This window comes from Juglans microcarpa x Juglans regia, chromosome 6D (genome assembly GCF_004785595.1).
Source record: "Juglans microcarpa x Juglans regia isolate MS1-56 chromosome 6D, Jm3101_v1.0, whole genome shotgun sequence".
In the NCBI taxonomy this organism is placed as follows: domain Eukaryota; kingdom Viridiplantae; phylum Streptophyta; class Magnoliopsida; order Fagales; family Juglandaceae; genus Juglans; species Juglans microcarpa x Juglans regia.
The window spans coordinates 7698159-7831678 of record NC_054604.1 but is presented as its reverse complement, the minus strand read 5'-3'; the positions used below and the strand labels follow the sequence as shown (position 1 = coordinate 7831678).

The 133520-nt window shown below is 35.8% G+C and overlaps 6 protein-coding genes across 10 annotated transcripts; 2 read left to right on the top strand and 4 right to left on the bottom strand.

Moving 5' to 3' along the window:
• Positions 1-39875: 39875 nt before the first annotated feature.
• On the top strand, positions 39876-47364 carry LOC121234980 (protein IMPAIRED IN BABA-INDUCED STERILITY 1). 2 transcript variants are annotated; one of them, XM_041131153.1, is made up of 9 exons: positions 39879-40836; positions 41392-41676; positions 42041-42358; positions 43784-44011; positions 44359-44456; positions 44920-45010; positions 45137-45667; positions 46644-46776; positions 46904-47364. In XM_041131153.1, exons 1-9 carry the CDS (start codon positions 40447-40449, stop codon positions 46921-46923), a joined length of 2094 nt encoding a protein of 697 aa, XP_040987087.1. In that variant the 5' UTR covers positions 39879-40446; the 3' UTR covers positions 46924-47364. The 2 variants fall into 2 exon arrangements, 1 of the variants encoding a protein (XP_040987087.1); XR_005934484.1 differs by lacking the exon at positions 46904-47364 and having other exon boundaries at positions 39876-40836; positions 45137-46174; positions 46644-46777.
• Positions 47365-58404: 11040 nt separating this feature from the next.
• On the top strand, positions 58405-95351 carry LOC121234444 (formin-like protein 20). Of its 2 annotated transcripts, XM_041130379.1 has the most exons (17): positions 58407-59227; positions 60359-61062; positions 61142-61363; positions 61442-63720; positions 64734-64863; positions 66262-66333; positions 70194-70292; positions 70467-70508; positions 71189-71269; positions 71367-71417; positions 71502-71583; positions 72457-72551; positions 73198-73269; positions 73349-73465; positions 93052-93120; positions 93295-93361; positions 94410-95351. In XM_041130379.1, exons 1-17 carry the CDS (start codon positions 59155-59157, stop codon positions 94559-94561), a joined length of 4407 nt encoding a protein of 1468 aa, XP_040986313.1. In that variant the 5' UTR covers positions 58407-59154; the 3' UTR covers positions 94562-95351. The 2 variants fall into 2 exon arrangements, 1 of the variants encoding a protein (XP_040986313.1); XR_005934395.1 differs by lacking the exons at positions 72457-72551; positions 73198-73269; positions 73349-73465; ... (1 more) ...; positions 93295-93361; positions 94410-95351 and having other exon boundaries at positions 58405-59227; positions 71189-71277; positions 71502-71584.
• Positions 95352-100236: 4885 nt separating this feature from the next.
• LOC121235354 lies at positions 100237-101238 on the bottom strand. The gene has a single exon (XM_041131703.1). The coding sequence runs from the start codon at positions 101236-101238 to the stop codon at positions 100237-100239; it is 1002 nt and encodes a 333-aa protein (XP_040987637.1).
• A 2885-nt stretch (positions 101239-104123) lies between these two features.
• LOC121234445 (probable receptor-like protein kinase At5g61350) lies at positions 104124-107936 on the bottom strand. The gene has a single exon (XM_041130380.1). It carries the CDS (start codon positions 107572-107574, stop codon positions 104932-104934), a length of 2643 nt encoding a protein of 880 aa, XP_040986314.1. The 5' UTR covers positions 107575-107936; the 3' UTR covers positions 104124-104931.
• A 781-nt stretch (positions 107937-108717) lies between these two features.
• LOC121234446 (LON peptidase N-terminal domain and RING finger protein 1) lies at positions 108718-117995 on the bottom strand. Of its 2 annotated transcripts, XM_041130382.1 has the most exons (18): positions 117812-117995; positions 116726-116827; positions 116128-116210; positions 115919-116003; positions 115728-115814; positions 114843-114904; positions 114536-114729; positions 114382-114442; positions 112843-113020; positions 111523-111561; positions 111351-111412; positions 111178-111214; positions 110880-110929; positions 110717-110786; positions 110136-110211; positions 109711-109790; positions 109570-109638; positions 108718-109009 (listed from the first exon to the last, which is right to left on the bottom strand). In XM_041130382.1, the coding sequence occupies exons 1-18, from the start codon at positions 117878-117880 to the stop codon at positions 108950-108952; spliced, it is 1464 nt and encodes a 487-aa protein (XP_040986316.1). In that variant the 5' UTR covers positions 117881-117995; the 3' UTR covers positions 108718-108949. The 2 variants fall into 2 exon arrangements, with proteins under 2 accessions (XP_040986316.1, XP_040986317.1); XM_041130383.1 differs by lacking the exon at positions 117812-117995 and having other exon boundaries at positions 116128-116221.
• Positions 117996-125087: 7092 nt separating this feature from the next.
• On the bottom strand, positions 125088-131071 carry LOC121234447 (U3 small nucleolar ribonucleoprotein protein IMP4). Of its 2 annotated transcripts, XM_041130384.1 has the most exons (9): positions 130797-131070; positions 130588-130671; positions 129701-129810; positions 129519-129569; positions 128113-128256; positions 127938-128027; positions 127299-127405; positions 126548-126632; positions 125088-125258 (listed from the first exon to the last, which is right to left on the bottom strand). In XM_041130384.1, the coding sequence occupies exons 1-9, from the start codon at positions 130906-130908 to the stop codon at positions 125160-125162; spliced, it is 882 nt and encodes a 293-aa protein (XP_040986318.1). In that variant the 5' UTR covers positions 130909-131070; the 3' UTR covers positions 125088-125159. The 2 variants fall into 2 exon arrangements, with proteins under 2 accessions (XP_040986318.1, XP_040986319.1); XM_041130385.1 differs by lacking the exon at positions 125088-125258 and having other exon boundaries at positions 126562-126682; positions 130797-131071.
• Between the last annotated feature and the right edge of the window lie 2449 nt (positions 131072-133520).

Here is a 133520-nt window from a genome sequence, read left to right as displayed (position 1 = left end):
GCTGACGTCAAACAATGACGCTACATCTTGGTAGCGGCTAAAGGTTGTAAACACATTGAAATGATTTGGAGGTAGTCAAGCATTGTTCTGAGATTTTTAACTCAAGAGGGTTCGAAAATACTTGATCTTAATGCGATCGAATGAGTCTAGGACATGACCAGACACTTTAGGGATGTTATTATGCTGGGAGAGATTTGGTGTATGTTGTAACACTCGGACCCAATCAAGCTCAATTTTTTTTATTTATTTATTTTGTTTTAGTTTATTCTATTTTTTTTTCACACGTTAACTTCCGAACGTTTTATTCTTTCCATCTATTTTCTTTTCCCCCTAGGTCTTCCTCTCGTCCACAGCATGCATGCACACACATGACTCAGCCTTTCATCCGCACACACGTTTCTCTTATCTCTAGGATTTTCGCATCATATTTATACGCACACAATAGCCATGCGTAGAGAATGCCTTTGTTACGTTCGTTATCGCCACTAGCAACTCCTTCCCACACAAACAGCAACCACGGCTTCTCCACAGCACAACCCACTCACAGACTACAACTCCACTCACGGAAACCAGCAGATCATTGTAACGCAAGAGGATCCTTGCCGCCAGCCACTGCCTCGAGCGAGATCTCCTCTACATGGAGGAAGACACAAACCGCCATCCCACTCTGTTTTCGACACCCCAAAACAGAGTAAGAAAATCGCCCCCTTCCCTCAGTTTTTTAGCCTCGTTAGACGATGGAAAAGCACCTAGCCAAACCTCAAACCGTCGTCCAAACACTCTTCGTCAGCCCTGATCAGCCGTACGTTCATCATCAGCTTGGTAAGCCTTGTCGAAAATACTTCATGCCTCTCACGTATTTTTTTCCCTTATGACTTTGTCCCTCTCTCACCGTGCATCTCTCTCTCTCTTTCTTGTCCAGTGCATAGCCACCGAGTGCACCACCTTCCATCACACACTGCGCCGTCGCACATTACCTTCAGTCCCTGTCGCCGCTGCATTTTATATTATTCATGTGTATGTTTATCGTTTGTTTCATTCATAAGGTGTCTTTATAAATAATATATATATATATATATGTACCTATATATATATATATATATAAGTAAAGTTTTAACTTGGGTACTTACTAGTTTTGACCTTATATATATATATGAGTTTTGCTTTAAGTTTCAATAAATATTATATTTTTATTTTAATAATATTGTTAATTAAAGCAAGTAAACCAATTTTTTAAGAGAGGAGTTTTTTATGACTTATTTTATGGAAATTTTAGTAACCAATGTATTCTTTTTATTTAAAAAATGTTGCTGGTATTTTAGATATTTTGAATATTAATTTTTATTGAGTTTTATATTTATTTTAATACTTGCTCGATTAAATTCTTATTCATTACGAATTCGATTAAGTGGATATTGATGGTTTTGGGAAAATGAGGGTATTTTGGAAATTATGAGAATTTTAAGTTTTGAGCAATAATAAAATAGGTCATTTTAGCATCTTAGGCTTAAATATTGAAATATGTATTCAATTGGAAATTTATGAAAATTGCATTATTATGTTATAGGTGGCGATTAATTATTGTTCGATATTTTTTAGAAAACTTCCGAAAAAGCTAAGAAATCTAAGTAAGCGGGATTCCTATACTAGACTTTACATGAAAATAAAATGAGCTGAGGTTGACTTTTTTTGAAAAATATATATATTTGGTTAAGGAAAGAAATTTGAACTACCTCAGTTATTTGTTCTGCATATTCATGAGATTTTGTTTAAGAAGAAAGTATTTTTCATCATGACTGGTGTAGACATAAGCTTATTTTTGACATTCTATTTCTGATCTATGCAAAAAGAGCGAATATGAAAATTTGTGCATAATTATGTAAATATGCTTTAGATATGCTTTGATTGCAAAGATGATATGATTTTGTTCAGTACTCTGTTTGGATAAGATGTGATTTCTGAAAACCTTTGGCATGACTCTTTGATTCTAAATTTGATTCTGTTTCTACTCTGTTCAGTTACGGCCCTGCCACGGGTTATAATAGTGGATACGACCCAACCACGGGTTACAATAGTGGATACAGCCCAACCACAGGTAATAATGGTGGATACAGCCCAACCACGGATTATAGTAATGGATACGACCCTGTCACGGGTTATAGTAGTGGTCTCTGTTTTGAGTGCATACCTTGGTGACGGAGTGATGTATATTCTGCTTGGCTATCCGCAGATGCACAACCCTACCACGAGGGTTATACATGGCTTCTGTTCTGATATGATGTTCTGATGATGATGATGATCATTTATGCTATGCCAAAAGATATTTTTGAATGAAATTATTTCTAAATCTTTGCTCTGATATTTTGATAACATATTTTGCTTTCGCACTCCGAAAATGAAAATGTTTTGTTTTGCATTCTGATCTCTGCAAATGCTCATGTTTACACACTGGTATATGTTCTCTACTTACTAAGTTGTTGATAACTCACCCCTTATCTCCATATATTTTTCAGATAATTTTGATGGTTTAGCTGGAGAACAAGAGTAAAAAGTTTTAGCAAGGTGTGATGATCGAAGTGGAATAAGTGCCTAAGGGTACAAGTGCTTATTTGAGAGTCGTAGTTAGTAAACTGATTTTATTTTTCGGGTATTTTGATTTGATGAGTTAAGGATAATTTCGAGTTTTTGAGAGTTTTTAAATTATGTTATTGAGATTTGCTTTATTGTCTCCTTGGAGGAACTTAGATATTTGGATTGATTAAATGGATTAATATTTTATGGGATTTTCTGGATTTTATAGTTGTATTATTTAAGTTGATTTTAGGTATTAAGAGTTAACTCTCTGGACCTCTGGGAACGGGGCGTTACATATGTACTCCCACCTTTCTATAGATGTGCTTGGTGGTCGCACGGACTATTTACTTGTATGAACAAGATTGAGAACATTATAGAGATGCAGACCTGGGGTCATGCCCACTGTGTGCAAGTGCGAGATGTTAGCAGGAGGGCAGGAGGGGCGCCCACGTGGGCTGACCCCAACCCCTCCCTTCAGCTTGTAGTAACGTATGGCATTAAGTAATTATAGTGCTACACTTGGTGGTCCCTTCAGCCATACGTTACATACCGTTGCAAGCTCAAAAGTAATTACAGTGTAATGGCTGGCCTTGGAATGATCTAAAATACACAAAAGCTCTCTCTCTTGAAAAGATATTTAGGCTGTGGATTTGTTAAGTGTTACTCTAGTTTTATACTACGTAGTACACTTCGCCACTAAGAGGAAACGCTTGTGATTTATCAATCTGGAGAAACTTGTGGAGCAATTTTATAAGATGAGTTTGAGGAATTTTTTCGCTGTGCATTCTTACATACAGCTCGATCTAATTCTTCCTTCTTCTCAACTCGCTTATTTCATCGCAATGATTTCCAGAAAAGTCTATAATTAATTACTATTCTGCCAAATTCAAATACGCCAACAAGTGTTTCCTGCCTCCCTCCCTCCCCTTGTGATAATGTTTTTTGCTAATTTTTTTGGTTAATTCAAAAGGATTATACTGTACCAGTAATGTAGTGGTATTTTATCATAGACTATTTTTGTTTGTTTTTTTAATTTTCATTTTGCATCGAGAAAAAAAAAGTATAAGCTCATACAGTCATCTATTTTGATGCTTTTCTAAACAGGTGTTTTTTGTATTTTGAATCAGTGAGAAGCATGAAGCTAAAATAAATCTCTGAGTAAAAGTGGAAATGTATGATATGTCATAAATTTTACTTTCTTTTTGAATTCTTTCAAATGTTCCACAAACTCCGAAGGAGTTTTTATAGGGAAATCAACTAATTTTTTCGAGTGTTGGAGCATTTATTTGCTGCAGTCATGAATGCTGAACAAAAAATGGTATGAGTTTTTCTGTTAATTGTTGAATCCTTTTGTGGATTAATTGCTCGTCTATTTTGTGACATTATTTTGCTCTCTTTTTTTTCAACCAAATCTTGATGTTCTTATGCTTTGTTGTGGGAAAAGGGATCCGAATGCATTTATTGATTACTTCAATAGTGTAGTATAACTTAGGTGTAATTGATATAGCACGAAAACGACATAGAATACATTTTGCCGATACAATTCTTTCACAACCTTGATTTCTGTTAAAACCAAAGGATGGATAAGTTTAAACATTTTCGACAAAATAAATATGAATTGAGACTGTACCCTCATTTCTTCTTCTCCTTCTCCTCCTCCTCCTCCTTTAACCTTCTTCTTCTCCTCATCCTCCTCCACCTTCTACTTCTTCAACTCTTACTCCCTTTTCTCATCTTCTTCTACTCCATGTACAAGTTCTACAAGGATGCAAAGATAATGTTTCTTTAGTTTTTAGCAATACTTTCTCATTTTCTTTCTCTATTTTTCTTTATGTATGTTGTTTATTTGGTTGAAGCTACATTTAAGAGGAAGTCTTTAGTTGCATTCAGGCTTTAGAGGTATTTTTTTCGTTACATGTACTACTTTGCAAGGCGATTGTTACGATATCTATGACAATGAACATATTTTTTGGCTTCTAGAAATCTTGTTTGTATATATATTTTGACCTTCGTACCATTATATAAAAATGTTCATGAATTTTGCTGAAGTGATTGTCTCCAACATTTTGATGGCTTCAACAAGGTATAAGTTTTTTAATCAATGTTTATTTTTGTTATAATGTTCAGTTTTATTATAACGAACTCTCTGTTTCAATAATTATGTATTTTACTAGAGAATATTATACTTATTTTATTAACCTAAAATTCCAATTTTTTCCTTCATTATTTTCATCTTCTCTCATTCTCCACCATTGTTGTTGACGTCATCGTCTTCATCTTCATCTTCATCTTCATCTTCATCATCATCATCATCTTCCTCTCATTCTTCTCCTCCATCCCTTCATTCTCGTCAACATCCTCCTTGTCTTCTTCCATGTCCTACTCCAACTCCTACTCTTCTTCCTCTTCCTCCTCCTCCTCCTCCTCATCCTCCTACTATTCCAACTCTTACTCCCTTCACCCTCTTCTCCATCTGTAGGGATTTGTTGAAGTGTGTGGGCAGGCGTGTGTACATTTGGTTATGGGTGCATATGGTTGTGGCGGTGGGTGTGCGAGCATGTGCAGGAGTGTGTGTTCGTGTGCATTTGGGTGGGTGATTGTGCGTGTGTGCGTGTGTTCATGTGTGTGGTATTTGATTGAAACTGTATGTAAGAAGAATTCAGCTTGGACATGTATAAGTTTAACAAGCATGTAAAGGTATTGTTTCTTACTTTTTAGCAATGCATTCACATTTTCTCTCTCTATTTGTCTTTGTGTATGTTATTTATTTGGTTGAAGGTGTATTTAGGAGAAACTCCAATTAGTTGTATTCCGTCTCTACAGGTACTTTTTTCAATACATGTACTACTTTGCCATGCAATTATTTTTTTTTATTTTTTTTTTCTATTACAGACAATATCGATGGCAGGGAACATATTTTTTGGCCCTAGAAACCCTGTTTGCAAATATTTTAACCCTTGTTCCATTATATAAGAAGTTGTATAAATTTTGCTAGAGCAGTCTCATCTAACATTCTGATGGCTTCAATAAGGTAATTTGTTTTTTTTATCTATGTTTCTCATTTTGTTTCTCTATTTGTTTTTATGTGTGTGTGTGTTATTGAGGCTCTAGAGATGTTTTTCTCAATACATGCACTACTTTCAAGGCAATTATTATTTTTGTTTAGTTTGGGTATTTCAGACAATATCTATTACAAGGAACATTTTGGCCATGGAAACCTTGTTTGTATATATCTTTTGGCCTTAGTTCCATCATATAAAACGGTGCATTAATTTTACTGGAGTTAATTGCTTCTAACATTCTGATAGCTTTAAAAAAATATAATTTTTTTTTTTATCAATGCTTACTTTTGTTATAATATTCTGTTTTAGTATAACGTACTTTCTACTTCAGTAATCATTCATGTTACTAGGGAATATTTATGTTCTTAAACTAAAAAGTCTAATTTTTTTTCCTTCATTTTTCTCATATTCTCTCTCATTCTCCACGATTGTCGTCGCCATCTTTATCATCATCTTCATCATCATCTTCTACTTCTCCTTCTGCTTGTTCATGTCCTCATCTTCATCCTCGTCCTACTCCTAGTCCTTGTCTTACTCCTACTTGTACTTCTACTCCTAATCCAACTCCAACTCCCATCTAGCACTTCTCCTTTGCGGTGGGCAGTCTCATTCAACATGCTAATGACTTTGATATGGTACAATATTTTTTTATCAATGTTTATTTTTGTTATAATGTTCTTTTTTTATCAATGTTTCTCATTTTGTTTCTCAATTTCTCTTTATGTGTTATTTATTGGGTTGAAACTGTATCTTGGAGGAACTCCGATTAATTGTATTGAGGCTCTAGAGATGCTTTTTCCAATACATGCACTACTTGCCAGGCAATTATTATTTTTGTTTGTTTTGTGCATCTCAGACAATATATATTACAAGGATGAAGGAAAGTTTTGGCCGTGGAAACCTTGTTTGTATATCTTTTTGCCTTAGTTCCATCATATAAAAAGGTGCATTAATTTTATAGGAGTTAATTGCTTCTAACATTCTAATGGCTTTAATAAGGAATAATTTTTTTCACCAAAGCTTATTTTTGTTATAATGTTCTTTTTTAGTATAACGTACTTTCTACTTTAGTAATTATTCATGTTACTCGGGAATATTAATGTTCTTAAAACTAAAAATTCTAACTTTTTCCTTCATTTTTCTCATTTTCTCTCATTCTCCACAATCATCGCCGTTGTCTTCATCATCATCATCTTCTACTTCTCCTTCTGCTTCTTCTCGTCCTCATTCTCATCCGCGTCCTACTCCTACTCATACTTCTTCTCCTAATCCAACTCCTACTCCCATCTAGCACTTCTCCTTTTGCAGTGGGCGGGTGTGGGTGTGTATGCATGTGTAGGGGTGTGTGATCTTGTGCGGTGGCTGGGTGGGTGGCTGGGTGGGTGGGTGAGCTTACGTGCAAGTGCATGTGTGGTATTCGACTGAAACTATATGTAGGAGGAACTCGGCTTGGACATATACAAGTTCAACAAGCGTGCAAAGGCATCGTTTCTTACTTTTAGCAGTGATTTCTAACTTTCTTTCTCTATTTGTCTTTATGTGTGTCATTTATTGGGTTGAAGCTTTTATCTTGGAGGAACTCTGATTAGCTTTATTGGGGCTCTAGAGATGCCTTTTTCAATACAGGCACGGCATGCCTGGCAAATATTTTTTTTGTTTGCTTTGTGCATTTAAAGCCAATAGCAATTTCAAAGAACGTTTTGGCTATGGAAACCTTGTTTGCATATATTTTGGCCTTAGTTCCATCATCCTATAAGAAGGTGCATTAATTTTACTAGAGTTAATTGCTTCTAACATTCTGATAGCTTCAATAAGGTATATTTTTTTTTTATCGATGCTTATTTTTGTTATAATATTCTATTTTAGTATAACGTATGCTTCAATAATTATTCATGTTACTAGGAAATATTTATGTTCTTAAAACTAAAAAATCCTAACTTTTTCCTTCATTTTTCTCATCTTCTCTCATTCTCCACAATCATGGCAGTCGTCGTCTTCATCATCATCATCATCTTCTACTTCTTCTGCTTCTTCTCGTCCTCATCATTGTCCTCTTTCTTATCCTACTCCTACTCCTCCTCCTACTCTACTCGTACTTCTACTCCTAATCCAACTCCTACTATCTAGCACTTCTCCTTTTACAGTGGGCAAGTGTGAGTCGGTGTGGGTGTGCGTGCATGTGTAGGGGTCTGGGTTCTTGTGCGGGTGGTTGGGTGAGTGCGTGTGCGTGTGTGTGGTATTCGATTGAAACTATATGTTGGAGGAACTCTGCTTGGATATGTACAAGTTCAACAATCATGCAAAGGTAATCGTTTCTTACTTTTTAGCATTGAATTCTAACTTTCTTTCTCTATTTGTCTTTATTTGGTTGAAGTTGTATCTTGGAGGAACTCTGATTAGATTTATTGGGGCTCTGGCGATGCTTTTTTAATATAGACACAACTTTGCCTGGCAAATATTATTTTTGTTTGTTTGTGCATTTCAGACAATATCTATGAGAAGAAACATATTTTTTGGCCATAGTATATATTTTGGCCTTTGTTCCATCATATAAGAAGGTGCATAAATTTTTAAATCCAACATTCTTATGGTTTCAATAAGGTATATTTTTTTTATCAATGCTTAGTTTTGTGATAATGGTCATTTTTACAATAACATACTCTTCGGTTAAGTAATTATTCTATTTACTAGGGAATATTTATATTTATGCTCTTAACCTAAAAATTTGAATTTTTTTTGCTCATTTTTCTCATCTTCACACATTCTCCGCCATCGTTGTCATCTTCATCTTCATCTTCTTCTCCTCCTTCCTCTCATTATGCTTCTTCTCGTCCTTGTCCTCTTCCTCGTCCTATTCTTACTCCTCCGCCTTTGCCTCCTCCTACTCCTAGTCCAACTCTTACTTCCTTCACCCTCTGCTCCTTTTCTAGGGGGTGGGTGTGGTGTGTTTGTGGGTGGGCGGGCATTAGTACCTTTGGTTGTGGGTGCATTTGGTTGTGGACGTGTGGGTGTGGGTGTGCATGCAAGTACAAGGGTGTGTATTCGTGTGTGTTTGGGTGGGTGGGTGAGTAAATGTGCAAGCGTGTTTGCATGTGCGTGTATGGTATTCCATTAAAATCCATGCAATGGGCGGAACTCTGCTTGGACGTTTACAAGTTCAACAAGATACAAAGATATTGTTTCTTACTTTTTAGCAGTGCATTCACATTTTCTCTCTCTATTAGTCTTTATGTGTCTTATTTAATGGGTTAAAGTTGTTTCTTGGAGGAACTCCAATTAGTTGTATTGGGGCTCTAGAGATGTTGTTTTCAATACAAGCACAACTTTGACTAGCAATTATTATTTTTGTTTGTTTTGTGCATTGCAAACAATATCTATGAGAAGGAACATAGTATTTGGCCTTTGTTCCATCCCATAAGAAGGTGTGTGAATTTTGTTGGAGCGGTCGCGTCCAACATTCCAATGGCTTCAATAAGATATATTGTTTTTATCAATACTTATTTTTCTTATAATGTCCTTTTCGATATAACGTACTTTTCGGTTCAATAATTATTCCATTTACTAGAGAATGTTTATTTTTATACTCTCAACCTAAAACTTCAAGTTTTTTCCTTCATTTTTCACATCTTCACACATTCTCCACTATCATCGTCGTCTTCATCTTCATCTTCTTCTCCTCCTTCTCCTTCTGCTTCTTCTCATCCCCGTCCTCCTCGTCCTCCTCGTTCTCTTCCTCATCCTACTCGTACTCCTACTTCTTGTCCTACTCCTACTCCAGCTCCTCCTCCTCCTCCTACTCCAACTCCTATTGCCTTCTTCTATTGCTCCTTCTGCCAGGGGAGGGGGGTGGTGTGTGGGAGAGCAGGCGTGTTTACATTTTGTTATGGGTGCATGTGGTTGCCGGTGTGGGTGTGGGTGTGGGTGTAGGTGTGCATGCATGTGCAAAGGTTTGTGCTCTTGTGCGTGTGGGTGAGTGTGTGTGTGGTTTTGTGCGTGTGTGTGGTATTCGACTAAGATTGTATCTAGGAAGAACTCAAGTTGGACATGTACAAGTTCAACAAGCATGCAAAGGTATTGTTTCTTACTTTTTAGAAGCGTTTTCTTACTTTCTTTCTCTATATGTCTTTATCTGTTATTTATTGGATTGAAGTTATATCTTGGAGGGACTCCGATTAGATTTATTGGGGTTCTAGAGATGCTTTTTTCAATAAATGCACAACTTTGAATCATTATTTTTGTTTGTTTTGTGCATTTAAGACAATATCTATGAGAAAGAACATATTTTTTGGTCCCAGTATATATTTTGCCATTTGTTCCATCATATAAGAAGTTGTATGAATTTTGCATGAGCAGTCTCGTCCAATATTCCCATGGCTTCAATAAGATATATACTTTTTGTCAATGCTTAACCTAAAACTTCAAATTCTTTTCAATATTTTTCTCATCTTCACACATTCTCTACCATCATCATCGTCATTCATCTTCTTCTTCTTCTCCTCAGTCCTCTCTTTATGATTCTTCTCGTCCCCATCCTCCTTTTCCTCTTCTTCGTCCTACTTCTCCTACTACTACTACTCCTCCTCCTCCTCCTCCTCCTCTTCCTCCTCTTCCTCCTCCTCCTACTACTACTTCACCTCCTACTCCCTTCTCCCTTTGCTCCTTCTACGGGGGACAAGTGTGTACATTTGGTTGTGGGTGCATGTGGTTATAGGTGTGGATGTGGGTGTGCATGTATGTTCACGTTCGTGTGCATTTGAGTGGGTGAGTGAGTGTGCATGCATGTTTGCTTGTGCACGTGGTTGTTGCATGTGTTTATTATTTGATTGAAACTGTATGTAGGAGGAAATTAGCTTGGACATGTACAAGTTCAAGAAGCATGCAAAGGTAATTATTTCTTACTTTTTAGCAATGCATTCACATTCTCTCTTTTTTTTTTGTGTTATTTATTTGCTTGAAAGTACATTTAGGAGGAACTCCAATTCATTGTATTTAGGTTACATTAGTGCTTTTTTCGGTACATGTACTACTTTGTCGCAATTGTTTTTTTGTTGTTTTGTGCATATTAAAACAATATCTACGATAGAGAACATATTTTTTGGCCCTAGAAACCTTGTTATTTTGGCATTTGTTCCATTATATAAAAAGGTGTATGAATTTTGCTGGAGCAATCTCATCTAACATTTTGATGGCTTCGATAAGGCATATTTTTTTTTATTAATGTTTATTTTTGTTATAATGTTCTTTTTTAGTATAACATACTTTATGCTTCATAAATTATTCATGTTACTAGGGAATATTTATATTTATGTTCTTAAAACTAAAACATTTAATTTTTTTACATCATTTTTCTCATATTCTTCTATTCTCCACCATCGTTGTCATCATCACCACCACCATCATCATCATCATCTTCTTCTTCTTCTTCTTCTCGTCCTCGTCATCATCCTCCTCCTACTCCACCTCGTTCTCCTCCTAGTCCTAGTCGTACTCCTACTCCTAGTCCAACTCCTACTTCCTTCTACCTCTTCTCCTTTTGTAGTGAAGGTGTGTGTGTGTGTGTGTGTTTGGTTGTGGGTGCGTGTCGGTGTGGGTGTTCGTGCATGCATAGGGGTATGTGTTCTTGTACATGTGGGTGGGTGCGTGAGTGAGCATGCGTGTGTGCGTGGTTATGTGCGTGTTTGTGATATTCGATTACAACTGCATGTAGAAACTCAGCTTATACATGTACAAATTCAACAAGCATGCAAATGTATTGTTTATTACTTCCTAGCATTGCATTCACATTTTCTCTCTATTTGTCTTTATGTGTGTTATTTATTTGGCTGAAACTGTATTTAGGAGGAACTCCAATTTGTGGTATTCAGGCTCTAGAAGTGTTTTTTTCACTACATGTCCTATTTTAACATCCAATTGTTTTTTTGTTTGTTTTGTACATTACAAACAATATCTATGACAGGGAACATATTTTTTTGGCCCTAGAAACCTTGTTATTTTGGCCTTTGTTCCATTATATAAGAAGTGTATGAATTTTGCTGGAGCAGTCTCGTCCAACATTCTAATGTTTATTTATCAATGTTTATTTTTGTTATAAACTTCTCTTTTTTCATCAATGTTTCTCAATTTATTTTTATATGTGTTATTTATTGGGTTGAAAGTGTGTCTTGGAGGAATTTCAATTAATTGTATTGAGGCTCTAGAGATGCTTTTTTCCAATACTTGCACTACTTGCCAGGCAATTACTATTTTTTGTTTGTTTTGTGTATTTCTGACAATATCTATTACAAGGAACATTTTGGCCATAGAAACCTTGTTTGTATATATCTTTTGGCCATAGTTCCATCATAAAACGGTGCATTAATTTTACTAGAGTTAATTGCTTCTAACATTCTGATGGCTTTAATAAGATATATTTTTTTTATCAATGCTTATTTTTGTTATAATGTTCTTTTTTAGTGTAACGTACTTTTTACTTCAATAATTATTCATATTACTAGGAAATATGTATGTTCTTAAAAATAAAAATTCTAATTTTTTCCTTCATTTTTCTCATTTTCTCTCATTCTCCACAATCATCATTGTCGTCTTCATCATCATCACCATCTTCCACTTCTCCTTCTGCTTCTTCTCATCCTCGTCCTCGTCCCCGTCTTACTCCTACTCCCATCTAGCACTTCTCCTTTTGCGATGGGCAAGTGTGTGTGTGTGTGTTTGAGTCAGTGGGTGTGCGTGCAAGTGTAGGGGTGTGTGTTCTTGTGCAGTGGCTTGGTGAGTGCGTGTGCGTGTGATGTGGTTGTGTGCGTGTGTGGTATTCGATTGAAACTATATGTAGGAGGAACTCAGTTTAGACATGTACAAGTTCAACAAGCATGCAAAGGTATCGTTTCTTACATTTAGCAATGATTTCTAACTTTCTTTCTCTATTTGTCTTTATGTGTGTTATTTATTGTGTTGAAGTTGTATCTTGGATGAACTCTTATTAGGTTTATTGGGGCTCTAGAGATGCTTTTTCAATACAAGCACAACTTTGCCTGGCAATTATTATTTTTGTTTGTTTTGTGCATTTAAGACAATAGCAGTTACAAAGAATGTTTTGGCTATGGAAACCTTGTTTGTATATATTTTGGCCTTAGTTCTGTCATATAATAAGGTGCATTAATTTTACTGTAGTTAATCACTTCTGACATACTGATGGCTTCAATAAGGTATATTTTTTTTTTTATCAATGCTTATTTTTGTTATAATATTCTGTTTTAGTATATCGTATTTCTGCTTCAGTAATTATTCATGTTATTAGGGAATATTTATGTTCTTAAAACTAAAAAATCCTAACTTTTTCCTTTATTTTTCTCTTCTTCTGTCATTCTCCACAATCGTTGTCGTCTTCTTCATCATCATCACCATCTTCTACTTCTACTTCTACTTTCTCTCGTCCTCGTCTTCGTCCTCATCCTCGTCCTCGTCCTACTCCTACTCCTACTCGTACTTCTACTCCTAATCCAACTCCTACTACCTAGCACTTCTCCTTTTGCAGTGAGGGGGTGTGTGTGTGTTTGGTTATGGGTGTGAGTCGGTGTGGGTGTGCGTGCATGTGTAGGGGTGTGAGTTCTTGTGTGGCTGGGTGAGTGTGTGTGAGTATGCGCATGGTTGTGTGCATGTGTGTGGTATTCAATTGAAACTATATGTAGGAGGAACTCAGCTTGGATATGTACAAGTTCAACAAGCATTCAAAGGTATTGTTTCTTACTTTTTAGCAGTGATTTCTAACTTTCTTTCTCTATTTTGTCTTTATATGTTATTTATTTTGTTGAAATTGTATCTTGGAGGAACTCTGATTAGGTTTATTGGGGTTCTAGAGATGCTTTTTTAATAGATGCACAACTTAGCCTGGCAAATATTATTGTTGTTTGTTTTTGCATTTCAGACAATATCTATGAGAATGAACATATTTTTTTGGTCATAGTATGTATTTTGGCCTTTGTTCCATCATATAAGAAGGTGCATAAATTTTAAAATAGCAACAGCGTCCAACATTCTAATGGTTTCAATAAGGTATATTTTTTTCAATGCTTTGTGATAATGGTCATTTTTACTATAACATATTCTTCGGTTAAATAATTATTCTATTTACTAGGGAATATTTATATTTATGCTCTTACCTTAAAAATTTGAATTTTTTTGCTCATTTTTCTCATCTTCACACATTCTTTGTCATCGTTGTCGTCTTCATCTTCATCTTCTTCTCCTCCTTCCTTTCATTATGATTCTTCTCGTCCTAGTCCTCTTTGTCCTCTTCCTCATCCTACTCCTATTCATCCACCTCCTCCTCCTACTCCTAGTCGGACTCTTACTCCCTTCACCCTATGCTCCTTTTGTAGGAGGTGGGTGTGGTGTGTGGGTGGGTGCCACTTGGTACATTTGGTTGTGGGTGCATGTGGTTGTGGGTGTGGGTGTGCATGCAAGTATAGGGGTGTGTATTCATGTGCTTTTGGGTGGGTGGGTGAGTGTGCAAGCGTGTTTGCATGTGCGCGTGGTTGTGTGTGTGCGTGTGTGGTATTCGATTAAAATCCATGCAGTAGGCAGAACTCTGCTTGAACATGTACAAGTTCAACAAGATACAAAGATATTGTTTCTAACTTTTTAGCAGTGCATTCACATTTTCTCTCTCTATTAGTCTTTGTGTGTCTTATTTATTGGGTTGAAGCAGTTTCTTGGAGGAACTCCGATTAGATTGGGGCTCTAGAGATTTTTTTTCAATAAAAGCACTACTTTGCCTGGCAATTATTATTTTTGTTTGTTTTGTGCATTTCAGACAGAATCTATGAGAAGCAACATATCATCAAATTAGAACGTGCAATTTCAAAGTTGGAACGGAGCTTCATCAAGAATTCATCTCTCTTGCTTGTTTCATGCACTACTTGAACAGCAGAGAGAGTAGCAGCGGGAACATTAGCATAAACAATGTCTGAATAGTCAGCCCAAAGATTTTGAAAACCAGAAAAATATTCATCGATGGAGAGACTTTCCCTGTGTGAAATTAGCCATCTCATACTCCAATTAAAAGCGCCGAGCCGTGTTGTCTTGATTGTAAGCCTTATTAAGGTAATTCCACATATTAGCGGCAGTTTTATAAGGCCTCAAATTGAGAACAAGGTGAAGCTCAACCGAGCTAAGAATCTAGGACATAACCCGAACATCCTTGATTTCCCACTTAGACAAAGTCTCTACATCTCTAGGTGCAGGATCAATCCTGTCAATAGGACCCCAGAACTCTTTCCCTTTAACAAATAATTGAAACTTAAACTCCCAAGTAGAATAATTTTTGCCAGTAAAATGAATATGGAACGAGTCAAATTTATCTGATGACATGATGAAAGCAAGAATAAAATAGCCCACCAGAAGATGGTTGGAACAAGCACAAGAGAAAAAAAAAATCAGAAGTGCCGAATAAAAAGAACCCAGACCAGAAACAAACAGATGTCGAAAAGGGATTACTGAAAGAACCCAGACCTGCAAACCAAGGAAGCTGCACACATAACTGACCAGAGAAGACAAACTACGTCGAAAGATGAATCCCAACCAAAACAGAGAGTGCCAAAAGAGGAAGTCAAACCAGAAACCAAGAGAAATTGCACAGAAATCTAGAAGAGACCCAAGGAACTCGCACAGACGGCGCTGAAATCTAGACCAGAGGCAAGAAAATTGCATAGCAACAACCAAAATGTAGAACCCAACTGAGAACTGCAACAGTGATCGCCAACAGCTTCCTGGGAGCAAGAAACACGTAACAAAGAGCACCGAAATCCACAAACTCACCAGAAACTAACAATAGATGGTGCCAAAATCCCCAAAGACACAAGAAAACAAATTTTGAAATAGGCAAGAGTCACAAACCCTGCTCTTGATACAATGTTAGAATACTAGGGAAACCATATATACGAAGAGAGCTTTTGGAAAAACTAACCATCACGGTTCAACCACTTCTCATTATCAACGTAATCACCAATCTTTACAAGGAAAGTAGATATTATGCTATACATGGGAAACTCTAAAGTATTCCTAATATTCAGCATCTATGCATGGTAAATATATTTTGTATAGCTAATATTAATAGAGAGATAAATATATATGTAATAGCCAAACATTCCTAAATTGTATATTTATTCCTAAATTGTATATGTTAACATATATTTTGGCCTTTGTTCTATCATATAAGAATGTGCATGAATTTTGCTAAAGCAGTCGCATCCAACATTCTGATGACTTCAATGAGGTATATTATTTTTATCAATACGTATTTTTCTGATAATGATCCTTTTCAGTATAACATACTCTTCGTTTCAGTAATTATTCCATTTACTAGGGAATGTTTATATTTATGCTCTCAACCTAAAACTTCAAATTTTTTCCTTCATTTTTCTCATCTTCACACATTCTCTACCACCGTTGTCGTCTCCATCTTCACCTTGATCTTCTTCTCCTCCTTCTCCTTCTGCTTCTTCTCGTCCTCATCCTCCTCATCCTCTTCCTCATCCTACTCATACTATACTTCTTGTCCTACTCCTACTCCTACTCCAACTCCTCATCTTCCTTCTCCTCCTCCTCATACTCCCTTCTCCCTTTGCTCCTTCTACGGGGCGGCAGGTATAACACCCAGACCCAACACTGAGCTCAGGCCAAGCCCATGTATTATAAAATTTTATTTATTATTTTATTATTTTTTTTAATTTCATATTAATATATTAGGAAGCCCAAATTAGATTAGTCAGTTGATTTTGGAAATACGTATGGGCCCACAAATTATTATAGTAAAATATACGAGTATTATTGAGCTTAACTATTATTTTTTATAAATCAAGAATTTGTTTAAAGCCCTAGAGTATTTTATTGGTTTTAGAAATTAAAATCGAACATTTAGATTTGTTGAATGATTAAGGCTGTAAAACAAGCCCAATAAAAACCCAAAAGAAAACCTCAAGGCCGGTTTGTGTATAAATTCCAAGCCATGGCACATTAATTTCTTCCTCCTCTTCTCTAGGGCATACATATATATGTATATATATATATATGGATGGCAGCAGACCTCATACATGGACGGCTGCACCACCCCCAACAGCTTCAGGATCCTCCCAAGTTTCCCATCCCTGAAACCTCTCAGCCTCCACGTTCCCTCTCCCACGTCCCTACATTCAAGAAGCGCCACATGCAGTCAATAACCAGCCGCCTCCTCCTGCAGCCACGTTGGAGTAATACCTAACAAGCACTATGAACCAGCTACATCCCACATTCACAGCCAAGGCCACGTCCCACGTCGGCCAACCCCACACCCACCCAACAGTTGCTCCTCCCCATCACTTTCTCTCACACGTTTTAATTTTTCTTCTCACATAATGCGTACACCTATCTAATTTCTGTGAGTTTTGACGCCAAGGACATACCCCAGACCAACGCCTCTCTCTTCCACCTTTGTCTCCACCTTGGCTTATGCACCTCCTGCCAACCAAGTTCGCCTTCCAACTTCTCCTTGCACAGCCACGCAGTGTTGCTTGATGGATACACCCATGAAGGAAGTAAACTTGTGACCCTACAACCAGTAGTCGAGTAAGAAATGACAACTGTAGGCCCCTTCTCATTCCCAACCACCATGTCTAGCCACTACTCCTGCACAACGAAAGCTGCCCTAGCATTGCCCAACACCAAAACGCCAGCCTCCACCCACGGCCAACCAATCTCCACATTGCCAACCACCGAATGCATCAAAAAGTCCCACTGTGCGCCACCACTCCCATCTCACGAAAAATTGCAATGGAAGCACTCCATGAGACACTGGGCACACGGATTACAGGGCAAAAAAGCCAACCAATGAGAGCTACTCCACGCACGCCCAACAAACAACCACCGTGGGACAACCCCTATGCTCAGCCATCATGCAATGCCAAAACTCCTCCACGACACTATCCCTGCACCACTAACACTGCAACACCGTAAGCCAACAAAAGCTATGTTTTTACTCACCAAAATAAAGCAACAAGCATGCACCACATGAGTCACAAAGTCGAGGCCAACATCCTCAATTCGACCACCTCGTAGCCACCGTGACACTCATCTTGCACCACGTTGTCCAACTATTGTTGCTGCTCTATCAAGACCCTAAGTATAGTGGCCCATGGCCAAGCTGCCAACCATGCCATGGGCTAGCCAAGGCCAACCACAGGCCAACTCATGCCACAAGCCCATCATGGGGCCCACCCAAGACATATTTGAAAGGGAGACTTTTAGAATTTTTCCTCCTCTGTTATTGCTTTAAATAAGTCTTTTTGACATTTCATTTGTATATTTTAGCTAATTTCCTTTGTAGACGGTTTGAGTTGTTCTTAATATTTTTTGGTGCTTTTGCACTTAGGCTTCTTGGGTGGAATTCATGAATCCCAATAAGAGGGAGATCATCTTACAATTCATGAATAGGTGGTGATTTCATTATTATCTTATGAGTATTTTTTTCATTTTCCATCCAATTATCTATCCTTATTCATACATTTTCTTACATGTTCATATATTTTTTTGCACTTTCTTGTATATCAAACATATCCTAACCTCACCCTTCATATTCTTGATTCTTCACATTATCACCTTTCCTAAAAATAACCCTTCATCCATGACCAATTGTCATAGCCAAAAACCCTAGCCTCCATACAATTGACATAGCTGAAAATCCTAGCCTTCATAAGCAAGTCCTATAATTTAGGACCCAAACCCTAGCCTCCATAAGCAAGTCCTATAATTTAGGACCCCAAACCCTATCTTCCTTAAGCAACTCCTATAATCTAGGATCCAAATCTTATCTTCCATTTTTGAATCCCTAAATTCAAGGAACAAACCTTAGCCTCATCCAGACCACCAAATCCCTAGCCAAAAATCCTACCCAACCTAATCACCTCCTACATTTTAGGATATCATCTTCCATCTTCCAAACCCTAGCCTCTCTTCACATCCAAACCCTAATCACCACCAAAGAGGCGCCACCTTCAAGGAACAACATCAAGTCGTGCCACATTGCATTATACTCACAAGTTCATCTCTTAGATCACCCTAATACATCACCATTACAATCATCTTTTCCACCACTAAACACCAAACCTCCATTAACCTAGGGACGCTTCATTGACATAATCATTCCAAGACCAAGCAAGAAGATAAGGTGCAATCGGTAATCACAATGAGAGGGGAGCTAGAGGACCTTAGTGTTTGGGGACTTGATCGAGGTCTCTAACATTAATTGGTGCTTTCATTGAGAGGTTCAATCTTGCTTGGTGATTCTAAGGGAGTTCTCACTTCTCTTCGAGGTAAAGGAAACGTTAACTTGAACTTTGTGATTGGATTGGGGAACCCCTCTTGGGTTCCATATTGTGCGTTTGTGAAACTTGTAGTTTGGGGGTTGAGGAGGAGGTCGGAGTAGTTAGGTTGTAGGGGTCGACTACCCAAGAAGGTGGAGGACCTGAGGTTGGACTTTTGCAGTTGTAGGGGTCGTCCACCCAAGAAGGTGGAAGACCCGAGGTTGGACTTTTGAAACTTGTTTCAAGTGTTCAAGAGGGCCAAAGTTTCTATCCAAGTTTGCATGTTTCAGTTTGCAATTATTTTTAAGTCAAGACTTTGAAGCAACAATGCACGAGAGCACTCATGAAGCCACGAGACAACAAGGTTCCAACTGGGAGCGCATTGAGACACTTCAGGGGCATACCCCAAAGCTCATTAATGTCCTTGATGAGGTCACTACCACAATGGCTGAATTGAGGATGGTTTTGAATGCCACATGTCGAGTTAGTGAAGAGAACCGAAGAGCCATTGAAGTCATGAGAAGAGAGACCAATGCAAGTATTGAGAGGCTTGAAAGAAGAGTTGTTGAAGGGAATGGCCATGGGCCACTTCCGAATTCGAATGGGCAAAGTCAAGATATTTTTATAGATGGTGTTGAGACAAGTGTGACAGGTTCTATGCAAGAGCCACCAAGAACCAAGTTTCGAAGAGGGGAAAGAGTTAAGAATGAGCATGTTGCCACAGAAAGGTGCATCCGAAATGAAGACCACATACCAAGAGCCCTAGTGTGAGAAGAGAACCTCTAGATGTGAAGTTTGAACATCAACAAGAAGATGAAGACTATGGGGCCGAGTATGAGCATGAGGTGGGAAGACCTTATGGCCGAGGTGATTATTTTGATAGAAGAAGGCACCAACAAGAGAGGGGCAGAGGCCACCATGGAAGACGATATGTTGATGGGTACCATAAGGAGAGGAGAGGAAACTGGGCTTATGACCAGGGACCTAAGAGACCTAAGGTGGACTTCCCTAAGTATATTGGGGAAGATCCATATGAGTAGTTGGACAAGGCGGACCACTATTTCCGTTCCTATGAGATTCCTAGAGAGGAAAGGGTGTCAACGACATGCTTCTACTTGGAAGGAAAGGCTAACAAGTGGTGGAGGTGGATCCGTGATTAATATGAGAAGGAAAGAAGAAGGTTAAGATGGGTGGCCTTTGAGAGGGAGTTTCTTATGCAATTTGGTCCATCACCGAATTTCAATCACCACGGCCAACTTGATAAATTGAGGCAAGAGGGAAAAGTGCACACTTTCATTGAAGACTTTAGGCAACTTCAAACTATAGTGAGAGGTTGGTCCAAAAAGGCACTTGTGGGCACTTTTGTGGATGGTTTGAAGCCTTGGCTAGCCAAGGAGAATAAGTTGAAGCAACCTACAATGCTCCAAGAGGTGATGAGGGTGGTTGAGATCCTAGAAGAAAACACTACTATAAAGAGGCACCAATCTGAAGACATGGGGAGCAAGTTTTCTAAACCCTTGCAAACCAAAGCGCCTTGGAAAGGCAAGGAGGACATGGGGGGTGCTTCTAAGTCCAAGTTGTTTGAAGTGAAGAAACTTTCAAGGGAAGAGGTCCAAGAGAGAATCAAGAAGGGCTTTTGTTTCAAATGTGGTGAGAAGTAAAGTAGAGAGCACAAGTGTAAATCGGATCAAGCCTTTGTGTTGATTGATGAGGAAGATAGTGAGGATGGTGGGGTTCTCATGATGAATCATCAAGCCAAGAGATCGATCATGAAGAGGCCGACTCTAGTGAGAAACAAGAGAAGGCCGAATTGTCCCTTAATCATAGTTTCGGATTTCGTACCGTACCGGCCGGTACGGCCGATATTTTTCGTACCGGCCCAAATACTGGCAGTATCGGCCGATACCGGCCGATATTTTGGCCTATACCAGCCTATATTTCGGCCTATGTTTTTTTTTTTCATTTTTTCAAACTACAAGCTTATTTTTTAACCCTCAATTCAGACTAGACTATTTATAATTTATATGTATTTATATATAATTTATTTATATATAGACTATTATTTTGGAATATAATTTTTATATATATTTATATATATAATTTATTTACATATCGACTATCCCGAAACGTTATCCCGAAACACTATCTCGAAACGGTACCAGTACCGAAATATTTCGTTCCAGTGCCTTGACCGGTACGACATCCAGTACGGTATTCAAAACATTGCCCTTAATGCCATGTCAGGGGTCCAAAAGTCTACTTCTATGAGAGTGATGGCATAGATTGGGAAATTTGAAGTTACTTTGTTGGTGGATAGTGGTTCTACACAACCTCATCAATTCCAACATTGTCACCAAAGTTAGATTGAAACCGATTGTTATTGAGCCATTTGAAGTAAAAGTTGCTAATGGGAAGAAGTTGAAGTGTGAAGGGCTAGTGAGAGAAGTGAAGATGAATGTCCAAGGGGTGAGAATTGTGAAGAGTTATGGTCTCATTGCCAAGCCACCCACTTCTTTGCTCTTGAAGGAAAATTTTGAGTGGACATAAGAAGCAAGGAAGCCTTTGAGAATTTGGAGAGGGCTATGATCGTGACCCTCGTGCTTGCATTGCCGAACCTTGAAAAGCCATTAATGGATGCGAGTGGGGAAGGAATAGGTGTTGTTTTGGTGCAAGAGAAGCGGCCATTGTCCTTTATTTCCAAGGCACTTGGGCCAATGAAGAAGGCATGGAGCACCTATGCTTGAGAGATGTTGGCAGTTGTGCATGCGGTGAAGATGTGACGGCCTTATCTTTTGGGCTACAAGTTTACTATTGTGACCAACCAACATGCTTTGAGGCACCTCCTACAACAAGATTGTCACTCTCGAGCAACAAAAGATTGCATCCTTCTCAACATCACTTTTTCATCCTTAATTTGATTACCAACAGGTAGAAATTTCCTCTTCCTAGTGGCACTATTAGATCTAGAATAAGTCACATCACCAGTAGCAATAATATTTCTAACCTTTTTCTTCAATGGATGCTGGAAAGAAGATGGCACAGATTCATCCTTCTTTCCTAAGGCCACCAGCATCTCAGAACCAACCCCATCATTAGTAATGGGGTGAACAACAAGAGATGATGTATCAACAGATGTAGATGGGATTCCATTTTGCAAGATGGGAACATGCATGGCAGTTATTACAGTTGTAGCAATTACAGTTAAGGAAGTTATATTTACTGATGAGCAGCCAATCATATTCCCCTCCAATTCTTTATGTTGTTGCCACATATCAGTCACCTTCTCAACTGCCACATAATTGTCCCTGTAGTTACCAGAAGGACAGGAATGAGGTAACTGTTCTGCACACAAAGGTTCTAGCAATGAATTTCCCCACACCATCACGTGTAGCAGAAGAGGTGGCTCGCAACCATGTTCCATATTGCATATTAGAATTGGATGAAGAGGTGGTGGAAGCATATTTGTTCAAGCACCTAGGATTTCCATGCATTATAACTCCACAAGAGAAACAAAACATTGGCAACCTTTCATATTGGAAAGGTACAAAAACATGATGATCTTTTAAGGACAACATAGTTCCTCTTGCAAGTGGTGTTGAAAGATCAACTTCTACTAGAACCTGCATGTACTTTCCCCAACCATTGCCATTTTCATCTACCTCCACATGTATGACTTTCCCAATCATTCTGCCAATTCGAGATCCAAATGTGTGATTCATACACCCAAAAGGCAAGTTATGTAATTGAACCCATAGGTAAGAGTGATTGAACACTAACTCACTCGAGGAGTAAGACCATCAAAAAACTTCAGACAAATTAAGTTCTGATCAAACAACCATGGTTGGCCCTCCCATACTCTTTGAAGGTCTTGCTCAGAACGGAATTCAAAATTGAACAGATTCACCCCCACTTCTATAATGTATACTGCATTCACAACTTTCCATACTTTGGGCATAGTTATTCTAAAGGCCTCTCGATTGATCTTCCTTTCAACCATGATCTTCCCCACAAGACAGAATTGGCCTTTTGAGAGTGTGTTCAACATCAGTTTCAACCACTACTACACCCTTCTTTTCTATGTTCGTAAGATTTGTCTTGTTTGCATTCAAAACTCACCTCAACTCATTTCAACTCATCTCATCTCATCATTACAACTTTTTCAAATTTCCACACAAAATATAATAAATAATTCAACTTTTTCAAATCTCAAAACAATTTTCCCAAATTCTCACACAAAATATAATAAATAATTCAACTTTTATTATACTATTCACAAACCATCTCAACTCATCTCAACTCATCTATGAATCCAAACCACTCTTTAGTCTGTTCCACAGCATGATAATATCCTCTGCCATTATGACATCCAATACAATCCAGAAAACAGAATTAAAATTCTGTGAAAATTCTTAAAACACTCTTGCCAATTGTCAAGAAACAAACAGCGCCTCCCACTCAAGAGTGAAGGCATAAAACTTCCTCCTCAAGAACCCCCATGCAAACCCTTGAGAGAAAACACTTACGTTGTAACCGTTTCCTTAATCACCGGACTGACTACAATATCTAGCTTTTTAAAGGAAGTATATATAAAGTTGTGGTTAGAGTTGTACGAAAAGCTAACAAAAGAAAATATAGAGAAGATGATGGTTATAATGAAGAATATATGGTTTAGAAGAAACAAATACATTTTTGAAAACAAATTTATTTGTCCTGGTAAGGTTGTACAGATAGCTTTTACAAGGCTAAGCAATAATGGGACAGGGTGGAAGACAGAGCCAAGGGATGATGTTAGAAGAGGTGCGGGGTGGAAAAAACCAGCAGATTGCATATATAAGGCAAACTTTGATGCTGCTCTGGATAAAAAACAGCAAAAAATAGGGGAGAAAGTCGTCATCAGGGACTGTAATGGTGATGTTGTGGCTTCGATGTGTGCTGATAGAAAGTGTGTTGATTCCCCTTTTGTGGCAGAATGTAATACTTTATGGAAAGCAATGGAAATGTGTACTGATTTGGTCTTTCGAGATGTTATGTTTGAAGGGGATGCAAAAGAGGTTGTTGCTACAGATGAAGGAGATGATTCATGGTATGGGCAGATTGTTGAAGACATTAAACAAATTTTCAGTACCAGAGAATTGTGGACAGTTGGGCTCATTCACAGAAAAGGAAATGAAGTGGCACATCAACTTGCAAAGATAATTGGATGGAAGATGGCCTTGAAACTATATATCATTTAATTGTAAAGGATAAACCATGTAATGTCATGAGTTCTTAATGATGAATACAATTCTGATTTAAAAATAAATAAATAAATGGTAAAGTATAATGTATTCGTGTATGCTATTTAACTTACTTAAGAAATTAATTACCAATTGACTAATTTATCCTTGAACGGTTTCTAGAATTACATTCTCAAGACTCAGTCCAGGTATGATATATTGAAAGAAGGTAACATATTATAAACACTGCTACTCCCAAGTTATATTATTTTAACTGCATTTTTCTTTTTCATGTGTCTTAATTAAGGCTTTTTCATGTGTTTGTCGCTCTCCCAGTCAAAGCCTTCAAGTTCTAAGTTCTTGTGCGATGTTTTTCCTCCAGTAGTATAATATCCACTGAAGGCCTTTATTGTTTGCTTGATTGCTTTTAACTTGTTTTCATGTTGTTCCTTTTGCACCTATTGGCCCTGTCTGGTGTACTTTGGGCTTAAGAGATGTACTGGATTGATTGTTGTACTATCATTTGGGGTAATGAGATGATTGCGACTGGTGTGGTTATGCTATATTCCTTGCTTGTACGTGAGATAATATCAATGTGTAAGTTTTGTATGGTTCCTTTTGGGAAAAAAAAAAGTAGAACCCACTGTGAAAAAGTGAAATTTTTCTTATGGGTTTTATTTTTTTTCTAAAAGGCATATGCGAGATTTGCACACACTAAACTTGTACAAATCACTTTCTGTTTTTTAATGTGGCGCGGTTCTGCTGTGTCTATCCATAATATGTTAACTTCTTGTTAAAAATGATAGGTCTATCTATATATATTATGTTTATGCTAGAGAGGCTTCTTGGGTACTGAAAATGGTTTTTGCAATGCTCATCCAAGAGTTTTGTGATGCTATTGGATGGCTAGAATGTTTTTCTACCATTAATATGCATATTTGTTGTATTATGAAAGTTGTATTTTAAGAGTTGTGTGATGTTGTGGCAACTAATGGAATGGTGGTATGTAACAATTCAAGTGTCTCACATAGCTTAAGTGCAAGCTTAACCATGTATATATGTAATTAAGTTCTTGGGCACTAGCCGGTATTTTAGGGGGTGTTCTACCAAATGTTTGTATCATTTGGTATTAGAGCCAACCACCATGTCGAGTATGCAATCGAATAAGTTACAACTTCAATATGTTTTTATTAGGAGACGACCTAGAGGCTAGATTAAAATATATTTTTATCATAAATAATCATAATGCTAAGTCATTGGATACTAATAAGTGAGTAGAGCAATCAAAAAAGAAATTCCTAACTTTGAATTTGTATCGATAGAATGAGTCGCTAACGATATCGATTGTAGAGAATGATGGTATGTTACAATCCCAGTGTCCCCCACATGGCTTAAGGGCAAGCACAACCATGGACATCCTCCTTATACAAGCTAGTTTTCAATGGTAAGCTCAAAAGTGATCTAGACAAAGATTTGCATCAAGGTGCCATCAAGCGAGAGGATTATTGGAGAGCTATTGGATTCATTCATTTAATGTGTAGCTGCTTTGGTTTATCTCCACTAGTGTTATCTTTAGTGCTTTGAAATTGTTTCATGGAGTCTTTTAGAAAGCCTGATTGAGAATGGCATGAAACAATTACATAGTACACTACAACAAATTTTTGTTTTTGGGATGAAATAAAAATCGTCCCAAAATATGCTTTTTAGGGTCGAAATTCAAATTTCGTTCTAAAAAATTGACAGATGCCGTTATCCGTTTGAACATAAAATTTTGTGTTCGAACAGAATATATTGGGACGAAAAAATGTGTCCCTAATAGAAATTTTTTTCAAACATGTACCAAATTGTTCAATCTTGAATTTAATAAATTTTTGAACGGTTATCCGTTAAACGTTAAATTGGCAGGTTAAGTTATCAAATTTAGCGAGAATTTGAGTATTCGTTCGAACAGTGTATTTTGATGTTTGAACACGAATGAGTTACCGTTCAAACATATAAAATTAACGTTCGAACGACCATTGAATGGTTCGAACGAAAATTATGACGAGTTAGATGAATAAATATTTGGTGGGAGTAGAAATAAGTTCGAATGCTTCTGCAGTACGTTCAAATAGTGACAAAATTTTCACATATTTTAATTACAAAAAAGTACCTTATTAATTAGTTATGGGTAAATATTTAGTGTATATAATAAATATAGCATTTAAATAATATAAATACAAAAAGGAACTCAATAGCTAATTTAGAAAATGCAAAGACGATTCATATTTAAATTAATTATACAAAACACAAATAGCTAGTGTCCATACAGAAAACAAAAAAAAAAATGCAAATTAAATATATACACTACTAGCCCAAATCTCGTAGTACCATCTCGACTCCACCAAGACATGTCTCCATATCTGTCAACTAAGACATGATCTCCAACTCAGTCTCTGCAAGGACAATTCGGACTTCCATACGCACTGCATCAATTAACTCTATTTTCTGTGCGCAAATCTCTACAACCACGATATCTGCAATCTCCTCACGAATAGTAGTGCATCATGCGCCTTGTGTAGATGCCTCACCCGATACGCTATGATCTATTGGTTGTGCATCTCTCTGAGTATCGACCATCTCTGTAATGGGTGTATGAATAGGAAATCTCGAGTGTCCCGTGCTGTGTGACAATGTTGAGGAGTTGATCGGTCCAATTAGCTCTCGAAAAAGCTCATACACATCTGGCTTGACCCTATTGCTAAAAGAAATCATGTGAGCAGGACTCCAAATGGAAATATATATGTCATAATATAGGTGGCCTCTAATTGAATCTTAGCAAAGATATATCTTGTTAGGTCGATGGGCACCCCACGAGCAACCCATATAATAAATCGTGCCTGATTTATGCTAACCTCAGTCTTATGTACCCGTAGATCAATGTTGTTGGCTATTATTATGTTCATGATCTTAAAAAAATGGATAAGTTGGCTTGTTTGGTGCTCTTGCTCCCATCATAGGAATGAGCATCTGAACCCATAACCAACTCACGAACCTCATGATCAGCGAGGCCATTGAACTCATCTACTACATCAATATCCTCGTTCTCGAAAGTCTCCTCATCACCTGCAAGTGTAGACTTTCTAGGCACCACGCTTGGATATGCAGTAGGCAGTCGAGGGATACGAAGAAAATCGACGACTGCATTCACTGAGAATCTAACTGATACACCCCGAACGGAGAAGGTGTATGCATCATCATCCTGACCAGCACCACCAAATTCTCTATAGAACTCGGATATGATGCCGATGTGGGCAATGATCCTATCCCTTCCTTCGTCCTTCTGGTTGATGGTCGGTGTCCAACCACGATCGAGAAAGACAGATGCCAATGAACGACCCTCCCATAGAAGATCCTTAAAGTTCTCGAGCTTCACCTGACTCTCTAATAAAACATTCTCGTCAAAGCCGAGGCACTACTAGTGGCGTGACGTTGAAAAAATATCATAAAGTTGATAAGATTAAGGTTAACATTCATGATGATCATACCAGAGGTGAAGGAGAACAAGCAGCCTGGCTTGCTTCTCATGGAATTGCTCTTATACAAACTTATGCACTTTTGGCTACGAGTTCATGGCATAAAGTTTCCTGAGATGTTAAAGAGTTTATTAAGAAGCATTGTTTGGTAATTATTTAATTCATATATCAAATTATTTAATGTCTATGCAAAATATAGAATATGTAATTAATTTTTCCGTGAGTCTTATTTTTTCAAGAATGACATCGAACTAAATTTTGGTCGAAGGGAGGACCGCAAGACTATTGATGAGCTTATGTGTAATGCCTTCTGGAAATATAAGGTCAGATGTCATGAGCAGTACAATAAGTTCAAGAATAATGACGACGCACACCAAAATCCTTTTCAGGATGTCCAACCTTTAGATTGGGAGAAACTTTATAATATGTTTGAGGATCTTGCATTGAGGTAAATAAATAACTTGTTTTACATGTCATGGTTTATAATTTCTCTTGCTAATATTTATAACTTCTATATAGGAGCAAAATTCTATAAACAAAACAAACAGATCGAACTTGAAGATTCATCACCGTGCAGGCTCAAGATATTTTCATCGCCTCTCAAAGAAGTTGATAAGTTTATTTTTTTACTCAAGTTTATTGTTTGTTGTATTCTAATGACCTTATATCTATAAAATATTAGTCGTGTAACAAGACTCATAAAGCAATTATGATATGATAAAATTATATGCTATATCACATACTAATCATAATAGAGAGTAGACTCATCTCGATATCGTGAAAGTTATGTAAGTATTATTATCTATTTTAATTAAACTTATTTATATATTTGTGGCAATATTAATTATTTCTGTTATGTGTAGGAAAAAAATGGTTACCCTACGTGCTAAATCTGCAACTGATCAAGATTTCATAGCAAGTGATGTGGAAATTTTTACGAAGGTTCTGGGTCCACGTTCAGTCTATTTGAGGAGTTTGGGTTGTTGCGTCAAGTCTTCTAACTCATCCTCATCATTCAGTATTGCCATCACTTCTAGAGCGTTAGAGGAAGCGATGTCAGAGATCGAGGAATTGAGTACAAAGCAGCATAAGTTAGCAGCCCAACGAGTTGACTTAGAAATGTGAATGAAACAACAAGAAGAGCAACAATCAAAATTTAAGAGAGAAATGCAACACCATGCTTATGCAACAAGTTAGGCCTCAAATCAACTAATTTAATTTATAGATCAGATTTTCAACTGTCAGCTTTTGTATTATGAAAACTACTATTTTATTTAGTTGGTTTGCATTTATGAGACTACTTTTATTAATTGCTCAAACACACAAAAAAAAAAAAATCATTCGAACAGTTAATAAGCACCAACCATTCGAACGGTGTAATAAAGACATTCAAATGTAATGTGTAAACTGTGTTCGAACAACTATCGGGCAAATCGAACATTACATATCCGTTTGAATAATACACTAAACATTCGAACGAATTTGAATAGTAAAATATTCAAACATCAAAATAGAAGTTCAAACTATCAACTACATACGTTCGAATGTTAATATCTTTACTTTGAACATTCAACTGTATACGTTTGAACATTATATAACGTTTGAACTTAAATTGTGACATTCAAACCTAATGTCATTCGAATTGAAGGTATTCAATCGAACAAATAATCTAACTCGTTCGAACTTCTTCATCGTTGAAATGTTTAAATTTGACGATTCGACTAACTTTCTAGGACGAAATAAAATCATCCTAAAAAAATTATGTTCAAACACTATCGAACGGTTTTATCTAATTTCGTCCCAAAAAATCTTTCGAGACAGTGATATTGAGACAAATTTACAACATTTTTTTCGTCCAAAAAACTGCTTTGGGACGAAACAATATCTTTTTGGGACGAGAATTTTTGTCCCAAAAGAGACAAACTGTTGTAGTGGTAGCACATCAAAAGAACATTTGATTTTTCTTGAGAAAACTAATACAGTTACAACTTTTAGGTCCTATTTGGATAGTGAAAGTGTTTTATCTCATTTCATCTTATCTAATCTTGTCATTACAATTTTTTTAAATTTTCATACAAAACATAATAAATAATTCAATTTTTTCAAATTTCAAAATAATAATAATATTAAAAATATTCTAACAATATTTTATTTAACTTTCATCTAAAACTATCTCATCTCACTATCCAAACCGCATCTTAGATAACTCTACCTAATTATGATTAAAAAAATAATTTATTCATATATTTTCTTGTTGATTGTGAGACGATGTGATTGAATTAAAGTGAAAAATATTTTTTAATGATAATTGTGCTAAAGTTGTGTATGAATATACTTTATTATTACTCTCATCGTGAAATTTGTTATTATATATCACACTAATTGGCGTGTCACATATTAAGTGTTGGACTTTAAAATGACATGAAGTGTATCATATTAATCAACATGAACGAAGATGAGCAAATAAAAAAAAAAGTATTATTTGTATTTTATTTATTTATTTTATCATGCCTAAAGTGTGAAGAAGACAGTTAATAATACTATAGATAAGGTGCAGGTAGAGAAAGTCAAGTACAGGGTCCCTGTCTCTCATCTACAGCAGTGAATCCGCTGTCGCATACACCTCATGCATTTACTATCTAATTTAATGCATCATTTTAATTCAAATCAACACCAAAATTCAAACTTCTTGTTAGAGAGTTTATTACAGAAATTTAAATTTTTGTGCGGGATTCGGTATTTTTTTGGAGAATAGGCATTATGATCCTTGATAGTATATATATATATTATATTTCATATTTGAACTTATTTATTTTTTTCAAATAAATTCATTTGACATATTTTAAATTATATATTTATAAATACTTAAAATGTAACAAAATAATTTGTATAACCGATAGTGATAAGAATTTAAGATGAAGAGCATAATTTCTCGAAAAAAAAAAATACATGATTGATGCTTGATGAAATTGAATTGAGTTTGTCCGAGTTTGAAGATAGGATTAAGCCTCGTTTGGATAGTAAAAATATTTTATCTCATCTCATCATTATAATTTTTTTAAATTTTCACACAAAATATAATAAATAATTTAATTTTTTTAAATCTTAAAATAATATTAATATTAAAATATAATATTTTAATAATATTTTATTCAACTTTTAATTTTTATTTTAACTCAACTCACTATCCAAACAGAAACTATATTTTGCAGTTTTTTCGTTAGACTAATAAAAGCTTCTATATAAGGTAGTGGACCTCATACTTTTGGGTGATTTCTTAATCCAGAAAGAAAAGTATTGCCCTCTAATTTCTTACTCATTTATGGTACCGAGCAACCTTTCTTTTCCTTTTTTTTTCTTAATACCTTTTTTCATTTGAAAAAAAAAAAAAAAAAAAGATAGGAATGTATTCTGAAAAGACTCATCATGATCAACTCGTGAGTTTTTTTTTTTTTTTTTTTTTTCAATTTCTTTATTAGTTTGGTGTGATTAGGAGTTAGGGTTTTAGATTGTATGATGTTTCAATTTTGCTATTTTCTCACTGTTATTTACTGCTGCCACATGATATATATAGTTCTACACATTATACTAAACCTATGAAAAGCCCTCATAATCTTAATTCAAATGAGCAATGCTACTTATCTTCATCTTAAACTTATCATGTTCAGTTATATACGTTGATGTTGAACATTTTAAGTGGTTGTCTATTTAATCTGTTGACATATAAAATTACTTAAAATGATATATTATATTTGAAAGCAAAAACACTTTATTTATCCTAGATTTCTTATCACCAGTTACACTTATTAAAATCACTAAAATATTACATCAAAATGATAGAGAATAACAAGATTTACGATGAATAACACAGTCAGTTTTCTTTTCAAATTAGTTATATTACTATTATTATTGTCTCCTTTACATATTTCTCCTCTCTTTCTACAACTAATTTGTCTTGGTGCAAAGTTGAATTTGTGAACCCAAATTTAAAATTACCAATAGGGTTCTTAATAATTTCTCTAAAAAACAAGTTGCACCTCCTATTAAATTAGGATCTTGATTGCATGTATAGTTGGCATTTATCATGCAAAACCGACATTGACTTGGACATTACAATGGGAACTACTTACACATTGCAAAAGCTTGACCAATTGATTGATAATATTTCTTTGGTACCCATCTTAGTTGAAAATCAATGCTTCTTAATTCACACCCACTAGCTAATGAATGCACTATCCTGCCTCTTCTTTGGCTAATTTTTTTCTTTTTTTTCAAAAAAGCCTGTATGTGCGCTTGTTGATCAATGGGGTCGGCCGCCCTATGCTCTTAAAAGCCAGCTTTTGAGGCTAGCTAATATAATAAATTAAACAGCCATTTCTACATAATCCAACTCGAAATCATTAATGGTAGTGCACAAGTGTTTGAAAAAACAAAACAATAGAATTCCTTCTTGTTGTAATATATGTGTCAACATCATCCTCGCAAATTGATTTGCAAATTAATAGCAATAGTTTTAAGGTGTATAAGTTATATGATACACTCATTTTTAAAAAATAAATAAATATAAAATTTATATAAAAAAAATTTATTAATAAATTTTACTATTTTTTAAAATGGTGTGAAGAATGACCGGTGCTACTCAACTGTCTTTGTGTGCCTACTCGGTACGCCGCCTAATATAAATTGTATTTTTTTTTATTTCAAATATTTTTTAAACATATTTTAAAAATTTTTTAAAAAATAAAAAAATACTAATACACTAATAATCATTTTTTTAACTATTAAAAAAATTTAAAAAAATTAAATATATGAGAATTCAAAAATAAGAAAACATACTAGCATTTCTCACGCAAAATTTGCACACATTTTAAAAAAGATTGATTCGTGAAGTGAATTATGGGATGTCATTTATATATTATTTATCAATATGAATTTCTTGCCCGGCAAGAAAGATTTCCTACTTGTTAATGTACTTATCAAGATCATCATCTAAAGTACGAAAGATTCGTAAAGTGAATTATGATCATTTATATATTTTTATTTTTATTTTTAATTTTATTTATATAGATTTTTTTGTACAGCATTAAATACTTAATAAATATTATATAATCCATTTCTCGTATACTTGTTGTATTGTTAGTCATATGTTTTACTTGTATATATATAGAAAGGTCTGTAAACGAGTCTTAATAATGCTGCATTTGACTTCACCCTATGGTGATCAGATTAGTTGTGTATTAGTTTCTAAGCAACACACCTTTCAATGTTTTGTTTATTCAGTGATGAAAAGGGGTCCATTGACTAAAAGAGGAATAAATTAAATGCATGGCTAATTAAGCTACTTGTCACTAAAGGTCTTGAAAATCCCTTTTTTTTTTTCTTTTTTTTAGAGTTCCTCTCTCTGTCATGGCCTCAATTTATAATTTCCTTTTGAAGATATAAGGAGTAATTATAACCCCAAGCTGGCAAGCATAAATGTCTTTAGAAGTCAGAATGATATTCCATCAAGTCCATTGACCAAAGCCACATAGGTATAATGGGACAAGGATTTGGTTAAAAATCCATCTTTTTTGGGTGGAGATGGTGGCTAATCATTTTTGTAAGCACTATAAGGGTGTTGGGTTTGGAAGAATCTCTATGCATATGTGCACACCAACCAATATTCTAACAATTCAATTTAAAGTTATTTGGATGACCATTAGTTCTTGATCAATTTCTTTGATGGAGATCGCCTCTAATTTTTTTTTTATTTTTTAATCAAATTTAATATGAGATTATTCGATCGGCTGAGAATTCTATTCTGATAGTATTCTGACAATATCGTAAGACTCACGTTATGTATATGTTTCTCTAGAATTTAGCTACAATTACAAATTATAAAGATCTCAATTCCAATTTCTTTCACATTCCAATCATATTCTTGCATCAACTAATTGTCAAAACTCACAAAAACTTATGGTGTCCACATGCAGAAGGGTTTTTCTTCATTTATGGGGTCTGGTCCATGCATGCAGAGTTTAATCCCAACTAAATATGCAAATTAAAGGTTTATAAATCTTTTATTTCACCCACTAAACATAGAGATGAAAATAAATATTAATAAGTCATTACTCACTAATCTGTGATGATTGTTGCTGGTAAAAATGATTGGACAGTGACGTACCACTATACCTACCTTGGACCTGCCACTCCTCTTTTTCTTTACTCCATTGACAGCTAAATGATCTACTTGTTCTGTTGGGTTTTGGTAGCATCCATATATTTTTTATTGTTATAAAGAAATTTTAAATTGATATAGTTTATATGTTAAATTTATTTTATAAAAAAAATATCTATATAATTTAACGTATTATATTAAATCATATTAATTTATATAATATTTATAATTAATCTAACTTATACACAGCAATTAACATCCTTAGATTTTGGAAAAAGTTTTGTTGTCAACAAGAGAAAAATCCTCATTTACAGTGACTTTGACCTTGAAGCAGCCAACTTCATGCATACTACAAACGACACTCCACAAAATTCCAAATACAAGCATTATCAATGGTGCTGAGATTTCATGTCCTTGTCCATATTGCAACAAAGATAGGAGTATTAAATTATTAATGAATATTATAAGTACTTTATTTAAATAATAAATTAATTGGCAATTGTGCTCTCCCCCATATATGATTCTATTAATTAACAAGTACTGATCAATAAGATTAATTTAATTTTTTTATAATATATTGAATGATGAATATGCTGAAAAGTTACTTTTAATGGTTACTGTTGTGGGGGTTAATGGTATGTGACAGCTTGTTAAAGAGCATTGATAGCAGTAGTACTTGAGTGTTTTTGTACCCTTGTTGAGAGGTGTTGTTAGATAAGGGGAGGCAGCTCCAATTATGGCTAAAGATTACTGTTGGCACGCTACTACCTTCTCATGCAAATTGCTTAAAACTGCCGGTGGAATTATAATCATATTTTAACCTAAATATATATGAAAAATTCTCTCTCTTTAATTACTACTCATTACTTCAAAATCTATAAAAAATACATTCATATCTTATAAAAAAATATCTAATATTTTATAATAAAAAAACTATAAATATAGAGTATATAAATAAATAGTAACTGATACATAGTATTCATATATATATATATTTGTAATATTAAAATGTGTAAATTTTGCATAATTTTTTTTTTAAAAAATGATCAAATTTAATAAGGGCCATCCGCCTCCCGCTCCTACTAGGATTTCTCTTTGCAGGGCAGATAGGGCCAGAGTGGCGAAGGGCTGGCGAGACCATGTTGCCCTCCCCTAAAATCTAAAACTCATATTAACAAATTATTGTTATAGTAGTGGACTCTATTCGTTTTTTTTTTTTTAAGTGTTTTAAGGTATGTTTGAGTAGTGAGGTGATCTCAAATGATTCGTGAATAATAATAAAAAAGTGACAACAAATTAATAACAAAATATCAAATAGTAATAAAAAAAATAGTGAAAAAAAATATTAAATAATAGTAAAATCATTCCATTATTCAAAAACAATCTTAATATTACTCATTTTAACAACTCAAGAATGGTACCGATTAATATTCATAACTTTTAGGAAATGGTATTTTTTTATCCTAATATCTAAAAGAAGAGTCGGGGTAGCCCGCTCACTTTGATCGATAGTTAGTTTTGTAATTTTTTTATTCACATTTTTCTAATTATTAAGTAAGAAAAAGAGGGTCGAATAGAACGGTAATACTTGAGAGATAAGGTAGTTTTTTTCCCTAAAAGAATGATGATGAAGATGTGATGTCTGCTTATATATGCAATGCATATGTACTTTTTAATTCATTTTTTTGCCGGGAGGACCACTACTAATACTACAGCTTCCTCGATACCCAAAAATCACTTTACAGGAGGAGTAAACCCAAAAGGGAAATATTTTAAACTCACAGCTTGATTGAAAGTAAAAATGTAAAGTTATTTTTATTATAAAATAGATATAATAAATTTCATAAAATTATATTAATTTATATGTTTATGTATGTAGTAATTTTTAACTCATAAATATGATTCTTTATTTTCTCTTCCACTATTTAATGTTTTTTTTTTAAGGTTAGGGGCAAGCTGGGAACTAGCTATTTAGGTTAAAAATTTTATCATCATCATATCACCACACATTATACATAATTTTTATGTTTATTTTTTTCTTATTAAATGTGTAATATATAAATAAAAAGTAGAATAAATCAATTAATTTATAAAAAAATAATAATAATAAGTGTAATATGCCGCATGTTATATATATAATATATATATATATATATATTTTATATGTGTGAAAGGATGAATCAAAACTCTGTTTGAGCTTGAACTGGTTCGTGGTGTCAGTGTTTGCCGTTGCATATTCTTACTTCACATGCAGGTTACTGCTGCTAGTGCCAGGAGGTGTACTACTTGGCCTGCATTATTTGATTTGATATTAGCTAGCTGTTGTAATAACATGGACAGACACACACGTACGACTCGTATAATTAATTGTATGCACTTCTCAATTGCCTCTAAGTTCTTTTATATATAATTGGTAGATATAATTAATGTGTAGTCGCCTATATTATGTTAAATTTAAAATAAATTATTCCTCTCTTATTAGCTCTCTCTTATCGGCTCCAGCAGTTCGGTCTCTCCATCTCCTTAGCTCTCTTATCAACTCAATCTCTCTCTTCAATATTTCCACGTCAGTTATATTTACACATCATTTACATCAGGTATTTGCAACAAATGTTTTTCAATATATATAGGTATGTTGGCAGGCATGCAGGAAATTGAGGATGGTTGTTGAAGGCTTGAAGCCATGGACAGCCTCTTATTAACTTGGGTTTGATGATGATCCACTTTCTGCTATATATCTTAATTAATGTATTAATTATAGTACCATATAAATTTTTAATTTTCTGAGTATTTTGTCGGCAAGTTATTGAACTTGAGTAGGCCGAGACAACATCATGTCGTTTGGTTGCAATGCCCTGGTATTAAAATTCAATTAATGCTTCTTTTTTGGTGTGTCAACAACAAAAATAAATAAAAGGGTAAAATGTGGCTTCAAAAGTAATAATATTTGTAAAAAACACTCAACCTCAAGATATAATAACTACTTTTAAAAGAGTTTTTCTTGTTAAAAATAAAAAATAATCATCTCGTTTGGATGTTAAAACGATTTGATCTCATCATTATAATTTTTTAAAATTTTTACACAAGATATAATAAACAATTTAATATTTTTAAATCTCAAAAAAATAATATTTTATTCAACTTTCATTTAAAATCATCTTATTTCATCTCATTTTACTATCCAAACGGAGCCTAATTTTAAACCAGTTCCTCAATTCTAATTGGTAAAAAAAAATCCTACCTTAGCTAAGTTTTCAATCAGAAATAGACATGTCCAAATTAAAGTATTACATCAACAATTGGAAAAAATAAAATAAAATTAAAAGACCAAAAAATAATATATTAAAAAAGAATAATATTGCTAGGGCGGGACGGGTCTCCCCTCCCCCATCCGAGGTGATTATTTGTCATGGTGTAGTTGTTGTGATCCAACTACTCCTATGTGAATTGACTTATAACTCATTTTTAAAAGATTCATCGCACTCCACTCTATGCGGTGGCTCATAAACAACTCTATGAGGTGGTTTAGGGTGGGGGATCCTTAGAGAGTAGGCGGAAGGGGTTCCTCTACCCCTTGGGAGGTTGGTGGGGGGAACCCATCTCTCATCTTCAATCTTTCCTTTTTATTATTATTTTTAATTATACTAATTTTATTAATAATCTTAGTTCTTTTTTAAATGGCCAACATTATTATTTTTTTAAATATGTTGCATTATGATTTTGAAAGGATAGGGAGATATGTGAAAATAAATCGAAATCCAAAAATAATTCAGGCTGTATTTGGAAGCTGAAATAATATATCTCATATGAATGAGTTGATTTATAAATAATAATATTTTATAAATTTTATTGAGAAATATTTAAATGTAAATAGATTGAAATATGTATTTAATTTAATAAAATAAGTTGAGATGTATTTTACATTTTTATAATAAATTAAAAAAATAATAAATTTTTATTAATAATTAATTTAAAATGAATTAAAATAAATTTATATCTTAAAGACAACCTCGTTATTCGCAAAAGAAACCACTAACTTCAAAGCATAACTACTACTTATACAGAACAACTATTTTCCAGTCAAGCTGGTTCTATACACCAGGGTTAGTTTGTATGATTAAACAGTTACTCCATTTTGTTGTTTTTTGCCCAGTATAGTTTTAGAGAGGCGTAATTTTACGTTCAGTTGTGAAGTGCGTAAGTATTATATAATTATTTTAAAAAAGAATAAGATCTATTATTAAATTTTCTTTTATCTAAATCTTTTATTTATTTATTTTTTTAAAATTAATTGTATAACGTTTACACACTCATTACTACAACAATCATTTTCCTTTAGAGAATACAAATGCTGCACACAAATTTAAGGTTCATTTGAAAGTAACCCATCGCTGATTTCCAATTTTGCATACATATTAATAGATAGATATGTCATAACTAGGTTGGGTGTAAATACACATATTTCTATCGAGAGTCAAGACAAGTCGGCCACTGCCTTCCTTTTCTTTCTTTCTTCTATTTTATTTGCAGTTCACGTAGTACTAAAAGTACAGTTCACGCATTTTTTTAATTGTAATTTCATTTTCAGTGAAAAAATACTGCAAATTAAGCTTTAATGTATATACCCTAATCAGTAATGCTCCGCACGTGAAGAGTAATTAATTAATTAAAAGTAATGCTAGATATACTTACGAGTTGAATAAGCATCATGCACTCTTTAATTAATTAATTAATTTTTTTACTCAATTTTTAAAAAAAAAATATACGACGTTTATACACTCTAATATTATAAATATAATTTTTTTATTAATTATTTATTTAGGTCCCAACACCCAAAAGTTGCCCTTTCTAAGATTCTGAAAACATGGCCATTTTCAAACCCTCCTTGAGATCGAAAAGAAAAAGATAAGACATATTTACACCATGAGGAGGGTTGAGGAGGAGAGAAAGTAGAAACCACCCTTGATGATGAATGAGCTTAGCATAGAGATGCCTGCCCCCATTATTATTTCAGAGTGGACCCCATCTAACTCAATGTGCGGGCCATAGGAGTAATGAGCAAAGCAAAATGCAGGAGTGGGAACTGGGAAAGTTAAAAGAGAATTGAGAAGAGGGTGTTGGGAAAGGAAAGGGACAAGTGAGCATTATGCATTTCCATTCTCTTTTTATTTTTCCTTTCTTTTCCTCCACTTCCTTCTTCTCTCTTTAGTTGTTTTTTTTTGTTTTTTTGTTTTTCTATTCAATCAATTCACTAATGGCCGGTTTGTGTAGTAAAATGAGATGAAATGAGATGAGATGATTTTAAATAAAATTTAAAAATTAAATAAAATATTATTAAAATATTAATTTTTAATATTATTATTATTTTAAAATTTTAAAAAGTTAAATTATTTATTATATTTTATGTAAGAATTTAATAAAGTTATAATGTTGAGATGAGCTGAAATAAGATGAAACACTTTCACTATCTAAACAAGGCCTAAGAAGTGTATGACTTTTGAGCAGTATTATTTGAAAATTTTTACATTATATACTATTTATATGATATAATTAAAATTTTAAAATTTATCTTTAAAATTAAATTATTTTAAGTAGATAGTACATGGTATAAATGCGTTCATATAGAATTATTTATTCCTATTTTTCGGTCAGAGTCAAGTGGAGAAGAATTCAATCAACAAAATTGCACCAAAATTCTATTTTTTTCTTTTTTCTTCTTCTTCTAATCAATCAATTCTCTAAGGTCTCAGACTGGCTGCTTTCCACGGCTCCCTATCCCCACGTAAACTGTAAACAAAATTCCAAAATTAAACTACAAGGAAAATTAAACAAGAAAATAAAAATATTTAAAAAAAAAAACAAATACCCATTTAGTCAACAACAACCACCCATACCAAACCAAACACACCAACTTTCAAACACAACAAATATATGAAGAAATAATAATAATAATAATAATTCAAAAATCACCCATTGGCACTCATATAATTCTTTTAGCCAAAAAAATAAATAATTTAAAAGCAAAAAGGTTCCTACTATTCCCCTCCTTCCCGTCCCATGCATTCTCGTCTCTCGACAGTCTGACAGACAACGTTGAAAAGAAGCCTCTATCAATAGTTAAAGGTTTGAACTTTACATTCGAAAATACCCAAAAACAAAACAAAATACATAGTTACTATAATTTTTCCTATGCTTTCTTCTCTCCGTTGATTCCGCAAACTCGGTTTGTTTGTTTTGTTTTGAAAGCCGCATTAACAATACAAAAATCAAACCAAAAAACAAAATCTTCTTTATCCGCCATCTACCGCAATTGTCGCGGAACTGAGCAAAGAGAAGCTAAAGCGAGTGGGAGAGAGAAAGGCAGAGAGGGTGGACTGCGAGAAAGTGAAAAGACGACAATGAAAAGCATTCCCATTTTGGAACTTATGGTTTGTTCTACAGATTTATATATAATTATAACCCATTTTTGCTTCCCATCCTCTGTTCTTTGTCCTTCAGTCCTCGCTTAATTGACTCGGGTCCAGGGATTTCGATTCTTCTGAGTCCCCTATGCTTTCTGGTCAGCGGTCGTGGTGGTTTTAGCGGGGTGTTATGGGTTGCGTGAGCTCGAAGCAAGCGGTGTCGGTGACGCCGGCTTTGGACCATTCTGGCGCGTTCCGGGACAGCGGCGTCGGTGCGGGGAATTCGGGTCGTATCCGGGTCGGCTCGGGGGAGAATGAGAAGGGGAAGTCTAGTAACAGGAAGAAGAGTGGCGAGTCAGTGGTGGTGGTGGGACTGAGCGGGAGCGAGTTGGGTGAGTCCGGGAGAGCGAGTTCCAATGGGAACGACTCGTCGTTAAGCTTCAGATTGGGGAATTTGCAAAAGTACGTGGAGGGGGAGCAGGTGGCTGCTGGCTGGCCTGCTTGGCTCAGCGCCGTCGCCGGCGAAGCCATTCAGGGCTGGATTCCTCTACGAGCCGATGCCTTCGAAAAATTAGAAAAGGTTGTTTTACATTTATTATTATTGTTATCAAACTGTTAATTTATTCAATTCATTTTCGATACACATTTTGTCTATCAATGGGATTGGCTCTTTGTGGAAACGTTGTAGCATATTTTCTCTTATTTTACTTGAAAATTATAATTTTTTTTTTTTAAATCCTCTAAAAACATTCAGTTTTTGGAATTATTGGGTAGAAAGTTGCTAAAATCTGCTATATCAAAATTCTGAAATTTTGATACTTTTAACGGCATAGTGTGGCAAACAAGATTTTACTTAATATGGTAAAGCCACAACAGAAGTACTCTAAAGCTGCATAATTATTTGATGTGAGGGAGGTTCTTTTTTTTATTTTTTTTATAATGTGGCTTGCTTTTGAGTCTTTGACCCTTGATGTTCCATTTGGATTCTGTTACTGTTTTTTCTATTTTGCTGCTTCTGAGTACTATCAAATGGATGGATTGTTTACTATTGTGTCTACTTATCAAAAAAATTATGCTGCTTGCTGTGTTGTGTCTTCCTGGTCATGACTGTATTCAATTTCAACTGCTTGAGTAGATCGGACAGGGTACATATAGCAGCGTGTTCCGAGCACGTGAAACAGAAACTGGCAGGATAGTTGCTCTGAAGAAGGTGCGGTTTGACAATTTTGAGCCCGAGAGTGTTCGGTTTATGGCCAGAGAAATTACAATTCTACGCAGGCTTGACCATCCGAACATCATAAAACTGGAGGGTATAATTACTTCCCGATTGTCATGTAGCATATACCTTGTATTCGAGTACATGGAACATGATATTACTGGACTCTTATCTTGCCCAGACATCAAGTTCAGTGAGTCACAGGTTTGCACGCTTTGCCTTAAAACCAAACGTCATAGAGTTTTATGATGGGGGTGTCTGAATTCCACACTGACATGAAAAGATTTAATGTATACAGATCTTCTGACATATAACATTGAGTCAAGTTGAAGTGGTCACTAGAATACCATGATAAGTTTGAATGCGTTAGTAAACCTCATTAGCTAAAATGGAAAGATGAATTGGTCATAAATGCAAACAAAAAAACAAAACCCATTTTGAATCTTTGTGAAATCAGATTATGGAAAAACTAAATGTGATAATTTAATATTTTTTGTGGTTTTGCAAGCAGTGTATCATCTTTATATTCGTATACCAGATGAAATGGCGTTGATTTTTGTTTTTGTAGATCAAATGCTATGTGAAGCAGTTGTTATCTGGAATTGAGCACTGCCACTCAAGGGGAGTAATGCACCGGGATATTAAAGGATCAAATCTGTTGGTTAATAATGATGGAATTTTGAAGGTGGCTGATTTTGGATTGGCAAATTTTTATAGTTCTGGGCATAGGCAACCCCTAACCAGTCGCGTTGTCACCTTGTGGTACCGTCCTCCTGAACTTCTTCTCGGATCGACTGATTATGGAGCATCTGTGGATCTTTGGAGTGTTGGCTGTGTATTTGCAGAACTAATACTAGGAAAACCGATCCTTCAAGGGAGAACAGAGGTAATCACCTTACTGAAGTATGTTGCTTCCATTTCTTAAAATCTTGGTCTTTTAACTTCTGACCAATGAAGTAGTTTAATAGAACACAATAAGAATACCATTAAGAGAAGTATGGTTTCATCGAAATGAACTGTATTACTGGTACAAGAAATGGGATAATTGATCTCTACAAGATATGGCAATCACAAACTGGGCAAAACTTAAATAAGGGAGAGGAAAACCAATCCAATGCTGTGAATGGACTGGAGATAACTTCAATACTAAAGTCTTCCAATGGTTAGAAATATTGTTTCAACTGATGCATTCAACCATCTATCTTAACTTGAACAAAAACATGTCGAAATTAATGAATAGCAACTCAAATCAGGTAATTTCTTCAACCTTCAAAGTCAATCCTCTTCAGACTTATCCCTAGAATTTTGTAAATTTGGGGAAATAATGTAGGGGGTGAAACTGTAAAAGCGCTATATGGTACAAAAATTAGAAGTATTTTTAATGCTTACAAAGACACTCTTTTTATAGCAACATAACTAGTAGATTATAGTTTGAAAATGCTACCAGAAACATCCCTTGGTCAGCTGGCAAGCTATTTTCCTGTCTTTCTATTGGCACTTTAGAATGCAGTTGGTCAACTGGATCTGATCCCTGCAAGGTCATTCTATTCTCATAATTGAAAACCTTGAATGTTTTCTTGTCTATGCTATTTCCACTGCATTCCATCCCACAATGTGATTTCCATGTAGAATAGCCTCTCTTTTTCAATTTTTTGAGGACAGAAATATTCGCAAATGTGGGAACCCTTTTAACTCCCCACTATCTAGCCAAAATTATCAGAGATATATCCATATCGACAGCTAATCCTTTTTTCCCAGGGTGATGTCCAATAATGTGTATATACATGGTTATATGTGACACATAGGTTTACTTATAAAAAATATATATATGATACATAGGTTAATAGTTGGTAGTTGTTTGATATTTGGAAATGGCATTCTTTCTTGGTGACACTTCTTATCCAATCAACATTACAACTATCAACAATTTGGCAGCTAGCTGTAGTTTTCTAAGTAATAAGAACTTCATTATAAGCATGCTGCTAGCAGTAATTCTTAAAAATTAAACGTCATGTCTAGTAAGTAATTATGAGAAGGTACCTTCCAAAACTTCCCTTCTATGTTTTAATTGTCCACTTTGAATTATGGCAGTTATAAACATGCATATTTGGTGAAATTCAACCATTGCCACACCGGAATACCATTCCACTCCTTTTCTGCTTGAGCCAAAGACTAGGGAAAATCTGGATACATATGTTGATTGATAAAAATAGGTGATACGTATTAATGAAACTGCGCAAACTGGTTGTTCACATATTTGCTTTTGAAAGTTTCCTGTTCAAGTTCTAATTGTCATGCTGTACTTCTACAGGTTGAGCAACTACACAAAATTTTCAAGCTTTGTGGATCTCCACCTGATGACTACTGGAAGAGAACCAAACTTCCTCATGCAACATTATTCAAACCACAGCAACCTTATGATAGTTCTCTTCGTGAGACCTTTAAAAATTTACCTAAAACCACCATAAGCCTGCTGGAAACTCTTCTGTCCGTAGAACCATACAAACGAGGGACAGCTTTCTCTGCTCTAGCATCTGAGGTAGTGACACAAAGTACTGTGATTATTTTGCATATTGATGTTATGGTTGGAAAGACTGTCTAGATTTGTTGGTCGTGCATGGCAGTGGAGCTAACCAGGTCCATTATTGATACATATATGGTTTTCAAGCCCATATTTCCTGGAATTTTTTTTTCTCCAATGAGTTTGAGTATTCCATATTTGCTTTTTCGCTTATCAAGAATATTGCTGTTCCTGTATTTGTCCCACTTTCATGGTACAACACCAATGAAAACAGCATGCATCCCAAAGTTTCATGACTATCTTCTGCATTGGCTTACAACATTTAGGATTCTCCTAATGAAATCTTCTTTCCATACTATATTCAGTACTTCACATCAAAGCCTTATGCATGTGATCCATCAAGCTTGCCAATATACCCACCCAGCAAGGAGATTGATGCAAAAAGTCGTGAGGAGGCAAAGAGGTGAGGATTCTCATTTTCATCATATCATTGAAAGTAAATGTGTTTATGGTATTGGATTTCTTAAAAAGGAATTACCGGTTCCTCTTTAGAAGACAGATTGACTGTGTCCTTTGTTTAGAACAACACACATTTTGGTAGTATGACGTAATCACCAGGAACTAGAGATGAATTAAGCTATTAAAATTCTAAATTGCGTTTAACAAAATCATTTAGTTACCTACAAAGCCATGTCAAATTTTATGTATAAACACGAGGACCTGTTTTATTTCCTTGGGATATTTAATTGCCCCTTGGATTGGCATGCCTTCTTTGGTTGGATTTTGCGAAATAGATTTTGATGCAGCAAAATTTACATCTTCTCATTAAAATGTTGATTCTCTGCAACCTTCAGCTTCGCATGGTGTAACTAGTATTATGTTATGTCATCTTTCCATAACTGCAATACATTCACTGAAATTTTCAGGAAAAAGATTGGTGGGAGAGTTCGTGGACCTGAAATAACAAGAAAGCCTGCAAGAAAACCCTATGGAATCTGTAAATTGGCACCAGGAGAGGTCTCTCTCTCTCTCTCTCTGTATATATATATATATATAAATCTAGGTATGCACATGTAGAACATAGATATGTCTCTGATGTCTTAGGAGTTACTTCTCGCTGATATACATATCCTTATCTTTCAGGAGATGGCAAATCAGACTCAGGATTCTCATAAGATTAAGGTTAGCAATGGAGATATTCTCAGAGATGTAAATTCTGCTATAGAAGGCATGGCACGAAAGCCATCAGTTGATAACATTGAAGAGGCTTCCCATGTAAAGAATGCATCTCAAGGTGACGTTCCCTTTTCCATCCCCTTACAAGTTTCTACATCAAGTGGTTTTGCATGGGCAAAAAGGAGAAAAGAGGATGCATCCGTAAGATCACACAGTAGGTCTATTTCAAGAGGACACATTGGCAGTATTGTAGAACCTACTACTGCATTGCATGCCAGGAACAATGTTGACTCTAGAAGGCACGAAAATGGGGATGCATATGGGACCCGCTCATATTGTAGAGGCCATGATTCCTATGAGATTGTCAAGCTTGCAATGCAGAATAATTGGTGCAAGTTTGAGCGTCCAGACTCATTTGATGCTTCTGATGAGTACCACTCTCAGGAACTGTCGTTGGCACAATATGAAAGAGAGATGTCAGCTAAAAGAAGCAATCTGGTAAGTTTGTAACTTTTAGAACCAGATGTGGTATGAATTGTTTCAGTTACAATACATACCCTCCTGTTTCTTCTTTGGTAAGTTTCAAATCTTATTTTCCATTTTAACGCTTGTTAAAACGAAGAAAAAATGAAAAAGAAACTGAAAATGAATGCATTGTGATGTAAAAGAAGCAATCTGGGAAAAGAAAGGAAATGCAGCTAAAAAATAAGCAACCTGGTGAGTTTGTAACTTCTATAACCAGATGTGGTTTCAATTGATTTCAGTTTCAAAAGGAAGCAATGTAGTAAGTTGATAACTTATAGAACCAGATGCAGGATGAATTGATTTAAGTTTCAATACATATCCTCAATTTTAATTTTTTGGGAAAGTTTCACTACATAATCTCCAATTTAACTCCTGTTGATAAGATAAGGAAAAAACAAAAATACAAAACTGTTGTAGTGTATCAAATGCAGCTTTTGCATGTGATAAAGAAAGGCATTGACGGCTAAAAGAAGCAATCTGGTAATTGTGACTTTTAGAGCCCAATGTGTATTAATCATTTCAGTTTGATTTTTTAAAAGATGCTAAAAGAATTATCAGTTGTAATGTACAACCATTTGTATTCACAAGCCCAACAATTGTCATTATTTTAGATGTTTTCAAGTGGAAAATAAGCTCAAAAGTGATTTATAAAAAGAGTGATTTATAAAAAGAGTTGAGACCATGTTGAAAGCTCATTCGCCTGCTTTTAGTAGAAGCTTGAGATGTATCATGATATCTCAACAAGGATCCCACAAATTAGATTTCCCGGTTTTTCCAGTTTCTTAAGCCCTTTTTCCTGGCTGAGCTGGAGGTCGCTTTCAAGAACATACCTTCAACTTTATAAAGTTTTAGTGGATCCATTGATTTTTCAATAAATCCATACATGCCTTTAATAGAGAGAGTATTCATACTTTATGTCTTTTGTTGATTAATCCGGGTCCCGTGACAGGGGTACCAGGACCAAGGGGACAAGGTTGAATTTTCTGGGCCATTACTGTCTCAATCACACAGAGTTGATGAACTTTTAGAGAAGCATGAGCGTCACATCCGCCGGACGGTGCGAAAATCATGGTTCCAAAGAGGTATATTAATGTTTACTAGAATCCACCTTCGACAATGTTGTTCCAATTCTGTATTTTTCTTATTTTGGGTTTGTGCCTGTGTTTTCTGGGGGATTTGTAGCTAACAATCTCATTTTTGAAACTGCAGGTAAAAGGCATGGGAAGTAAGTGATATGATATCTTTTGTTTCGATCATCCGAGTAGAGAATTGCCTTCCAAAAACCGAAATCTGATCATTAACAGAATTCCCATCATGGATGAACATCAACAGACCATGCTGCTGAATCCAATGAATATGACATTAAAATTGCTGAGAAAGTAAAATCTGCAGCAGGAGCCTTGGCCAATGGGGCTGGGAGCTACAGCCTGATGAAACTACGTTTTTTAGCCATATAAGAGATCGTGAAAGTAAAAAACAAGAGAGGTTTGGAGTGTGTGGATTGTTCTCTTCTTTCACTCAATAATAGTCAGCATCTTTTTTTATCATTATTTCATTTATAATTCAGCCATCCCTTCTGTTTTCTGATGTGATCATGAAGACCATCCGGCTATGTACATATATAACTGGTGAATAGAATTATGAGGTGTATTGTACATTTTCATGGTTCATGAGATTCAACTTTCAAGTAAGCATGAAAAGGTTGAGAGTGTCAGCAAAGCAAAAGAAAATGCTTTGTGTCAGCAAATAACTGAGTTATGGAATCTGACTTCCATGTGAAAGAATACAGTAAAAGGTCAAATCATTAGCCTCTTGCCAAGCCCTCTTCTTCCTTCTTCCTTCCAATCTTTTTTGCATGAGATCTGGACCTTCATCCTTCAATCAATAATCTTTCTGTTGCTTTCCCCACCACAAATGGTGGAGTTTATACTTAATTTGCCAAACTCGAGAAAGTGAAACAATGAAGTCAAATTTTCTTTGTTTCTCTCTATATTGAGGAGAAACAAAGGTGAGATGAAATTATATAACTTCATTTCAACTCATTTCATCTAATTTCAAATGATAATTTTATTACTATTCACAAATCATCTCAATTCATCTCATCTTATCTCACAATTTAAATGGGCTTATTATTCACACATCATCTCAATTTATCTTATCTTATCTCTCTATCTAAACAGGCCTGCAGAATTTCTTCTGATGCTTTGGACATGGGTACGTATCAAAACACATGCCTTGAAACTACTCCCGTGATTATAATATTCAATCTGGGCCTTGGGCCAGTTCAATTCCGAAACATCCAAGTTAGAAGTTGAAAGGATATGTACAAGAAGAATCTCTAGGCAAAATATACCTCGCTCCAACTACCATCTCCATAAAAGATTTAAAATATATTTTCATAAAAAAATCAATAAAATAGAAAAAATTAAGAACGTGAAAAAGTTCGGAACAAACTACAAAAACAATAAATTTGAAAATTGGCTTTAAAAAAAAATAAATGAAAAAAAAATAAAAAAGAAATGAACAATTAGTTTCAGATAAAAAATGAACAAAACGTTAAAAAAATGTGAAAGTAAAATATAATAATTTTTAAAATAATTTTAATTTTAGAAGATGTTTTTATTTTTTTATAAAACCAATTTTTAAAACTAGATTTTTTATTTAATAGGGTATTGTCTTTTTTTTTTCTTTTTTTGAGAACTTTTAGGGGTGTCTTTTCTTTTTAAGGAGGGAACAAAAAAGAAGAGAGCATAGCAATATAGAGTAAAAGCCCCGTTTGGATAGTGAGATGAGATGAGATGATTTTAGATAAAAATTGAAAGTTGAATAAAATAATGTTAGAATATTATTTTTTTTATATTATTATTGTTTTGGGATTTAAAAAAATTGAATTGCTTATTATATTTTGTGTGAAAATTTAGAAAAATTATAATGATGAGATGAGTTAAAATGAGATGAGATGAGATAAAACACTTTCACTATCGAGACGGGGCCAAAAGTGATTGTGAGAATTGATAGTTTAAAAAATGAATACAAATTGAGTAGTACTTTGAGGAGACTATTTTCCTCAACACCAATAAATGACTTAGAAGTTGTCAAACTGTTTTAGCAATAATTTCCATTGCAATATTTAGAGTTGGTCCAAGCTCTTGTCTTTTTATAGTGAACTTGTAAATACTAAAAAGAAACAGTATTTTCCCATTGTGTCTGCTTTCTTGCTCTTGGACCATAATTGGGTCTGCATTTTAAGCTTTTTATGGACCATGAATAGTCTGAGTGTGTGTGTGAGAGAGAGAGAGAGAGCCTCTGCAAACATCATGCTAAAGAAACACCTGCAAAGGAGAACAAACTTGACATAGCTGCCCCTGCAAACTTGCTGAGCTACACAGTTCAGTCCAAAATAACCTAAACCTAACAAAGATAAGGTCCACTAGATCCATGATCTTTCTGCTTCAACATGCATGTTAGAGTCTTTATGGTAATCTAGTTGGCATCTTCATAGCTCTAGAATTTTCCTCAATACACATTGAATGCATGGCTAAGCTTTTGATTTTAATTATAAAATGCAGTAACAACCTTCTTTCAATGTATGATATAAAGACCCTCACGTACCGGTCCTTATCCCAGTGTTCATGTAGACAGATAAACCCATTATGAGATTATAAAAACCAAGAAATGGCAACACTTTGCATTTCCTTACATCAAACAATATCCAAAAAACTTACTTAGGATGTTTCATTCTTCATTCCACCATATCTCAACAACCCTCAAAACAATCTTTCACTAGAGAATTAACTTGATCGGAGGAGACTCTCTCGGAGTTCCGCCGAGTTAGTTCAGTTCATGTTTTTTTCTTACGAAGTCAGAGGTCACTGTTTGGGGTCAAATTTGAGCCAAAGATCTAACTATTCTACCAAATCCCAAACCTAAACCTTTCCATTGCTCACTATACAGATCAACTTTGAAATGTTTCAAGCTTCTTCTTGCAGTAATAGCAATTATAACAACCTTGGCTGAATCTGAAAACCATGACAGATTAGAATAATTTGTCGTGGTTTGTTATGGGAGAGTATCATTGCTGATAGATTAAGAGCAAAATACACATAATATACAAAGAGTTAAGTGCCAAAGTACATCACAATCCAAAGAACACATCACAAAGATCAATCAGCATCAGAGGTTAGTTAGAAGGCATCATCAATATATAGCTGAGAGCAGGCAGATCAAGAGGACTATCTAGAATGGTGCATTGGATTAATCCAACAAATTAAGCACATTTGTGCAGTGAGATGGTTGGCAATTTATACTTGGGGTGATCTTGGTGCTGAATTATTGACAGACTGGCTCCATCATTGTTATAATACAGTACTGGAAAACTAAAGAAATGGGCCCTTGTGTCACTGCCACTGAAAATTGACTCCTTATCCTTAAATTCCTTGACAAGAGAGTGCTAATGGTCACATATTATTGGCATTTTGTTTTTTTGTTCTTTTATTTCTCGGAGTATTTTTATTTGCAAGCTAACGTAGATGATACACCGTTGAAATGATATAATTTGATTTGTAAAAAAATTTAATTTTAAACTTCCCTTACAAATCAAATGCTTTAGGAAATATTTTTAGCCCCGTTTGGATAGTGAGATAAGATGAAATGGTTTTAGATACAAGTTAAAAGTTAAATAAAATATTGTTAAAATATTATTTTTTTAATATTATTATTGTTTTGAGATTTGAAAAAATTGAATTATTTAGGTCCCGTTTGGATTGAAAACTCACCTCAACTCATCTTATCTTATCATTACAACTTTTTCAAATTCTCACACAAAATATAATAAACAATTCCATTTTTTCAAATCCAAAAACAATAATAATATTAAAAAATAATATTCTAACAATATTTTATTCTACAATTCACAAACCATCTCAACTCATCTCTAAATTCAAACAGGACCTTATTTTATTTTGTGTGAGAATTTGAGAAAATTATAATATTGAGATGAGATAAGTTAAGATTGTTTCTCAATCCAAACGGGACATAATGTCAGTAATGTAAAATGTCTTTATGCACACCAACTTGCAAATATAATATTTTTCTATTTCTCAATTTTCTTTGGTATTATTGGAAAATATTTGATCCTGATAAACATCCTATTTGAAGGAAGATGTATGGTCAAATTCACCAAACTTGGTTATAAACTCTTAAAATTTAGTTGGGAGCTGAAATGGAAATTTCTCTACCTTTCTACTTATTTACGTACCCATTGCCAAAGAGTACATCAACCACATGTCCATTTCTTTTTAGGTTGGAAGGGAAGTTGTTGGGGGATATGATTTCACATTTTTCTCAACTATTTTTTAAGAAAAATAATAGGACTACATGGTTGACTCAATACCTTATCCTCGAAATCTTTGTCCTTATTTACCATCATGAATCCATAATCCTAGCCTTCTATATTAATTTACCTAATGAATCTATTTATAGAGTAATGTCATTATATCCTCTAATTTATACCACTCATTTTATCTCTTTGATGTGGCACTATTAATATAATGCCATGTGATCTTCATCTTTTTGTATTTTCGAGCGTCATTTTATTTTGAATATATATTTTTTTTAGATTTTTAGGTTTTTTCAATAAATATCACGTCAAGGAAGCAAAATGAGTGATATAAATTAGAATTATAGAAGCATTACTCATATTTATATTTTATCAAGAATTAAAAAAAAAAAAAAAGAACAATGCACTCTCCTAATTGTTTTTTTTTTTAAGGAAAACTATCATCATTCATTTATCAGAGAAATTTACATCTATGATCAAATATATTCTTGAATGTCCTTATATCAAACATGACATCATAAATCAAAATAATGTATTTAGAGGTCTACCAATATACTATTTCTTTTTATGACTGGTTTGATCTTCATAATTATTTTTATTCTCTATAGATAAACGTCCAAAAAATAACACTCGTTGCCTAAACACCAATTGTTGTGAGATGGAGTTGACATTGGAAATAGTTATAGGCCTGCAAATAATTTGGCAAATTAACAACTGTAAAATCTCATGTACACCATAATTGCTTCAACAAACATGATGGTGCTCTAAATTGATGCATTAACACTTTTCCACCAAACTTATCTCCTTCTGTCACCACATTCATCTCTTTCATCATCTTTCCCACATCTTCAAATTAAATATTCAAAATATTATTTCATATTTTTAACATTTAAGTATTATATATTATATGGTTTATTCTAATATGTTGAATAAAATTAACTTTTACACCCTCCAATCACGGACCATCGCGTCTTGATTTGATCAATTCTATAATAAACTAAATTACGTGGATTTTTTTTTTTAAAGAAAAACTCTAAAATATGAACGCTAAACTATTAAAAATTTTAATTCTAATTGTTTAAGATCATTTTTAATTATTATTCTAGCCGTGACTCAAGGTGGTGGCTTCTGAGTTGGCCGGAATCTGGTGTCCAGCGGCCATCATTATGTCTATTAAAACAAAAATTTAAAAATTCTGATTGTACGTGAACATATGTAATTTTGTTAGATATGCTATTTTTTTTTTTAATTTTTTATGGAAGATATGCTTTTAGTTAGTGGATATAAAAACCCATTTTAGTAGGGTTGTGCAAAACACCCTATAAACCGCTGGATCTGTTTAAAGTGACCCAGCCCGAACCGACTTTATCGGATTGTTATCTAATAAAGTCTCCAATCTGACTAGGAACGGATTTTTTTGTCTTGGATGTCGACCCATCCGAAAAACTTATATTCTCATACTCATCTTTCAACACTAACATTACCGGAGTATATAATGTCGCTTATAAGTCGAGGTCAAAATATATGAAGAAGGAAAATTCTTGGGCGGCAGAAACTTACCCCAAAAAATAAACAAAGCCACTGTAGAGTGAATGAGCGACGAAACCTAGTGTTAGGCACAGAACAGAGAGATGCAGTGCGCGGTGGTGTGGTGTAGAAGTCATCAGTCTGAAAGTGATGAGAGAGAGATAGAGTGAGAGAAAAATGAGAGAGGGAGCTGACCAGTGGTTTACAGTTGGATATGTGAGTGGCGGCAGTAGGCAGAAAGCAGATGTTTTTAGATGTGTGAGTCGTTTTTCTTTTGCAAGTGGCCTTTCCATCTGCAAGAAATTTTTAGGTCATTTCTTGAGATTGAGGAGATGGTAGATTTGAGATTCTGATCATAGAGAGATTTTGTAAATCAATGTGTAGAAATTAGATTTTATTTATTTATTTTTTTTGGGTCGAGTCATACGGGTTCGGCCTGGTTTTATTATGGGTCGGTTCAGTTCGACGCCTTAAATGGAGGTGTTCGAGTTGGGTCAAACACAAATCCGACTATGCCAGGTCGGGTTGCAGGCCTATATTTTAGGCCAATCCTAATCTTAGATATTTTTTATTATATTATCATAAAATAGATAATTACGGGTTAATTTTTTGAGATTATTTAGGAGAAATGACTATAAGGCAATAAATGGCCTTAATCGTTTTTATGGATTTAAAAATATATGTATTTAGATTAAAATTTATGTCCTCTCTTTCTGTAAAACTTATATGATATTTTAGTTTACGTGTTGAAAGGAGAGGTTATAGTCTCGCATGGACCAGCGATACATCTCGCATGTACGCCACGTGTATCGCTGGTCCAGGCTCTAATTTCTTCGACCATAATTCCTTAATTACCATTAATGACATATTTTTTTGTACTTTTTCTATTGAGTGAGTAATAAATAAAGAGAAATGATAAGTATAGCCTATAAGGGTTTGTTTGTTTTCGTAGATAAGATGAGATGAAATGAAATAAATTGAGATTAAAATTAAAAAATTAAATAAAATATTATTAGAATATATTTTTTAATACTATTTTTATTTTAGAATTTAAAAAAATTGAATTGTTTATTTTATTTTATATTAGAAATTGAGAAAATAGTAATGATTTGATAAGATAAGATATTTTCTAAAAACAAATGAGGCCAATAGATAAGTCTATAGTAGTTTTTTTAACAAAAAAGAAAATATTTTATTATAGAAAATTATAATTTTTTTTATGGAACTTACATTTTTATAAAAGATTTGTATATTTAAAATTTGTATATAATATTACTCATAAATAATTAGGTTATGTTATTGGATCATCTGAAATTTATCGTTCAAATGACTCTTTTGACTTGGTAATACCATGTAGTGCCACATGATTTATTAAAAAAAAATACATTTAAAATAAAAGAGTATCCGAAAACATAAAGGAGAAAAATTGAAATCTTAAATTCCATCTATCTCTTTTATATTTGTGTATTTTTTTATTTGTTTAAAGTCCATGATACTACGTAGTGGTCATGTTAAGAAGATCATTTGAATGTAAATTTCACGTGATGTGATAGTATTTTTAAATAATTAGCTGTTTTTATTGTTAAGATAAGCATTCATGGACTTTACTCATCCCTTGGCCCAATGTATAATTTTAGAAAAATTGACAAAAAAGATAAAAATAACTTTGCAATGTCTAGTTTACTTTCAAGATTAAAATTTAAAATTTTGAAAACTTTTCATCTTATCATTACAATTTTTTAAAATTTTCACACAAAATAAAATAAATAATTCAACTTTTTTAAATTTCAAAACAAAAATAATATTAAAAAATATATTCTAACAATATTTTATTCAACTTTTTAATTTTAATATTAACTTATCTTATTTCATCTCTGAAAACAAACGAGACCTAACCTTATAAACTTATAACACTAATTTTGAAATATAAAAGATAAAATCTCTAAATTTTAAGTGATTAAATTAAGAATGATTAAATTCATAATAAATAATAATATTATTTCTAATTAAATTAGATTTTAATTTTTGACGGAATATGATTAAATTATAATCCTTTATAATTTAGGTACCGATATTACAAAATAGATGAAATTAAGTTAAGGAATATAAATTACAAAACATTATTGACATGAGATATTGGAAAAAAAGGGGGGAACTACACTAGTGTTCATCCATTCATATGGGTAAAAGTTATTTTGCATTTTTTAATTAATCAAGCTAAAATGGATGACTTTAATTGTTATGAATAGTTTGAATGGATAAAAATTAAAACCTGTGAACTTTTATCTAAACGACAGATAACCAATCAGAAGTAGTTCGATAGGTAAACGACAGAGAATAAAAATATGATAAGATTACAAACACAAATAGAAGAAGAAGGGAAGAAAGAAAGAGAGAAAAAAGGAGGGAAAAAGGTGAGGTTAATATGGTGAGATATGATGTGATGGGGAGTGTCTGAATTGGTGGTTGGTTGGTAGGCTGGTAGCTGCGCACAAAAGCCTACTACTAAAAAAGCCCTATAGACAGAGACGGATACAAATCGCTTTCTTATTTACAACTTAATATTAAAATTATAAATATCATTTTTAATTATAATTATAATTTAAAAAATAAAGAATTCAATTAATTTAAGAATAAAAATAAAATGTGGTATATGATGTATAAGATGATAAACAGTAAAACTTAATATTTTATAATTTTAAAATTTTTATCTATTTTTTTTAACAATAGATAAATGTTTTATGATTCAGAATCTACATGTAAATTAATTAAAAGAAATTATATGTGACTTCTCTAAACTCATCACTCATTTTTTTTTTGTGTTTTTTTTTTTTTTTTTTTTTTTTTTAGGAACCTCTCTAAGGTAGGATCTTTCATAGTAAATCTCGATCATGTGTACCACACCTTCGGAAGTCTTCTTATAAGAAATAAGTTAAATCACTGATTTTTCATTAGAAGTATAATTTTAAAAAATTATTTGCACTTATAAGATATTGAATCTTGAATTTTAAAGAGAGTAATACTCTAAAACTAATACATTCACCACTTAGACCAACTCTTTAAAATTCTCATGCGACTCTTCAAAGCCATCCTCCAAGTACAAGGTGGTTTCGTAAACAACTTGGAAGATGGCGTGGGCGAAGACCCCTACCTATGAAGCGACAATATTAAAGTCGTTTTGAAAGAAGTTTTAAAATTGAGTGATTTAGATTTAGAAATGAATTGGGATGATTTGTAAATAGTAAAATAAAAATTAAATTATTTATTATATTTTTTGTGAAAATTTAAGAAAATTATTTTGAAATTTGAAAAAATTAAATTGTTTATTATATTTTGTGTGTGAATTTGAAAAAGGTGTAATGATAAGATGAAATGAATTGAAATGAATTTTGAATACAAACCAGACCTTGTCTTTTAATTTTAAAAGTAATTTTTATGTATTTTATTTTTTAATGGTGTGGCTGACGTGAAAATATAAATGTCACGTGCTAGTTTTTGATTAATTGATATGACAAAATTTACCTGAGATGTCATGCATGCTCAACAGTTGACTATATAGATATAGATATAGATATGATAGTATGGCTTCTCAATTTGGTAGTTTGGCTCTTGACAAACTTGTTCAAATATTTATTTGCAATGCTACTTGAAAAACATTGTAAATTTTTGCAATAAAGGTACCATTTATATCCCAATCAAGCATATGTATAACATCTTATTGGGTGAGTTTTATTTACCATGATCAACTTTGTAATATAATGAGACATGTATATTCTAGATTTCGCAGTGATGTCCAAAGTTCAATAGTCAAACAAACTCGGTCACTTGTCCTAAAATTTTTCTTAAAATATGCATTCTCTCAAGGGACATGCCTGCTCATTATTAATTAATTTGTTTCCAAATACTAAAAAGATTAGAATAGGTGAAGGTATAAAGACAAGATTTGAAATACTCAAATAGGAAACATACTCAAAATTGAAGTTAATACCTAATACTTAAGTTTGTTGAAGTGTCCCTGTTTAGATGTTTAGATGAATTAAGTTCTTTATAAATAATAATGAGTTGAGATGATGTCGTGAATTTTATGTGGCCTACCTAAGATGAGTTTAGATGTTAAGATGAATTTAAATATATTTATAAGAAGTTAAAAAGGATTGTGGGTTCCACGTGTAAAGATGTGTTGAGTTGTAAAAAGTTGTAAGTCTCACATGTAAATAGATTTTGAGTTGAGTGATATTTAGTAATTTAGAAGTTGTGTATTTGGATGTTAAGATAGATCTAAAATAAAACCCAACTGAGATGAGTTCAGTTCATTTACGATCCAAACGAAACTAACTTATCTTTATATCTCTCTCTCACCACTTTCCCTCTCAGGTGATCTCTTGAAATCACTGATTTTTTGGATCTTGGTATTTTGGGTTCCTCTCCCTCCCTCGACATCCCACTCTTAAGTCCCTTTCCCTTTTCAATTGGTGTTTGTTTTGCCTATAAATCTCTTTTTGTTCTATTTCCTTTACCAATTATTCAATTCGACCATCTCTTCTCAACAGCTAAAGCTTACGAACACAGAAGGAGATTTACGCTTCTCTTATACTTCTCGACATCCATGATCCATCCCTTATTGAGAAACTACTACTTGTCATCATTGATGTACACATTTTTCTAAGCTAAGTTCGTCACCTCCATCACCATTTTTAGGGACAGTCGCAGTTGCGAGCAATAATATGTTGTGGTGGGCTTTTGTCATCCCATGCATCGCCCCATGTGGCTATCCCTTTTGTTGCAAATTACTTCTTCTGATATTTTCTCCTTTTCTAATGTCGACAACCAACAAGCAAAGCACACAGTTGACTTGGATTGTAGTTTTAGCACCACTTTGCACGGTCTTTACTCTCTGCACTAACATTGTTCATGCAAAAAGCCCTTTGCCTTAGGCCTTTGGTACACATTTTAAAAGCGTATAATCGGGTAATGTAGATAGTAAAATGTATTATTGATGGTCATGGGGTTTGGGTCTCATCCCCCTTTTTTTTTTTTATTGAATATTTTCTTTTATAACAATAAAATATGAGCCTTTGCAAAAGGGAAAACAAAAGTTAAATAGTTTCATCTAAATATCAAATATATGCAATTATGAGTAATGATTTGTACAAGTTTCAAATAGATAAGTCTCACGCAATTCTTTTATAGAAAAAAAGTAAAAAAAATCTATTATTTATTAGTAGAACCCATTTTTAAACAAAATGTCTGCGTGTGACTTGTCTATTAAGAATTTGTACCTAACATTACTTATACAACTATCCATATTTTAACTTGGAATAATACTAGATATAGTCCAAGCCATACTAGATATATGTCTGCGTGTGACTTGTCTATTAAGAATTTGTACCTAATATTACTTATACAACTATCTATATTTTTACTTGGAATAATACTATATATAATCCAAGCCATGTACACTCATTTAGAAAAAGTAGAACCCGTTATGAAAAAATTCGTTTTTCTATGTAGGTTTAATATTTTTCTTATTTTTCTCAAATGGAGTGCGGATGATTTGTACAATTTCGGATCGTATAAATAATCTCATTTAACTTATATTTTATGGATCGATTTAATTATCTTCATGGATATATCTAACTGGTCTACTAGTTATTAATATGAACTAGGGTAATTAATTATACCCATCTTCACTTGTGATTAAGATAGTCAACCAAAAATAACATGAATCCATTACTCTATTTTTACTAATGTCTTAACCAATGTAAGTATATAATAACACCAAACACAGACAAAGGTGAAAAAAAGAAGAAAACAACGTTACAGAAAATGATATAATAATGGAGGCAAACGCAACGGGTCCAAATGATGCAAAAATTCAGAGCCGACCCCCTTTTGCCCAAGCTGCCTGCCTAGTGCCTGCGCTTGCCCAAGCTCTTCTCTCGTTTCTTTCTTTCTTTGTCTCTCTGCTAGTGGCTGTTCTGGGTTGTTTCATGTTTGGTTTTTTCTGAAAAGTCGTGAGAAAGCCACGACCCGTGCGATCGATCGAAAGCCTCCTAGACCAAAAAAAAAAAAAAAAAAAAAAAACCCAAGGCAACCCAAGAAATTTGATTTTTGTTGTTTGCAGGAGATAAGGATGTTCTCATACAGTCTTCTCCTTTTCAATCCCACTATACGTCTATTTTCTCTCTTTCTCTCCCACGTGACAATGCTGAATTCCTCTGGATTTTAATATCCTCCCTCATTTCCCCACATACTGTCACTTCTTCACTCTCTCTAAATCTGTGGAATTCCATTCCGAATTCTCATCCTTTTTTCTTGGCCGAGCTTGTTATTTTCTCTTAGACTAGTCTGGTTTTGTTGGATTAGTATCGGAATCTTCTAGCTACGATTTGCTTTCCTATCTGAAATTCTCCTTGTGCTTCTCTCGGAATTGGGGTCGATTGGAGGGGTGAATTTGAAAAAAAAAGAACAAAATTGGGAAAGTCCGAGATCTGGTGGGTTTTCTTTTGGGATCGCAGCATTGATCTGCTTGGTGGATTGTTTTTGATTCCAATTCTCGGTTTGGATCCGATCAGGGGAGAAACAGCGCCATCATATGGCGCTGTTCCGAAGGTTCTTCTACCGGAAGCCGCCGGATCGGCTTCTCGAGATCTCTGAAAGGGTCTACGGTACCTTTTTACCCTTTCGCTTCTTCCCCATTTTGCCTTTTCTTTTTATTGTCGTCAGCCTGTGAGTGCCCTTGCAATGGTGACATTCCCGAGCTTTCGGTCATTTCTATTTTCTTCGTGAAGTTGTGGAATTGCCCCATTTTGTGATTCTATTTGCAATTTAGGTTTTCATGAGTTCCACTTATAAAAAATAAATTCCATTGCATTGCTGGGATAATTTATGGTGCATTGTGAATGCTGTTGCCTTTTTTCTTTCTTGAGGCCTTCTCTTGTGAATTTCGTTTTGGTACTCTGTTCTTACGTAGTTTCTTCTCTAGGTGATTAAGCAAATGTTGGGGAAGTAGTTTCCTGCTTGTTGAGATTTCGTTCTAATGTTGGTTCATGGGGTGCGAATATTAACTGAGGCAGGGCCTAAAAGCACCAGGAACTTGAATTGGTTTGATAAAAACCCACCGTAAATCTATTGGAGTTGGAGGTTGGAGGTACCAACAGTAATTCATGCTCAGTAGGGATCAAAATTTATATATGGAAGATTTAGACTAGAAAAGAAAAGGAGGAGGAAAACAAAGCAACAATTCAGTAAGGAGGAGCAGAGAAGTATCAATATGGTCAAATTCGTGTGAACATTTTGGACTTTTTTAAGTCTGAGAAATGTGGATGTTTTGTTCTGTGATGATTCTGCCTTTTGGGAAACTTACAAGCCCTTGCTTTCCTTTTCATTTCTCAATTTGAAGACTTTTTTTTAATCAGTAAACCTTTTCTCAACTTGAAGGCTACAGGTCCTGTTTTAGGGCTTGCAAGGGTAGTAATGTGCTGGTTAAATTCGCTGAAGCTTATTTTATGGCATGGGGTGGTTCTTCTCGATAATTTTTTTTGAACTGATTGTTTTTTCTTGGCTATCAGTAGCTACTTGTTCTTCTTAAAAGAAGCTTTTCTGAATTCAAATCTTTAACCATTCTTTGTCCCAATATATTCTATTTTTATTAGAGGATTTTATCCTTTTTATACATTGATTGTTACTACGAGTCTAGTTACTATTCTCAACTTCCTTCTCTGGTCCATATTCTACTTTGAAGATTATATACCAATTACAAGTGCTGATCATCCTACTTATTTTTTCTTCTTTTCTAGTGTTTGATTGTTGCTTCTCCACTGACGTTTTGGAAGAAGATGAGTATAGAGTGTACATGGGTGGCATTGTAGCACAGTTACAGGACCACTTTCCTGATGCTTCTTTCATGGTGTTTAACTTTAGAGAAGGGGAGAGGCGAAGCCAAATTTCAGATATATTGTCTCAATATGACATGACGGTTATGGATTACCCTCGTCAATATGAAGGTTGTCCGCTGCTGCCATTAGAGATGATTCATCACTTCCTTCGATCAAGTGAAAGCTGGTTGTCATTGGAAGGGCAACAAAATGTGCTGTTGATGCACTGTGAAAGAGGAGGATGGCCTGTGCTTGCATTCATGCTTGCAGGTCTTCTGTTATACCGGAAACAATACAGTGGGGAGCAGAAGACTCTTGACATGGTCTACAAGCAGGCTCCAAAGGAACTTCTTCATCTTTTGTCTCCTTTAAACCCCCAGCCTTCTCAGCTGAGATATCTTCAGTATATTTCTAGAAGAAATTTGGGTTCTGATTGGCCTCCATCAGATACACCTTTACTTTTGGATTGTCTGATACTAAGAGTCCTTCCACTCTTTGATGGGGGAAAAGGCTGCAGGCCTGTTATACGCGTTTATGGTCAGGACCCCTCAACACCAGCTAATAGAAGTTCTAAGCTTCTGTTTTCAACTTCAAAGACAAAAAAGCACATGCGCCACTACCTACAGGTAATTTCTAAGTCACAAATATGAAACTAAAAGTTAGATTTTCCAAATATGGATGTGGTCTCATGAACTATATCAGCAGGCAGAGTGTATGCTGGTGAAAATTGATATTCATTGCCGTGTCCAAGGAGATGTTGTTCTTGAGTGTGTCCATTTGGATGAAGATCTGGTGCGTGAGGAGATGATTTTCAGAGTTGTGTTCCACACAGCATTTGTGCGTTCAAACATTTTGATGCTTAACCGTGACGAAGCTGATATTCTGTGGGATGTGAAGGATCAATTCCCCAAGGACTTTAGAGCTGAGGTAAGTTATTATCATTTACATGTGAAGTGTCCTTTCCTGATGCTGTAGGATTTGAATTGATTCTTATATGTATATCAGGTACTTTTTTCGGATGCTGATGCTGTTGTGCCTACTCTTACTACAGTCGTAGCGAGCGAAGATGGAAACGAGACTGAATTTGCTTCGCCCGAGGAATTTTTTGAGGTGGAAGAGATCTTTAGCAATGTAGTTGATGGGCTGGAAGGGAAGGGAGAATGTGAAAATCATGTGGATCATGAAAATATACAGGATGATATAACTCACAAAGAAGTTTGGAAGGAGGATTTGGATCCTCACACATTTCAAGACTGCGCATCAGATGATGGAACTCACAAACAGGATGGAAAGTTGTATTCTAATGTTGATGTAGTGAAGGACATCGCTGTTGATGATGTGAAGTATAAGCTGAATGACATGGATTCTGTTCTTCATTTAGTGAAAGACATTACTGTTGATGATGGTGTTATCAACTTAAATTCCATAGTATCTTCTGCTGATATGCAGCTAAATCTGGTAACCAAGGAAGTGGTTGAAGATGTGTGTGGCAAATTGGAAGACAAAGGTGATGGAGAAAACACTATTACACAGAAGAATCTAGATTCCAACGCTCCCCAGAAAAAGTTGATTGCTGATGTCTCCATACAGAATTCTGAGAAATTAGTTACTACTGCCCTCAAGAAACAACCAGCTGCAGATACAGTTGTTTCCGAACAAAAAACTACACAGCAAGAACCCCAAGGAGCTCATGCAAAATTAGCAAAGCCAAATGCGGTATCTAGGTGGATTCCTCCAAACAAAGGCTCATACACTAATTCAATGCATGTATTGCATCCACCATCAAGATATAACAGTGCACCGGCTGCTCTTGACTTTAATGTTCCATTCAAGGATTCTAATGAAGGTTCGAAATTAAAGGCTTCTTCTCTTACGGATATTCCTGGCACTGGGGTTTCAACTGATGTGACCAATGATCTGAAAAGTGGTAAGGTGGATTTGGTGAAGCCTTCAGGCTCTGCACATGTGATACTTCCTTCATGCCCACCGTCATTAGTACAATCAATTGAAGACTCGTATTCTTGCTCACCGAATCAAGCACCACTTCAAGTTGTGCCCCCTCCTCCTCCACCACCTCCACCTCCACCACTGCCACCGCTTCCGCGTTATAATATCTCTTCACTATCTACTTGTTCCCCCATGCCAGAGGGTGCCACACCTCCTCCACCTACGCCTCCACCACAATCGCTTTCACTAAATTATAACGTTGTGCCCAAAATGTCTACACCTCTATTGCCTCCACCCCCTCCTCCTCCTCCTCCTCCCTTACTCAATAGGCAAAATGGTGCTACCATGTTGCCTCCGCCAGCTCCACCCCCATGGAAGTCTGAGTTTTCATCAATTGTCTATAATGCAGTGATACGTTCTCCACCCCCTCCACCTCCCCCTCCTCCTCCTCCTCCCTTTGCAAGCACATCAATTGCACCAAACCTTGGAGTTGGTATATCCACTCCCCCTCCTCCTCCACCACCACCACCACCACCAGCACCTCCATCATTTGGAGCCCCTCCTCCTCCACCACCTCTCCCACAATCTCCAACACCTGCAGCCCCGCCTCCTCCACCTCCACCTCCACCTCCAATTCGTGGAGCTCCACCTCCTCCGCTACCACCTCTGCTTCGTGGAGCTCCACCTCCTCCACCGCCACCGCCACCGCCACCTCCAGTTCGTGGAGCACCAACTTCGCTCCCTTCAATGGCCAGAGTGCTACCTCCACCACCACCTCCACCTCCACCTCCACCTCTACCTCCAATGGGTGAAGCACCACCACCACCACCACCACCACCACCACCACCACCACCTCCAATGAGTGGAGCACCACCACCACCACCACCACCCCCTCCAATGCATGGAGCACCACCGCCACCACCACCTCCAATGCGTGGAGCACCGTCACCACCACCTCCTCCAATGCGTGGAGCACCACCACCTCCACCACCTCCTATAGGTCGAGGCCCACCTCCCCCTCCTCCCCCATCACATGGAGCACCACCTCCTCCACCTCCCCCAGGAGGTCATGTGTCTGGCCCTCCAGCTCCACCTAGAATGCCAGGCGTCGGACCTCCTCCCCCTCCACCGTTAGGTACTAGAGGCCCAAATTCTGGGGTTGATGCAAGAGTTCTATCTTCTGGGAGAGGGCGTGGGCTTTCACGTCCTTCAGGGATGGGACCAACTACTACAGCCCCTCGAAGGTCCTCCTTGAAGCCTTTGCACTGGAGCAAGGTAACTAGAGCTTTGCAAGGAAGTTTGTGGGAAGAATTGCAGCGATTTGGAGACTCTCAAATGTATTCCAACTTCTCTTTCTGTTCAAATTAATACTTACAATTGCAGAACTTAAAATACTCTCATTGGATTATGCAAATGCAAATAAAGTGAGAAGTTTGGCTAATAGAGCATAAAAATGTGCTGCATTGGATTATGCAAATGTAAACAAAAATGACTTTTGGCTCCAGTAAAACAACTTGGGTCATATTTGGTGTTTACTGTAGCTAGAACAAAAGCATTAAAAAATTATTTCTTCCCTCATAAACACTCTCTCTTTGCACTTTGATTGCCTGGGAAACAAAGTAATTAGTGCAAAAATTATTTTTGAGTTTTCAGAAATTACTTTGTTTTAGGGAATACTTTTCTATAACCAATTTTTTAAAACCACTACAATGTTCACCTCTATCTTCTTTTTCTCCAATTTCCTTTCAAAAGGCTACCTCCCTCATGCATCTTTTACTTATTAATTAGGATTTTTACCGTTTGTACCTACCAATTATATGTTAATTTTTTACAATTTGTCTCTATCTTCTTTTGTTAGGATTTTTACCGTTTGTCTCTACCAATCATATGTTAATTATAATTTGATTATTAATTAACATATAATTGGTAGAATTGTAAAATATTAAAAAAATTAAATTAGGAAAAAATATTATTAAATTATTATTATTTTGACTAATAGATAGATAATCCAATGTGGCAATAGGTTTTGAATGGAATAGCCAAATGCAAAATCATGAGATATTATGCAAATTATGATTTTGTATTTGCATAATCCAATGAGGATGCTCTTATGTCTTCCTTTTCCATAAATATTTCAGCTGCAATTCCCATAATATGTTTTCCTTTTTTAGTTCATGAAGTTTCTTTTTTCATACTTTCATGCTTAGTGATATTTGCACCCTTTTGTTTTAGTGCACTAGGATTTGATGTGTCAGGGTTTTAGAGCCTTTTCCTTTTTTTTTTTTTTAATATATGAAAATTCTGTATTCTTACTTTCATGATTGGTGATATTTGCACCCTTTTGTTTTAGTGCGCCGGGATTTGATGTGTCAGAGTTAGAGAGCCTTTTCTCTGCTACTGTTTCGAAACCTGCTGATGCAGGTGGTAAATCTGGGGCTCGACGCAAGTCTGTTGGATCCAAAGCTGAAAAAGTTCACCTGGTAATCTGATATAACTTTGATTCTGTCTTATAATTTTTTTTCCTTGGTAGCGTCCCATAATTTCAGTTGTTGAAAAAATTGTTTTTGAGTGCTGATTCTACAGTTTACCTTCATATAATCTCAGATCAACTCAAAAGTTCCAGTCTTTTGTACATATAATAATACTTTTGTGATTTGTGACCGGTTCTTGATCTGAGAAGATTTTCAATTAGCAAATACTTGAATAATGGCATAATAATAGCCATTTTGAAAGGATGAGAAAGTCATATCAATCCAGCATTTGGCAGAAGAAACCATAGGAGTTCGCATTTCTTTTTTAGCATTCAGATTGTAAGCACATGCCTACTCCAATATACGAAAAGAACAGAGCTGCACTTCAATAAATTTTGATCCCTTATTGTGGTAGGCTAATTCAAATCTCATTCAATAAATTTCCTTTTGTTTTATTTTATTTCTTTTGGGGGGGGGGGGGGGGGGGGGGGGAAGGATGGAGGAGGGAGATTCCATTTTTTTCCCAAGACCAGGATTGATCTTTCATCAATTTTTTATTAGATACTAAAAAACATAAATGCTTCTTTGATAAAGTGTGTTTATGTGTATATATCAATATATATGCACATATGAGTCAGAGGAAGATGGTGTTGTAAGTCACAGTCCCTTTATAAATGCAAAAAATTAAGGGTATGCTTGGTTAAGGAAATTTTGAGAATTGTTTTTGACAAATTTGAGACGAGTTTTTTATTGGGTTTTGTGAAGGTAGATAGGAAAATTTGAATAATATTTTTTTTTCGAAATATGTTTTGTATTGGAATTTGTGAAAGTGGATGGGGGTAGAGTTGAAAAGTTATTTGAATATAATTTTTAATGTATTTTTGTTTGGTTTTTTTAAAAGCTGTTATGATTTTTTTTTCACTTTTTACTGAAATATAGGCAAACGATTGGATGAAAAGTTGAAATAGAAAATTACTTACAAAAAAGGGTTGAAATAGAATTTTTTTTTGAGATGTGAAAGATGTTTGGTTTGAAGTTGATTTTTTTTTTTTGAAAAGTTTTGAAGAATTGAATAAACCAAACAAGGCTTAATATTCGTGATTTTCTTTTCTACAGAAGAAAAACATATAGATGGTGTATGGAGAGAATTTTTATTTCACTTAGTACATTCAAAAGGGGAAATAAGCAAGGAAGGCATATGCTCGATGATGAAAATAACTAAAATAGAATGAGGTTTATTGTATATATATATATGTATGTATATATTTTGATGAGTTAGAATGGGGTTTATATTGGTGATGCGTGTTGACTGTTGATGGTCAAAGCTGAATTTAACCCTTGACACTTTTGCAATATGTTCTGATATTATTTCTCCTGTCTTATAAATTCATGTATCATGCATTGTAGGTTGACCTGAGGAGAGCCAACAATACTGAAATTATGCTCACAAAAGTTAAGATGCCGCTTTCTGATATGATGGTGAGCCATATAGTCCTCGCTTTTATATAAGTTTGATGTCTTTCATGATCTGTGGACAGAGACTATTTCTCTCTAAAATGATGGGTTTTAATGCAAAAGATATTAGATTATTAAATACATAGTAAACAAGTTTGTTAGATTAATATGGTTTATTCTCAGTTTTCTGCTGTACATGAATTTTAGATAGTTGGATTTATTGCAAAGTTTTGAATTCCATTTCAGTGACCATTCCAGTTTCGATACTGGAATGAAATATCTTGGTAGCGGTGTACCATTTTGGAAATACTTTAAAAATAAAGGCAGACATATTTGTGTCTGAAGATGTTATTAATTCACTTTAGTTTACTTATCAAGAAAAAAATATTCGCTTGAGTTTAGATATGCACAAAAAGAAAACTAAAAAGGCTGAGAAAGTAAACCCAAAAAGAAAGAATGAGGTCTCCAAAAAAAAAAAAAAAAAGGGAATGAGGGAATAAATCCAGAATCTAAATATTAAGAAAAACTATAGAAATGCCATCTAGATTAAAAAGTTATAGAAATGCCTTCTGAATTAAAAAAAAAAAAATTATAGAAATGCCATCTGGAATAAAAAATGATGAAACTGATACTGCAACATTCTGTATTGGAATGGTTGGAACAGACCAAAAGAAGTTGGAATTTAGAGTAAAAAAGGGAACGAGGGGGTTAAAGTATTTTGGTTACTGCACTGTAACGGCAAACTCCGGCCAGAATGGAACAAAATTTGGAACTTTGATTTAATGTCCTCGTAGAAGAAAGTTTTATTTTTTCCTAGCATTAAAGCATGATTTTTAACTTGTCACCAGTGACAAAGGCAAGAAAGGCTGTTTTCCAAGCTGATAGGGTTGTGATGCTAAAGATTGATATAGCTGAAACTTTGTGTAATAATTTTAATGCAAGATGTGTAGTTGACCACTAAACGACACAATAAACTTGATTGGTTGTGGTGCACCAACTTGTGGCCTTTGAGAAAACATATATGGTTGCTTTTATATGATCCTTGCAAGTCTGACTATATCAAATTGAACCTGTCGATTCCAGCAAAACTCTGCATCGCTTATATTTTTTAGCTCCATAAAAGTGAGTCGTGGGGAAAACTAGACAGGTATTGATGACTTATGTTTTTATAAGAGTCTCCCTGAATATATAAATAATTTTTTTTGATCGATAAAGAAAATTTTATTGAGCATAAAGTAGACAAAGGCCCGAGTATACAAGACTTGTACAAGAGCGTCGCCTATGCATGCAAAAAATTCAAAGAATAATACAGCTTCAATTTTTATTTAAAAGTTGACTTATTTGGGGGACATTTTGAGTATTCAACGGAAATGACACTAAATTACGAGCTTAGAAAACCATGGTAACGCTTGAAATTCTAAAATCCATCTGCTCTTAGGCAAAAAATTAAGTCCAAACATGGCGAACCGAGTACAGCGAATATGCCAAATGGCATCGAGGTGTTGGCTTCATATTTGTTTTTGAGATACAAACTCACTATATGCCAAATGGTATCAAGGTGCTGGCTTTAGAAAGATTGAAAGTGTGGTAGGTTTCATTGAAGAATAGATTGAATACTGCAAGGAGGCAGTATGTGTTCTAGAAAAAGTAAGTATGTTCTTCTGTAGATGTGGAAGGTACCTGGTTGATCTCACTGAAGCTTTGATTTGTGTTTAAAGGTACTGTCTAGTCCTGGTCAACTTCTATTTCAGAGCTATGGTCATTAAACACATTGATAATAACATTGCTGCCTTTAGTGGTTCATGCTCTTGATCTGAGAACAAAAAACAGAAGCAGAGAAGACCATTTTAACGGTCTCTGTAAACATGTTTTTACAAAAGGTCTATGAGGATGCATTTTCAAATGTTTCTACATGTTGCGTGCATGTTCATGCACTTGTGAACGCTTGTTTGCCACTGTCCTTTTTAAATTATTTTTTCGTCTGTAATAGAATAGTGTTAGAGAACAAAAGTAAACTGGTTCTAGATTTCAATCGCCCAAAGCCCTTCTGAAGCACACATGGTGTTTTGACTCAATATAAGTTCTTTTGAGACTTTTGGATGGCTTCTCCCACAAGTTCCCAATTCACTAGCTTTCAAGAATTCAAAGACTTTTGCTCTTTTTTATTTTTTATTTTTTGTACTAGTTGGGTGTATCCTTTTGTATGCGTCCAGCGTACTAGGGTTGCGCCCCTCAATGCTTTTGATAAAATTATATTACTTATCAGAGAAATATTCTTTTGAGACTTTGGGTAATTTCCAATTTCTAGGTGCCAGCTGATAAATAAGTGACAGAAGAGTAGGCTGGTAAAAATTTTCTTACTCTTATATTAGGTTTTAAGACTGAATCAGTTTGGATTGTGGTAATTGTGATGCTGGGATTTGCCCCTTCATGAACATTTAATTTGCAGTCTCTTTAGAATGTGGTGATTGTGAGGATGAATGAAGCCAAAATACTAAGCCAGATTTAGAGGACAGGGAGGAGGCCTACAGAGCAGGAAACAAACAAGGTTTTGCTTATTTAAAGCACGCCGGGCTGTTCACTCTTTTTGGGAAATCCTCGTGTTGCACCCTCGTTTTACTTTAAAAAAAGCAGGCTGGACTATTATTAGGAACAATACTATTTCTAGCTTGTTGATATATTATCTGTCCACTTTCACTATGCTTATTCTTATGGTCAATGTGAAAGAAAATTTACGAATGATTTTCTTGAGGGGCAGTGTGGGAGATGGTTCAAGTTTCATAGGGTGGATTGAGAATTGGTCTTTTCCTTATGGTTTATGTTTTGGAACTTTGGAAGCTTAGTATTTCTCATTAGTTTCTCTTGGCATTTTTCTGTATAGAGGGACTAGCTTAGGATATGTTCTGAGGTTGAAAAGTGGCGAAGGATCAGGACAGTGACTTTTGAGAACTTAAGGGGCTAGATGAAGTTGGCTTGTGGAAATCTATTAGAAGCATTTGGGAGTATCTCTGCAATATATCATGTTTGATATTGGTGATGCCATGCCCAATATTTGCACCATGGTCCTGTGTGCTTGGGCCATGCCTATTGTTTCTCGATTACTTATAAAAAAAAAAACAGTTGGACCATGTTTGTGTAAGTTAAGAACACTACTTTCAGACTAATTGCTGGGGAATATGTTGTGGATGTGTGATTGTATGTGATGTTTGAAATATTGTACAATACTTGCATGTTGGAGTGGATTAGTTTATTATTTTTTGGGGTAGGCTTGATATGCAGAATGGACATTCCTGTTATTTTCTTTGGTGACAACTCATAAGGGGTTCATTGGAATTGGAGCCAAATTCCAAAAGTACCCAGGTTGTACAATTTATTTCCAAAAAACCCATTGATTTATTCGTCAACCTCAAATATATATAATATATATATATATATATAATTGGTTTAACATTTTGGTGGTGGTCAGACCACCCCCAAGGGCCATTGGGGGTGCCCAGGCCACTTTGATGGGCAAAAACAATATCTGGCGGCCACGAGGGCGATCCCTGACAACCTGGGGGTGGTTATTTCAGCAGTAGTTGGACCACTCCCAGCATTAAGAGAGGCCTGCCATCCACATTATTTAAAGAATTTTTTATATTAATTCTGGGTATGAAAATAGCAAACTATGAAATAGTTATTCCATGAGAATATATTCCATTCTAGGGATCTATTCTGCATACCAAACGTGCCCCCAATATTCAGTGTCATAGTGGTAAAAATAATTTGGGATAAGTAATTTTGTTCTCTTGGTTTTTTATTGTTGAGTATGGAATGGTAATGTGTTTACTGAATATTGTTCCTACTCGGTATTAACTAACAATCTATTGTATGCATATTGTCAGGCTGCGGTTCTAGCAATGGATGAATCCGTATTAGATGCTGACCAGGTGGAGAATCTCATAAAATTTTGTCCTACCAAAGAGGAGATGGAACTTCTGAAGGTGATGCTTTAACCTATTATGATTCCCTTCTATGTTTCGTCGGAAATTTGTTGGTTATTGTTCTCATTGAAGTCTTTGTGCTATGTTTATCTGGGTAGAGTATATTATCTGGCATATTCTTTTCTCTATACTTCTATTTTTTCGATATTGAGTTCCATTTTATTTTCTATTTAGGGCTACACTGGTGACAAAGAGAAGTTGGGAAAGTGTGAACAGGTCTGCAAAAGTTTCTTTTTGACCACAACATGTTATTTTTTATCGGCTACTGAATCTCAATCTTGAACATGTGTATCTGTTTTACTTGATAAATGCTATACTTTGTTGATTTATGCATTATCGTGTACCTGAGGCATGTTAGTCATGTAGATATTCTGAAATCTGATCTGTTTTTGTCTTCTTTACTAGATCTTAAAGTCTCTCTCTCTCTCTCTCTCTCTCTATGTAAGACTGTTCTAGGAATTAAGAAGAACAACTAAGTTTCTATATCAATTATGCTGTGTGCTGACCTGTTCAAGTGAGAAGTTGTTGCATCTTAATTCTTGTCCATTTTCGCTTGGTATAAAACCTCACTTTTCCTTTTTGGTATCAAGAAAAACTCCCTGCCGCCCCCTATATTGTTATTCTTGTCAATAGATGAGATGCTTTCCTTTTTGGTTTGTCCTAAAATACCAAATTGAAAGCATTTATTATTAATATGATCCTTAAATTTATATTCACTTTTTTCGCTCTTTTTAAATTCAAATTTGAATCCAACCAATGGGAGTCTGAAGATTGTTTTGTTTATTTATTTTTATTACAAAAGTGTGCCAGTTGAAATTACCTAATGTTGTTTGTTTTTCTTATATATGGTGTTCATTTAATTCTGGAAGCATCACTTGTGTTTTATTTCTTTTCAGTACTTTTTGGAGCTGATGAAAGTGCCTCGGGTTGAGTCAAAATTACGAGTATTCTCTTTCAAGATTCAGTTCAGCTCTCAGGTTTGGTGGTAACTGCAATGTTTGATTTCTTTAAATTCTTGAATGTCACGAATTAGTCTTTTTGGCCGCTGTCATCTTACTGTCAACCATTTTGCAGATTTCAGAATTTAAAAAGAGCCTGAGCACTGTAAACTCTGCATGCGAAGAGGTATGTCACTAATGGCTGCAAATCTTCCATGACAGTTTCTATGGTTCTCTTTTTAGCTTAGGTAGTCTTTTGTTGGTTAATTAGGTCCGGAAATCAGGCAAACTGAAGGAAGTTATGAAGATTATTCTTTTTATTGGAAACACGTTAAACCAAGGAACTGCAAGGGGTAAGGATCTTAATTAGTATACGATTCTTGTCCCCATTTGTTAGTTCAGAACATATTGGAAGGTTTCATTCTCTTTTGCTTAATATGGTTTATACATCATTCCCTTACGAATAATTGGCAAATGTGATCACTGCCAACTTCCAAATTTTTATATAGAATTATGAGGAGAAGTTGTTTATAAATGCTTGTAGACTACTATTTATTTAATGCTCTGCGGTGTTGACATGGCTGAATTTAATTTAGACATAGATAATTAACATTAGCTATGGTTGTAATTTGGAGAGCATGAAGAGTTTTGTGTAGGTTTAAAGCACCATTAGATGGTACATTCAGAAATGTTCCGATGATTCTCTAATTATGGTTGCTGGAAATGGCTTATCGAGTGGGCTTTAGCTAAGTTTTGTCTCTGATTTAGGATTTAAAGTACCACTGGCTTTGGAAAGAAGAGTGGGAATTTGTTGAAAATTCCTATGATCAATTTTTTGTTTCGAGTCTATATTTAATACATTACTAGTCAGTTTGAAGTTTGAGAACTTCTTTGGAATTCACTGCTACCTACTCAAGTCTTAAATGGTTGTCTATGTGAAACTTTCATTTTTAAGGCACATGCTTGTATACTGAATGCGTGAACGGTTCTGAAATTGAAGTTGAAAAAAAAAAACTAGAACTTGTCTATGTATTTTTAGTTAGGGTTCTTTCCTTTCATTATAATATGATTATTATAGTTTCTGCATCTCTATATAATTTGTACCATAATATTTAGGTTGTCTGCAGACTTCTTTGGATTGATGTCATGTCTTATTAACCCCCAATGCTTAGGGGATCTTTAAGAGCTTATTTCATGTTAATTCTAATTGATCCTAAACCATATAGGATCTGCAATTGGATTTAAGTTGGACAGTCTTCTAAAGCTTACAGATACCCGAGCTTCTAACAGTAAGATGACACTCATGCATTATCTATGCAAGGTATGGTTCCTAAATATTGTTGTTTTTATGCATACTAATATCATTTTTTGTGGCTCAGAGGAGTTCTTATTCTGAAGTTTAGGATTGCAACATGGGTTGGGGTGGGTTGGGGTAGCCAGTGTTCAAGCTTAGTTGACCTTATTTATTTTGTTGAAAATTTTTCAAGAGCTGTAGCAAAAGCTAATGAATTGGACTAAAACGAGTTGAGTTATTTCGAATGAGTTGGGTCAATATTAAATGTTAATTGCATCACGCTTCGAGGCTGATGCTTTTCCTTGTTTGATGGATGCATTGTTTCTGACAGTTGCACTTCTCAAAACACCACGTTCAAGTGAGTTAACCCCAATTGGCCAGTAGAAGGTTGTGTAAAATTGTTTTTCACAAAAATGATAGCAGCTCAACTTTCGGGAAAGATAAATGATGTGGATTGTTGTAGTAATTTGTTAGATAATAATAAGCAATAGAGGAAAATGCTTTAGAAACTTTTAGTTAGTATGTACTAGTGTTGTACTGGTCTGTTTTGCTAGCCAGATATGTTTCGTTCACATCTGGATTTCTTTACTGTCAGATTTCTTTTTCCGTTTTGTATATTAATAGTGATTACACTTTTAAGCTGAATTTGAAATTTTGTTTTCTTCTTACTCAGCTTTTGGCTAATAATTCACCAGAACTTCTTGATTTTCACCGGGACTTTGTTAGCCTGGAAGCTGCTACTAAGGTAACCCATTTGTTTGTTGACGGTGAGTTTGAATATTGCCTTTAGATGATGCTTACATTGTTGTCTTTATTCATTGCAGATACAATTGAAGTCTTTAGCAGAAGAAATGCAAGCCATAATCAAGGGACTAGAAAAGGTTAAGCAGGAGCTGAGTGCATCTGAAAATGATGGCCCTGTATCTGAAGTCTTCCGTAAGGTGTGTTGTTTTTTCTTTAATAGGATTTTTAATTCTTAAATAGTCATCAAAAAGTGCTTCTTGATACATTTAATTCAAATTACAATTTCATTTATCTATTTATGTTTTTTTTTTTCATTTGTTTGCATTTATTGGCTTGACATGTGTCTGTATATTCTTTTTTCTTCAGCTAGCTGCTTGGCCATCATTTTGACTTTTACCTGTGGGAAAATAATCTAGGATTACGTATCAAAAAAATAATCTAGGATTGGTTGGTCATTATTCATTCAATGCATAGATGATGAGCGGAAATCCAAATGAAGGGTTTTCCTTCAATTAAAAATAATTAAAAATGCAAACGAGGAAAAGTATTTCAATGTATAATTTACTGACTTTTTTTTTTCAATTAAAAATAACTTTTCATTGCAGGGATGGATGAGTTTTTTTTTTTTGATAAGTAAGAAATTTATTAATTGAATGAAACTAGGCAACGCCCATGTATGCAGGAAGTATACAAAAGAGACTCCTAATCACATTCTAGAAAGCTGAAAAGAAAATAAGAACTCGTGAACGTTCCCTCCCTTTAGTACAATAGCATCCAACCATTGAACTAAAGAAAACACAAAAAAATTCCATAATTCCCCCACATTTCTCTCCTTATTGAAGCATCTCTCGTTCTGTTCCGTCCATATACACCACAATAGACACAAAGGAACCATCTTCCATGTCGCTGCGAGCTGAGGGCAATGATGATGCCTATTCCAACATGCTAAAAGTTCCGTCACACTTTAGGCATGACCCAAGACAGCCCCGCTAGACTGAAAATACCCGCTCATAGCTCCCTTGCCACCTCACAATGTAGGAAAAGGTGCTCAATTGATTCGCTGTTACTTTTACACATGTAACACCATTCCATCACGATCATACCACGTTTCCTCAAATTGTCAGTCATCAAAATCTTTACCAAAGCAGCAGTCCAAGTAAAAAAAAAGAGACTTTTGGGGGTATGGGAGCTCTCCAGATACCTTTCCAAGGGAACCGAATGGGCTGATGAGCTGCCAACTCTTTATAGAAGGACTTAACAGAAAATTTTTTGAGTTACTATGAGATTATACGGTTATTAATTTGGTGAAGTTGGCGTCCTTTGTGGTTTCTTATTGGTTTTGCGCTTTCATTAGGATGATTTAATTTCCATGCTAGTTGACAAGTCTATAACAATGTCCCCATTGCATTTTGTGCATCAATAATTTAGGGCGTACCCGTTTGGAGAAATATAGAGGGTAAAGAATACTTGTTTTCGAGCTTGTATGACGCATCGACAGTCAAGTAGCATAGCTAATTTCTTGCCTGCCTCATAAATTCCAAATTATGATGTCTATAAGAGTTTCTCTGTGATATCCTAGATAGTTTAGTCGCATTGGGTGAATGAGTTGTGAAAGGATTGCATGAGTACATGTTCTACATGCAATACGTTTTTTTTTTTGGATAAGTAATAAGAGAATTTTATTGACAAGTAAATAGGCATAGCCCAAGTACACAAGAAGTATACAAGAGAAAACACATAAATACAAGCTAGGAACTAGAATAGCCTAAAAGCAAATCATGAAGATTATCTCCATTCAATACAAGACGCTTTGCCCAAATGCACAAAGTACTAAAGAAAAACTCTCTTAAGTTCTCCCATCAAGCATTCTCTATCTTCAAAGCACCACCCATTACTTTACAACCATAAGCACCACATCAAACTTGGAGGGATCATCTTCGATATGGCAACAATGCGATGACTCCCCTTAAAACCCTTAAAACCTTGCCAACATGCAAAAAGATCCACCAATTGCTTAGGCAAGATCCACCACTTGGTTAGTTGGAACAAGGTTTGCTCACCAGTTTCTTGTGGTGGATTGGGGATTCGAAATTTGAGGCTTTTCAACAAAGCTCTTCTTGGGAAATGGCTATGGAGGTATCATCTTGAGAGGGTTGTGTTATGGAGAGATATTGTTATGGAGAAATATTGTTGATGTCAAGTATGGGAGGATGTGGGGGAGTTGGTTTTCTAACGAAGTTATTAGAGTGTATGGGGATTTGTGGAAGTCTATTCGGATGGGTTGGGGGGGAATTTTCAATCATTTTAAATACAAGGTGGGTGATGGGAAAATGATTAATTTTTGGCATGATATTTGGTGTGGGGATTGGGCTCTAAAGAATGTTTATCCCTCCCTCTTTAGGATTGCTAGAGATCAAGATGCTGCAGTGGCTGATTCTTTTATTTTTTTAAGCAACAATCTCCAATGGAATGTCAATTTTATTAGAGATGTGCATGATTGGGAAGTGAATACTAAGACCAGAAACAGCTTAAAAAATTAAAGTGTCGGCTCACTAAAATTAAAGTGTTGTCTCACAAGAGGGCTCTCAAAGAACGAAAATGATCCTGATTTGTCTCACAAAAAATTAAAGTGTCATCTCACAAAAGTTAAAGTGTCGACTCATAAGAGGGCTCTCAAAGAACAAAGATAATCCTAATTTGTCTCACTAAAAATTAAAGTGTCGTTAGCAAAAAGAAGATGTGAGACTTTTATGCTGCCTTGAGACTCATCTCCCACCAAAAATCCCGACTAGAAACTCCCATCCACCTCCGCTTCAATCATTTTGATCAAAGCATCCATAACAAGAACAAAAAGAAAAGAAGACAAAGGATCCCCTTGTCTCAAGCCACGTGAACTGTTAAAGAAACCAACCGGGGAACCATTCACCAAAATAGAGAATCCGACTGTCAAAATACAATGCTTGATCCACAAACACCACTTCTCTCCAAAACCATATCTCCCAAGTAAGTACAAGAGAAACTCCTAGTTAACATGATCATATGCCTTATCCATGTCCAATTTAACTAGAATACTAGAGTTGCCCGATCTGATTCTACTTTCCAAACATTCATTAGCAATTAAAACCGAATCAAGAATTTGTCTTCCCCTCACAAATTCTTTTTGAAATTTCAAAATAATATTTTCCATCACCATGCTCATGCGGTTGGCTAACACCTTGGAAATGATCTTGTACACCCCATTGACCAAACTAATAGGCCAAAAATCTGTCATTTCCACAGCCCCCACTTTTTTAGGATTAAGTGCAATAAATGTAGCATTAAGACTTTTATCAGAGTTCATAAACGAATGAAATTCAAGCAAAACCTTCATAACATCCTCTCGCACAATACTTATAAAAAAAAAAAAAAAAATCCTCTCACAAAATATCCCAACAAGCTTTAAAAAAAGCCATAGAAAAACCATCCGGACCTTGAGCTTTATCCCTCGCCATTCCTCTAACCACATCAAGAACTTCCTCTTCTTGAAAAGCTCTTTTCAACCACTCTGCACTAGACTGATTAATGGACTAAAAAACCAGTCCATCCAACTTAGGTCTCCAAGAGTATTCCTCCCAAAAAAAGCTTCTTATAAAAATTCACATTATGTTCCTTAATAGCCAAATGATCCAAATGAAAACACGCCTAACTAGAGGAAACAATAGAAAGAAGAAGATCATGGACACTACGTCTGTTACAAACTATAGCCCCCGCCCATAGGAACAATGTCTTAAAAAAGAAAACTTTAAGCTCATCCCTTGTTCTCTCTTGATCATCAAAACATCTAGCATTTCTCTCCCTCCAAATGCACCAACACAAGCATATTGGTACCAATCTCCAAATTGCCGCTACCTGAGAATCTCCGTGTAGTCCTGTCCAGCTTGCGAGGAAATCCACCAATCTCCAAGGCATAACCCAAGACAGTCCGACTCTTGAGAAGACATCATCCCATACATCCTTAGCCACCTCACAGTGTAAAAGCAGATGATCAACAGACTCCCCCTGCTTCTTACACCAATCTAGGATAATGACCCGTCGTTTCCTCAAATTATCTATGGTGAGAATCTTGTCCAGAGACACTGTCCAGACAAAGAAGGTTGCTTTTGAAGGAGCTTTCGTCTTCCATATACTCTTCCACGGGAATATAGACAAACCGGAGTTCGTAAGCTTTTGATAAAAAGAACTGACCGAGAAGATACCTTTCTTAGAATGATTCCAATGCAACTTATCACCGGAGCCCCCTGGAATACTTGCAGAATATAAAGCCGCAAAGAACTTTGTAAAAGACTCCAATTCCCAGTCATGGGCTGCCCTAATGAAGTCAATATTCCATTAAGGGGTGCCATTTGTTGAAGAATGAAGAAAGGCAATCGATGCCTCCTTAACTCTTGCAAGTGCAAAGATGGCAGAGAAAGTATCTCGTAGACAATGGTTACCACACCATATATCAAACCAAAAAGGGACACGCGAACCATCGCCTACAACAAAATGTTCATGTTCTCGGAATGTCCCCCAAAGACTCCTAATGTTTTTCCATAAACCCACTCCATAAGTGCCTCGTACCTTATTCGAACACCATCCTCCCCAAGCTTCCCCAAACTAAGAATCTATGACCGCCCTCCAAAAAGCCTCCCTTTCATTTTGGTACCTCCACAACCACTTACCCAAGAGAGCTTGATTGAATTTCAGCAAGTGGCGAATCCCCAAACCTCCCCCAGAAATTGGGGTACAAACTGTAGACCAATTAACCATGTGGAATTTGAACTCTTCCCCCAATCCCCTCCATAAGAAATCCCTTTGTAACTTCTCAATTCTATTAGCCACCTTTGTGGGAAGTGGGGAAAAAGACAAGAAATAGGTGGGTAAGTTAGAAAGAATGCTTTTAATCAAAGTCAACCTACCACCTTTCGACAAGTAAAGCCTCTTCCAAGCAGCCAATCTGCACTCCACCCTTTCGACTACATCATTCCAAATCCTTTCAGATTTAAAAGAGGCACCCAACGGTAAACCAAGATACTTCATAGGAAGTGAAGATATCTTACAATCCAAGGTAGAAGCAAAAATCTCCACATCGGGGGCGCTGGCACTATTTTCGACTTAGCGAGGTTAATGCTCAATCCTGACACGACAACAAAGCAAAGGAGTAACGCCCTCAAGTCTTGGACTTGACCGAGGTGTGCACCACAAAAAATAAGTGTGTCATCAGCAAATAACAAATGACAAATGTTAAGATCACCATTCCCTACCGAAAAACCATGGAGTAACCCACCATCAACCATCCCCTCAATCATCTTGCTGAGAGCTTCCATGACAAATAAAAAAAGTAGAGGGGAGAGCGGATCTCCCTGTCTCAGGCCACGAGAGGAGTTGAAGAAACCCAGAGAGCCATTTACCAAGATGGAGAAACGAGCTGAAGTGATACAAAATTCTACCCATTTCTGCCATTTCCCCCAAAACCACTTCTTTCAAGTAAATAAAGAAGGAACTTCCAGTTGACAATGATCATAAGCTTTCTCCATGTCTAACTTGCAAAGTAGCCCAGGCTCTCTAGACTTAACCCGACCATCCAATACTTCATTTGCAATAAGAACCGAGTCAAGGATTTGTCTACCTTTGACAAACGCATTTTGCGGCTTCGAGATTAATTTTTCCACCACCGAGCTTAGTCTATTTGCTAACACTTTGGAAAGAATCTTGTACATCCCGTTCACGAGACTAATGGGGCGATAGTCCCTCACATCCCTAGATCCCACCTTTTTAGGGATGAGGGCTAAAAATGTGGTATTGAGGCTCTTTTCAAATCTAGCATTAGAATGAAATTCAAGAAAGACTTGCATAATATCTTCCTTGACCACCTCCCAACAAGCTTGAAAGAAACCCAGGGTAAACCCATCCGGACCGGGAGCCTTATCACTTGCCATACTTCTGATAACATTGCCCACTTCCTCTTCTGTAAAAGGCCTTTCTAACCACCCTGCACTGTGCTGATCTAAAGTGGTAAAAGGCAACCCATCCACTCTCAATCTCCAATTATGCTCTTCTGATAATAATTGTTGATAGTATTGCTGAATGTGGTTTTTGATAACCGTCTGATCTGAAGAAGCTGCCCCATCTACTATCAGTGTATCAATAGCATTATTCCTCCTGTGAGAGTTAGCCATCCTGTGGAAGAATTTCGTGCATTTGTCCCCCTCCTTAAGCTAGAGTACTCTTGATTTCTGTTTGCATGAAATCTCCTCCATCAACGTAACCCTTTCAAGATTAGCAACTACCTAGTTCTTACGGATTTTTTCAGGATCAGAAAGGGATCTGGCCTCCTCTTCACCTTCCAAACCCTGTAATTCCTCTAAAAGAGAGCGCTTTTGCTGAAGCACATTGCCAAAAACTTGTTCATTCCACTACTTTAGGTCCTGTTTCAGCGCTTTCAGCATTTTAGCCATAATGAAACTTGGAGAGCCCTGGAAACTATAGGAAGTCCACCAATGTCTGACCCTGTCTACAAAACCATCAGTTTTAAGCCACATATGTTCAAATTTAAAATACCTTCTACCCCTATGGATGCCTCCACAATCTAAAATGATAGGGAAGTGATCAGAACATAAACGGGGTAATCTTCTTTGAGCCACATCCAGAAAATGTGACTCCCAATCGGGTGTTAGCAAAAATCTATCAATCCTCGACCATGATGGGCAGTCACGGTTGTTGGACCAGGTAAAAGTGCCTCCTGATAATGGAATGTCCATGAGCTCCTGTTCTGAAATAAAATCAGAGAAATCTCTCATGGCTGGAGTGATGCGAGAAGATCCCGACCTCTCGCTTTCGTATTAAAGTCACCCCCTATGCAACTCGGTAGCTCCCACCAACTAATGACTCCCGCCAGTTCTTCCCACAAAAATCTTATCTCTGAATCAAGATTAGGGCCATAAACCCCCACAAAAGCCCACTTAAAGCCGTCTTCTATGTTAACAAAAGAGCATGACACCGAGAAATCACCCACACACTCCTCCACCTTTCCACCACCCTTGTGTCAAACATAATTAAAACTCCCCCAGAAGCGCCTTTTGATGGTAGGTAGGACCACCCAATATGTTGTCCTCTCCATAAACTGTGAATTACTTGTTTAGTAATAACTTCCAATTTAGTCTCTTGTAAGCATAGGATGTCCCCTTTCCACTGGCGAAGTAAATTTCTAACTTGGAGCTGCTTATTAGGATCATGCTGTCCCCTCACATTCCATGAAATTATTTTTGGCTTCATGGGATAACCATCTTCCCCTCCCCTTACTACGCTCCCGAGTAGAGCTTTTCTCACCTCCATCCTCTTTCATTGCCCAATCTAGCCTCTTGAGTTTCCTTTCCCTTTTTTCGGCCGAAGCCAAGGATTGGTCGGACTTTGCTTGGGCATTCACCGCCTCTACGGCTGTAAGTAAGGCCATAAATTCAGCTTCAAAATCCCCACAAGAAATTCCTACCATGTGCTTAATGTCCATTGCTCTCCGGATAACCCAGTCTGACACATTGGGATGAAAGGAATAGAGTGGAGTAGGTTCATCTTCCCCATCCTTGTTAGCCGTAAACAGAACCAAAGAACCAGTATTTTCGAGAAAACGGGACTCTTCTACCACCTTTTCCGACGCAATGACTACTGTTTTCGTAGCTAGGGGAATAGAAAACAGCCCAGAAGGAGCTGGCGTCTCTGTCTGTGCCACTGCTAGGCCCGAAAGTTCAACTACATCCAACAAATGATTATGAGACGGCACCGGTAGAGTATTCGTCACCAGAGGCTCGGGAAGTAGGCCAGAACATACCGGTGGCGAAGTCTGTGCCACCACAGAAGGTGGTGGCCCCTCCGAAAGCACCCCGTGTTCCAACAGAAAGCTTGCTATTGAGTATACATAGACTTAAAGTTGGTCTCTTCCGTGCTCAATGAGATCTCCATCTTAAAGTTTGTTAGCCTAGAGTTTCCAGGATTTTATGAGTAGTTGTTTTGTGATGGGGTCAAATAGGAATGTTGTTATTGATAAAAAATGTTTTGAGATTATGAAGACGAATGCAAGGTGGTGGAGAATCACCGAGAGCAGTTGTTGCGCGGTGAATCACATCTTCATTGAGCAAGACTCCTTGGGGTGGCTGGCTGGCATGGTAGAGGAAGGTATAGTTTCAGAGGGCCCCTCTATTTTCATCAGGTCGCGTAGAATTGGTTCTCACGTGTTGGTGATTCAGAGACAATGCAACTCTTATGGGAGTTTCTTCTCCTTATCAGAGTTCGGTCAAGAGAAACGGCGCGGCTTACTTGTGATTCTGGAAGGGAGGAAGGTGTTGGTTGGAGGAATTTTGGTGAGTTGTTGAAGGAAAGTGCTGCAATTGCAACCGCAACCTCCTCTGTTTTGGGAAGGGATAACAGAGGGAACCACCCATGGACGTTGCCTCCTCCACTACCACAGGGGCATGGAGTTTTTTCTTCGTACAAGGAGGCTCTATCTGGAGCTCCAAAACCTGCAGAGGGGTCAGGTCCTCTGGTGAAGACGCGGCCCTGTGAAGAAGCAAGTGTACGCAGGCCTTTGTTGGGGCCAAGTTTGGAAACTTTGTTACTGTCGTTGGCAGAGATGGAGAAGCAAGTCGGTGGGTTAATTCTTAATATGGGTGTATTAAAATGCTGCATTGAGGAGGGACTTCAGAGGGAGAAGATTTTTGTGGGGGTCCAGGGTGAAGGCTTCGTTAACGTGCCTGTGTTTGAGTATGGGCTTAAGGGGAAGGGAACCGTTTCTGGTGGGCCTCATTTGCAAGCCAAGTCTACCCAACAGCCCATCGATTTAGCTAAGCCCGTAGCCCAGGGCTCGAAGCCTGCGTGGAGATGCAGGGAAGCCCACGGAGCTAGCCCAGTGTCGTCGCTACCGTTGGTGGAGGGTCAGGCCTCTTCGTCGGTGGAGGCGAGTTCGAAGGTGGCGGTGGTGGGCCCGCCGGTGAGTTCTGTGCTACCTAAGGTGGTGTCGGCAGGTTGCAGAGTTGATGATCCGATTCTTAGTACCGCCGGAATCCTCGAGTCGGCGACTCAAACGTCGGCATCCTTGAAACAGAACCCGACGACTCAAACGCCGATAGCCACTGATACGCTTACTTTCACTACGGAAGCCCTCGATGAAGCCAGTGGCTCTGCACAAGCCTCGTTGGAACACAGGGTCTTTGGTTCGCCTGAATCCTCATTGAAACAGAACCTCACGGTGTCCCTCGCGACGGTGACTCTAACGTCGGCAACCACTGATACGCCAACCCATTCCACGGACACCTGCATGAAGAACCTCAATAGCATTATTTCTTTGATGATAATTCGCCTTTTGGTGGAAAAAAAACTTAGTACACTTGTCGCCTTCCTTCTACCAAAGATCAAAGATCTCGAGATTCCTGCCTCCAAGAAATTTCCTCCATAAGAGTGATCTTCTCTAAATTAGCAACCACCCCCTTTTTATCTCCATATCCTCACCTGAAATTTCCCCAACAACTAGGGGTGTAAATTTAACCGGAAAACCGGACCGGACCGGCTGGTCCGGTTTTGAACCGGTCCGGTCCGGAATCGGTTCTTATATTATGAAAACCGGCCGGACCTAGTCCGGTTTCGGTTCCGTAGTTTTTGGAACCGGACCGGACCTAACCGGACCGGTTGGAAAAAATATATATATAAAAATTAATTTTATATATTATACAAAATATTTATATATATAAATTTTATATATAATATATAATTATATATTAAATTTTTATATATAATATATATATATTATATATGAAATAATTTCATATTATATTTTATAAATTATAACATAAAATGTTAATCTTAAATATGAACATTTGTAATTTGTTTGATCATATGTTATTAATATAATTATATATAAGATAATGTTATTATAATTTATAAAATAAAAATTTAATCTTAAAGATGAAAATTTAATTGATCATATGTTTTAAACATAATATATATATTAAATTATTAATAATATTTTATCATAAGAAGTAACATTTTATTATTTGTTTTTTACATTTTAAAAAAACCGGAAAACCAGACCGGACTGGACCGGTAAAACCGGATGTACCGGTTTAGGAGGGTAACCGGGGCCTAATCGGTTTTGAAAAATGAAAAACCGGTACATACCGGTTCGGTCCTAAATTTTGTCCAAAACCGGACCGGACCGGACTGGTTATACCCCTACCAACAACTCCCTATCCTCAAAAAACTTCAGCTGTTCCAAGAGATGCTTCCTTTGATTTTCCTCATTCCCAAAAGAATAATGAAATATACAAGCCCCAAATGTACAATCCTCGCGCAGGCCTTTTATAAAAAAGTGGACCCCATCATGAAAAAATGTGAAAAACTTACTTTTTCTTGATGGGGTCCACTTTTTTACAAAAGGCTTACGCAAGGCTTGTGCATTTAAGGCTTGTCCCTATACTCTTTCCCAAAAACCTCCACATTCCATTTCTTCAAATCTTATTTTAAAGCTTTGAGTTTTCCAACCAAAACAAAACTAAAATGATCTTGTGACCACCAAACCTCACCCTATCCACAAAGCCATCATCCTCCAGCCACATATTTTCAAATTTAAAGTTCCTACACCCTCCATTAATGCCCCCACAATCCAACATAATGGGATAATGATCAGAACAAATCTTCGGAAGCCTCTTTTAACATAAACCAAAAGTCTCCAGCCTAGACCATGCTCTCCCATTGGACCACGTAAAATCTCCACCCGCAATGGGTAAATCACTAAGATCTGAGTAATGTTGAAATCCCTACCAAAACACCAATGAAGATTCCACCAACAGCAAGGACCTGCCATTTCATCTCACAAGAATCTCCTACTACTATCCAAATTAGGGCCATAAACACCCGCAAAAGCCCATTCGAAACTGTCATCCACATTCTTAAATTGACAAGCCACCACATTTTCTCCCACATAATGTTCTATCAATTCCACAACCCTCCTATCCCACATAAAAATGATGTCTCCCGACCGTTCGAAACTAATGTTACCTACCCCACATGATGACATCTCCACAAACTATTGACAATAGTTTGATTAATAAACTTCAATTTGGTTTCCTGTAAGCAAATTACATCATCTCTCCACTTTACGGATTAAGTTCTTCACCTGGAGATGTGAGTATACATGGAGTATTTATTTGGTGGATTAAGTGAGAATACAAGAAGATCCAATTATGACATTGACTAGTCCTTTGTTAATATAGCATAGATGTGGCTAGTGTTTTCTTGCTTCCTTACTAACAATAGTAGGGTCCACCTAATAATGCCATAGAATGCTGGGGTACCGTGCAACACATGCCATGATGGGGATTTTAGTGATTTGACCAGAGGGAGCCATAGATACTTAAGTTCCACATTGGGTAGCTGAACTGTGAGAGAGTTCCGTGGATGTAAAGTCCTACATGGAAAATTTATTTGGTGGTTCTGGGGCTTATAAGCGATAACATTGGCTAGTCCTTGGATTGTAGCACAAATGTGGCTAGCAATCCCATGAGTTGTGCATTCTTTCGTTTAGATTTTTTGTATGACGACTCTACGCCTAGCCTTTTTTGTTTGTTCTTTCATGATGCTTGGACTTGACTCATTGACATTGATTTTTGAGGATGTTGTGCCACGATGCTAAGATGCCCTTATGAGTAGAACAGAAAATTTAAGTATAATTTGCATTTTCTAATGGTAGTATGAACTCATTACCAAGTAAGTTTACATCAAATATATATTCGGTTGTTGTTCTTGGATTGTATAAGCACTCTTCAGATATGTTTAACTCAATATACTTAAGATTCATATTTGTAGCCACTATGGACATGTGTAACCTTTCATTTCAGTATTCCTTATCATAGGTCCAAAGGTGCAACACTCCCTTACCACCATAGGGTTTGGAATGCCACTTCATACTGTATTAGACCATACTACAGAATGTAACAAAATCAAATAAACTGAAGGTATATAATATCTTTAATAACCCCCTGTCATCATAATCCAAAAACTAACTTCTATGTGTAAACTTACTAAAAACTCGACTAGTTCAGAATCTCCACTACTGGTTTTGGCTTGCCAACTCTCCATCACTGATAATTGGGACATTTAAACATAAAAACATAAATTGTTTTTAATAATTAACATAAAAACATAATTTTTTTCTTTGATAAGTAAGAAGATATTTTATTGATATAAAGATAATCATAGCCCAAGTACACAGGAGGTTTACATGTGATTACACCTATTTAGGAACTAGAAATGGTTAAAAGGAAATTATGGAAACTGAGACCATTTAAATCTAAAGCAGTGGCCCACATAAATAAAGTCTTCTAGAAAAAAACTCTTAAACTCTTCAAAGGAGCGCTCAAGATCCTCGAAATTTCTATCATTTCTCTCTCCCGATACACCAAAAAATATAAATGGGAGCCATCTTCCACACAACTGCAATCTGTGGTGTCCTCATGATCCCTCTCCAGCTAGCTAGTAGTTCAACCACCCTTCCTAGCATAACCCATGCTAATCCCACTTTGCTGAAAAAATAATTCCATATGGCCATTACAAACTCACAATGTAGAAGTAGATGATCCACTGTTTCACTACTATTTCTGCACATACAACATCGGTCGATGATGATAAGCCCACGTTTTCTTAAATTATCAACAGTCAGTCAGTATCTTCCCTAAAACTGTTGTCCAAGCAAAAAAAAGCAGCCTTTGTAGGTGCTTTACGCTGCCAAATGTTCTTCCAAGGAAAGTGATTCCTACCTTGGGCAGTAGAGTCTCATAAAACGAGCATACAGAAAATTTGCCTTTCTTGGAAGGCCGCCACTCCAATTTATCCTCTGCTGTAACAGCAGGACTGATGTTGTATAGCAAGTTAAGGAACTCTTCCATGACTCCTACTTCCCAATCACGGCCTCCCCGAATTAAACTAACATTCCATTGCTGCACACCATTGTTAATATCCCGCAAGTCAGCCACCACAACATCTTGTTCCCTTGCAATTCTGAAAATAGCGTGGTAGACATCCTTAAGAGCCATATCTCCATCCCAAACGTCATGCCAAAAACTGATTCTATTGCCATCCCCCATACACAGCCTAGTGTTGCTAGAGAAAGACCACCAACCTTTCCGAATATGCTTCCATAACCTCACCTTGTATGCCCCCCCCCCCCCCCCCCCCCCCCCCCACACACACACACACACAGAGTATCAATCACCATCTTCCATAAGGCTTCCCTCTTATAATTATATCTTTATAGCCACTTCCCGAGAAGAGCCTTATTGAAGGCCCTCACATTACGAACCCCCAATCCACCACCCCTCAAGGGAGAGCACACCTTGTCCCACCCAACTAAATGGAAATTTAAACTCATCTCCAAGTCCACCCCATAGAAAATCTTGTTGAAGCTTCTCAATCCGCGAGGCAACACTAGTGGGAAGAGGAAATAATGACAAGAAATAAGTGGGAAGGTTTGAAATGGTACTCTTTATTAGTGTAATCCGACCCCCTTTAGACAAATACACTCGTTTCCACCCAGCCAGGCTACGCTCTATTTTCTCTAACACCTCATCCGAAATAGTCTTGGCTTTGAATGATGCTCTCAACAGGAGGCCAAGGTACTTCATAGGTAGCGAAGAGACCGCACATCCCAATATATTAGCCAGCCCCCTGACATTACACACATTACCCACAACAACCATTTCCGTTTTAGAGAGATTTATTTTTAACTCGGAGACTGCTTCAAAACACAGCAAAATAGCCTTTAAAGATTGAAGATGACCTGGATTTGCCTCACAAAATAACAGCATATCATTTGCAAACAAAAGAGGCGATTTAATGGTAGCACGATAGTATCCCCCACTGAATAACCTGAGAAAAGGCCACCCTCCACTGAAGCCAACTACATTCTGCTTAAAGCCTCCATGACAATAACAAATAAGAGGGGTGATAGTGGATCGCCTTGTTGCAACCCCCTCGAGCTGTTAAAGAAACCCATGGGATCACCGTTTACCAAGACCGAGAAGCGAACCGTTGACACACAATGTCTCATCCACCCCCTCCATCGCTCCCCAAAACCACATCGCCTCAACAAATAAAAAAGGAATTCCCAATTAACGTGATCATAGGCCTTCTCCATGTCTAGTTTGCATAAAATACCCGGGACTTTTGACTTGATCCTGCTGTCCAAATGTTCATTATAAAAACATAAATTAATCTAATACTTTGTAAATTGTACATTATATAGCTAAATGATTTTGAATTAGGCTTTCCTTTGGAAACATTCTTAAATGCGTGTAAGCATTTATCTTTTTAGTGGCCAGCACCCTTTAACCCTTGGGTTTAAGGTTTTGCGCCAATCTCACAACCTGTGGCCACAAAGGCTGCCACATCCTGTTGGATGTAAATATCCCAATGAACCACACTTCTCAACATCCTAGAAAGTGGCTGCACGTCCACCCATAGTATTAGTACCAAGCATCATCACTCATTGCTCATTTCTTGTAAACAGCACAGCATTTCATTAAATCCATTACAAACTTTTCATAAAAAATGGTTTACATGAAAGATCAATATTATAGCATATGAATTTTTTTTAATATGTAATGCAATTTTATTAAAAGTGTAACCCAAGTACGCAGAAAGGAAACACTCAATCTAGTAAGAAGAAGAAAAAAGAGAGAATCTCTTGAGCATCTAGAAACTAGACAATTGGAAGCCATAGTGAGCAGCCATCATAGCATATAGGGTGCTGAATAGGATAGTGTTTAATTCTGTCATCATCCTCTCTCGGTGCTCAAAAGTTCGAGCTTACATTCTTGCCAAATACACCATATTAAACAAAGGATAATGATCATCCAAACTTCTAAATTTCTTCCAAAGGGACTGCCAACATGCCAATAGTTCCAAAACTTGGTAGGGCATAGCCCACTCAATCCCAGAAGTGTTGAATAGCCCCGCACATAAATCTCAAACAAACTTACAAAGTATCAGAAGGTGATCGATAGTTTCCCCATTTTGCTAACACATAGGGCACTGGTCAGAGCAACTCACAAGTTAGTCTGCCAACCCCACTCACCACTGGGCTAGTCAGTCCTCTAGCCCTCTTCACACCCATCCTAAGTCTTTTGGAGAGGCCCCACTCGCATTTTGCCAATAATCCACGTTTGGAATTTAGCTAAAAACCTTCTCCACCCCAAATCATCTCTTCCCTCAGGTATGATGACAAAACCTCTTTGGCCAGCTTCTCCAAACTCTCAACATCAAGAATCTTCCATGTCAATTGAAGCAACACTGAACCATGATAGTTGTGTTGCCAGCACTGGAAGACTTCACTATTGTACCTCCTGATAGGACTAGAGCTTCCAGCACCCTACCAGCCAATCCATGCTAATTCGACTCAGTGATTTAGCCCTAGCCCTACCAGGATTTTTTTCAATTAAGTGCATCACCATCACCGCCATTGGCCACTGAAAGCTCCAATACCATTGCTTCAATGCGTAAGCAACTTGTAAAACCCATTAAAACTAACTTTGTAAAGTAGGAAATAAAACCTTGCAAAAAAAGACCTATCTGATTTTTTTTTTTGGGGGGAGAGAGAGAGAGAGAGAGAGAGAGAGAGAGAGAGAGTCACAGAATATTTTCAGCCAGAATATTATGCTAAACTTCAAGCAAATCCTACTTTAAACTTCAAAACCACCCATTAACTGCTCTACTAATATGGTATATTAGAGGCTTTTGTCCTACGCCAATTTTTCATAACTTATAACGTGAAGATGTAATGACCAAAGGATAATGACCCAAAGAAGGCCTAAGCCATACATGGGCCTATAAAGGGTAGGAACTCCTCATTCCTAAGTAATGTGAGATTTCATTCACCAACTTCTCATATTCAATCCAGAGTATCACATGGAGATTCGCAAAGTGGTAAGAAGCATGGCTAGTGACAAAGCTCCAGGTTTTGGTGGATTTATTATGGCTTTCTTCCAAACATGTTGGGAAGTGGTTAAAGATGATGTCATGGGGTTCTTTCAAGTGTTTATGAAAATGGAAGGTTTGAAAGATGTTCCCAATGTGTAGCTTGGCTTGGAAGAGGATGTACTTATACATGGATGGTAGGATAAGTTTGATCAAAAGTACTATCTCCAACTTGTCTGCATGTTTCTAATTTTTATTCCCCCTTCCCACTAAAGGGGCAGATTGCATAGAAAAATTCCAAAGTGATTTCTTTTGAGGTGTGATGGATGATAAGCTCTAATTTCGTCTAGTGAATTGGACTACAGTATGCACTCGAATCTCAAAGGGAGGGTTGGGAGTTCTAAACTTGCCGGTTTTCAATTGAGCCATATAGTTAAGATGGTTGTGGTGATATCAACAAGAAATGGGGGCTTTCTGGAAAGGTGGAATAGACAGGGGTTTGTTTGGAAATAGATCTCATATCAAAATTCTCATCCCATCTCCTTCTCAAACATAATTCAAATACAAAATTTTCAAATTAATCATTACAACTTTTTCAAACTAATCATTACAATTTTCCCAAACTTTCAAACAAAAAATAAAAAATAATTCAACTTTTTCAACTTTCTACACAAAAATAATATTATAAAACTATATTCTAAAAATATTTTAACTTTATGATCATTGTTGTTTGGAGTGGCTCTTTGTGCACCCTGAGCGAGAGAAAACCCAAACACATCCATCCCACCACCACCCCTCACCCACTATCGACTGGAGAGTGACACCTCACCTTCGTCACAGAGGAGGCCGACGGGCCTCGACCTGTTCTATGTCGAGCCTCATTTAGAAGATGCAAACGAGGTAACAGAAGGTAGTGCTTCCCCTACTTGTTCTATGTCTCCTGAGGGAGCAGTAGGGTTTGACAAAGTGGCACGGCAAGGATCGTCGGGGGATGGAGCACATACAAGCAATGCTGATGGAGAGGGGAGGAAATTATTGGTTTGTCATTGGTGCCTCGTGTGGGGGAAGGTTTAGAATCGGGAGTGCAGTTGGGTACTGTGGTTGGGGATAATGTCGTTCCCTTGGTTTCTTTTCCTCCGATAAACGATATAGCGGGTTCACCTTCGGATTGGGTTATGAATAAAGTTAACGGGTTTAAGCAAATCCTGGGGCTTTCACATGGAGAACATGAAGACCAATTTAAAGCACTACTCACTGCGATTGAGGCGAGCCACGAGCTTGAAACCAAATCAAATTTTAAGAAAAACAGGGAGTTAAAGCGTCTTTCATGGGCAATCAACTACGATACTAAGAGAGGTAGCTTAAGTCGAGGGAAGACTAAAGGGGGAGGGCATTGTGAAGATGTTCTCGTAGTGGGATTTTCGGGTAGAGGATTAATTTTACGGAAAACTAGGGGCTGGGGTTGGGAAGGTGTTTTACATTCCAATTTGGGCTTGGTGTATTTTGGGTAGGTTTCATGGGCTTTTTGAGTCATTAAGGGCTCTTTAGTATGGGCTAGGTGTTTTCTTATATACGTCCAGTGTATTTGGTCACTTCTATTGATATTTATAATATAAAAAAATATTTTAACTTTATAATATTTTTTATTCAACTTTTTCTCTCTCATTTCCCAAAATCCAAAAAATACTCAACTCAAACTATCTCACTACTATTCACAAACTATCTTACTGCTATTCATAAAATTCTCATCTCATCTCACTTCCCAAACGAGCCCTAAAGTTTGGTGGGGCTTTGGGCAAATGGGGCTTGAATGAGGTGCATGGAGCACTTGCCTTGAGGTGGGTGATGGTCCAAAATAAAATTTCGGCATGACTTCTAGTGTTGAGATAGGGTCCTAAAGGATTTTTTCACAAAATAGAATCTTAAGGATTTGCATGAGTGTAGAAAGCCTCAATTGCAGATTTTTGGGAATGTTCTTGTGGTTTTCTTCATTGGAATGCCAGTTTTTCCTAAGCAGCACAAGTTTGGGAAATTGATGCTTTCATAGAGTTTTATAATTGACTATAATCTACTAGAGTGAGAGTGGGAGATGTAGATAAGGTCTTCTGGTGCCCTTCTAAAAAAGGGCAGTTTACTGTCTGTTCATTCTATTTGGCCCTTGCTATTCAAAATACTAAACCATTTCCCTAGAAGAGTATTTGGAAGACTAGGGTACCCCTAAGGCTGTGTTTGTTTTAATTGGAAAAGATTTTAGGCTTGGTGTGTTTGGTAGGGGTAGAAAACTTTAGTAAAAGAAAAAGGTTAGATCTGGTGTACGAAAAATTAACCGCTTAGGGCTTAAATTGAATTACACTTCAATAGAGGAGTAAATCAATTTCCAAGCCTCTTTTGCACATTCTGTGCATATTTTCAATTCGCCTTTCAAAAAACAACTGCATATCTTTTCACACTTGTTCTAATGTGCAACAAATGGGTAACAACCTTGAAATGGATGGGTCAAATCACACAGCATCATTATCATTTCATACCTTATTTTTTTGAGCTTTGTCATCAAGACTTCTTTGTACCTTGGATTTTAACAATTTTATTTTAAATTTGATTAATTGCCAGATTCATAAGCCATAAATCAGGCCCAGGTATAAAATTGAAGATTCTTCCTCTGAATGTCTATTATATCATTAAATAACAAACGAAAATATGTTTGATTGAAATATCATCTTGCACTTTTTATTTGGAGAAATTTAAGATTCTGATTGTTCATGTTGGTGGGACTTTTTCATTGTTGATAACGTTACTTCAGTTGCTGCATTGTTGAATAGCATCATTCTTTTAGTTAGAAAATATTTCAGATGCAAATATATTCTTATTTTCCTTATTTTACGTCGAAACAAACACAGCTTAAAGTAGCTTTAGTTGTATGGACGAAGATTCTTACCATAGATAACTTAAAACACCGGGTCATGATGATGGACTGGTGTTGTATGTGCTAAAAGAACGGGGAGATCGTAGATCATCTACCACTACACTGTGAGGTAGCCATGATCTCGGGGATTTATTTTAAAAGGAATAGCGTGGGATATGATTAGAAAGTTGGTTGACTTTCTAGCAAATTGGAGGTGTCTACATGGCAATCAACAAATTGTAGCTATATGGAATATGGCCCCCATATGCCTATGGTGGTGCCTTTGGAGGGAAACGAACAATAGGAACTTTGAAGATCATGAGTGGATGATGGATGAGCTTAGAGTTTTCTTTTCCACTACTTTATTCCATTGGTCAATTGCGATAGATTTTTATGGATTGAATATCCATGATTTTCTTGTATCAGTTGTTAATCATGCTTAGGTGTCTCTATTATTTATGTCCTGTGTACATGGGCTATATCTATTGTTTTCATTGATAAGCTTTTTGATTACTTGTCAAAAAAATAACTCTTTAGGGCATGAGCATAAGCATATTACTTACCTTGCCTCCTTAGCCTGTAGCTCAACACTACTTTAATAGCCTAAGGAAGACATTAAGTGTCATTGTTCCATTCTTATCTATGCAATTGTCTAACGTTTGAGTCCTTCAATACTTGCTTATTATCAAATGGTAGATCTGATTTCCTTGCTAAAACATTCTTCTTTCTCTAAAAATTGATCTTTTGGCTGACCTCATACACTATGTGCGAAGGTACTTTTTGGTTGTACTAAACTTAATATCAACTAGATTATTCATTATATTTCCCTTTGCAATGGAATATGCACATCTTTTTTTTTTTTGGTTGGATTCTCATGTTTCTGTTTCTTATCTAACTCTCTTTTTCTAGACATTGAAAGAGTTTGTTGGCGTTGCCGAGACAGAGGTGGCATCTGTTACGAATTTATACTCTGTGGTGGTATGTTGATATGATATTAACTACTTCTTTGATACTTTATCTTATGATACATTATCTTATTTAGTGAAGAGTTTATGAGATCGTGCTTTTTTTTTTTTTTTTTTTTTTTTTTTTTTTTTTTTTTTCTTTTGATCGGTAAGATTATGTTTTCTATAATCCTTCTTTGGCGTACAGGGTAGAAATGCAGATGCACTTGCGCTATATTTTGGTGAGGATCCTGCCCGTTGCCCATTTGAGCAAGGTAAGTTATAATATCAACTTATATTGTATATAAAATGTATGGATTGTTAGAATATAAAATAAATGAATAAATTCAGGTCTCCCATTTGTTTAAGCTTTCGATTACTATGCTAACAAAGCATAGATCAACCCTGACTCCATACTTCACCCTTAATATGAATTAAATATTTCACTTGTTGGGCATACTTAATAAGGGAGTTTGGCCCATGTGTGAGTGGAAGTGTTAGAGACATAGAATAAAAATAAAAATGATTAAATTCACCTCTTCCCATTAGTTTAAGCATCGGAGATAAGTGGTGATTTAATATGTTCTACTCTTTCTTATAGAAGTTATAAGCCTTAAATACTTTTTCCATAGGATCAATAAACCCTCTATTAAGACTTTTTGGCCTTTTACAGATAGAGAGCGGACTAATCCATACCAATCCTTTATGGACTTATCCAAAACAAAAATATATTTTTGGCTAGATAGAGTTTGGAAGCTACCTTTGGGAATTGAATAATTTGTTGTCTTGAATGTGGCTTGGGAATTTACTTTTATTTCTTGAACTACATGTATCTGTGGTGAGATCTATTAGACGGCATATTAAAGTTGGGGCCACATTCTCTAGAATGTCAATTTTGTGAAGTGATTTTCTAGGGAGACCAAAAAACTATATATATTTCTCGACAGAAACTTATGGAGTAGTAGTCATAATGGAAAAATAAGGAAAGAAAAAATGAAAAAAAGACCAATGAGGGGGGGGGGGGGGGGGGGGGTGGGGAATGGATGGAGTGGAGTTTCACCACCCTCCTGTTATTCTAGTTTGTTTGGTTTTGTACAAACATATGGGGAACTCAAGAAAATTGGATTTGTATAATATCCACACATGCATGCATTACATATTGTCCAAGTTATAGCTGGTGCAAAATACCAAAGTAATAGAAAGTCAATTGGGTGCTGTAACATTTTGGTGCAAGTTAATCCTGATCCTTCTTTGAGCAGTATTGTAATTAATTATTTCTTTGTGGTAATAAATTAAACTGAATGCTGCATTAAATAAATGCAGTTACTGCAACACTCCTAAACTTTGTAAGGCTGTTTCGGAAAGCACACGAGGAGAATCGCAAACAGGCTGAGCTAGAGAAGAAGAAAGCTGAAAAGGAGGCCGAAATGGAGAAGGCAAAGGGCATTAACCTTACAAGGAAGACAGCGAAATAGGTGAAAATCGGCTTATCTACCACTGCATAGTAAATTGAGCTCCTGCCTTACGGCCGAGCTCTGCCTCATTGTTGGTGACTAAATGATGGCCAAAGGACACCATCTTGTTTTGATGGTCAGAAGCCTGGCTCTCTTCAGTACTGGTGCAACAGAAAGCCTTCCACTGTGTTTTAAATGAGGCAGAAGTGCTTGTTGAGGTCTGAAAACTTCGATTGTGCAGAAGTCTTAGTTGAACATGCTTTACTTGGATGATTTTCGATCAGAGGATCACGGTCCACTGACCAATACATTAGATATCTCGCAGCAGAGCAAATGCTGACAAAAATTTGGGGGTTGCCATCATTGACTGAGAAGCAGAGGTACTCCATATGGGACGACTGCCATGGAGGTGATGAATCTGACCCCTACAGCACCATTTTGAGAGGGAATTCCGTAATCTCGGGTCAGTGTTTCATTATTGCATCGGCTTCCATTTTCACCATTCATTTGGCATATTTTTTTGACGCCAGAGTGGATGCCTTGGGCATTGTAAAGCACACATTCGAACTGTACCATGAAACCCTTGTACAAAGCTCTAACCTTCTCTGTAGAGTTCATTCTTTCCCATGTAACATAAAAAGTTAGTTACTTTTCTTTTCCTTCCAATTGAGATTTTGATAGGAACCCGTCACGAAGATATTGTATAGGTTTCAGGTTCAGAAATACATGTTAGAAGACGGGCTCTCTCTTAGTGCAATTGTAACATAAACAAAATTCAGGCTGCAGTAGAAATTGCTTGTTTATTTTGTTTGATTCTTTGTCAGCACAATATTTAGTATTTACCATTCATGAAACGTCAAAGGTTCTTGTCTTTCCTCTCTTACTCTGCTGGTTTGTGAGTCCCAAGAACTACTGCCTTCCAAAGAACTATTGCCTTATTTGTTGCTGGATTGAACTCGCAAATCGAGTAACAATTTGTTTGTACTAATATTCTGCTTTCCTTGTTTTACTTATCCAAAAAAAGAAAAAAAAAATCTGCTTTCCTCTGCAAATTGAAATCGGTAAATAGTGCTTTGTGGATCTGAATGTAAATAGTGGAAGGGCAAGACAATGGCAACTAGTTGTTGAAATCCAGTGAAGGAGTAATGAAAAACAGAGCTTTACACCTATTCGAAGAAATGCTTCAACGAGAGTAAAGTCTGTGTAAAACTTATCATTGTATTACTATTGCTTTTCACACCGAATACAACCACAACAGTGCAGTATTTATAGGCATGTTTATCCTATATTTCAGACTCATTTACATAAAGAAAATAATAATAAAAGTCCTGCATTCGGTTACAGATATATTCAAGAATCTTCTACTTTATTCTAGCACGTCTATTGTGCAATTCTGTTGAGAGTTTGTTGCAGAAGGTTCTTTAGATGCTGAGTCACTATGTGCTCTATTATCCAGCAATCTGTATTCTGCCATTTGCTGTTGCTTTATTCTTGCCCGGGTGGCGCTACGTACAGTCCAATTTATTGGACTCCTTTGCAATCCAAACATAGGAATAGACAAAAAGACCCTCACTTTATCATTGACTTGACTAAAACACCCCTAAATCAAGAAGTAGCCCAAAATCTGAAAGAGCATTTCAGTCTTCTGCTCCATCTCTGTGTCGTGCATCTGCTCCTTGCCTCCTCCACCATTGACGACTCCTCGAGACCTCGGGCTTACAAAGGTACAGAAAATAATCTATAGAAGCATCATTTTAAGTTTATGAATAAGTTTATCGGCTCCATTGTTGCAGGTCTTGTCATCGCTATCATCTTGCTCTTGTATTTTACCGTTCTGTAAGGGTAACAACATGAACAGCTCTCTCTGCCACAAATATCATCCCTAACAATTGGGCACCTAAAGCCACTTACACTACCTCTCGCCTCAAGTTCTTTAGTACCTAAAGCAGTTGTTTTTCTTCCCAAAAGGACTTCTCTGCATGGCCATGGCTCCCTCCCCAGCCCCCAATGCCAAAAACTAGACGTTTCTTTTCTTTTTAACTCTTTCTGATTTGTCACTACTTTTGATTTGGGTAACCATGAAAATGCAGCCCTCTCCAAAGGAGGGAGAGCTTGCAGTATTATATGTTGGGGTTGTAGGTTTATGGGTCCTGTAATTTTTAATGAATCTGCACCGTTCAATGCATATTTCCTTATGTTAATTTTTAATTTTTAATATTTCATTATGTTAATTAGCTAAAAAAATATTAAAAAAGCACATGATCAGTGGAGCTAATATTAAAAATATAGTTGATTTGTCCATAAAATTAACAACGTCAAATTAAGGAATGAATGATTTTGCATGTTATAGTGGAGTTAACAGTGGATTAATATCGTTGTTCCTATTTAAAAAATAGGACTTTCACATCTAAAAGGACAAATGAAAATTGTTTATAAAATGTTCTGATACTTTTTGGAGTTCTTCTTTTTGTACAAAGTCTTGGGAGGTGTTTCTTGACAGTTACAATTTGTACGAGAATGCATGGTTTCAAAGTCTCTATAGTGAGTGAATGTTTTGGGTTCCTATATACCTGAAAGATACCTTCTGGGCAAGGATGAACACAACTCAAAGAAGTAAGCATGAATGCCTTTTTTGATGGATTTGTACATTCAGGGATTACATTAAAAGAATTCATCGATCAATTTGATAATGCATTGAGGAAGAAAGTAGAGAACAAATGGCAGTGGATTTTCACTCATTCAATTGCACAGTCCCATGTATATCTCATTTACCTGTGGAGAAGAAATTTCAAGAAGTGTACATGAATTCTAAATTTAAAGAAGTACAGGCAGAAGTAATAATGATTATCTATTCTCATTGTGTTCTCATAAAAACAGAGAGGGTAATTACAATATATAAAGTAAATGACCAAAGGCAAGTTAAAAACTTCATCAAACGATCAACTATGCATGCATTCTTCAATGAAGATAAGTGCGAGGTAAAGTGTATGTGGACTATTGAGATGAGAGGAATTGTATGTAGGCACATTCTTTCAATTTTCTCTGCTAGGGATGTCTGAGAATTGCCGGAAAAGTACATTATGGATAGGTGGATGAAGGACATTAAACGTAGATATGCTCTGATTCGAAGCAGTTACGATGACTTGAGTGGTAAACCAGCAGATAGTAGGTACTCTAATTTGATAAAACTATGCTACCAAGTAGTTACAAATGCAGCTGAAAGCGAAGATAATTCCATAGACATGACACAGAAGTTACAGGCAATGAATGAAATGTACACTAAATCAATACCTCATGCCACAATTGGAAGTACTCATACTTTCATTAATGCCGAAATTAAAAGTTCGAAGAAAGTGCTAAGTCCTCGAGTTGTTAAAAGAAAATGGAGGCCCCCATCGAAGAGAAAACAACCTACAATAGAGAAATTACAAACCAAATCAAAAAGGCTGGGTAGGAAGCGACAGAGGAAAAATGTGGGAAGATTTAAATAATGTGAGTTTAATATATGCAAATATTTGTAATTAAGTTATTTAATTTGTTTATGTATTCAAATGTAGGCAACTGCACGTTCGGAAGATGTATTAAATCCAACAGATTCTGTAATACCGTCTAGCACACAACAAAGTGTTGTTTCACAATTGTCTGGTACACAACAAAACGTTATTTCTCAGGTAAATGTTGTTAATTTTTCCTTTTATTTCTATGTTGAACAATTAATGAGAAGTTTTGCATGAGTTTACACAATGTTTCATACTACTTGTAGGTGGACTTTCAACATCATGACCCTCTTGAGGATTGATGAGAAAACATTGTGGACTGCTGCATTTTGATGATGTTAAGAGATGGGAAGATGTTGAAGATTGCATTTTAACTTTTAATATCATTGTCTTATTTAACTCAATGTATTGTTGACTACGTTATCACGGAAAACTCACTTTTTTAAAATTTCAAATGCATGGGAAAACAACAAGAGAGGAATGCTTAAAATAAATTTCTTATTTGAAAAATTTAATTTCCTTGTCAATGAATAGTAGCTACAATTGGCATGACAACAGGGAATTGTTCACAGATTTGTAATACATGGGAAAACAATAAGAGAGGAATGCTTAGAAATAAATTTCTTATTTGAAAAATTTAATATCCTTGTCAATGAATAGTAGGTACAAATCGGCATGACAACAGGGAATTGTTCACAGATTTGTAATAACCCAACAAATTGATCGACGAATTGTGGAGATGTAAGATTACATCAACAATATTGTGTAAACTTTCTTTTGATTGTGGAAGATTACAAAACAGTTTTGTAATCGCCCCCTCAGAATATCAAATTGATCACCCCCAACAAATCTTACATATGCTCACAATAACAAGGGGCGATTACAATAGAAGAGAAGAGAATAGAAGCTTACATCTACACCTTACAGCCAACGGAGAGAGAGAGAGAGAGAGAGAGAGACACACACACACACACAGGCAGAATGGGTCCTCTCTTGAGGAAGGGGAAGGCGACGTCAATGGGCCGATGGAGCTGTGCAGGCGATGGCGACGACAATGGGCTGAGGGCGAGGGCGAGGGGGAGTTCCTTTGCTCTGCACTGGATTTCACTAAGGAAGGAAGCTCTGGATTTCACTTCCTTGGTTCTGCTACGAGAAACGCACCGTTTCATCAATAAATGAAACGGGAAGGCCTCCAAAGCAGTCCACGCCCGTGGACTGCAATAAGAATTACTCTTACCTCTAGTGTCAAAACTCAAGGATAATATACTACTTGTAGTTGCAGATGGCTCATCTTCTACTTCTTGCTTTCTTTCTGGTACAACGTTAGAGTTTTGTTTTGTTTTGTTAAAGCATTAGCAATGGTCTAGCCATTGCCAAGTTTAAAATTTAGTTAGAATCTTAATTTTTGATTATAATATCAACTTTTGAATAAGTGAGTTCATATTAGACTAGTCATTATAAAGTTAAAATAATAATATAATATAATATTTTTTTATTATTTTTTCTATTTTTTTTTTACAAATATAATTTATATATTTCTTAGATCTTTATATTTTGTAAAAATAATGTGTCTACTCTATCAATCGGTAGAAATAATGTGCATGTCATTCATGTTTTACCATTCAAAGAGAGAGGAAAGTGATGAAATAATTAAATATTGCTTTCCATTGTAAATAGTATCTAGCTATGTTTGGAGAGGACTTAAGATTTACTATTTATCAAGTCTTAAGTTTTGGACCATTGACTAGTCCAATGTGGAGGTTTTTTCTCATATCTAGCTAAAATTTAGACTTGCATTGACATTTGACTAGTCCATTACCAATGCTCTTACTTACAAACTGATGTAAATTGATTATTCCAAAGCATTTATATTATTCACTCAGTAAAGGTGGCCAATGTACATGTTAAAAAGAAGTGAAAAAAGAATAAAAAAGAGCATATACGGTTAACTGTATTGAATATAACAAATAGAAATATAATGAAATGGTGTTTAAATTCCTATCTTCCTATTTTACATCTCGTTGGTGGTCACCCTACAATGCGGGTCTTTAATGTCCATATGTTGTTTTGCCTGGTTTCCCCTCGAGCTACAATAATCGATTCTACATGATGAACATTATTTCCTTGACATCGTGACTTTTGTTCTGTGAAATTCATGAACCGAGGCCATCTACACTGTTTGTTTCCCACAAGGTAATTTCATGGAATAAGTTCTTCTTTGGTTCTTAAAATGGCGTAACCATGATCACCTTCTACCTCTGCAATCTCAACCGAGCAACATAGGCTAGCAGAATCTTTCTTGCAGCTTTTGAAGAACATGCAATTCACGATGGTATCTAGAACAACGAAAATGGAATACAAGTAAGCGATGAAAATTCCCTCAAAAACCATGGACGAGCCAAGCTTCTCGGCAAAATGATAAGCTCTCACAATCCGGTATTGGAACAAGGCTTCAACGGCGGCCAGGGCCATATTGATGGGCAATGCCAGGGATAGCGCCGTTGAAGTTCTTCCTCGCATCAAAACGCAAGCCTTGAGTATTGTCATGTAACCCCCACATCGTTCGATGCCGGAGACAACCATTGCCAAGTTGCAAACTATGATGGCGTTGGCCAGAATTATGGAATAGAGCACAGTCCCTGCAGCTGAGAGCAAGAGAAGGAAGTTGGGAGAAGAGAAGCCGAATCCTTGGAAACAATTAAAGGCAAAGAAAAGAAGAAAGAAGAGGGTTGCATTGACAGAGAGGATCAAGAGTGAATTGCAAAAGTGGGTGAGAAGGAGTGGATTGTAAAGGGTAAGTACTGAAGAAAAGGTAGGAGGAAATGTCGGTTTGTTTTGTTTGAGAGCTTGAATTATAGATGCTTTCGTGATGAGGAGGAAGGTGAGGGTGAAAGGAAGTGTAAGGATGGAGGAAAAGATGGTTTCAGAAAGTTTCTGGTTTAGAACAGTGAAGAATTCTAAAGAGGAAGGGAAACCTGCAGCATCAAAGAGAGTTCTCAGGCGATTGTATATGGTTGGTAGAAGAGTTGAAGAGGAAGGGACATAAGCTTGTGAGAGGAGAACCGAAACGGAGAAGGGGAAGGCAAGGAGCGCGGCGGTGGAGGTGAAGTAGTGGTATCTTTGAAGGAAAGTGTAGACTGATCTTCTGATAATCTTGCTGCTTGTTTCTGCCATTGGAGATTTTGGGGTACCATCTTCCATTGAGAAGGAGAGGGAGATGAAATGGGACGTTTCAGCAAAAGGGCTATATTTTAGAGTAGTGTTGAAGGCATTGCCATTGGTGTTTCCTCTCCTCTTTTACAAGTTTGATTTAATGGGTCTCTCTCTCTCTCTCTCTCAATGGTAGGTTAGAGGTTCATAGGGGGTTTGGTGCTTTGGATGAATGGATTGGCCAACAACTAAAAACTAACAAAAAACAGAAGGGATGGAAGTTGTTTTGGGCATTGTTTTTTAACAGTTGGTCTCTTTGGACTGTCTTTGTGATATTCAAATCACTAATTATTAGATGGCTGAATGAATATGAGAAAAAAAGCACCTTTTTCTTAACGAAACACCTTTTACTTGTAGCTTCGCTTTTAATTAAGGTCTTCCCTATACTTCATATCGATTGCTTCAAACAGACATTATATATATATATATATATATATATATATATATATTATATTATATATATTTACCATTTCGTGAGGTGTCCTCTTCCCAAGTGTCCATAATATATATGCTCAATTATGGAAAATAATAGACCTTTCATGTGGGCTCTCTCTCCCTTAATATACAAGCATGGTTTTAAAAGAATTTCCCATATTTTTAAAGTCTTTAATTAATATAATCTAGAAATTTAGAAGAGCTGCTCATGCAGCTGCAAAACTGCCATTGTCTTTAGACTTTGAGCATGTATGAATGGAGGATGGACCTGTTGAGGTTCTTCCTATCATCTCTATTGACAAATCATATATTGTTTGAGTTCAATGAATTGAAGTTTCCTTTCAAAAAAGTAAAAAGAAAAAGAAATTTAGAAGTGTTTGCACACCTTCGTTAAGATTATATATTTGAGATTTCATTGTGTGAACATCATGTTTAATAATTTATGTTTTGTTATGTTTCATGTGGCAAGTGATTGAATCTTTTTTCTTTTTGGGGGTAACTCAAGTGATTGAATCTTAGCTTGCAAGAGAATTTATAAATAATTAACCATAAAAATAAAAATGAATGGGGCCAGAGATTTTATCATGTTCATATGTTATCATTTTTTAAGAGAGCGGTATTCTAAATTTATACATTATTCATCCCATACTCGACCCGGGTTTAGACCGAGTCGAGTTGAGGTAAATAAGAATGGAATTTAATTGAATAAGCCGTGAGTTAGGGAATGAGGTACAAAGATGGTGAGGTATCATGCGGTTGGTACGTAGACTTTTTAGAGATGGGTTGGTTAGTTGGGTGGGGTTTTTGGTTTTGCATATAACGACGTGTAATTTCCTCAATTGTTTAGCTCTAAATGTTCCTTCATTGTTAAAGTGTCACTTTGAATATTTGGTGACCTCCCAACTCAAAATAATCTCATGAAGAAAACAAAACAACCCAATCAAAAATTCTATACTTTGATTAATCCAAAATAGAAATAAGTTAGGGCATCCAAAAACATCGATCAGTCAGGAACTTTTTTTTTTTTTTAAAGAAAATCACGGTACTTCCAATTTTATTGATAGTCTTTCACTTTTGATGGAGGAAAAATAATATATGCCTAATACTTTATATTTGATGTGTTTTTCAATTGCCAAAAATGGTCCTCATGACTCCTTATGGTGGTGGGTATGGTGCTCCATCTACTTCTACTCTACTTTTTTTCTCCACTCCACTTCATTTGAATCATATATGTCTAGGGTTGAGTGTTCACGCCAATCGTGTGATTTTCAGCCATGGTCGTCCAAATCCCTTAATTAAAATTGATGAGATGTTGGTGTGCCATAAGTAGTCCCACACACTTGGCAAATAAATATTAGTTTGCATGATTAATGAGAGATTATCATTTTTCCAATAATTAGATTTAATCCAATATTGGTTCAAATTATTGTTTTTTTTAAATATATATATATATATATATACAAGAATATTTCACGTTTTCTCCAATAATAACCCTTGTTAAATATTTCACATCACTTATTTTGCTCCTCTATTTCTATGTTGAGAGGGTGCACTTCTGGCGATTAGAATCCATATCCTATCTCTTTTATTACTACAAGAGAAGGACATATCATTTGAGTCAATGACTCAATGATAATTCCTTCTTTCTTTCTTTCTTTCTTTTTTTTTTTTTTTTTTTTTTTTTTAATTTTTTTATTTATTTTAAGAACGGTATTGATATTATATAAGTAACAACTCATACACCTTGGTGCATACAAAGAATAAAGAAATAATTAATAATTCTTAGTTAAAATTGTGCTCAAATTAGGGTTAATCCATTAATTAATGGTGCCTTATTGTATGCATGTCAACAATTGACCCCATTATGGAGTAGACATATAATATTAAATATAGGCTTGGAATTTTTTAGCTATATATATATATATATATATTTATGATCATTAATATTTATTGATGAAAGTTTATTTTAAATGAAAGTTTATTCCTTAGTACTCAGAGTGGAATTATATAAAAGGGGAACAACTTTTAACTATCAAGCTCCATTGATTAAATAAATAAATGAATAAAGGTATTTTAATTTAAAATATTAGAATCCCTCCTACTAAATTATTTAGATTGGCATATATAGGGGTGTCCCATTCTATTAGATTAATTTGGATTATATATATATATATATATATATATATATATATATATATATTAGTTGAAACGTAAAGATCAATGGATTAAGTCCACTGATCCAAAATCCCCATTTGACATCCTCTAAAGATACTGCTTGGCCCTTAATTTAGTTGTTTTTATTTTAAAACATGGACCATATGGGATCTCATCACCAAAACTAAATAATAATTAAAACTAAAATTAATGGCCATATGTCAAGTGCTTATAAAATATTGTAAAATGTTGGTAATAACGGTCACAAATCAAACTAATTCAATATATATATATATATATATATATATATATAAGAAAATTATATCATTTATTACAAAATATAATTCAATATTAAGCACTTGTACAGCCATCAAGCAATCTGACTCAATCAACATTCTTTGGATTCCCATGTTAGGACCCAACTGTAAGGCTCGTAGGATTGCTAATAATTCAATAGTTTCAGCATCTTTGACTTCATACTCTTATCTTGCTAGCTGCCAACATAACATCACCCTTCCCATCTCTAAGCACCAACCCCACCCCTGCTCTATTGATCTCACCAAAAACAGCTCCATCTACGTTCAATTTCAACCAATCACTAGGTGGAGGCTTCCATTCATAGTAAGCTCGAACCATAGTCTTAGGCAATTGCTTCAGATCTATGAATGACCTTTGAACAGAAAGAGCATAATCAATAATCTGTTGCACTGCTATACCCTTCTGCTCATGAATCATTTGGTTCCTTCTCCATCAATAACATGGTTGAAACTTGATAGGCAGTTGAAGTAGTACAGAAAAATTATCAGTGAAATGATCAAAACATCTCAACCAAGGTTTTTGGTGTTCTAAACAAAACAAATCTACTCACAACTACAGAAAACAGAATCTTTTGTGATGCTTTTGCTCCAATTTAACTTGGGAAGTTTTGGTGATTACCATCCTCGGGTGGAGCAGATGCTGAGAGCAGCAGGGGAAGAGATCACTTCTGAACTCAAAACTATAAGATCTATAGGAAGGAGTCAAGCTTTGAATGGAAGTTGTCTTTTGAGTTCCCAATGTGGTTTGATTTTCAGCTCTTCATGTTGCAACCTGATTTTACCTTCCTTGAAAATTTCCAATTTGAGAAAATAAAGGAGAACCGATTGTACTTACTTCTGAATTATCACTAACAACACCATCACTGTCTCCTCTAGAATCGTTCTCCCTTGATTTTTCCAAAGTAATGACCCTTGCACTATTGTCTGGGGGACCAACCTGTGAAGCTGCTGCCTCTTGAAGCTGGAGGGCATATTCTAGGTGCCACAAAACATCTCCCATTCCAGGCCTATCAACACCATATTCTTTTAGGCATTTCTCTGCGACTTCAACATACTTCTTCAGTGAGCCATTGTTGATACTGCTGGTAATGTGAGGGTCAATTATCTTCTCAATGATGCCCTTCCTATTACATTGCATTGACCATTCAGCCAAACTGACCTGTTCCCTTGGCAATGATGGATTTATGGCAGGCCTTGCACATAATACCTCGAAAAGGACGACTCCAAATGAGTAGACATCAGATTTCTCAGTTAGTTGTTGCCTCCTAAAGTACTCGGGATCAAGGTACCCAAAGCTACCCTTCACAGCTGTGGTTACATGGGTTTGATCCATTGTTGGTGCAGCTTTTGACAAGCCAAAATCGGAAACTTTGGCAACTAGATTCTCATCGAGAAGAATATTTGTGGTCTTTACGTCACGGTGTATTATTCCTAGTGCTGCACCTGTGTGAAGATAATGCAACCCACGAGCAGCACCAATGCAAATCTCAAGCCGTTGTTTCCATGACAAAGGAGGAAGCTTTGAGCCATAGAGGTGATCTCGAAGTGGTCCATTAGCCATGTACTCATATACAAGAATCATCTCTGATTGCTCATCACAAAACCCAATTAGTGAAACAAGGTGGCAATGGCAAAGCTTGGAGAGCATGTCTATTTCAGTCCGGAATTCATTAATGCCTTGCTCTGAACCTGAGTTTCCTCGTTTTATGGCAATCTTGGTTCCATCTTCCAACACCCCAAGATACACTTTTCCAAAACCCCCAACACCAATCATTGCTTTTTCATCAAAATTTTGTGTAGCATTTTGCAACTCATGAATGGTGAAGAGCTTGCCAAGACCCTGTGATGCAAAGTAACTAGAGTAACCACTCTTACTCTTGTGGGAACCAAATAGGCTAGATCTTCGAGAGCTACTCTTGCTAGTTAAGAAACTAGTGCGACTGGAACAGAGCGGGAGGAGCCATGATAAGAAGCTATTCCGCTTCTCCCAACCTCCAGGTCTCTTTTGCCACCGAACAAAAATTGAGGCCAGCAACAACATTGCTGTCACTGCCATTCCCAGGCCGACAGCTGCTAAAATCTTCATTCTCCTTTTTGCTGAACTCGATCCCTTGTATGAACCATCAGCAGTAAACAAACCATCAAAGCTGTTTGCCTCGTTGCTCATCTTCATTACCTCCAATCCATTAAGAATTGCATCCATATTGCCTGAATGGGATTCAGAAGGGCCAATTTGAACTAAAATGGAACCATTTGTGATGGCAGTCCGATTTAGAACAAAGTCTTTGTAATAAGCAGTGGCAAGGGCATTGGTGAGGAATGACAGGTCAAGAATCAAAACTCCCACCATTTGGTTGATATACACATTGAAGTACATATTGTTGAGGGTCTTGCTCACAATATCACAAAAGTGCAACCTGATCAAATAGGAGAAACTTGGATCCACATTCAGTTTCCAAGTAAGGTTGACATTCGGTTGCAAAGTGAGTGGGTCTTGTATATGCACTGCCGTTGCATAAACTGAACTTGGAGCAATGTATGCAGTTGCACCACTATCTGGGTACTTGATGGTTTTGGGAAAGACTGATGCATCTTTAGACCCTTGTGGAAACATGTTATACTGACTATCAGGTTCCCATGTCCTTGACAACGTATCATTTGTAGGAGTTATGGTTGGCCCTCCCACATTCAGCCGATACGATACTTGGAATGCCGATTTAGACAACCCTTTAAAATCTCCAAGTGGAGAAACACCGGTTGCTAAATCAGAGATTAAAGAGTCTGGAGCGGAGACAACCTCAATAGCGTTGATGAATGCATATGATTCCTTGTTGGGCTTAAATTGGAGGGAGAATATATCTGAAACATTAATCAAGTATTCTTTGAAAACCAATGAAGTGTTGTCCCTGACAGAAAAGTGATGTAAGAGAACAATCTGATCAGCATAGACAGAGAAAACGGCATCCGTGAGATTGTATGAGGGGTGTGCAACTGGGAAGAAGTAAAGACGAATCCAATGCCAGCCCACTTGGGAAATGAAGAATGTGTATGTGGAGTCTTCAAGAAATATCTTTGCAGTACGATATACAGGTAACGATGAAGAAGGTATGGAGGAAGAGGCATTGATAGATATGGAATCTACTGAAGCCTGCACATCTTCATCGGTTTGTAGGAGAGAAGCGGCATCATGATCGGACTTGAAGGTTCGGCCATCATCAAGTTGAGTTGATTGGGATGATCCACAATCGATGAGATAATTATCAGGAGGTGTGAATGTGGCCGTATTGGAAGAACCATTTTCTATGGCTGAAGCAAAGTTTGTGAGGTTGAGCAGGAAGAATAAGAAGAGGAAGAGGAAGATCAGAAGAGGAAGGGTGGAGAAAGGTTGAGGCCATGATGCCCTATATCTATCTCCTCCCATTATTATTGCACCTATAAATGCCAATGGAGATATTAATTCAGCAACGTAGGTGGTGATGATTGTGGAGGTGGGCTAGACATAATGCAATATGCCAAAAGCAACTAAAGGCTAAAGGGGATGGTCAGGATAAACATGGAGAATAAAGTAGGAGACATTGTAGGTGGGTTTCAAGTGAATTTGTAGGTACAGAAATGACAGCAGCAGCTAGAGAAACTAAGATGGAGGAGAATGTTGGAAGCAAGTAAGGGAAAACGTGCAGAGTTGTATGTTTGGGAGGTTCTGATGAAGAGGGAAGACTCGGTAAAAAGATATTAAAGAAGAATTATTGTATGGGATAGCGAGCTATGCTTTGAACCTTAAAAGCTGCTCTCATGCATGATGTTCTTTCTTATAACTACCAACTACCCTACAAGCCCAAACTCATTAGTGACATCCCATTACCTTTAAATTTTTATTATTTTGGTTTAATTAATTAATTAATTTTTTATTTTGGGGGGAATGAATTAAATTAAAAATAAATTGATTAATAAAGGACGCTCATAGCCAAACTTGTCACTGGAAAATAGGAATAAAATAATATAGGGCAACTTAACACAGCAAAAGGATCCCAATGTTATGATGACAGTAACGATTAAACAAAGAAGTCATTATGATGATCAAAGTATTTGGAGAATTTAAGAGTCAATTTGAGGAAAAGGCTAACGTGGGCATCAATTTAGGCGGTCGAAGTTTCGGATTACATTCTATTATCATGTCGGTGTATAGAACATGTCATCTACATTACTTAAAGATTAATGTTACATGCAGTCGTGGAATGCGCAAGTACCGGACAGTCACTTTGAAAAAAAGTGAGACCCACTATTAAAAAATAATTTTTTTTTTCATATGAATTCCGTATTTATTTATTTTTTTCAAAATAATTGCAGAACACTTATGCATTTACCACTATAACTATTATTTCTCTTACTTGAATGGTAAAGATTTGATTTGTAAGATTCAAATTTTATATTTTATATTTCAAATCAAATATTTTACTAAGTGTGCTCTACACACCAGCTTGGTAATAGAGTTTTTCTTCGAATTAAACAGCTTCATGTTGGATAGGGCATCAACAAACAGAGGAATATTCCAAAGTAAGAAATGTAGAAAATAAGTTGGTCAATATTTATTGAATTTGAGTTTTTATCTATCTGTTACAACATGGAACAGGGACCACAATCTTTAGCATGTGGGCCAAAGAATATCAAATCGCTTGTTACTTATCAAAAAATATAAAAGGAAACCAAAAACAAAGAATATTGAATCGTTTGTATACGAATATAATCAAATGGTAACAATCACAGTTACAAAACATTGACTCCTATTACAACTTTCCTCACTGTACTCGACAGCCCTGTTCTTCCGCTCGCAGGTATATCAATCCGCGTCTGATCCTCTGCAAGGTCAATTTTATATCAAAATGATTATAAGAATGTTTTGAGATGAATATTAAAAGTAACATTCTGGGTTGCGATGACCTTTCAATTTCTTTTTCTTTTTCTGGGTCACAAGAACAAGCTCCTTGTAGCAATGAGGAAGTAAAATGCAAAAACAACCATGCTCTCTCCACAATCAAACCATATCTTGGTTTTCCATTGACAATTATCTATCAATTTGGTAGCAAGTGTATGGTTCCCAAGCCTAGAGTTTCACTTTTTAAGAGGAGTTATTACACCCTCACCACTGGGCTAACTACCATTAGGAAAATCTTTTTATGTAGGCCATGCAGCAAGGCATATTTCTCCCGGGGACCTTCCCACCCAAAGTTGCAGAGGATTATATGAGTCAAGGAATACATGGTATAGGCATTGGGGATATCTCAAATGGGAATTTACAGAACAGAGCACGTTTGAAAAGATTAACAGCATCTCATTGTATACATTAAAATCTGTCAGACCTGGGAGTCTGGCACTATCTGCTATTGAACTTTACAGCAGGTAAAGAAAGATTCCATACCTCTCTTGTATCTCTTATGCGCAGGAGATCTAATCTTTCTTGAGGCCTCCGGTTTGCCAGGGTAGTAAGCTGTAGATTAGTATACATTAGCAGAAGTATAAAAGTTGAAGCCCCACATTTTATGTAAATATCTAACCGTACCCAGAAACTGAAGCGCTCTGGATCTTGTGGTGCAGGCATCATGGCTTCTACATTACGGAGTTTTTCAAGTCTTCTCGAATCTGCAATATGAATTGCGTTGTGAAGAACAACAATAAATTGCAAAGATGCAGGACAAGCACATAGATAGATAAAACCATCTGAATGTGAAATGATAAACGATATGCAAGCTAACGAGTATAACCGACTCGAAATGAATAAGTAATGGGTTTATCTGATATCTGGAAGGCTCCATCACGAAACCCGTGGGCATTATTTAATGTACCTATCTACTAATTAGAAAAAAATATGCTGGCGTTCGCATTTAATAAATTTTTCCCAACTCTTCACTAGGGATTATGGCAATGTTGAGCATATTGGCACCAGAAATGCGAGGCTCTGAGGTAGTATCCTCCTTAGAGTTTTACCTTGCCGTGCTGCATTAATTGCACTCCTTATCCATGATTGAGCATACTCTGCTGCATTATTTGTTAATTCCTGCAACTGTAACCATATAAAATTTGTCAATTCGTGTATTTGGACTCTTGCCAATTCTTATGATCAATAAGATTTTGTTTGCCAATCAAAAAAAAAAAGATGAATCCATAAAGGTGAACTTGACTGTAAAGTACTCTTAATGGATTCCACATCCTGGACTATCAAAGCCCCACTAAAGGGCCTTGTACCAACTAAAACATTTGAAACTTCCTCCGATTCAAGTTTCTTTAGCCAGCAGGCTTACAGCACATTGTCACTGTATTCTCAACTTAAGTTGAAGCATTTGAAATCACAACAAATATTTATCAACGAAGCCACAAATGTCTGCATCCATCTATGCAAAACCCATAGTAAAATATCGTAGGCATTGTTACAGGCTTTTAATGTAAAAGCAAACTATCATGCTTCAAACTTAATTTTTTGAACCATTTTCTTTTTCTTTTCTTTTCTGGAGAGGAAGGGATTGTCTATAGCACACACAAATGGGAAGCCAAACTGGCAGTTAGCTTGCCTCTTCTCTTTCTCTTGTTCCTTCAGCTGGATAGATATCATGCACCCATTCAACCTTTGCAACACGATAACTGCAGGAATTACATCATCAAAACATGAAGTCTAACCCCCCAAAAAGGAAAAAGAGGCAGCCGGAAATCGGAATAACCAGTAAATAAACTCACCCATCTTGATCCCAAGAGCGGATTATGCGAAATCTTCGTCGACTTTCAACCTGTGAATAAGATAAGGATAAATTTTTTTGTGTAAACTGAAAATGAATATTAGTGGATTAAGATTATAACCCCCTATATATAGATACAAATGCACACATTTTACACATGATGACATGTATTTAGTCTTCCTTCCTTAGATATTTCGAAGCCACCGTAGTGAAGAAGATAATTCAAAAAACTTTAACCACTAATGAACCATCCATCAGGATAAAGTGCAGAACCATGAATACAAGGAAGAAAACTTCACCTCTAGATAGAATCGTCCATCTGGAAGTGGCTCACATCTACATCAACAAACCAATCAAGATCATTTTATTCTCAAAATAGTATGTAATAGTACAAATCAAGATCATTTTATTCTCAAACTAGATGATACACATGCTAGCCAAGTCATAAGGGAAAAAAGGATCAAACACCTACTCAGTAATCTCTACTTCACAAGCCAAATCAGCTATGGAACCTGTTGTAGAATCAATGATAACCTACATGATTAATAGACAAATCAAACCCGGTAACGGTGAGGAATTCTTGATTAATCAGATATACCTTAGGAAGGAAAAGTGAAAGAAAAGGACCAGTGACAATATTCTACCATTCCCATCCGATGGTTTCCTTCCATTATTCTCCTCACCTGATGTCCACATAAACAAAAATAACGATAACATTATTTACATGGATATAGTTAACATGATAGATGGAATGGTAGCTTATGATGTAGACAGACGTTCATGTTATCGATAAACCAAAGCAGAAATTGGATTCTACCTTTTGTCAACTTTAATAAAGCAAAAAATTGGGTTATTTTTTTTTCGAAAAAAAAACAGAAGAAAAATCAATTCTGTGCTTCAGCAGAAAATCAAGATTGTATATTTCTGTTATGACCCATAAATTCCCATGCTGCCATGCATTTATTGCTAGTAATTTACAAAAGGGCAACCAAACCAAAGTATAACTATTCTATTGCATATTAAACCATATTGGTAGATAGAAAGCCATATGCTTTCACTCTGCCAGAGCTCATAATTTTCCTTTCTGTTTCTATGGAGCATTTCCAAATGATACCCTTGACCAACAATTTTGATGAGGTAATACAATATGCAAATACATAAGCTGACATGATATAAACATACTATATAAAACTGCAAAAATTGAAAGATATTCATAGAGTACAAAGGTTGCAGTGTCTATTTAGACAGACTAAGCACCAGCAATAAACAAAACTTAGATTACAGAAACATGTTTCGTACACTGATCACGTGACCAGACCAACTCTCAAAATTCAAATGGAGCTCAAATTTATACGTTTTGAAGACTACAGGTGGTATTCATGCTCAGCCCTTTCCAGAGATAGTCGCTATAGATGACAAGATACCATCAATGACAGTCTCATTGGATGATGAGTATACCATCAACAGCTTACCCTGAGGGTATCAGTAAACTCTATACAGCAATAGGTCCATGAAACCCCAGCCCCCACAAAGAATAAATAAATAAATGCACAATAAAAAGAAAGTTTTCCGTTGTTGAACCAATATCAAAATCAAGCATTATCTAAAAACCTCGAGCTCAATTTCCACTCTCACAATAATAACAAATTTGAAGGTTCAAAGCTATCAGCACTGATCATCGAAGGTGTATACTCTCCCAAGCACCATGTCTATAATAATCCCTTTGCTTGAACCACCCACTCTTTTGCTACAGTTCCCCTTAGTCCTAGAGTAAAACAATTGATATACAAAATAAAGTAACACTTAGACAACTTAGCTATTCATAAGGCTTCTCAAATATGCAGTATACAAAGTTAGTTCATCATATGGATGTACCGGCATCTCCATACTTATCCATTTGTCATAGTTTTATCACGATATATGAAAGCTCAACAGGAAGATTAACCATCAATAGACTGACTCACCATAAGCCGGTACCGGGGTTCAAAAATGTGGAGTGGGAACTTTTGACCTGGAATGACAACATCCATGACAAAAAGAGGCATCAAATCAACACCAAGGTTCGTCAAACTGTCATGCTCTGACTTCCTTTCAGCATATTCCTCTGGGAAATTCTTTTGTATAATGTTGTTAAGTGTCACACTGGTAAAAAGACAAATGAATTGGTAATATGTTAAGCAGAATCTTAAATATTTCCCCAAGACTCACAAAAGGTTGCAACAAATCAAACAAAGGAGTAACTCCAGGAAAAAACCATTCTCACTGATTGTACACTTAGTGCAGCATGCATGGTAAAGAGAACTCCTTAAAAGGCAAAGCCAAAAGGACTTTCTAGACTCATAGTGACCCAACTAGAAAATTTTAAGTTCCTTTGTGTTTGTAACCGTGCTCCCTCAAAAATTCAAATATTAATTTGGAACGAAGGGGAGCTGGTGGGAAAATGCCCTTTGTAAATGCCCAATATTTATATCGTTTTATAACGTACTTAGTTTTTTAAACTAAGTACGTGGAGTCCTTTTTTAAAATGTAAAGAAATCAACGTATAATCATACAATGTAAAGAAATTAATATCTACTCATACATTGAGGAATAAACAGTTCTTCAAGAACCGCATGTTTTCATTCTCAAAACTTAATTTCTAAAATTTTCTAAATGTCAGATACACCACATTAAATGTCAACGGTAAAAAAAACCCAAACATTTAGGATATGTTTTTCTTTCACAATTACACTCCCACAAAAACTATCTTTCAAATTTTGGCTCTCACTCAAGATATTCTAGTAATTTTACTTTTCCTGGATAACTTCAGACTTTCAATGGCATAAATTTTGTTCTCTTGGCTCTCCAAGCCAATTTCATTCTCTTCTCCTTTCTAGTTATTTCTAAAACTAATTATCATTTTGAATATATATATAAATATATTTTTTTATAAGTAAGTTTTTAGTTATACATATATATATATAGTTTATAAACATCAGTCTTTGCATAATAAGCAGTTCTTTTACCCTATATTTTAACCATGATCCTTCTTAACTCAACTTCACTGCATCTAAAGTTAACTTGTGTAATCTCACACAAATTGTAGCATCTTCTTTTATATAGGCATCCTGTATGTGCATGTGCATTAAAAAATCCTTCTCATAATATAAATAGTCAAGCAAATCACATACAACCGCAAACAAGTTCAAAATTAAGTTAGTTTGCTTTTCAAATCCGATTTTAAACCAAACTGAACAATAGTTTTTTTTTTTTTTTTTTGGGGTTTTTGAAGTACGATTGTAAAGTGTCAAATGCAGTTGCAATTTCTTTTTCACATTCTATTATTCTCCCTGCTTCCTGAATAAATTCATGATATTAGGAACCTACATCTCCAAGGTTGGACCCAAGGATAGGTGCTCCTAGACTAACTAATGTGCTAAGTTCACAATGCAAAGGTAGGAGAAAAAGAATATTCCAGGGTCAAACCATTGAGATAAGCATTTCAGTTATCATTAGCAACTCACCTGATCGCACATGTTCTGGGACTGACAAAAAGAACAGTTCGGCACAATGGGCATTTGTTACCTAACATTTCAATACAAAGGTTAGGAGAAAATAAGCTCACATACAGATATCATAGAAACTATTAACTAGGATCAATGACAGCAAGGTTCTCACTACGATCCATGGACTGAAACAGACATGAACGGCAAAAAGAATGCCCACACGGAGTCGTAATGGGTTCATATAGTAACTTCAGACAAAGCGTGCAATCAAATTCATCAGTCCGTTCTGGTGTCGCATAGTTTCTCCTCCCAAGTAAACTTGTTGATATCCTCTCCAAATTCTGAAGAGAAGCACGAAGAGAATTGCTACATATAACCAAAGCAAACACAAGAGCCATCCAGAGCGTAAAAATTAAATTTAAAAATTATTGAGCATATCTCCATCACAACATAACAATATGATAAAAATTCCACATTACCTAAAAGGATCAACCTGAAGACCTGAAAGAATAACATCCCGGGCAGTCTCATACTTCTCCAGCTGCAGAACCACAAGTGCAATGTAACTATGACAAACAAGGCTAAAATCGGCCAAACAAAAAAATTACCTATAATTAAGGTTTTCGCCTCCTATCCAGGATATTAACATAAAATGAAACTATTCAATCATAAATAAATAAATAAAAAAGTAGAAATGCATGTTCTCAGGACTAGTTTGAGTGTTCATGTGTAACATTTCCAACATTTTATTGTCATTCTACTCGGTCCAAAGCAATGTTCCGTACCTTGTATTAAGTGCAGTCATCAGCCTTACTGATCATGATCAAACAATGTAACATGGCCACAATATTCTAATGTCAAATTAGCTCTTTATTCGAATATTTACAAACTGTATTCATAATCAAGTTTACATGTATTAAACTCTACATTTATCCAACTTATCATCCATGGGACAAACGCTGCTTATGTTTTACTCTTTTTTCCCTCAAGTTTTACTCGGTTACTCTTTTCTTTTTATAAGTAATAAGAAAATTTTATTGACAAGTAAATAGGCATAGCCCAAGCGCACAAGAAGTATACAAAAGAAAACACCTAGCTACAAGCGAGGAACTAGAATAGGCTAAAAGACTGAAAAATCAAAGGCACTAGAATGGGCAAATATTTTCCTTACCCCATCTTTTTAAGTATAAAGGACCGAAAATTCAAAGGCCTTATGGCCTAAAGGCACCACATAGGTTCATCTTCACTACTAAAATATGCAGGTGCACACAATGAGAGAGATGGGGCCCACCCCCTGATACATTAAAGAAATTGAAAAGGAATAAAGACCCAAAAAAGAGAAAAAGATGGAAACCTATTCTTACCAATATCAGTGCATTGGCCTTTAGAATGTATGACTTTACTAAATCACTTCGGAGATTATTGAGCTTTTCAGCATCTTTCAAAGCAAGCTGAATTTAATTAATCAATACTAGTTAGAATATATTGAAAGATTTCTAAAAAAAAATTGAGCTTTATTTTCTAAGCATTTAAAGACCAAAGCAACACAACATACCTCGGCATGTATTGTAGGATCCAGCCCATTCAATGGTCTACATTCAGAAGCTGATGGTGATCTGTGTTTCAGGAATTGGCTAATCCTGGTCGAATGAAGAAGTCGTCATTGCAAGAAATCCATCATAGTTAGTGCAATTTAATGGTCTAGAAGATGGATATGGGGTCCAATCAATCACAAATCACTAATCTAGTATTTTATTAATTAACCTGATATAAGCAGCACTTCGGTTCCCAAGGATAATAGGATCACCTGGTTTAACGTTATTGGCTTTTGAGTAACAATTGATTGCCTGCATATAAACTGGATCAGCAATTTAAGGACAAGAATGTAAAGGAGCTAAAAAAAAATAAGTATTTTCAAATATGAACCAATTATATAAAGTTTATTTTTTATGAGTAATGCATTAATTAAATAATCACATAAAGTTTATTAACAATTGGAAATTATTAATTCTTTGCAAGAAACAAGCATGCTTAAAGTGACCAAACACTTGCACCAGGGAAGGACAAGGAAACTATAAAGCAAGATATACTGTCGAAACTAATACCTTCACCTGAAATTAAGCACCCAGTGCACCAGATCAACAACATCCAGAAGTGGTGGAAAACAGGCAGTAGATGATTCGTCCATAGTATAAACATTATTGCTAAGAAACTCAAGCCCAATGCTATCATTCTTCACTAGCATTTCTATGATTTTTTTTTTTTTTTTCTGTTTTTACGTGGAAAAGGAAATCCTCTTAAACTCCAATCTGGAGGAAAAACAAGCCAAACTAGACAAAGTGCTCTGAATTAAAACATTTACCTCTTCAAAACGGTTGTCTCGAAATGCTTTGTTTCCATTCTGTACAAGGTCAAAAATATGATTAAAACTATCCCATTGCACGGGTCCCCCTCCTTCATTTGCCTGAAATTCAATGAATGCTTACTTCATCAAATTCTCTAACAAACCATTAAATTTGCTAGAGAGCAATTAATACTCCATGAGGTAGAAAGAGTAGCTGTGTTTGGTTGCAGAAAAATGCAAGAACGTGAATAGATCTGTTATTTTAGTTTATTACTTATAAAAAGATCTACTGCTAGATAACATACCTAATCGACTAAGCAAGCACCAACAGAGACGTTTTTTCAATTCATGTTAGAGCCAACTAGCTAGCTGCTCTGTTTTCAAATTTATTTCACCACCAGAATAAAATCTCAAGTCAACTGAAAGACCACTTTCCATCAAATACGGAATACTATCAGGTACTCCAAGAGTATGGTGACGTGGTAGGATGACACAGTCATCAGATACAAGGTAGATGGGAGTAATACATGTCCATAATCCAAGACTACGATTCAAATATTCCAATTCTTATGAACTACAAAGTATCAGGAAAGAGAGAGAATAAAACAAAACATACTACAGCGATTTCCTTTTCCCTCAGATTTCTCACGGATCAAACAGTTGGAGAAGCGAAAAACAAAGGAACCGCAATCAAACTCAATCGCTTGTCTTTAGGCACATTTTCTCAGCAAGCGGGAAACTTGAAGGAAAATACAAGGAAAAAGAAAAATATACGGAAAACCCAAAATTGGTACACAGTCTGGTGTCCGAGAAAAGAAACTGGAAAAGGAAAAAAGAAAAAAAACTCGATTTTTCTTACAAGTCTTTGGTCTCTCAATCAACTTAGATCAGAGAACAAGTTTGTTACGCTCAGTTAAGTGGCGGTTTTTTCAGTTATATCAGCAGCAAAAACATGCCAAAGAAGAAGGGAAGAGAAAAGAAAAAAAAAAAACGAATCGATTTCTTCAAACAGCTGCGGGAGAACTTAAATCCTTCATCTTGTCCTACATTTCTAGTCAGAAACCAGACAATTAAGAGGGAAGAAATCGGAGGAGAATCTCTCACCCGAACGTAGTCCTCCACGTCGTCGAGGCCATCCATAAAAGCGGACGACGAAGAAACCTCGCCAGACATAGGTGAATTGATCCGTACAAACTCTTTTGTCACAAAGCAGGCAAGAAATGAAGGCAAGACATTTGGAATTGAGAATGGGAAGAGGAAGAGGAAGGGAAGAGGAGAGAAGCTTATAAATGGATGGAAGGAGAGTACCGTGTTCGTCCCTCTGTCCCTCGTTACATACACGGACCAAATTCCACTACGTGTTTCCTCTCGCGCGCGTGCATGCACGCTTCAGTTGCTTTCAACTTCAAAGCTTAACTAGTTCACTTCACTTATAATATATTTTGAATAATTTTTTATATAATCGTAGTGTATGCAAGCGTCGTAAAATTATTTTTTAAAAAAATAAAATTTAATATTAAAAAATTATTTTTTTTATATGAATCTCATATTTATTCATTTTTTTCAAAATAATTATATCGCAATTACGCACTAACGATTACAATTATCATATATCATATTTTTTTTCATCTCATGGATGGGGATTCGGATCTTTTACTCACACCTGTTGAGGTCGCCTATTTTAAGTGACTTATTTAAAAAAAAGAAGCTATATTTGCAGTTTGTTTTTTTTTTCTATAAAAGGGGATGTGAGGTTTCCAATCCAAATTTATCATCAACGATCGGGTAATATGCCATCATACCATCAGGTTCTTGGATTAATACACAAAGTGGATAAAATATGGCATGTTGTCCCTACACGACTCAATATGACTTGTTCGATTATTACTTGGGTTTCACTGTTATTTTATGTTTGATATATTGAGCTCGCGGGTCATGTGAGTTAGTTGGCAATAGGAGGATTTAGGCTTTTGGAGGTTTGGCGCCGAATACAACAACTTCTAGTGGACAGTTCTCACTTAAACACTTTTTAGTTTTAGATGAGAAATATGAGAATCATGAGTTGGAGGGATGAGGAAAAAAAGTACAAAAAGAAAGCCGTCTTGATTCCCCTTGCAAAACGGCAACCGGCGAAGACCCGAGAGAAGCACCTCTTTACAAGAACCACTAGACAAATGTCATGATGCCCTCCTAAACAAGAACCACTGACCTTGGGGAATCTCAAAGTACCAGTGCAGACTGCAGCATTAGTCCAAGCTTTGTTACTCAAGACCTAGAGCTTAAAAAAGATGTACTCTTTTTGTTATAAGAAACTGTTGATTAAAACCAAGGAAAGACTATGAAACTAATGTGTGAAAAGTGATGGCAATAGGATCGAAATGCTTCCCTGCCGGTGAGGTAGCAACCCGTTTCGTTAAAATTGTGCGCACATGAATTTGTAGTGATCCAGTTCGGGTGGATCCTCAAAATGAATTTGATGATGTTTTATGATATGGTGATCAGTAGTATTATAATTCAACAAAGTTTTTAAAAAATGGAACTTGAAATGAGAAAGTAGTACTATAATTGTAAGTAGAAGGATCAACGGCAAGTTTGGCAGGGAGTGAGTGGTTTATATGGGGGCTAGAAAGGTGTGTTTCATCAAGATGAAGTCAAGTTCACGTGCTAACAACCATAATTTTAGAAGTTGGGTTTTATTCCACCTTTAGTTCTGGTGGGCACGTAATGGCCATATACAAGATGCAGGCATCGGCAACCACAAAATGGCTTTTTTACCTTTGTCTGTCTGTCTGTCTTTTTATGTGCGACTTTTGACCCATTTCGTCTGCACCAACGCTACTTCTTGTCATCACTCTATATTCACAGCTTCTCCCTCGGTCAAGCAGACTCTGATCCGCCCGACAAACAGCTAGCTTGAAACATGCAGTCCTCACATCAAACCAATGTTGACATATGGAATATTGCTTGGTTTGTCCCATTTTTTGCACTTTGTAAATTTGGGGTCCTTGAAGTTCATTGGTTAGCTTTTGCTACTTTCACAATAGTGAATTAAGACCCTTTTTATTTTCTGTTGCAAAGCAGATCTAGTTGTGAAATCTGCTGTGCTGGAAGCTTTCCATATTGGATAGTCATAATTCCTTTCTCTGATCCATAATTCCTTTGTCACTATTTGGTTTATTAGACTCTCCCCCAATGGTTCTTCCATTTTATGTGTATTCCATCCATCATTTCCCCATACCTCTTTAACCATGAATAGCTGAGGTTGAGAAATATGCTCCACATAATCTGCTAACAAGCCCAATTGAGATCAATTATCAAACTAGAAGGAGAGATTTCCTTACTTCACTAGCCAGAATGTGCCACAGATCACATCTAGAAGGACTAATCTAACCCCTTTCCAGAAACTAGAGTCTTGTCGAGATGCTGTGATGAGAAAAGGGTGTGCCTGTGTCAAGGTATTTCCCTCTAAAAGAAATTGCCCACGGAGAGTTCTCATATAAAAATTCTCATGCAAACTTCATGTGCAGTACTTTCTTCACTTCCTCTAAATCCCGGATTCCTAGACTCCATTCTTCTATTGGTTTACATACTCTTCTCCAAACAATCCATTTTTTCTTCTTTTTCCCTTCTCACCCCAAAAGAAATCCGCTAATAGCTTTGTCAACTCATTTATCACCTTCTTTGGGACATTCAAAACTTGATATAAGTTGAATGGGTAAGCTTGATAAGACATCTTTAATGAGAGTTAAGCTTTCCACCACTAGACAATAAAATCGCTTTCCATCCTACAAGTTTCTTCTTCACTTTCAGCATCAATGGCTTTAAAAGGGCAGAAGTAAGCTCGTCTGTATGAAGTGGTGCTCCCAAATACGTACATGGGAATTTTGCCTCTTTGAACCTAGTGGCATTTAGCACAATTGATCTCCTAGCTGCTGACACTTGGGTTGGAAAAAAATATAGCAGACTTGTTGCTATTCACCTTTTGACCAGATATATATACTCTCATAAATCCTTAGAACCTCCACACTTGCTTTAAAGAGAAGACTTTGACCCATTCATAAATATGACCAACTCATCAACATAAAAAAGGTGAGTGATTAAAGGGAAGCCTCGAGATTGTTGAAAAGAACCAATCCTACCTTCTTGAAAAGCTTGATTCAACATCCTATTAAGTACTTCTTCCAATATTATGAACAAATAAGGTTATAGAGGGTTGCCTTGTCTCAATCTCTGAGATGACTTAAAGAACCCTTGATACGTTCTGTTCATCACGATTGAGAATGAAGAAAGTGCACTGCAATTATGAATCAAGCTTCTCCAACGATCTGAGAATCCAAATGCTTTAAGAACATTCAAGAGAAAAGACCATTCCAGCCTATCATAAGCCTGCGCCATGTCCACCTTCATCATTAAGTTCCTACCTCAAACTTTTTTATTAATGCTCTGTATAATTTCTTGGGCTAAGGAGATGTTTTTATGAATACTCCGTCTCTTAATAAAAGCTCATTGCTCTTTAGAAATCATTCTAGAAAGAAGGGGGATAGCCGATCTACTATGACCTTGGAGAAGATCCTATAAACCACTGAGCATAAACTTATGGGCCTTAATCTTTGGAACTTTTTGGGTTATCTTCCTTTGGAATTGTGACGATATATGATGAGGACTAGAAGGGTGGTAATTCAGCCCCCTCAAAAAACTCCTTAGCAGCCTCAAAGACATGTCCCGAAACAATCTCCCAACAGCTTAAGAAAAGCTAGACCCAAACCCCCATCAGGACCTGGACTACTATCTATGGGTATGCCAGACAATGCATGTTTAAGCTCTTCTTCAGTAGGGGGTTGACAAAGTTTACAATTCTCCGACTCCAGTATCACGAGGCATATCAGATGTCAAATTAAAATGTGTCATCTCCCCATTCGATGTTAAAGCCTCCTGGAAATAACTGACAGCCGCATTGTGGATTTCCTCAGGAGATTGTAAAATATTTCTATCTGTCATGTTCATATGTTTGATAGTAGCCTTATTCCTCCTATATTGAATTGATGCATGGAAGAACTTGGAGTTGAAGTCGCCCTCCTGCAGCCACCTAGCCTTTTATTTCAATAGAATTTCCCATTGAGCAAACATCTTTCCAGCTCATGTTTTTTATTAGTTCCTTTTCCACATGCACGTTATAGGCATTGCACATCGTTGCTTCTAGTTCCACAATAGAATCTTCCAAACCATAAATCCTCTTTTCTACCCTCCCAAAACACTCATTATTCCATGTTTTGAGCTTTATTTTGAGTCTTTTTAACTTGGTTGTCATTTTAAGCAAACCTTAACACTACCTATTGTTAGCTTAACTTTCCTCCACTATGCTTTTGAAGTTTTGGTGCTGACACCACATTCGTTGAAACCTGAATGGAGATCGTCCATATGCCTCAAATTTCGGCCTTGTTGAGATCACATAGGACAATGATCTGAGCATACCCTAGGTAAATGTTTAACCACCAACCTTCTCTCTCTGTGTAAGAAATCTGGAGTTGCTAAAGTTTTGTTTAATCTACCCCATATTTTGAATAGACATTCTCTTCCCATTACACCACGTGAATTTGGATCCCTCAAAAATTGGCTCGATTAATCTGCAATCATTAATAAAGTTATTGAAGCCCCCTATAGAAATTTTAGTGCTGTGAAAAAACAGATATGAACTCATGAGACCATGTGATGTGCTTAAGTCTTTTTGCTTCTGCGTTATGGGATTATTATGCAAGATTGCTCGGCATCAAAATAGAAGGAAAAACAAGCTGGAAACAGATGACAGAGACCTGGTTCCGGAAGGCTAATGGTGTCTCCCAACTAGGTATTATTTTGGGTTTACTACCATCTATTATTAGCTGGTGTCCTTGGCTTCATAGGTGCACAGCTCGCATGGAAGATAAAAAGGAGTCGCCAAACACGATACATTATAAGATTAAACTTTTACTAGCTGAACAGATGACGAAATTATCTCCTTGTAAGAAAGTTAGTAATTCTGATCTTGACATTATGCATCAACTAGGCATCACCTTCTCAGGTATCAAAATACCAAAAGTTTTGGTTTTGCGATGGACTCCCCCAGTCTCATGTTTCGTCAAGCTTTATGTAGATGTATGTAGTTTGGGCAACCCAGGTTGTGGTGGGGGAGGGTAATCTGAAATTCAAGAGGGGATTTGATTGTAGGTTTTTCTGCCTGCTATGGATGGGGAACAAACACAATGGCTGAGGTAGGTACTTTACTAGATGGCTTTAAAGTTTGCATAAGGTGAAACTTAAGTTGAATTGAGGTTGAGACCGATTCATAGATTCTGGTAAATTGGTGGAATGGACATAGTCGTCTAAACTGGGAAGTAAGGAAGGATTGGGGGAGAATCTTTTGCCTATCAAAAGATTTGGTTCTTACAGTTAAGCACAATTTCAGAGAAGTAAACCAAGTTGCAGATATATTGGCTAACCAGGTGCAAAAGAAACTATAAGAGAGATCTTGTCAGCCACTAGAGATGTTATAGGAACTAAGAGCTTTATTTGGATAATGAGTTTATCTCAACTCATCTTATCTAATTATTATAACCTTTTTAAACTTTCAAACAAAATATAATAAATAATTCAACATTTTCAAATTCTAAAACAAAAATTATATTCTAACAATATTTTATTCAACTTTCAACTCTCATATCATCTTATCTTATCTTAACTCAACTCACTATCCAAACCTTCCGAATTGAGAGGGCTGATTTGCTTGTGCTACTGTTTAAATGATAGGGATGAATATACACTACCCATATACGCGTTTTATTTTCTCTAGTTTATCTTTAGTTCGGGTTGTAGCCGGATTTTTGTATAGTCTAGATGCTGGTTTTTTTATCAAGGTTTTCCTTTGTTATAAGTGAGGTTTTATTAATAAAATTGGAGTATTGTCCTCTTTCATAGAAAAAAAAAAATCTGTCGCAAAGACCTTCAAGGAATATTTCCTTGCAAAGAATTTGAACTTTTTCAAGAGTTTGAGAGGTGAAATCTCAAAGAGTTTAGATCTTTGATGGTCTACTTGTTGGATTCAAGGCTAACTTGGATACGAATATGGTTGCTAGATTTTGTTAAATTCAAGCCATGAGGAGGAGAGTTTCAAGAAAGGGAAATTGTAAAGTCCATACCCTGAATTTGTACCTTTTTGCTATCTCTTCCAATCAGCCCCATGAGATTTACCCAAATCCTAAATACATTCTTTTGTCCATTTTTTCCTGGTTTTTCTACCAAGATCCGTTGACACTTTTTTCATACCCTTGGGAACAAAAAAATACCAACGAAAAGGAAAAACAAAGAAAATACTACTAGAACAAAAAGAAAATTCTAGTGTAGCACCATCACAAGGACTCCTCTCTCCTCAACAAATTATAAAAACATTCATACATTGCATCTTTATTCAACTATAACTGTTGAGACTTGAGAGGAGTCCAGAGAAGGGATAGGATGGGACAAGCCGAGAAGGGCAAAGTCGGCCTAGGAAGCCTAGAGAGGAGCAGCGAAGTCAGATGCGTGGAAAGAAGATCCTTGAGTTAGAAGGTCTGACACAACTACTAGCCGACAATCCCTATACACAATGTCAGGGACAACCCTGGTCCTAAGACACCGAGGGCTGTACAGACTTAAATGGTAGGCGTGCCAGGCTAAGACCACGCTGCATTTAATGAAGGTCGGGAACGGGCATGCTACAATATGCACCCTAGACTGTTAGCGGTTGCCACGATCGGGCATGGACGACCTGTCGCGTGGCAGAACGTGGGAAGAAGGAATGACCCGAGTACTAATATGAGGGTAAAAAATATTACAAATTTAGTGATACGTACCACGTAGTGTAATATAAACCTTAAAATATACACTTCCATCTCTCAAACTAAGTGACGCCATCACTAATAACATTAAATAAAAAAAAAAAAATTTCACTCACTCTTCATGGTTCATTTCATCATAAAAAGAAAAGATGAGGATGATAATTAAGTAATACAAAATAAATCATTTCATTTCTAAAATACATATTTTAAAAGAAAAAAAAAGTTGAATTTTAACCCTCTAAACCACTACTTCTGGAGTGCTAAATGACAACTTTGTTGTCTTGCAAGTCATATTGCGAAATAAATAATAACACGAAAGATAAAAAGGTATAGTTTTTAATATTTTAAACCAACAAAATATCTCAAAAGAGAACATGCAAGACAAACAATGGGACGTGGAAAACACTAGTCGACTGACAATGAAATCTCGTCTTCTTGTTTAGTAAAATCTTATTCTAGCGATTTTAGTGTCAAAATCAACATAACATTGAGTTATTAAGTAAACCAACACCATCCTTAAAAATTCAATTAGCACATTAGTGTCCGAGATCGATCACAAAAATTCAAACAAAACAAAACTTGAAATTATTTTTGAGGTGGAATTAATCTCCCAGAAACTTCCGTTTCTTCGTCGTGTTCATGTATGGTCTGATTACCCATTCAGTCTGAGCTTCATCCTGATCCACTGTTCCTAACTTTATCTGAAAACAGGAATATATAGAAACTAAATAAAATAACAGCCAATGCATACAAATATATACAATGTTATATACATGTGCTATGAAAAGATTCTTGACCATATCACTTTCTTTCCAACAAGTAACATAATTTCATTAAAGTGCGCAAAAGGTGCAACCCAAGTATAAAGAAAAAAGTATGTTAAGACTTCAAATGTTAAAAATAATCCAAGACTCTCAACAAGACGCAATGAACTATGAACCAAAGCCTTACCTAAAATAAAAAAATTATGAACAAAAGCCTTTTCATGTATTATCCGTACATTCTGAAGGCGTTTGGAGATATGCTGTGGTTGTGGTAATGTTTGAATGTTAAAAGTTGGAAAGCTTTTGATGAACATTGAAGAAATGATGTTGAGATGATGGAAGTCTTGTAGGTTTTTGTGAAAGTGTTGGTGCTTTCTATAGTATTTGTGAAAGTCTGAGATGAAAGTGTGGGCCCCACCTCAAATTGATGTGTTTTTATATTAAAATGATTTTTTTATAAGACAACAATTTATTAAAAGAAGTAAATAGGCATAGCCGGAGGTATTCAAGCAGCATACCAAGTTCCATGAGGAAGTGAAATATATTGAGATCAGGAGTTTTGCAGAGCTATCATCCCCCCCCCCCCCCCAAAAAAAAAAAAAAAAAAATCTTCCTCACTTCTTTTCAGATAGAGGGATCAGATTACTCGTTCATAGGCATAATTGTCATTGATAATTATGCAGAATGACCATTTGACAAATACAGATCACAGAAACGAAAGGACTCTTGTCCACCTTGCAATGAAATCCAGAACAGCTAGACTTTGAATTTAAAAATCAAGGGTACTAATATAACTTTGGGGGCATAAAAGTGAATTGGATAATGAATAGATGCCAACTTTCTAGTGAGCAACTAGTAGAACATAATATCCACCACAGACAAATACAAGAAGAGAGTGAAAAGCCCATGAGAAAGGAAAAAGCATAGAAGAAAATTGGATTTACGAACTAACATACAATGGTGAAAGTGGTCTCAGTTTGCTTTTGGTGACAAACAAGGATCAAAAGGAAGATTCACGACAAAATAGTATTTTGGACGTGAAAAACAGAACATTTTTCTGGGTGTGCAAAACCTAAAGCCATATGGAAGTATAATAGTCATAAGAGACATCAAATTGGGTGCAGTGAAACAATTTTGACAAAAATACATGCATAATTCTAAACAACAATATTGACAAATAAAATTAAGCTTCACTGAAAAGTGAACCAAGGAGCATAAAAATGTACCTGATAAAGCCGCATTTCAAACCGAGGACCAATTTCTTTAAGCTCGATTGATTTAGGACCTCCAGGCTTCTCATAAATGTGATTCCTATAAGTTCATAAGTCATTAATAAGAGTTAAAAGTCCCATGTATGCCACCTTGCAAGGGGAAAATACACCAAATTACCCTAAGCAATCTAATTTGAAGGGTACCATACAAAAATAGTCTGGGGTGAAAAGTATATTTTTCCTTATTTTTTTAACAAGTCACTAGTTATGTACTCAAAGCTCGCCTTCTGTACAAGTCCCGTGATATATTTTCAATTTTACTTGAAAATCTGGACATTTTGAATGAACAAGGTTGAATCTCTCTTGTTATCAAACCATCAATAAAATGAGTCATTACTTGAGGAGGCAACCTAAATAATACCTAATCTGTGGTGACAGAAAGCAGATGTATAAACAGATCTTTCACAGCACCATTAAGTCCAAAGATACGACCAGCCAGCAAATTAGATTATGGGTGAATCTAATGAACAATTTTCAGCTTTAATTTTTCTTTTCTGCATTAAAATGGTAATACCATAACACCTAAAGAACAGCCAAAGACCAGTAAAAATATTACGGACGAACATCATTATCAACAGAAGCCATATTATCCAAGCCAAGATTATCCTTGCTAATTCACTTGTCAAAAAAAAAGATTATCCTTGCTAATAGAAATTTCACAAACTATAGAACAGCCAATAGTTATAGTATCAAGCAACAAACCAACCTGAACGAAATATAGTCAGACATATTAGCAAAGGTTATAACACGTTTGGTATCTGGCTTTGGCACGGGGAAAAGATACTTCAAAATGTTCTTTGTCCTTTCACCTAGCTGTCAGCAAAAACATAACAATTATGAAAAACAGTGAACATCTACGAAGAATAGGTCTACATCGAATAAGAGAAGAAATGCCAAAAGAAGATAAAAGGTGTAAAAAGACAAATACATGCTTATAATGCGAAGCCAGCATCCACCAAAACAAAGAATCCTAATGTTTCCAGCAGTAAAATCCTTCAAATTCTTTTCTTAAATTCATCCAGTCATCTTTTACTAGTGTAATGCTAATAACTGGGAAACCATTTATAACGCTCACATAACATCTATTGGAACTCATATACAAAACTATGGACTCTTCCTTATCTTTGCTACATTCTATTAGATATGCAGTAACCCTTAGTGCAGAACACACTAACGCTACTGGCCAGAAAACCAGAGCCTCAATATTCAGACCCTTTGGCTAAATTTTTAAATATTTAGCTTTCTTGACATAAAGTACATTTTGATTGACACAATATATTTTTTTTGTAAGTATATTAGTGAAAAGCCAACTCAGAAAATAAATTTTCCATTCATGATATGGCACCTTGGTTGAAAACTTGTCAAGTATCAAGTGTGGGTATGCCTCAGACATTGTTCCAATGGTCTTCTTGTCTTTAATGTCATGTCTTGTAACCTACAAGCAAACATTTTATTATCAATGCCAGAAACAACTGGGACAAAACAAAAGTTTAGAAATAATAGTATGATCAACTACTTACGACATTGAATAATCCAAAATAGGCAGTTGGACCAAAAGGTAGATGGCTTATAGTCATACCATCTGGCACACCACGGTGTTCATGAACTAAGATAACATCTGTAAAATCATGTGCACGGCAAGTTTCAATAATTTCTTTAATAACCTGCAGAAAAGAAATATTCAAAAATATGCTTGACAATGGAAAAGGACCACAACAGACGCACACAAGTTTCAAGGCTACTGCACCATTTACACTTTATTGACAATGGAAAATTATATTCAAAGCATGATAATGAAGAATGAAGATAAGCACCCATAGCATCAAACTAATAAGATGGTAACCATATCACACAGCATATACACCAAATTTCAATGCATGCATATGCCATCAAAACAGTTGAATGACATGGTGCTAGGTGGCTATATGAACTGTACACGCACAAAAATGTTGTAGAATTGTAGGTACATATTTCCTGATCGTTTATTATAAAATCTGGCATTTGCATCAAATAAAATAGAATTTTTCTATTTGTAAGCCCGGTGCGTCAACAGTCCACACGTTATGAGACCCATTACAGTTATAAAAAAAAATAAACACCGATATTTTTTATCGTCATATGACACTCTTTTAGTTGTGTCAGGTGTGTCAAAAAAAGCTTGAAAGTATATTTTTAATAAAATATCAAATAATTCTTGCAAGAATAAATGTATTCGATGCAAAAATGTCCAGACTCCCAATGCCAACAAAAAAATGTAAAATGTGAGAAATGGATATATACAAATTTTAACATCTGCAAGTAAGTCTTAAAACTAAGTGGAAAGAAATAGAGAAAAAAAACAATTGCAATTGTGTCACCAAGCAATTACAATTCCAAATTGAAACAAAATGCCCAAGCCACATTTGACTTCTATTCCAAAAGGACCTTAGGCAATTGGGCCTGGAGGCACCGATCGTGTCAAAACTTCCTGCCGAGCAAATTAGTGGAGTGGGTTTTGAGTCTGCTAGTAGTCAATATTACAATTAGAACCCTTGGAATCATTATAAACCATAGAAACTTCTCCCTCCTAGACAATGTAGGACCTCATTCACCACCTTCTTCAACTAAATTCAGGATATCACAATCTCCCCTATAAAATCCATGACGCAAGGTGAGGCAATTCCATTTAAAAGGTCATGAGTCAAGTCCCACATCTCTAGCTCTGATACCTTTTATAACTATCCAAAGTAAGCTAAACCACATACGGGCTTATACTCCAGAATAACTATACAGTATTACAATTGGAGCACATTGGACTCATTACAAACCAAAATAATTTATGCCTCACAAGCAATGTGGGATTTCATTTATCACCCTCTTATACACTAAATTTGGGATATTGAAAATTGTGAATAAGACAGTGTACAAAGAAAATCCATTCACTAACCTGACCACCACGATTCATTCGTTGTGCATTAGGAAAGACAAACTTCAATTCCTGCCAGAACATGACAATGAGTTCCAGTCAGCGAACAAAACTAAACTACTTGCAGAATACCGATGTATGTAAACGTATAGCCCAGAATAGATGAATTGAGAAACACAGGCAAATTAAAAAACTGCACTAACCTTTACAAACTGTGTAAGTGGAGCACTTGGATTACGGGATGTAGTTATCAAAATTTTAGGATCTCTTTCCGCTGCATTCGCATACTCATCATCAATGTGTGTCCTCGGGACTGAAATTTCCGCACAGGTGCCAATCATAATCAAAAGTGAAAATCCGTATGTGTTAGAAGGGAGAAAAACAACACAAAATAAAATTCTAAATAAATTAAATTTCACAACTTCAAATCGGTCAAATGTTCAAGTATCACCTAATAAAGCAGGGAAACAATTTTATTTTACACATTAAAAAAAAAAAAAAAAAAAAAGGAGGGAAACAACCATAACTAAGTTAGAATTCAGACTCCAATGAAGAAGGAAATAAAGAAATCCACTAGGAAGCACCCTTTTGGTGTTTATTCACCAATCAAGAATGACACCCACTTATAACTGTACAGCAGTTCAATGGATTAATGTTTTTGATAAATTTGTGAACAATCCCACGTGTCATAAGTTCAATGAGCCAACAGTATTGTACTTTTTTGGACATTCTGCCGCAAAGATAATTATATCCAGTTCCAACAACATAAATCTCGGTAACAAAATTTTTTTAATGTTCTAGATAGTTATACAGCTCCCTGCTTCCAATAATCAAAATATGTTCGGCCCAAGTCCAATTCCATCCAAATTTCTGAATCTACGGGCGACCTAAACACCTCCAATCTAAACACCTCCCATCTTCATCTATCTTCTGCTGCCTTCCATTGCCCTAGCCGCCGTCCATTCAACCCGTGACAAAAAGCCAAACTTTTCAAAAAAAAATTCCACCATAGAATTCAACTTACATGTTGTAACTTTCTGTCTGCTAACCACGAAATAAAAAGATTTAAAAAAAAAAATAAACACCATACCAGCTGTGTTTTCGTCCTCAAGGTCTATTTGGTGCCGAAGCTCCGCCTCCTCGTTCCGAAGCTCCGTGGGAATCGGCTTACCCTCTGTGGAATAAAAAATGAGCATTAAAAGATTAAAAAAAAAAAAAAAAAAAAAAAAAAAAAAAAACAAATTACACCTAAACGCGCGTATGTATTCAATAGTAAGAATGGGAAAAGTGTAACTGAACCTTGCAGGGCTTCTTTGATCTTTCGCTTTTTCTCATAGAGAAGACGTTCTTTGCCTTCTAAGCTCTTTCTGTACAGATACTCTCTCCTCAGCCGTATGTTTCTGCGGAGCATCTTCTCCAAAACAATGGTTTTACAGAGAGAGAATTTCAGAGAGGTAGGACAGGAAGAAGTAGAAGAAGGTGAAGAAAACCCTAGGTTTAGGGTTTCATACTCGGTGTTGGTTTTAGGGGATCAATCGTATGGTATCGTTCTCCTCAGCCGTAATGCATGATCAATCGCCCTTCTAATTCCACTTTTTCCATGACAAGTTCTATAACATACATGATTTTTTTTTTTTTTTCATTTTTAATATATGGTATCAGGTATAGGGTTGCAAATGGTCGGATCCGGTCCGGTCCGGCAATGGACCATTTTTTTTGAACCGGACCGGACCAAACATCCAAAAAGACTAGACCGGATCGATCGATCTGACTTAATTTTTTTATTTTTATAAATAATTAATAAAAAATTTATTTAAAATACTAAATTAAATTAAGTGACTTATTAATGTGGATTATGTAACAAATTTAATAAAAAAATATTTTATATGATCAATGATAATAAATTATATGAAAATTATATTATTAATTTATATAATTATTATATAATTAACTAATTGATATTATATATTAGTTAATTCATAGAATATTAACAAGTGTTAATAATATATTTAAAATTTTATATTGTTAATTGTACAATTATTATATATAAAATATATATAATTTTTTTTTTCATTCGATTCGGTCCAAAAAAATCTTAGACTATAGACCGGACCGAAAAGTTTCGGTCCTCTAAAATGTGGATTGGACCGGACCGGTCTAAGTCTCGGTCCGGTCGGTCCATCCGAACCGTTTATCACCCCTAATCAGATATATGAATGATGAAGTAATAATCAATTAGAATAAAATTAAAAAATAATAAAAATAATGTATATAAAATGATGAGTAATAAAATTCAATAAATAAATAAGATTTTTCTAAAAATTTAAAATCTTAGATATTGTACTTTGGCTTTTACACATGACTTTAAAATAGAATTTTTTAGAGTAACACTATATGTACCGAAATTTTGTCCCGAATTAGTGTTTTGAAAAGTACATTTCATCTTTTTTTTTTCTTTTTTTTTTCATGTATTTTTTTAATCATCTTAAACATTTTTTTAAAAAATAAAAAATTTATAATATTATTATAAAATACTTCCTTAATCATTAAGTTAAAAAAAAAAAAAAAAAAGATTTCAGGACACCAATTCAAGACGTTTAGCATTTCTGAATTTTTTAATATCATAAGGGATATATTACCACTCATGACTGTCTTCCTTTTGTTTTATTCTAGAAAGGACAACGTGTGCTGCAAGCATGCCCAATTGATAAATATAAAGAAAAATTTAAAAAAATTATAAAATAGTAAATGAGATGGTGAAAAAAGAAATTTAAACAAAAATTGAACAAAACATATAAAATGAAGAAAAAAGTATAAACTTTATATACAATTTAGTGTCTTAATTATTTAAGTATATAATTACAACAGTGAAAAGTTAAGAAGAAAAGATTTTGAGTGTTTATGACATAGATTGATTTATAAGATAGGCTGAGAGTACTTTGAGTTTATTCTAGCATAGTTATCCATATTGATTCATTTATACGCGCAAGTGCATAATCCATTCATTTTCTAAAATTGTAGTTGCAATATTTGCTAAATATGGTAGGTGCTCCTATAATAATGAAAAATATAAAGACATAATGCTTTCTACCTCGCATGTTTGTTCGAAGAGATCAACAGTTGTACAATTTGATATTTCTTTTGCTATCAATCTGAAGATAACAACCATTATACATCTAGTATCTTCTTCGACTTCTAGATAGACTCATCAGCTAAAATTAATGAGAATATTAGTAATTGCGTAATTTTAATAATTACTGTGTTATATTTATCATGTAAGGAATGATCATTTAAAATGATGACATAAAATGATTTATCGTGGCTATGAGATACTCATGTTTTTGCAATTATAGTACAAAAATTTTTCGTTGTAGTCATATACAGTTGCTTTATTATAATTTACACCAGATATGTAGTGAAACTTCAAGGTGAAGGAGATGTTGCCGATTTGGGTTGTGGGAGGCCTACGGCCTCCCTTGAGATTGACTGCGTGCATCGGTAGCTCACTGTGTATCATAAATTTCAGATGCAAGTGATCTTGTGAGTTATCTATTTTATATCAAAGCTCCACTCCCTTCTAAATCCTGCGTACTTTATTTATTTACTTACTTACACGAGTAAATTTATCAATTATTACTATCTTACTCACTGCTAAAAAAAAAAAAATTATCGCTATCACTCAAAAATTAGAGAATTCAATAAAGAAATGAATTGGTACTTTTTTTGCCCCTCCCTCTCTCTTCAATGTCTACGTGTTGAAAAATTGAAAATAACATTTTATTATTTTTATAGGCTTTAATCGAATATTTTAATATGTCAAATTTATTTTAGAGTATTTATTATATTATTTGATGTATTTTGTATTTTTTATAATAAATAATTGTTTAAAGTAGGCGGGATTATGCCATAGAAATTATAGCTCTTGAGATGTAGGGCAATCAAATAGAATTTTTTTTTAAAAATAAATTTATAAATTTATATAATAAGTTAAATTTATTATTTTAAAATAAATATATATATATT

What these genes read in the sequence shown, in the direction of transcription:
- LOC121234446 (XM_041130382.1), bottom strand. Translation starts at nt 117,880, where the DNA reads ATGTCTGGCGAGGTTTCTTCGTCGTCCGCTTTTATGGATGGCCTCGAC. An exon ending in CGAAGTGCTGCTTATATCAG is followed by an intron (nt 116,004 to 116,127) that starts GTTAATTAATAA and finishes TCATTCGACCAG; the next exon opens with GATTAGCCAATTCCTGAAAC. An exon ending in CGCTCTTGGGATCAAGATGG is followed by an intron (nt 110,787 to 110,879) that starts GTGAGTTTATTT and finishes TAATTCCTGCAG; the next exon opens with TTATCGTGTTGCAAAGGTTG.
- LOC121234980 (XM_041131153.1), top strand. Translation starts at nt 40,447, where the DNA reads ATGGGTTGCGTGAGCTCGAAGCAAGCGGTGTCGGTGACGCCGGCTTTG. An exon ending in TCCTTCAAGGGAGAACAGAG is followed by an intron (nt 42,359 to 43,783) that starts GTAATCACCTTA and finishes GTACTTCTACAG; the next exon opens with GTTGAGCAACTACACAAAAT. An exon ending in AAAATCATGGTTCCAAAGAG is followed by an intron (nt 46,777 to 46,903) that starts GTATATTAATGT and finishes TTGAAACTGCAG; the next exon opens with GTAAAAGGCATGGGAAGTAA.
- LOC121235354 (XM_041131703.1), bottom strand. Translation starts at nt 101,238, where the DNA reads ATGGAAGATGGTACCCCAAAATCTCCAATGGCAGAAACAAGCAGCAAG.
- LOC121234444 (XM_041130379.1), top strand. Translation starts at nt 59,155, where the DNA reads ATGGCGCTGTTCCGAAGGTTCTTCTACCGGAAGCCGCCGGATCGGCTT. An exon ending in ACATGCGCCACTACCTACAG is followed by an intron (nt 61,063 to 61,141) that starts GTAATTTCTAAG and finishes CTATATCAGCAG; the next exon opens with GCAGAGTGTATGCTGGTGAA. An exon ending in AAACCAAGGAACTGCAAGGG is followed by an intron (nt 71,584 to 72,456) that starts GTAAGGATCTTA and finishes TAAACCATATAG; the next exon opens with GATCTGCAATTGGATTTAAG.
- LOC121234447 (XM_041130384.1), bottom strand. Translation starts at nt 130,908, where the DNA reads ATGCTCCGCAGAAACATACGGCTGAGGAGAGAGTATCTGTACAGAAAG. An exon ending in ATTTTGGATTATTCAATGTC is followed by an intron (nt 128,028 to 128,112) that starts GTAAGTAGTTGA and finishes GTTTGCTTGTAG; the next exon opens with GTTACAAGACATGACATTAA. An exon ending in TCTGACTATATTTCGTTCAG is followed by an intron (nt 126,633 to 127,298) that starts GTTGGTTTGTTG and finishes ATGAACTTATAG; the next exon opens with GAATCACATTTATGAGAAGC.
- LOC121234445 (XM_041130380.1), bottom strand. Translation starts at nt 107,574, where the DNA reads ATGGGAGGAGATAGATATAGGGCATCATGGCCTCAACCTTTCTCCACC.